Source organism: Balaenoptera musculus, chromosome 11 (assembly GCF_009873245.2).
Source record: "Balaenoptera musculus isolate JJ_BM4_2016_0621 chromosome 11, mBalMus1.pri.v3, whole genome shotgun sequence".
Lineage (NCBI taxonomy): Eukaryota > Metazoa > Chordata > Mammalia > Artiodactyla > Balaenopteridae > Balaenoptera > Balaenoptera musculus.
In genome coordinates, this window is record NC_045795.1 from 100826431 (window position 1) to 100970609 (window position 144179).

At 44.3% G+C, this 144179-nt stretch overlaps 4 protein-coding genes and 1 long non-coding RNA gene across 7 annotated transcripts; 2 read left to right on the forward strand and 3 right to left on the reverse strand.

Annotated features, from left to right (window-relative positions):
- Positions 1-7548: 7548 nt before the first annotated feature.
- LSM3 (LSM3 homolog, U6 small nuclear RNA and mRNA degradation associated) lies at positions 7549-17391 on the reverse strand. Its single transcript, XM_036868532.1, has 4 exons — positions 17252-17391; positions 14927-15037; positions 12613-12708; positions 7549-7958 (listed from the first exon to the last, which is right to left on the reverse strand). Exons 1-4 carry the CDS (start codon positions 17270-17272, stop codon positions 7878-7880), a joined length of 309 nt encoding a protein of 102 aa, XP_036724427.1. The 5' UTR covers positions 17273-17391; the 3' UTR covers positions 7549-7877.
- Positions 17392-17450: 59 nt separating this feature from the next.
- Positions 17451-52118, forward strand: XPC (XPC complex subunit, DNA damage recognition and repair factor). Of its 2 annotated transcripts, XM_036868528.1 has the most exons (16): positions 17451-17745; positions 24588-24783; positions 27137-27255; positions 29541-29664; positions 30583-30667; positions 31611-31768; positions 32045-32165; positions 41948-42037; positions 42866-43762; positions 44993-45153; positions 47638-47719; positions 48683-48817; positions 48898-49067; positions 49616-49709; positions 50215-50304; positions 51004-52118. In XM_036868528.1, exons 1-16 carry the CDS (start codon positions 17598-17600, stop codon positions 51211-51213), a joined length of 2880 nt encoding a protein of 959 aa, XP_036724423.1. In that variant the 5' UTR covers positions 17451-17597; the 3' UTR covers positions 51214-52118. The 2 variants fall into 2 exon arrangements, with proteins under 2 accessions (XP_036724423.1, XP_036724424.1); XM_036868529.1 differs by lacking the exon at positions 24588-24783 and having other exon boundaries at positions 17662-17745; positions 51004-52117.
- LOC118903427 lies at positions 45129-51005 on the reverse strand. 2 transcript variants are annotated; one of them, XR_005021814.1, is made up of 4 exons: positions 50836-51005; positions 46361-46688; positions 45874-46097; positions 45129-45264 (listed from the first exon to the last, which is right to left on the reverse strand). It is a non-coding gene; the product is annotated as an uncharacterized LOC118903427 (long non-coding RNA). The 2 variants fall into 2 exon arrangements; XR_005021813.1 differs by lacking the exon at positions 50836-51005 and adding an exon at positions 46789-47650.
- Positions 52119-52623: 505 nt separating the features above from the next.
- Positions 52624-75818, reverse strand: TMEM43 (transmembrane protein 43). The gene is made up of 12 exons (XM_036868530.1): positions 75623-75818; positions 64370-64519; positions 63465-63599; positions 62786-62880; positions 61956-62005; positions 61632-61701; positions 60811-60881; positions 59668-59789; positions 59330-59404; positions 58744-58845; positions 57265-57382; positions 52624-54571 (listed from the first exon to the last, which is right to left on the reverse strand). The coding sequence occupies exons 1-12, from the start codon at positions 75632-75634 to the stop codon at positions 54369-54371; spliced, it is 1203 nt and encodes a 400-aa protein (XP_036724425.1). The 5' UTR covers positions 75635-75818; the 3' UTR covers positions 52624-54368.
- A 186-nt stretch (positions 75819-76004) lies between these two features.
- Positions 76005-83986, forward strand: CHCHD4 (coiled-coil-helix-coiled-coil-helix domain containing 4). Its single transcript, XM_036868531.1, has 3 exons — positions 76005-76192; positions 82034-82132; positions 82943-83986. The coding sequence occupies exons 1-3, from the start codon at positions 76171-76173 to the stop codon at positions 83227-83229; spliced, it is 408 nt and encodes a 135-aa protein (XP_036724426.1). The 5' UTR covers positions 76005-76170; the 3' UTR covers positions 83230-83986.
- Positions 83987-144179: the final 60193 nt, after the last annotated feature.

Consider the following 144179-nt stretch of genomic DNA (forward strand, 5'->3'; position numbering starts at 1 on the left):
CTGGGACACAATTCACATTCTATTTTGATTCTGGCAGTTGGTAACCTTTCTTCTAGGAAATGGAACAACAACAACAAAAAAAACACCTGTTGGTGATATTCATGTCCTGAGCATGCGAGGGCAGGGAGGCTGCCCGGCGCAAATTGAGCAGAGGTGGGTGTGGCCCCGGGTAATTTTTAGCAACACTCCCGGGCCTGATAGTTGATGGCGGCCTGCAACCAGCTCTGTCAACCTGCCATGAAGATGACCTGTCCTTTCCCTCGGTTATTTGAGCCCTGGGTTTTTCCTGGGCAAGAGCTGACAGTGATGTCATCATCTCGTGATGCTGCTGGGTGACCTTGTTCACAGAGCTGGTTCCACTCATTTCTCTTGTACCCTAATATTGAACTGAGAAAAACACTGCTGAGAATCAAGGAGGGAGAGCGTCGAGACTCTGCACAAGGGAAGACCCCTTGACCTCTCATCTGATTTCCAAATACTTTTCATGATTAGCTTTTATCCGACCCACTTTCTAGCAGTCCTCAGCCTGGAAAAGCCTTTAAGGAAAAACAATGCAAAAAGAGATCAATGAGATTATTATTTTTTTTAATGTTGTAGTAGACTCAGCCAGGCAGAAACTATGAACTCATAAAGAACAGCTTTGATCCTTATTATAAGACAGAGAAATATTTACGAGTGGTCTTTTGCACTATGGACCAACCACAGAGGCCTGAAAGGCAGACAGGAGGAGACAAGAAGAACGGTACATGGAGCCGCTGGCTTAATTAAGGAAAACAAAGATATTCTGGGCTCCTACTGCATGCAGGCCCTGAGCCGGATCCTGGGTGGATGCCAGTGAATGCTTAGCCTCTTCATGAGGTGGGCATGGCTACCATCCTCGGTTTACGGAGGAAGAAACTGAAGAGCAGAGGCCAGACCTGTTGTTCACCTAGTGAGCAGTGGTGCGGGGAAACGAATGCAAGGCTTCCTGACTCCAGGTCTGTACTGTTCACCTAGCACACAATTGTTGGCTTTCGAATACCATAACCAAGAGTTTTTCAAGAACTCCAAACTGAGGCTCTCTTAATCAGTAACAGAATGATCGCAGCCTTCCCCCCAACACACAGTGTTTAGGCTGAAAGGACACTGCACAGATGAAGGCACTGAGGCTGTGAGCAGGTAAGAGATCTGCTCGACAGCGGCAGCATCTGGACTCAAACCCTGACAAAAGCTCTCCGACCACCTGTCGACCACATGCACACACAGGACAGAGTGCTGACAAAAGGCATGTTGTTTGGGATGTGGTCTTGTCAACAATCATTTTAATTCAGTAAGATGTGGGCACGAGGGACATTTCACCCTACAACTTAGTCCCTGGGGCCTAACAGCATGCTGTTTTCTTTCCTTCTTTGATCCTGGCGGCAACAGATATTGTTGGGTTAGAGCTCCACAAACTGTGTGGATTTAAGGAAATAAGTGGCACAGACTTTGTTGGCCAGCGTGAATCAGCGCTGACTGCAAACCAAGAAACGTGGAGGCAGAGAAGCAGAGAGCACAGCGCCACCTGCTGCTGACACCTGAGATGGCAGTGGAGGCACGCTCTGAGCTGGGCGCTGGGTTAGGAGCACAAGCCCATGGTGGGGGGGGGGGGTCAAATTCTCCCTGCATTTCCCTCATGTGAGGCCAGAAGGGGTCCGAGGCTTGCCAAAATTCACAAAACACGGATGAGAGAGCTATTTCCACCTCTGTTCTTCCCACCAGGCCACCTGAGGGGAGAGCAGTCATTTCCCCTCACGGGAACGGACTCCCAGCCGTCCTCTGCCTCAAGAAGGAAGATCCCTCCCTTTGAGAAGGGAAGGCCCTTACTGGTGGTAACACCTCCCACGAGAGGGAACATGCCTCTGGCTCAGGACCTCCATCTCTCTCCAGAAGAGAAGAGGAAACACAAGCAGTGCCTGGTGCACAGCCCCAGGTCCTGCTTCATGGGTTAGAGATGCCCAGTGAGCCACGAAATCACCCACTGGAGCCACGCACATGGCAGCTTTGCACATTGGTTGCTCCACTGTCCTCACCAGGCCACAGGAGGAAAAGCAGAACTTACAGACACAGACAGCACTAAAAGCACTCTGAACCAAGATGAGTGGGAAACCATACCAATAAACAAGTTTTGAATTTTTTAAAAAAAAAAAGAGAGAGAAAGGAAGGGAGGGAGGGAGGGAAGGAAAGGAAGTGAGGTGTTAGTGTGTGATCAGGAGCGGACCGTGCAGACTACACGTCACGTAACGCCAGGGGCTGCGTGTGGGCCCTCAGCTCCTCCCCCTCCTGCTGTTGGTCTCCCTGCAGACCCCTGACCAGGCAACACTGCTCTTGCCTCAGAGCTTCTGCATGGCTCCAGGGGCCTGGACTAATGCTCCTTCCTGCTACTCAGATGTCTGCTCAAACATTACCTACTTAGACCACCTTCCACTGAGCCGCGCTGTGTGCTCAACACCTGACCCTCCACGTGCCTCACGGCACCAGCACTGTGCACTCAGTTTGTGTTTTCAGTCCTCCATGGACAGAGCCTGGCACTGAGAAGACATTTGAGAATAAATTTTAATTGACTGAACTAAATTATTTCACATTCATGGTCCTCCTGGAATCTATCTGGGGAGAAAGAGTGGGGATAGTTGAAATAAGATGAGTAAGTGACCAGACCAAACTGAACAGGCCTCCCAGTACTGCCTCCCTTTCCGTGACTTCTGAACCAAGGGTCTGTGATGTGTCTGCAACATTCCAGGCTCCATCCTGGGCTTCTTATAGAAAAGCTTTCCAACCCTAACAGGCTGACCTTAGGGCATAAGTAATTTGCCCAGCTGGCCCATGGCACAGCTGGGATTTGTAGCCAGGTTTATCTGACTTGACCACGTCTCCAGACTCTGTGGTCAGTCTTCCAACCCACCAAGGGCAACTCCGGGGGTCCTGTCAACACCTAGAGCCCAGATCCCCATAGCGCTGTAGGTGGGTAGGATGACTGCCAAGAAAAAAATTCCTCTGATTGTAATCAATATCCGAACCTGCGGTGGGGCATGCTACTTCCACATCCAGGAAACTTCTAGAAGCAGCCAAGAAAATAAGAACCTACGTGCTCCAGGTATTAAAATTGAGCAATGGATCTAAAAGGAATTAAAACACTTGGCGGACTTCCCTTGTGGCTGAGTGGTTAAGAATCCTCCTGCCAATGCAGGGGACACGAGTTTGAGCCCTGGTCCGGGAAGATCCCACATGCCGCGGAGCAACTAAGCCCATGCGCCACAAATACTGAGCCCATGTGCCACAACTACTGAGCCTGCGCACCTAGAGCCCATGCTCCGCAACGAGAAGCCACCGCATTAAGAAGCCCGCACGCTGCAATGAAGAGTAGCCCCTGCTCGCCACAACTAGAGAAAGCCCACGTGCAGCAACGTAGATACAACGCAGCCAAAAATAAATTAATTAATTAATTTAAAAAAATAAAACGCTTGGCTTTCTTATTTTCTTGGTGTTAGTTTTCCATGTAAATTGATAATTAGGTATCTACTGTTGGCATATACTGCTATTCTCAGGTAAATGGTAATGGGGGCAAGATGGCTAGAAGGGCAAAAAGTGTCCAGTTGTGGGCAGGACATCACAAGTATCTGGAAAACAATGTGCAATGGTACTTTGAAAGTACCATTTGCCCTGAATGGATAAAGAAGGTGCGATATACATATATATATATATATATATATTTAAATGATGGAATATTATTCAGCCATGAGAAAAGACGAAATCCTGCCATTTGCAACAATGTAGATAGACCTTGAGGGCATTATGCTAAGTGAAATAAGCCAAACAAAGACAAACACTGCATGTATCATATGTGGAATTTAAGAAAAAAAGGAAAAAGTCAAACTCGTAGAAAAATGGTTTCCAAGGGTTGGAGGGTGGTAGAAACAGGGAGAGGCTGGTATAAACATACAGACTTTCAGGTATGAGTAATATCTGACAATTTAATGTAAACCATGGTGACTAAGTTGACAACACTGTATTACATAATCTAAATTTGCTGAGAGTAGAACTTAAAGTTCTCATCACACAGACATACACACAAAAGATGAATATGAGGTGATGGATGTGTTAATTAACCAGATGGTGGGAATCCTTTCACAATGTATACTTATATCAAATCACAATGCCCACTTTAAATATCTTACAATTTTGTCAATTATGCCTCAATAAAGCTGAAAAAGAGTACCATTTACCCTTTCCACACATAGTGTTGTCACTGGCTTTCTTATGGTTTCATTACTCAGTCATTCAGCATTTACTGGGGACACACTCCTGGCCAAGCCCTGGGCCGGGGTTGTGACGATGGTCCCTGCTCACAAAAAGCCACTTGTTGGGTGGGGCTCGCTGTTTCTCACTCATATCCTGCAAGTACCCCACCCTCCTCAGAGCCCTGAGGACTCCAATACCTACTCTCAGCCGAATACCCTCTTGTGTTGCAGGCCCACCTTGGCCCCCCCAAGAGGACTCGTTACTATCAGGCCCAGTCATGGAACACATCTAAGCTCCTTCCACACTGACCGACCCCGCTCAGGGTGCTCGAGGGCCTCCTACTAGATTCCAGAGCGATGGCTTCAAATCGTAATGTCTGCTATGAGGTGTGTTCCAAGAAATTTGTTACTAATAATCAAGTATCAAAAGGGCTTATTTTTGTAGAAGTTAGAGGAGACTACAAATTATCCTTACGTAACAAGCATTCTTTGTCTCCAGCTCCCATCCACTCTTTCCCCTGGTTCCCTTTAGAGAAGTTACCCCTCTCCACCCTCAGACCACATAGCCCAGGCAGGGATAATCTGACTCTTAGTTCCAATCAGAACCCTGCATTCTCTTGGCCATGATGACTAGTCATGGACCAGCCCGTGAGCCAATCGAGAATGAGATCACTGCAGCTGGCAAGCAGGTACGTTGTACGCCTGGATCTGCTACCAGGCAGGGATTGCCCAAGAATGAAATCCACATAGCTCAGCAGAGCTGAGGGACACAAACATCAATGAGCCTCTCGTTGCTGCCAGGATGACTCCTGGAATTTTCAGTGACTCTCCCTGTCCGGTGCAGGTGAGCATTGCTCACAGCTGGCAACTGCTCACACAATGGAACATTCTTCCCCTCTGACTACAGGCTAAAATCAACGTAGGTATATATTACAGGCATTTCTCGTTTATTGTGCTTCACTTTATTGCGTTTTTTTCACAAATTGTGGCAACCCTGCATTGTTTATTGGCGCCATTTTTTCCAACAGCATTTGCTCAGTTCATGTCTCTATGCCACATTTTAGTAATTCCTGCAATATTTCAAACTTTTTCATTGTTATATTTGCTATGGTGATCTGTGATCAGTGATCTTTGATGTTACTGTTGCAAAAAGATTTAGACTGGCTGAAGGCTCAGAGGATGGTTAGCATGTTTTAGCAATGAAGTATTTTTTAATTAAGGCATGTATATTTTTTAGACCTAATGCTATTGCACACTTAATAGACTACAGTATAGTGTAAACATAACTTTTACATGCCCTGGGAAAACAAAAAACCCGTGACTCGCTTTATTGCAGTGGTCTGGAACTAAACCTGCAATAGTCCCGCGGTCTGCCTGTGTATGTAATAAAAGTGTGAAAACAGCCTAGTTTGGGCAGATCTACAAAACCACTATTTAAAATGTGTGAAAATTGCCCACTTGTAGCTAATGCTTTTAGTCTTACTTGCGATACTCAAGTTACTCAGATTTCAATTTGGGCACATTTCATCTCAAAGCTGAGTGTGTAGTTCCATGTTCCGTCTGTCCAGCTTTCTTTGTGGGAAGCCGCGACAATTCACGACAATCTCTTTCAGGAATCCACCAACGCGGGGATCCAGGTATGGCATCTGCTTGAGAGGTTTCCAAAGGAAAAACGGGTAGAAGGCTCCCCTTGATTTATGTGACACCGCGTTGCAGAAACCACCAGTCACCAGCTCCAACGACAACGGGCCGTCCAGCTGGCCAGAGCTCAGTGTGCTGTGTGGCACCAGAAGTCCAAGGCGGGGCTCCGGGGGCCCTCTCAGAGGGCAGCGCCCCTGCAGACCTGGAGAGAAAGCCTTGATGGGGGTCTGTGGCAGGACGCTGCTTGAGCGGCCCCTGCCGTGGACTGGGTCCCAGCTCCAACCCTCCAGGCAGGTAGCCTGAGCTCCAAAAGGGCTCGCAAAACCCCCGTCTGGTAACATGCAGATGGTTATCCTTCAGTTAAATCTTTTGTTGCCCCCTCCCTGTACCTTAGCAGCCAGGAGTAAGTGGACATTTGTACGGGGCTGCTGAGTTTTATGTGCACGCGATGGCAACTGTGTCTGATTGTAAGGTTCATGGTTTTCATAAACGTGTGTGTGTACACAAGTCCTCACAGCCAAAAAAAAGTTCTGCTGTAACCTATCAATTTTAGCAGAAAAAAGAGAAAGATAACCAAGAACGGAGTAGAATAAGTATTCAGGAATTAGGCACGGATATCAGATGCCACTAAAAATAAATGCAACGTGGAGAGAACCGCAGAGTGGCCGTCATGGCTGTGGTGGACATTAGGAGCCAGAGCTGCACCACACGCGTGGCCCACTCACTCACACAGGTACTTCCTCAGACCCACAGACAAGCAACGAAAGCTCGTGGAGCTTCAGTTTCTCGTAACATCCTGCAGGAGAGTTGTTGCAGGGATTAAATAGGAAGCCGTACACAAAATGCCCTTGCCTGGTGTACTCTGTTCAACAAAAGATGGCAATTATTACATGTATCACCATCATCAGCACTTAGGCGAGCATTCTACTCAGAAAGGGTGATCTGAAGGATCAACCACTTGCTACCATCAGAACCACAGTCCCATTCCTTCAACAGTGAACAGGCTGCTGTAAACAAGTTACGTCCTGGGGCTACTGAAGCCTGCGGACAAAGTGCGGGGTGGCAGAAGGGAGTGGATCTCTCCTGTCTACTCACGTAAGGTAAGGCATCTGTCAGCTTGCCCACACTTGTTTTTTTCTTCTCCACTAACTTGCAGGAACAGGCACAATAAATAAAACGAAACCTTATTACACAATGTCTTAACGAAAGCATCTTTCTTGCGTGTGGCTTAAAATATTGTGCATATGTTAGCATATTGTGGTAGATAATGGATTAACAACCACTGAAGCCTGGCCTTAGAAATAATCCGGCCAGACAGAAGTAAGAGAACCAGGCTCCCATCTTTCACTGCAGTGCCAGTGTTTACAACGAGAGCCCCACCACCACGCCCGCCCACCCATGGTGCTCTTCTCTGTGCTCTCACGGCATCCCATACATGCATGACGCCATCAGCCCTGACCTCACTGTCCTGCAGTTACTGGCTTCAACAACTGCCTTTCCAGAAGACTCCAGGGAGGGAAGCAAATGGACAAAACTGTCGTTCCCAGGACTCAACTTGGTGCCACAAACATAGTAGATGCAACACAAAAGTGTACAAATAAAGTGAATGGAACACATGTGCTTATTTGAAAGAATTCACAAGACAGGAGACTGCATTAAAAATCAAAAAAGGAAACATCAAATTTAATTTAAAGAAGGAAACCCAGAAATTGTCCGAAAAAACAATGGAGCAAATCAACTCCTGAAAAAGTTCTGCATCTTGGTGATCACATTCTTTGGAAGGGTTGGAGAAAAATAAAAATGCCATTTAGCTTAAGAATTTGTGAGTTATCTGCAAATCAACTTATTTCAGAAGTGGAAGAATTCGTGGTTATTTCTTAAAATCAAAACGTACGCCGGTTTCTCTTTTGAATATCTTCTACATTTAAAGAGGCAATCATACAAAATCTCCTATTTTCCACACAGGATAAATCCTTTGTTTCAACCAACTCTCAATGGTGGGGCAACTAGCACAACACCGTCTCCCCGGACAAAGAGCATTGGAATATTCCGTTTTGTTGACTGGAAGAGGAAAAAAAAAACAAACACAGAACACATTTATACAAATTTGTAGTAGTATTATTTATTTTTCGAGAGAGAAATTTGAAAACAAAAAACCATAGATTCATCATAACACAAACAAATTGCTTAAGAAACCTGATCACTTACCTTTGCGGCACAAAGAACCATCTACTAACTGTTTCTTTTCCTGGAACACAACTGGGGCAGAGGCGTCAGCTATCCACCCAGCCCTTTCTGCCCCTCTTCTTGGCACACAGCTAGACCACGTTTCTCATGCTCCCTGCCAACCAGATGGTGCCACGGACTGGGTTTTAACCAATGGAAAGTGAACAGAAGTGATGACCAACCCCTAAACCTCCCACAAAGGCGCCTCTGTGTTCTCCCCCGGCCATGGACTCAGATTATGGAGAACCCTGGGGATGGCAGAGCCAGGAAGCCTGGGTCCCTGACTGAGCATCTGGAAGAAAGCAACTGCACTGACCTAAAACCTCACTAAAGACTGTTGTGTGGGTACAAATAAAATCCTACTGTGCTAAGCCCTCATGTGTTGCTTCTATGTGCTACTGCACTCATATACAGAATGGATACCTTCTGCGTTAGCCTAGGGGACAAGCCTTAGGCTGTAAGGAAACAGATATGGAAGGTCTGAAATTTTCTCATGCCTCGGCAAAACATTAAGTAAAACTGTTGCCTGCAATGACTCCAAAAGTAGCCCAAAAGATGTCCCAAACCTATAGGTTCTGGGGAAGAGGTTGGAAAAAGCCAAACATTAGTAGTGTTGCTGTTACCCTGATGCACTGGGCAGGGCAGTGTAAGGAAGAGATGAGCTTAGGTGAGAACTAGCTGGTTTTCAAGCAGAGATTATAAGAAACAGCATTCATGAGGTCATAAAAGCCAACTGTTTTTAGACTCCAAACTGTGGACAATAAGCAGGAAAAAAAGCTCTGAGGAACAAAGCAGCCTGTAAATCTTCTCAGTTAAACAAACTCAGCCCTGAGGGGAAGACCAGATGAAGGGTGTTCCTTTCCCACCCAAATTTACTTTAGCAAATGACCCAAGGTAGTCAACATTAATTTGTGGGAGAGGAAGTTACACATATTAGAGGTGAGGAACTAAAGAAATAAAGGTGTCTACAAGTTCCGTACAGAAAAAGACTTTGAGGTGACTGGCCCAAAGAATTGATTGGAGGTAAACAGATCAGAAATATATGAAGTCATAAGTTTTTAAAGAAATGGTATAGCCAAAGAACCAATACATAGCCTGGCTAAAAAAAGCCTTTGACAATTTGAGTCTTCCAGCATAAGTGAGACGTTTCTGTGAATGTTCTGCAGCCCCCAGATTTAGCAAATAAAAATACAGGTCGCCCAATTAAATTTGAATTATAGATAAACGAAAAAGAATTTTTTTTAGTTATGTCCCAAATATCGCACAGGACATACATGACCTAACCAAGGGATTTCTTCTACTACTCATGCCTCCCCAGGGGATCCATCACTGCAAAGGACCAGTAACTGCTCTACGTCCCCGTTCTTTCCTTTTCTGAAAGGGAGTTTTTATGGCAGCGGATATCCTGTCCCTGCTGTGCTACAGTGGAGGTGGGAGGGGCAATGACAATTAATTTATCCTTTTTAGCTTACAGGAATCTGTACCACAACTGACCACGTGTAGATCCGACAGAAAACTCTCTCTCCGCCAGGCAGAAAATATTGGTAATAGCTATGTCTTCAGAACTTTTTTAAAATTTAAGAACCATGTTTTATGAGCTTCTTGGGCACTGGAACTAACATAAAAGGAGAACCCCCAACAGTAAATTCAAGTAGTACCTATAAATTTAGTATGCTAAATCAAGTACACTTATGTGTCATCCACGAATGTATCTAACTCTTTCCCAGATAATACATCCACGAATGTATCTAACTCTTTCCCAGATAATACACTCTCAGGGCAGTGGTTCTCAAGTTTCAATGTGCATAAGATCACCTTTTAGGCTGTTCCCTGGCTCCATGCCCAGAGATCCTCACTCAGTAGGCCAGGGTGTGGCCCATGAACCTGCATTTCCAACACACTCCAGGTCTGCCCATACTCCTGGTTTGAGGAACACACTCTGAGAATCACTCTGAGAGAAACAAGGATCATGTCTGTTGTCTGCTACTAGGAAGCAGCACTGCCTTCTGGTTTCCTTCTAGTTGCAAAAGGCAACCTAGTCTTACCATAGCCAGTTCCGTGAAGGAGTCAGCACTCATCAAAATAACTGATATATTTTACTCAAATCCCTCATTCAGTAGTCATACTTCTGAACTAAAAAGTTCCAACCTTACCTTCATATGGGAACCACTTCATCCGAAATGATTCTCTATTAATTCAATTACAGTTTTCTGGAGATCCAAGTAAGCAGCTTCTATGATCGCCCCCAAGGATCCCTGCCTCCTGGTGTTCACCCACTTGTGTAACCCCCTCCTTCTGAGTGTGGGTAAAATTTGTGCCTTGCTTCTAACCAGTAGAATACTACAAAGTTAGTGGGATGTCACTATCATGATTAGGTTACATAAGATAGTTACTTCCACCTTGCTAGCCAGCTCTCTTGCTGGGTTTGATAAAGCAAGCTGCCGGTGGTAGAGGCCCTGCAGCAAGGAACTGAGGCGCTCTCAGTCCAAAACCCTCGAGGAAATGAATCCTCTCAACAACCACGAAAGTGAGCTTAGAGGCAGAACCTTTCCCACTTTAGCCTTCAGATGAGACCCCAGCCCTTGTGCAGCCTTGTGAGAAACCCTGAAGCAGAGGACCCAGCTAAGCCTGGACACCTGACCCACACAAACTGTGAGCTAATAAATGTGTGTACTTTTAAGCCACTAAGTTTTTGGCTGACTTGTTATATAAAATTCTGAGATATAAGGTCCAAATAACTGAGAAAATCATGAACAGAAACAGGGAATTGAGAATGACCTCATTTTGAAGGTGAAGAACACCAGAAGTTTAGTTTTATATATACCGAGTTTGAGATAACACCCAACGTGGATATATTTTCAATAAGAATATTGGAAATGAGAGCGTGAAGCTCAGAAAAGAAAAAAGCTGGAGGCACAGATTTATCCATAATCATAATGGCCACCAATCACCACTTGCCGCCAGCTTTACAAGCACCAAATTCAGTGCAACCTGTGATAATCCTGGGAGGAAGGCACAATTATTGTATTGGCATTTTACAGAGGAGGTCCCTGAGGCTTAAAAAATTTCTAGAACTTGCCCAAGGTCACATAACTAATCATCAGCAGCCAGGATTTGAACCGAGATCTGTTAAGCCAGAGCTCAAGCTTTCATGCTGTACTATTATTACAGATTGACGGCTTATAACAAACAGTAATTAGTAAATGACATCTGAGGGGGGAAAAAAAAAAGCAGATTAAAAAAAAATCCCACGTTCAGAGGGAGAAAGAAAACTAGCCACGGAGTTGGGAGTGGCTGAAAAGAGGAGGAAGGCCGGGATAAAGCAGAACCACAAAAACCAACACAGGCTGACATCTGAACACTTACTACGTGCCTGTCGCCACCTGAAGGCTTTTCACGGAATCTCTCAATGAATCCTCAATAGCTGTATGAAGTGAGTCGTATTACCATCCCCATTTTACAGATACAGAAACTCAGTCACAGACAAGTTGGTACAATTATATAGCTGGTAAGCAAGGGAGTCAAGATGTGAATCCAGGCGGTCCTGAGGGCCAGAGTGGCTTCTCAATACTTAAAAGACTGAACAACAAAATGTGCCAATATCTGGAAGATCTGCATAATTCAGTGAACCAATATTTTCCAAACGACCAGAGTTTGATGTTACAAAATCATGCATGTATAAAAAATCCATTCCAAGCGCAAGGTAGACCAATGAATTTGCATATAACAAGAGTATGAAAAGTTCACTGATATAGTTTCAGATTCTACACTACAACTAACCTTTAAGAAACTACCGCTTGCTGAGTTTGGGTGTAGTATCAAAGGCAAGTATCCACAAGAAATACTCCTCCCTTTCCAACTACCTATCTGTGTGACATTCACAATATAGCGCAACAGATTAAATGCAGAAACAGAGATGTGAGTAACTAGCTGTTGTCTATTAAGCCAAGCATTTGCAAAACATAAAACAAAGACACTTCTCACTGAATATTTTGTTTTAGAAAATATAGCTATTATTCATAAAAATGTTACTTATGTCAAAATGTAATAGATTTATTATTTTTAATGAGTTAAATATTTTAAAAATTTCTCAGTTTTAGTTTCTAGTAAGTACTGATACATAAGTCCACATCAAACAAAACACTGTCCAGTATTACTGTTATACGCCAGCACACAGAGGCATCTTACACAGCCATATCTCAACGAATCTTGGCAACCCTACGACAGAAGTGACTGTATTCCTGCTTACCATTGAGGAAGTTACATCTGCAAAGGTACTTCCCTTGCCCAACGTACCCCAGATAGGAAGTGGCCAAGCCAGCACTGGAAACCAGGTCTGTCCAACCCCAATGCCTTTGGTTTTTTTAATTGCTACACTCTACTGAATCCATGAATAGGTATCAAAACACGACAGGTTTTCCATAAATAACTGTTGGATTCTGAGAAAAACTGACATTTTAAAAGCGATGAATGGAACTGCATGACTTACTTTATATATCTCTTCATATGTTTCTTCATCAATTTCTATAGTTGTCACAGTTTCTTCCACATCTCCCAATATCATATTTAAATGCTGATCATAAGCCTGAAGTGGGAAGGTGAGGGACCAAGAAATGTAATACGCAAATTAGGAAATAATAAACACGGCTTATAATATGCAAATCACTCAATTACCAGTAACACATAATACTTACACCACAAACTTTTACATTCAAATAAAAAATAATCCTGCTGTGCTAATATACTGTTTCTCTGCCAATCATCTCCAATGATAACTTAATTGACCTGATACAAATATAAAACTGTTATGGTCAAAAATGAATTACTCAAAATAATTTGAAATTATTTTTAAAGTGCCCACCCTATTTGTTATCTAAGGCAGTCACATAAATATTTATAATATTTAATTATGAAAAAAAGCCAGTTCATACACCTTTCAGTATACTTCTTTAAATTCCACCTGTAATAGCGTGACAAGAAAGATACAGTAAAGGAAATAAAATTCTTTAACTGCTAAGATGACGGCAATGCAGTCTCCTAAAAGCACAAGACCCTGTCACTCAACACGCCCTGTCCTAAACTAAACACCACAAAGTAAAGTAAGTAGAGCAACACCCTGCACATTATAGCCTCACCAGAACTAGCTTTTCGGCACCTGTGAGCTCGATCAACAAATATTGCAACTCAGATATTCAGGGATGTCCTCAATCCAAGCTCTAAGGCTCATGCATTTTACTAAAAGATGAAGCTCCAGGGGGTGGGAGGGAGGGAGTGGCTTGTTTAGAACCCACTTATGCTTACTTCTAGCCAAGTGTTAAATGGTTCACCAGCTCACATCAAAATAAAAATAGCCAATTAGCAACACGGGGAACTGCTAGGCAAAGCAACAAACGGGGGCAAAGATCTACAGATGAGGACCAGAAAACAAAAGGTTGGGGGTCATTCAGTACAGAGACAATTGAGTGTGCGCAGGGAACTGAAGAAGCCTCCAAGGGTTAAGGCAACACGTCTGTCCTGGGGTGTTTGTCTACTTGCCACTGGCCCATGTGATTAAGTTCAATTCTATTTTTCTCTGCAAAGTTGCCACTATTCCATTACCCGGGGGTTCCTCTTCCTTTCTGTAATTTAAGACTACTGGGTCCCCACTTCCTTTCCAAGCACAGGAGGTTCTTTACCTTTAGGTTTCATGTTAGGTAGAATCATAGTACTTAAGAGGGGGCTGAAGTCAGACTGCCTAGGTTCCTAGTCTGGCCCTCTTTTTACTGGCTGTGTCACCTTAAGCAAAGTAACTTCATCTTTCTGAGCCTGAGCTTCTTCAAACGTAAAACGGGATAATGAGTATCTACCCTCATAGAGTTGTTATAGAGATTAAATAAGATATTACATGCAAAACACTCAGAGTAACAGTACCTGGCATATAATTAATGCTCAATAAAAAGTAGCTATTTTTAATCACTTTAGGGTAGAATAGTAGTAATAAAAACAACTTACTCAGGAAAGTAACGAGTTATCAAGAAGAGGCAAAACCTTTAGTATACTCTCTTTATGAATAAATGGGACCACCTCAAGGGACCAATCCTATAGAAATATTTACAGATATACACAAAGGTCGATGTATAAAAATGCTTATAGTAGTAAGAAATGGAAAACAATCTTAATATCACTGCTACCATATACAGAATTCTACATAATCATTTAAAAAAATAAAGGAGATTTATATGCACTCAGGATCAATAATTTCCAAGAATAATTAAGTGAAAAAGAAAGGTGTCCCCAAAATGTATAGCAAGATCCCATTTATTTTTTTTTAGAGGTGGTGTATATAGTGCAAATATATACATACAGACACACCATTCTTGTATGTATGTGTAAATATACAGAAAAGACCTGAAAGACTATAGACTCAAAAGAAGAAATGGCATTTCCCCTTTTACTCTATGTATGTCTGTGCTGTCTAAAATTTTTCACAACAAAACACAAATTTATATATATGTCAGTAATTTAAAGAACACTTAAATGAGAATGGAGGACAAATAAATGTTATTTACAAATAAACACAGGAAAAAATGAAAGAAATGAAAATATTCTTTAATAAACACAGCATTTCCGTTAAGAGAAATAAATGTTAACAATATGAATAAAATACAGTTGCTTTTGGAAATATGGGTGACTTTCCACCTCCTCCTTGTCTACATTCAAACACTCTTCCAGAGTGGACAGTTTTTACATTTCAAAGGGGTGGGAGGAGGGAGCAATGGTAAGGAAATAATCTGATTTCAAGGTGATTTAGTAAATTTACTCACATGTAACCTGCCTCGAAGCTCTCTGTCGTTTCTCATTTTCACATAGATTCGTTCATCCAGACTGAGTCTGATGAGATCCAGAGGCTCTTCTACAGTGTTGGTAGTTTGTTGCTGATAAAAGAAACAGGCTTAGTAATACAGTACTAGAGAGTGAAGTGTCTGAACCATCGGTGCCCTGCATGACTGTGGGCAAATGACTTAACCCCTCTATGCCTCAGTCTCCTAATCTGCAAAATGTGTATAACGAAAGTGCCTACCTAACACTGTTGTTGTGAGGCTTAAATGACATATTTGAAGGCACAGAACAGTGCCTGACACAGAGTAAGTGCTAGATAAATGAGGGCTGAAACACACATACACAGAAAGGAGTTATATGACAAAGTAATCATGACGGCACTCTGTTCCCTCAAAATCCAAACTGTCTGACCCCATTTCAGTGTGTAGGGAGTCACTCTCTCAGGGACTTCAGCTTTATCTCAAATATCATTTAGTAATTTGAAGAACTTACATTTAATGACTACCACATACTAGTCAGAATGCTAAGCAGAGATGAATGTTTGAGGGAGGATTATGAGTTCAGTACACGGCAAGTTGAGTTCAGGGTGCCATTTGGCCAGTAAGATGAATATATTTAGCAGGCAGTATAGAATACTGGTTGAAAGCATTGGCTTTGGAGTCAGGCAGTCTGGGTTCAATTCCTGACTCTGACACTTACGAATTGGGATTAAAAAATCATGCCATCTCTGATTCTCAGTTTCCTTGTTTACAAAATGAGGAAGCCACAATCTTCCCTTCATAATTCTTGTGAGGATTAGAGCTAATGTATTTAACTGAAGTATTTGATGTATTTTAAATAGTATCTGGCAAACAGAAAAGTACTTATAAATGGTTCTTTTTATTACTATTAAAGGACTGTTGGAAACAAGTCTCAAAGAGATCAGGGCTAGGATGATCAGGGTCCATATGGAAGGGATGCTTGAAGCCAGGAGAGTTGATAAGATTATTCAAGGAGAGCTGCTTCAGTAAGTACACAAGGCCAGTGGAGGAAGGTGACTGAATGTTACAGGCTCTACAGCCCTAAAGGGCTGGATGAGGGGAAAAAAAGAAGAAGAAAAAATACTGACTCACCTAGTCCCCATCCCCAGTTCAATAGGTGTTTGTTAAGGACCAGCTAACCAAATACTAGATTACAATGATACAGAAGTCAGTCCCTGCCCTCGAGGAGTTCATTCTAGTGGGGAGAGGCATATAAATAAGTAATCATAACACTGTAAGGATATATACGTGACTGAGCCCTACTACCCACTGTCCACCCTTTTCATCTCGTAGTTTTAAACACTGCCTTTTCAAAGGGGACTCCCTGATCATTCGATTCATTCACTCAATTAGTATCTGTTGAGTGTTTCCAGCACCGTTCTAAACCCCGAGGACAGAACAGTGAACAAAACTCTTGCTCTTAAGGAACTCACATTCCAGTTGGGGGATACAGGCATTAAACAAAGAAGCATATACTTAATATGAACCAATAACATTCTATGAAGAAAAATAAAGCACATTGGGAGAGTGCCGTTTGATGCAGGTGGCCAGAGAAGTCCTCTTTGAGGAGGTGAGATTTCAGTAGAAAGCTGAACAAGCTGTAACCTGATCGACAAAGATATCTGAGGAAGAGCACTTTTGGAAAGAAAGGAGAGCGCGTGAGAAAGCCTGCAGGACCATCAGTTATTGTGAATACCAGTTCCTTGCTTGTTGCCTTCATACCACATCACAGCCCCGTATATCGCGCACACTTATATTTACTTTTTACCCGTCCTTCCCCGAATATAAACTTCAAGTGGGGCCAGGGACCACGTACGTCAATGCCAGTGTCCCTGGTGCTCAGAACGGTGTCCAACCACACAAAGACGATGCTCACTAGGTGTTTGTTGACTGTGCAACAACTGCTGCGCTCAGTAACGATAACAACTCCTTAACTGTATTATCAGGCTTTCTATCAGAACCCCGACAGGTCCGTGAGGCAGGCAAGGATAATTATTCCCACCCTACAAAAAAAGGTGAGACTCAAGAGAAAGGAAGTGACGAGAGTGAGGAATAACTAGTTTCCAGCGGACTTCGAACAGAAAAAAAATCTCAGGGCCTGAGGCAAAATTGGGAGGAGGCGCGGTTAACCAAGAAGCAGATTAAGGCCGTGAATACCCAGAAAGAGGCGGCGTGATTGGCCACGTTGCCGTGAGCTTGGAGAAAGCAACCCTGACAGGCAAAGTGGGGCAGAGCCAGGCCTGGGCGTGGGGAAGCCGCTCCGAAGCGAGTTCTTCGGAAGACACTCACCTGGTCCACGTCGTCCGCCATCTTTCAAACCCTGCGCTCTTTCCCGCCTCTCGCGAGAGCACGAGAACCCCCTCCGGTCTCGGGAAAGGCGAGGACCCAATGCACCGGAAGTAGAAAAAATCGGTTTTGCTGCTTCTTGCTTCCTGCAGTTGGCATTGGTCCTTTGGGGCTGGGGCGGAGCTTTATCAGGGGCGCCGATGTTGGGGGGGCGGGAAATTGGGTGCGTGGTGTCTCCGTGAGGGGGCGTGGCCGTGCCTCGCCCCGCCTAGGGGCGGAGCCAGCGCGCGGGCCGCGTCCCGCGGCGGCGCGGTGCGTCAAGCGCCAGGCCAGTCCTGCCCAGGCAAAGATGGCTCGGAAGCGCACGGCTGGCAGGGAGCCGCAGGGACGCGAGTTACGCAGCCAGATGGCCGCGGGCAGGGAGCCGCGGGGACGTGAGTCACGCGGCCAGACTGCCAAGGGCGAGAGCAAAGCCAGGCGCGAGGAGAAGGAGGCGGGTGAGAGCGAGGTCCAGCCGGGCTTAGGGGGAGAGGCTGGAGGAGGGCGGGAGGCAGGCCGGGTGGGGGAGGGCGAGGCCGGCCTCCTGCAGGTGCGGGCGAGGCAACCCCGCGCCCACCTGCGCCAGCGAGACGGCGTTCCGGTGACCGCGGGAGGCAGGCGGCATGCGGCTGCCCCGGGCCTCCCCGACGTCGCTGCGTCTTTGCCTTCCGTGCCGGGAGTGATGCGCCCTGAGCGGTTCCGCGGAGCCCGGCCGGACCGCGAGCTCCCCTGCTCAGCCTCTTCCTGCTCCGCGTCACCCGCAGGATCAAGTCCGGCCTCCTGGTAGATGCAGAGGGTGAATAGGCAAGAGGCACTGCAGTTGTTTTGTGTCCCCACAAGACGAACGGACCAGTACTTAGAGTGCTGGAGTGTGCAGATCTGAATAGTACCTTCAGCCAAATCTCACCTCAGAGCCCCAGCTTCGGATCCCACCTGACTTCTTCACGTGCATATCGAATAGGCTTCTTATATTTGCCCTGGGCAAAGCAAAACTCTTGATTTTCCCCTGTTAAACCTGCCCCTTCCCCACTTCTCCCCTTCTCAGTAATTGATCCCTTCACTTGTTAAAGCAGACCCCTCCTCTTCCTTACACGCACACCTCCAGCCCTTCAGCAAGTCCTGTTAGTTCAACCTCAGAACCATATCTTCAATCTCTCCACTTCTCTTTATTTCCGTGGCCACACCCCCTGCCCAAGCCACCCTCACTTTTCAGTTGAGCGACTGCAGTTGCCTCTTCACTGGCCTCCTTACTTCCTTTCATCCCTCACCACGGCAGGAGTTCTCCACGCAGCGGCACAAGTGATCTTAAAAAAAAAATCAGATCTTGCCATGCTCCTACTTCAAATCCTCTGTGGCTTCCCATTGCTCTTGGCATAAAATCCAGATTCCTCACCATGGCTTACGAGATCCTACATGTTTTGGCTCCTGCTTTTTCTGTTGTCTGCTACCACTGTCTTCTTTGCCAGATACCCTCCTTGTTGGCCTCCCTTCGGTTCCTCAGATACGCTGTTATTTTTCACCTGAGCCTTTGCCTTTGATGTTCCTTCTCCCTAGAATGTTCTTCCGTGGCTTTTGCCGTGGCTCACTTCTGTTCCTCCAGGTCTCAACCCAGGCACTCCTCGAGTATCCTGCCTAAGGTGGTCTCTCCCAGGTACCCCTTGTCACAGAGGCTCTGACAGCCTATGTCACATCTGTAATGATCTTGTTAATTTATTTGCTTCCTTTTTGACCTGACTTACTGGAATTTAAGCTTATGAAAACATGTCTTATTTTTTTGCTGTATCCTATTTTGTCCTCCCCCCCTTCTCTACGTATACTAAGTGCTCAATAAATATTATAAATAATTGCATAATGCATGCTGTAGAAGGGATTTCTGGGGTACCTGATATAACTGGGTAGACAATTAGCCTAGGTCACCAGCAAGGGCTCCTGTGACATAGATTCAGTAATTCTGTGATTCTGTACATATTTTAAGGCCATCATCCATTAGGAAATAGTCCAGTGGTAACCATTTCTAAACTTAAAAGGTGATTTACCTCACAGTTAATACTACAAGTTCCATTTTATTCATTGACTCATTCCGGTAACAATTTTTGAGTACCTAATGTCTGCTGCACATGAGCTAGGTGACATGGGAGATAGAGGTTTCTTGGAGATTAGAGTAGGGTAGTGTTCACATTTACCAAAAAAATATCCAAGACAGCATGTGATTTCATGGGAGAAGGTATAATGCTTTCTGACTTCTGAAGGAATAATCAGGAGAGATTGGGAAATGCTCTCTGAAGAAGTTATGTTTGGTCTGCGACTTGAAGAATAGGTAATATTTCAGCAAACGGCTGTGAAAAGGGGTTGTCATTCTAGTCAGAGGGAATGTGTTCTGCATACGTGGCAATTAAAAATTTTTTTTGAAATCAAAAGGTATTGGAAATGCCACCAGCCCGGGTAGCATTCCTCCCAGCTAAACACTTCGCCTTGGCACCAGGTTGGTATAGCTCCAACGTTTAGTAGTTACATGTGCTTGGGTAAATGACTTGGTGCAAATAATTTAGCCTCTCTGGACCTCGTCTGTGAAACTTAATTCTAACCTGCTGGATGGCTGTGAATTTTCATCCCGTAAGGCTCCTGGCATGGTCCCGGTGAGGTAATCAGATGGGCTAGCTCATATCAATTCAGCCTGCACGTAGGCAAGGATGCACTTAAGCTTCACTCACGCTCTGCGAGCCAGTGGAGCTGCAGTAAGTTTCCAAGGTAGCTTCCGGGAAGAGTTATCAGCTTTGATGTGGTTGGGTAGAGGAGCAATTTGGTTGTGGTTTTGGCCGCAGGTGACACTGATTTGGTGACTCTCCAGTGTACTGTCTAACAGCACCATAGTGTGAGTTTTACCAGCACCTCGGTGCATCCACATGAAGATGACACTTGGCTGCTTTCAACAGCTGGGGACAAAGAAAATAGTCTTCCACATTACATCTTTGTTTCCATTAGGGCACCTCTGGTTTCTCCATATTTAATCTCAATGTTAAATCGTTCATCGATGTAGTTCATTAACTCCTTCAACAGAGACTTACTGAGCACTTGCTATTTTCAGGCCCTGTTCTAGGCACTGGAATTACAGCAGTGAACAGGATAGGCAAGGTTCCTGCTCTCATGATGCCTGTAATCTTTGGGGAAGAGTAGGTAGGACAAGTAAGTTAAAAAATAAATTCACATGGTGATAAGACCAATGAAGAAGGTAGAACAGGTTGCTGTAATAAAGCTGACATGGGGACAGGGAAGAAGCGGCTGTCAGAATCAGTGGTCAAGGAAGGCCTGTGTGAAGACGTGGCACTTTGAGCCAATTACTGACTGTAATGAAGGAGCCTTTTGTAAGACGTTGTGGGGGAAGAGAGCTCTGGGCAGAGGAATCAGTAAGTTTAAAGACCCATAGGAGGGAATGTTTTGGAATTGAGGTGAGAGACATGAGTAGGACCCTTAGGTTGGAGACCAAACTAAAGAGGTTGTATTTTATTCTTAGTGCTATGAGGTGCTGCTGGCAGTTCTAAGCAGGTGTTTTTGTTAGTAAGTCAGTGGCTGGCCAAGCAAGCCCCAGTGGTTAATTCACGCCCTGCTGAAATAACTTGGTTAAGGTCAAGGAGGCTGGTTAGACAGTTGTCCCTTGGTATCTGCAGAGAATTGGTTTCACAACCTCCGTGTATACTAAGATGTGCGGATGCTCAAATCCTTTACGTAACAGTGTAGTACAGTCAGCCCTCCGTATCCTCCGGTTCCACATCTGCAGATTCAACCAAAGTTCAGTCTGAGGTTGGTTGAATCTGTGGATTCAGAACCAGGGGGATACGGAGGGCTGACTGAAGTAGACATCTCTAGATCTTGGAGAGTCCTGGAAAATGACCTCTTTTTCTTTTTTTTTTAATTATAGTTGACTTACAATATTAGTTCAGATGTACAACAGTGATCTGATATTTGATATTGGACTTCACTCCATATAAAGTTATAAAATATTGGCTATATTCCCTGTGCTATGCATTGCATCCTTGTTAACTTACTGATTTTATACCTAGTCCTTTGTACCTCTTAATCCTCTTCCCCTATCTTGCCTCTTCCCCCACCCCTTTCCCCACTGGTAGCCACTAATTTGTTCTCTGTATCTGAGTCTGTTTCTGTTTTGTTATATTTGTTCATTTGTTTTATTTTTTAGATTCCACATATAAGGGAAAACACAGTATTTGTTTTTCTCTGTCTTATTTCACCAAATATAATACCCTCCATGTTGCTGCAAATGGCAAAATTGCATTCTTTCTATGGCTGAGTAATATTTCTAATTCCTTTAGATGGTAGGTTAGGTTGCTTGAGATTTTTCCTGTTTCTTGAAGTGGGCCTGTATTGCTGTAAGCTTCCCTCTTAGAACTGCTTTTGCTGCATCCTGTAGATTTTGTAAAATTGTGTTTTTATTTTCACTGTCTTAAGGTATTTTCCAATTTCCTCTTTGATTTCATGATTCATCCATTGGTTTTTTTGTTTTTGTTTTTTAGTAGCATCTTGTTTAGTCTCCATGTGTTTGTCTTTTTTTCTTTTTTCTTCCTGTAACTGATTTCTAGTTTCATACTGTTGTCATTGGAAAAGATGCTTGATACATTTTCAGTCTTCTTGAATTTTGGGGGACTTGTTTTGGCACTGGCATGTGATCTATCCTGGCGAATGTTCCACGTGCACTTGGAAAGAATGTGTATTCTGCTGTTTTTGGACAGAATGTCCTGCAGATATCTATTAAGTCCATCTGGTCTAATGTGTCATTTAAGGTCACTGTTTCCTTTTTTTCCCCCATTTATTTATTTATTTATTTATGGCTGTGTTGAGTCTTCGTTGCTGTGCGCAGGCTTTCTCTAGTTGCGGCAAGCGGGAGCTACTCTTCATTGCAGTGTGGGCTTCTCATTGCAGTGGCTTCTCTCGTTGCGGAGCACGGGCTCTAGGCGTACGGGCTTCAGTAGTTGTGGCACATGGACTCTAGAGCACAGGCTCAGTAGTTGTGGCACACAGGCTTAGTTGCTCCGTGGCATGTGGGATCTTCCTGGACCAGGGCTCAAACCTGTGTCCCCTGCATTGGCAGGCAGATTCTTAACCACTGTGCTACCAAGGAAGTCGCAGGGTCACTGTTTCCTTATTGATTTTCTGTCTGAATGATCTGTCCATTGATGTAAGTGGGGGTGTTAAGGTCCCCCACTATTGTACTGCTGTCAATTTCTCCCTTTATTTCTGTTAATATTTGCTGTATATATTCAGGTGCTCCTATGTTAGGTTCATATATGTTTATGAATGATATCTTCTTGTATTGACCTCTTTATCATTATATAATGTCCTTTGTCTTTTATTATAGACTTTGTTTTATAGTCTATCTTGTCTGATACAAGTCTTGCTACCCCAGCTATCTTTTTGTTTCCATTTGTGTGGATAATAGCCTCTTGATACTGTGGCACAAAAACAAAAAAAAAACAGCAAAGAATAAAGAAAAAAATGTCATCTGTATGTCTACCATCCAGAAACAGCCACCACTAAATAATAGTGTATTTCCTTCTAGTCTGTGTTTTTTTGTGTGTGTAGTAGAAAGTATACTATTAAAACAATTTTGCATTCTTAGCATTTTATCATATATCATTTTTCTTTGTCTTAGAAGATGACTGAATTATATATCATTGTGTGACTGTACCATAATTGATGCTTATCTAATGGATAGACATTCAGATTTAAAAAATTTTGGATATTATGAATAATGATACTATGAACATTTTTTTGACTCACAGTTTGTTTCCCTTGTTCTCACTTTTAACTCCTCGACCTCTCTCTTCAAAGTACAAAAATACACAGCTTTGCCTTTTAACCAACCAAGTAGTTTTGGTGAGGAAGAAATAGTGCTTCTGGAGCAACCTCCCACCTGCATCTTTAGATTAGTAAAGTGAAGTATTTAGCATCTTTGCTTACTAACAGAGGGCTAAAAACCACTGTAAGATCTAGAAATCCTGATTTTAAGGGTGCCCTACCAAACTGTCAAGTCATAAACTTTTAAACAAATTCTGGCCTTGAAATAAGAAATCTGTTTCCAGATTATAAATAACTAATTTTGAAATATTTTGTTTCCATTAAAATGTTTAAAACCTGGGAATGCATAAATTTCTTCTTTTATAAAATATTTTAAAGAAACAGAACTGAATCAGTGATTTTAACCAGCATTAAAACAAATGCTGTTATAAGGTGAAATTTATTAAAATTATGATTTTATTTAGATCAAAAGGGAGAGTCTTTTTCCGCCATGCAAAATTGTATTCTTGGGGAATATAAATACCTATCCAGAGAGTCAGCAGGACAAACCATAGAGGAAAGGAATGAATTAATTTGATATTTTAGGTTAATATTGCAGCTCCTTTTGGAACCTCAATAAAGGCTAGGGTATTTTTGTTTTCCACAGTTAATTGAAGCAGAGTTGTGCAGCAGCAAAAGAAGATGATTTATTTCAGATTCAAGATAATTTGCATGAATATATTTAGAATAGAATAGAAAAATATTTCCCTGTCATATTAATACATATTATAAATATATATAATAGTAATATATGTTAATAAGGAGACCATGCTTTTAGATACCTTAGTTGAACTAAAACCAACAGTTTATGCATTTTATATATTTCCCTTTAACAAAAAAAGGAAACAATAATTATTTTGAGAAAATAAAGTTATTTTTGAGTTACTGCTAACTCATTCCAACCCTAAGTTTGCTGAGAGTGGCATTGAGGTAAGATTGGAAAGATTTCATAATGTATGTGTTTTGAGTAGTGTTTGGGTTTGAAAGATGACAGAAACTTAGATTAGGAGAAATCGGTTGTGGTAAAACTGGAAACTCGGACATGTTTATGAACTTGAAACATTGCACTTAATAGGAGTGGATTATCCCTAAAATAAATAATTAGTCTTGGCAGGTGGTAAATAAGCAAGGTGTTAATTAATGGATTGATGCCTTTTCCTTGCTGGATATTAGCTGAAATTTAAGGTTTGCAGTTCAGGTTGTATGAGTCATGTGGTGGTGTGTCTATAGTCTTAGGAGGAATAGAATACAGTGCTGATAAAGGAAGAGTGTAGAGTGTAGACCAGCTGGAGGTGGGAAGAGGCTGAAAGCTGGTTGCTGACCAAACATGGGATGGTGACGGAGGTTTAGAGGGAGGTTACCAAAGAGGACTTCTCATGACCCTGCCCATGAAGCTACAGTGTCTCCACCTTTCCTGTTGTCCCTTATCATGTTCTGTGTGGTCATCTAGATGTCTTTGAAGATGAGAAACCTCTAAAGAAGAGCCTTCTCTCAAAAGTTTCACGAGGAAAGAGGAAGAGGGGCTACGGTGATTCTGGGGGCCCAGCAGATGGTCCAGCAAGAAAGAAAGCGGCCAAAGTGACTGTTAAATCCGAAAACCCTCAGGTTATTAAGGATGAAGCCCTCAGTGATGGGGAAGATTTCAGGTGAGATGGCTGAAAACCTCTTGACCAGGTCTTGCTTGTTCCCATCAGGGAAGTGTGCCTAAGAAAACCTGCTCTTTTTGCTTGTCACTGGGATCCGTGGAAAAGGTGGGATCTTTAAACTCTTCTAGGTAGAGCTCAGACCACTACTAAGAGCTGGAAAGAGTCTTGGCAATTATATAGTTTACCTCCCAAACTTTTCAGATGAGGACAACAGCTTGCAGAAAGTGATTTATTCGTGGTTACACAGCTAGATGGTGGCCAAAACCAGGATGGGACCTAGGTCTTCTGACTCCTGGTCCAGTGCTACTTATACCACACAAAGACATTTCATACACGAGGCATTTCCCTGACGTTCTGGCCGTGTCCCATCCTGCTCTCCTCGGGTACGCTCCGCTCCTGCCCAGCTGGACTTCCCTCCTTCACTCGAGATGTGCTCATGCTTTTCCTTCTGCCTGGAACGCTTTCTTCCACCTTCAAGATGCAGAGCAGAAGTCATCCGCTCCACAGTCTTAATTGGTTCCTCCCCCTTTTCCTCCTCGGACTTCTTGCTGCATCTCTTAAGAGTGTAACTTATCTGCCTTGTGTTACACTTACTTGTGTCCGTGCCATATACCACTGTGTGCTCTGAGACGGCTGGACCCACACTGGTTCATTTTTGTATGCCCCGTGGTGTCTAGGGCAGGGCCTTTGACAGTGAATGAACATATTAATGTGTGGTGAACGATCAACACTTGATCATCTGCCTCCTAGGGAAATTGGGGAGGGGGGAGGAAGAGGACAAACAGAGAGGCAGGAGTTTCTTCTTTGTTTCAAAAGTAAACCCTCACTCTCAGCGTCAGCTTTTCCAGCAACCTCCAGTCCTGGCTCAGAAAGCAGTCCAGGACGGGGCAGCTGTAGGAGGGAGCACGAGGAAGCACGTGGATTTTCCACCATCGTCCGTCTCTTCTTTGCCCTAAGACTTTTCCTGCGAATGCCTCCGAGCTTACTGCTTCCCAGTTGCCTCTCCCCACTTGTTGAATTCCTTCTGCAGAGAAATTCACAAACAGACCAGGATGCTGCCAGGGGAAGCTCTGGTCCCCCTTTCCCTCTCAGTTAAGAGTTGCCGTTTCTGCCACTTTTACTCAAAGGGGGCGTTTTTGTTGCTGTGGTGTTGAGAGGAAGTGGCAGGCTAAAAAGGGAGTGTTTATCTTTTTAGAGCTGAAGTCTGAGGCTTGTTATTTTAAATGTCTGCGGTAAAATCTTGGGTCCTATTCTCACTGGATACCATGTGTCCAGTCTTACAAAAGCTGTAAGTAACTCAATTCCCTGAACATATTTTACATGGGAATTTGCAGAATTTTATTACATATTAGCAACCGTTGACTCTTGAGCCAGTATTTAGCCAGCTCCGTATCTACGTAGTTCTCTCCCTACCCTTCCAGCTGTCCGTGTTCCTTATGACGCACCTGTGTTCGGTCACATCCCCACTTACTTAGAAGTTAAAATTCTACCAACCTCAGTCTCCTTTCATCTTATTTCCCAGAGGTGGGGAAAGAATCTTCTGAGCTGGGTCATGGTAAGATCCACAAATGTGAATTCTCTCCTCTTCTTTCTGGCGTCTGGCTGCACATGTGTGCACACAGACATCGCAGCTTTCACTTTTGGGACTCACATTATTTTTGTGGTTTTTTCTAACTTTCCCCGTATGATTTACAGACACAGCTGTTCCCCTTCACACAGCTCTAGGTTGTAGGTTCATCATGTTCCTCCTGTTTTGACAGCACATCTAGTGTGAGACCCATGATCAGAGCACATCTTTTTTTTTCTTTTTTTTTAATAAATTTATTTATTTATTTATTTTTGGCTGTGTTGGGTCTTCGTTGCTGTGTGCGGGCTTTCTCTAGTTGAGGCGAGCGGGGGCTACTCTTTGTTGCGGTGCACAAGCTTCTCATTGCAGTGGCTTCTCTTGTTGCGGAGCACGGGCTCTAGGCGCACGGGCTTCAGTAGTTGTGGCACAAGGGCTCAGTAGTTGTGGCTCGTGGGCTCTAGAGCGCAGGCTCAGTAGTTGTGGCACACGGGCTTAGTTGCTCCGCGGCATGTGGGATCTTCCCGGACCAGGGCTCGAACCCATGTCTCCTGCATTGGCAGGCGGATTCTCAACCGCTGCGCCACCAGGGAAGCACCCCAGAGCACATCTTGATGGGAACTTGAGACCCGGGCTCATGGAGGAAGTGAGGCTCAGAGCTCACAAATCATCAACTAATTGCAACAGTTTCTCAGTAAATAGAAGGAGTCCTTAAAGTTGAGTTTAGTTTAAACATAGCCCTAGGATGTCTGAGCTTTCTTCATCTTCCTTCCTGTGATCTCTACACAGGGAGTTCCCGAGTGCCCGCAAGAAGGTGCACCGTCCAGAGAAAGAGGCTGCTGTGGACAAAGGTGGGGGTGAAGGGGACGACGAGGAAGAGAGTGAGGAGGACTGGGAAGAGGTAGAAGGTAAAGTGTCTTCCTCTGTTCTCAGAACTGTTTGATCCTGTTTTTCTGTTTGATTCTGTTTGGAGTCATGTCACTGCAATCCTGTCCTTTTCTTTTGAAACTAATAAAGACAAAGATAAAGTTGCAGTAGGGGACTTGCTTTTGATGTACGGAAAAATTCATGACCAGGTTAGCAAAGAACGTTGTGTGTTCTCTTCCTCTGGCGGTGCTCCATGGAGGGGATCATGAGATAGAGAAGCCGCATCATCTCATAAAGAGAGCCCGGGCTTTGCGGGTGCTCATACCTGGCTCAGAGGCCAGCTCTGCCGCTTGTGCAGCTGGGTGAGTGAGTAACTCTAGCTGTCCGAGCTGAGTTTTTCCACTGGTGACAGTTGGTAAACATCGAACACTTACTGTGAGCTTGGCACAGTCTAGGCTCCAGGGTTGTTGTGGGAAAATGTGATGGGCCTGGTGCATCACATACTCACAATACATAGCCCCTAATGTCACCATCCCTAGCGTGATTTTTCTTTCCCAGCTTTTTATTTTGAAAATGTTCAAACCTACAAAAAAAATTGAACATGTAGTCCATACACTGTTCACCTAGACTCACTGACTTTACCGTTGTGCCGTTTGAATGTACCAGCATCTTTCCTTCTGTAAATCTGCATTGTGGAACCACGTGCTAGTAAGTTGAAGACATCCTGACTCTTCACTTGTAAATGCTTCAGCATGTGTCTCCTAAGAGTAAGACATTCTCCTGCATGATGGAACACCATTATCACACCTAAATTAAGTCCCTAATTGTTATAAAACTATCCTTTATAACTGTTTTTTCCTTTCTTTTTTTTTGCTTTTCATAGCACTGGGGGTTTTTTGTTTTGTTTCGTTTTGTTTTGTTTTGGCGGAGTCCTGGCCTCTTGTTTTGTAGAATGTCTCATATTCTGGTTTGTGTTGGTGGTAAACTTGTTTGAATGCCCCCTGGATTTCTTATAAACTGTAAGGTGAGTCCAAAGACTTAGTTATATTTAGATTAAACATTTTTTGGCAGGAACACTTCAGAGCTTTGTACTTCACAATGCATCCATTAAGAGGCATCTAATGTCAGGTTGTTCCGCTACTGATGCTAAGTTTGACCATGTCTGTGGTACTGCCTGATTGTGCCAATGTAAAGGTACATTTTCCTTTTGTAATTTACCATCTCTAGTGGGACTCTGATTCTGTGTGAATATCCTGTTCCCCAGTCACTTTCTACTTAATGGTTTTAGCAAGTGTCAGTGATCTTGACTGAATCAAAGATTATTATATTGAGCATTGCAAAGTGGCAATATTTTGATTCTGTCATCTCATGTATATTTATTAGCTGACTTTGATCTGTAAAGAAGAGCTCTGTCTTTTAAGAATTGTATTTATTTATTTTGGGTATCACTATGGACTTAAAAATTCAAATATGTTATCAGTTATCATCATTACACTTTTTGATCTTTGGATTGTCCCACATTTGGCGAGCAGGAGCCCCTTTAAGCTAGCTACCCTACAGAGCCCTTTTGACATGGCTTCATTAGTTTCTGAGAATGTTTTTGTTCTTTGGCACAATAAGATGTTCCAGGATGTCTCTATACTCTCCTTGCTGCAGACCTGGAATTGGCCTTTTTTCTCTCTAAGAAGCCCTGGTTCATTTTAGTAGGAACTGGTACATAGAAACCAAGGTCTTGGCACTGGGTGTTGTCATTGCCAGGGGGGTGTCATTGCTTCTAGGCCCAGAGCTGCTTTGAAAGGAACCTTGCTAATGAAGTTCACAGTGAGCAAATTTAATTTATTTCAGCTGGTGTTTATAAGCAGTGTGGCGGAGAAAGAGATGAAGATGCATGCCTTGCCATGTATTCAGTAGAAGTTTACAGTTGAATCGGGAGGTCATGCCTCTCTACAAAGCAAATTTTTGTGAGCGTTACCATAGTGATACAGAGAACAGGAAATTGTTCCCTAAGTCTCTACTAAAACACACACACATGAGCATTAGCTCCATGATACCAGGGGTCTGTATCTAATTCACCTCACTATCTCTGTGCCTAAGGTTCTTCCTCTGAGGGCTGTTTCTCTGGGTTCTTGTGCAGGTTAATGAGACAATTAGATTGTAAGAGCACGGGGCCTGGCATTTCCTAGGAACTCAAAGCACGGTCTCTACGGTTTTCTACCTCACACCCATTCCTCACTTGCTCCATCCCAGCAGAACCTCGATTTTGTTTGGTACAGTACCTATTATAACGATAACTATTATTATTGATTTTAAAAATTACTGTTTATAGAAGTTAGTGAGCCCATGCCGGGTGACGTGGGGGAAAGCTCAGCCTTGTCTACCTCTTCTCTGCCCGTGAAGCCCGTGGAGATAGAAATTGAAACACCGGAGCAGTTGAAGGCAAGAGAAAGAAGGTACGATTAAGCACTTGCTTCTAGATTCCTGTCACGTATCGTCACCGGCAGCTGCTCCTCAATGAAAAACACATAGGAGACCCGGGCTGAGTGTCAGAGTTGTCGGGAGCGTTAGGTGAGAGAGCCCTGGGCTCACCTTTAGGACTTGAAGGAGACACCTGTGTGTCCGGGCTAGGGCAGGAGGTGTGCCAAGGGCTCTGCAGGTTGCCCGTTATCTTACTCCATCTTTAGCGCAGTGTTCGAAGGAGGAGCCGGAGACTCAGAGAGGTTAAGTAACATTTCAGCTGTGAGTGGATGCGCCACGATCTGCATCCCTCAGGCTGACTCGGCATTGCTGCTCGTCTCCCCACGTCACTGCAGGGCCTGCGGCGGTGCCGACCGTGGTTGGGGTCCCCACTTCTCTCCAGGGTCCCCAGGCCCTCTGCAGCCCCTGGCGGCCCGGCCACATGGAGTGCGTCTCCTGGTGGTTAATTGGTTCCTGAGTCCCCCATGTGATGGGCACGTTATTAGGCATGAAGGAGGGAGACAATAGCAGTCAAGAAGCCTCAGGTTTTCTTCAAGATGCTTGGGACACAGACATGAGAGAGATTTTACAGCAGAACAGCATCACACAAATGAGCATGTGCTAACTTGACGTAAAGGCAGTGCGTGCCGAGGAGCCGGTCAGTCCCGGGGGTGGGACGGTCAGAGGGGACGTCCTGGAGGACGGGCCCTGGAGCGTGCTTGGGAGGCGGGACGGGTGCAGGCCGAGGGGAGGGAATGTCCTGGGCCAGGGCTCGCGGGTGAGAAGAAGCAGGAACAGCCAGCCCGCAGGTCTGCTGAGTAGCACAGCCTGAGTCATCGCAGCTGAGAGGCGTTGACCGGAGAGTGGGGTCGGGCTTCCCCCTTCATTCTCGGATTTTTCAATGTGCATTGCAGTGAAAAGATAAAAACGGAGCTTGAGACACATCTTCGGAGGATGGTGAAACGTTTCAATAAGGAAGTCCGTGAGGACACACACAAGGTACGGCAGGGAAGGAGGAGGGTGGTACGTGGGGGAACTGGGCTTTCCGTCAGCCCTGCCTCTGGGCTTCCACTCACTGTGTGACCTGGTGAGTTTCTGACTCTCTCCTGAAGTGGGGGTGATAACAGTGTCTGCCTGGGAGGATGGGCGTGAGGAGTAAGCAGATAGCATGTGTAAAGCACGTAGCTCAGCGCCGGGCGGGCGGCGGGGGCTAATACCAGGCACTCTCCCATCCCTTCTCTCAGTTGTTTAATAACATTGGTTCTGATCTCAGCTAAAGTTGCTGTGGCTTCTGGCTTCAGCTGGTACTTACTGAACACACACCGTGGCCCTAGCAAGGTGCTTGGCATTGTGGGGAGAGAGACTTGTATGAAGCTTGTTTCCTACCATTCAGGAGTTTCTGATCTCACACACGGAACAGGAAAGACATCAAAACAGGGAGACTCGAGACATAGAACAAGGAAAGAGATCAGTGTGGGCCTCAGTAGCCGAGGAAGGCCTCATTTAGGAGAGAGGATGGGGCGGGTCAGGAGGAAGGATGGCACAGGGAGATGCCGAAAGGCCGAGTGGTGGCCGGCCTGGTGGGACAGCCAGGGGGCCTGCATCTAGGAGGCCGCATGCGCTGGAGGCCCATGGAGAGTGAGGCAAGGGCAGACTTTGGTTTTCCTCTGACCGGCAGCAGGCAGCTAGGGAGAGTGTAGTGATGGGGAGGGTGGAAGGGGCACCGCCTGCAGCAGCTGCAGAAGCTGAGAGGTGCAAAGAGCACAGAGCCAGGGCGGAGAGATGAGGGGATGAAAGACAGACTCTTGGGAAATGGCAGTGTTAGTATTTTTACTTTCTTGTATGTAGAAATGACAACAAATATTTCCTGTCCGCAAAACGTCTTTGAATTTGGCAGCAAAAATCCCACTGGTTTTCAGCCTTCCCTTTTCCCTCTCCCCAGGTTCACCTTCTGTGTCTGCTGGCAAATGGCTTCTATCGAAATAGCATCTGCAACCAGCCAGGTCTGCGTGCCATCGGCCTCTCCATCATCCCAACTCGCTTTACCAAAGTGCCACCTCAAGACGTGGACGTCAGCTACCTGTCAAACCTGGTGAAATGGTAGGGCCCTCCGGCCTGTCCTGCAGAGCGTAGTGTAGGATTTGTGTCTCAGAGGCTGGGTGCAGGTCAGTTCCACAGACCCTCCTTGAGGGGCTGGGAAGGCTCCCCAGGGGGAGGGTCTGAGTTGGGTCTTCAGGAGTTGGCCAGACAGGCTGGGAAGAGGAGCACCGGCAGGCGGGGCTCCCAAGACACCCCACTCTGTGTTTTGGCTGTAGAAGAACAGAGTTCCTCTTTGCCCTGACCTCTGACGCAAAGGAATGCCTGATTTCTCTCCAGGTTCATTGGAACATTCACAGTTAATGCAGACCTTTCAACCAATGAGCAGGATGGCCTGCAGACGACGCTGGAGAGAAGGTTTGCTATTTACTCTGCGAGAGACAATGAAGAGTTGGTCCACGTGAGTGACTCCTGGCAGCACTGTTTTCATTAGGCCTGTTAGCTGAGGAATATGGCAGTCATGTGCCACATACCATTCCAGCTGTTTTACGTATATTTCCTTGCTCAGTTCTCATAAAATCAAAACAGGTACTGAAGCTCAGAGAGGCTAAATCACTTTCTTAGGGTCATTCTGTTGGTAAGCATTGGAGACAGGATTGGGCCCATGTGTGAGTTGAAAGCTGCCCTCTCTCCTGTCTCTTACTTGTTGTCCTGGTGTATTAAAGCACTTAATTTTTGGTCAGCTGCCCTAGAATTGTTTACAGTATTCAAAAATCGTGTTTAAAAGTCCCAAGGAAATGTTTTTTCAAATTGGCTGCTGAAATCCTTAAGAAAGTGTTTCCTTACCTTCCAAGTTGGGGGATGATGCTGGCAGGCGGCCGTGCAGTGAGGAGGGTTCTGTCCAAAAGAAGTCGTGGCGAAGAGGTTGTGTGTAGACAGGCTTTGTCACGTGCTTAAAATGCCCTTAGGTAAGGCTCTGTCTCAATAAAACAAAAATGGGTAGAAATGTGGTTTTATCCCTGGAAGATTTCTATTGATGCATATACTTGTGTCTGAGCTTCAGTTTCTGTTTAGGGAAAGAGACTTTTTGTATCTTTAGAGACCAAATGACTGGCATCTTACTTCTCTTCCAGTTTGGCTTGAAAAAGTCTGAGTATCTGGACAGTAATTGTGCTGTGATATCACCACCCAGAGAAAAACACTCATATTTCAGTGTCATCCTCCCAGACTTTGTTCCCATGTATATCTGTGCACGTACATATTTGTTTTGTTTGTGTAGTTTTATTAAGCAAAGAAATAGTTTTTTTTAAAGAAGTAAACAATTCAGTGACACTCGGTGCATTTTCAGTGTTGTGCATCCACCACCTCTATCTATTTCTAAAACACTCTTACTATCCCAGGAGACCCCGTACCTATTACACAGTCACTCCCATTCTTTCTCCTTTTCCCACCTCCCCAAGTATCTGGCAGCCACCAATTTGCATTCTGTCTCTATGGATTTACATATTTTGGATATTCCATATAAAAGAAATCACAATACAGTCAGCATTCCTTATCTGCAGGTTCCACATTCACGGATTCAACCAACTGCCAATCAGACTTATATCTGCAGTTGGTTGAATCCGCAGATGCAGAACCCGAGGATAGAGGGAGCGCCAACTGTACTCTGCCATTCTGTATAAGGGACTTCAGCATCTGCGGATTTTGGTATCCGGGGGGGTCCTGGAACCAATCCCCACAGATAACCGAGGGACAACTATATATGACCTTTTGTGTCTGGCTTCTTTCACTTAGCATGCTTTCAAGGTTCATTCACGTTTGTAACATGTATCAGAACTTCATTCCTTTTTATGGTGAATAATATTCCGTTGTATGGATAGACCACATTTCACTTATCTGTTCATCAATTGATAGGCGTTTAGGTTGTTTTCCATCTTTTGGCTGTTATGAAGAGTACTGCTATAAACATTGTGTGTACATATATTTATTTGGGTACTTGTTTTCAGTTCTTTTGGGTATATACCTAGAAGTAGAGTTGCTAGGTCATATGGTAATTGTATGCCAAACTGTTTTACATAGCAGCTGCACCATCTTACCTTCTCACCAGCAAAGTACAAGGATTCCAGTTTCTCCAAATCATCACAAACACTTGTTATTTTCCATTTTTTGGCTTGTAGTCATCCTCACAGGTGTGAAGTGGTACTCATTGTGGCTTTGGTCTGCATTTTCCCAAAGATTAATGATGGGTTAATGTCTTTTCACGTGCATATCGGCCATTTGTTTATCTTCTTCAGAGAAATGTCTATTCAGGTCCTTTGCCCATTTAAAATTGGGTTCTTTGTCTTTTTGTTATTGAGTTGTAAGAGTTCTTTATATATTTCAGTTACTACACACCTATCAGATATATGCTTTGCAAATATTTTCTCTCATTCTGTAGGTTGTCTTTTTACTTTCTTCAGGAAGTACTTTGATGCACAGAAGTTTTAATTCCGACAAAGTCCAACTTTCTATTTTTCCTTTTTTTTTTAAATTAATTTATTTTTGGCTGCATTGGGTCTTCGTTGCCACGCGCGGGCTTTCTCTAGTTGCGGTGAGTGGGGGTACTCTTCCTTGTGGTGCGTGGGCTTCTTAATGCGGTGGCTTCTCTTGTTGCGGAGCACGGGCTCTAGGCGCGTGGGCTTCAGTAGTTGTGGCGCACATACTTAGTTGCTCCGCGGCATGTGGGATCTTCCCAGACCTGGGCTCGAACCCGTGTCCCCTGCACTGGCAGGCACATTCTTAACCACTGTGCCATCAGGGAAGTCCTCTTTTGTTTCTTGTACTTTTGGTGTCATATCAAGAATTCATTGCCAAATCCCAGATCATGAAGATTTCCTCCTGTATTTCCTTCTAAGAGTTTTACAGTTTTAGCTCTTACATTTAGGTCTTTCATCCATTTTAAGTTAATGTTTTTATATGATGTGAGGTAGGTGTTCAACTTCATTTCTTTTTTGCACGTGGATATCCACTGGTCCCAGCACCATTTGTTGAAGAGACTAGTCTTTCAACTTCATTGTATTTGTTGTATTATTTTCACTATTTGTTGGAAGTTTTTCAATGGGGATGAATGGTCTTGGCACACTTACCAGAAATCAATTGGCCATAGACACTTGGGTTAATTTCTGGACTGTCTGTTCTATTCCATTGGTCTACATGTCTGTCCTTATGCCAGTGCCACACTGTTTCAATTACTGTGAATCTGTAGTAAGTTTTGAAATCAAAAGTATGAGTACAACCTCATAATGCTATTTTGGCTATTTGGGGCCCTGTGCAATTTCATGTGAATTTGATGGTCTGCTTTTCCATTTCTGCAAAAAAGGCCATTGGAGTATTGATAGGGATTGCATTGATTCTGTACATTGATTAGGGCAGCATTGCTATCTAGTCAATAGTAAGTCTAAACATGGCTCTTTCCTTTTATTTGCTTTTTAAATTTCTTTTAGTTATATTTTGTAGTTTTCAGTGTACCTGTCTTTCATCTTCCGGTTAAACTTTTTTCTAGGTATGTTATTCTTTTTGATGCTATTGTAAATGGTATTGTTTTCTTAATTTCCTTCTCAGATTGTTCAGTGAAGGTGTACAAAAAAAACGGCTGATTGTGTTGATCTTATACCTTGCAGCTTTGCTGAATTCATGTAGCAGTTTCTTGTGTATTCTTTGGGATTTTCTATATATAAGATCTTGACCTCTGTGAATAGAGGTAGTTTTACTTCTTCTTTTCCAGTTTGGATGCCTTTTGTTTCTTGTTCTTGTCCAATTGCTCTGGCTAGAACTTCCAGCACAGTGTAGAATAGCGGTGGCAAAAGCAGGCATCTTGTCTGGTTCTTGATATTGGGAGGGAAAGCTTTTCACTCTTTCATGACTGAGTATCTTGGTAGTTGTGGATTTTCATATACATTCTTTATCATGTTGAAGAAGTTCTGTATTTCTAGTTTTCTGAATGTGTTTTAATCATGAAAGTGCTTTGGATTCTGTCAGATGCTTTTTCTGTGTCAAATGAGATGATCTTGTGATTTTTGTCCTCTTCATTCTACTAACATAGTGCATTGCATTCACGGATTTTCTGTTGATTGATTGATTGATTGATTGAAGTATAGTTGATTTACAATATTGTGTTAGTTTCAGATTACAGTATAGTGATTTAGTGTTTTTTGCAGATTATATTCCATTATATCTTATTACAAGGTAATGGGTATAATTCCCTGTGCTATACAGCAAATCCTTGTTGCTTATCTATTTTATGTATAGTAGTTTGTATCTGTTAATACCATACCCTAATTTGTCCCTCTCCTCTTCTCACTCCCCCTTGGTAACCACAAGTTTGTTTTCTACATCTGTGACTCTGTTTCTGCTTTGCATATACTGTCATTTGTATTTTTTTTTTTTTGGTTCCACGTATAAGCGATATCATTACTGTATTTGTCTTTCCCTGTCTGATTTATTTCACGAAGCATAATGTTCTCTAGGTTCATCCATGTTGCTGCAAAGGGAAGTATTTTATTCTTTTTTGTGGTTGAGTAATATTCCATTTTATGTATATACCACACCTTTTTAATCCAGTCATCTTTTGATGGGTACTGGGGTTCCTTCCATGTCTTGAGTATTGTAAATAGTGCTGCTATGTTCACTGGGGTGCAGGTATCTTTTTGGATTAGAGGTTTTTTTTCCAGATATACCCAGGAGTGGAATTGCTGGGTCATATGATAGTTCTATTTTTAGTTTTTTAAGGAACTTTCGTACTGTTTTCCATAATGGCTGCACCAATTTAACTTCTTACCACCAGTGTTCGGTGATTCCCTTTTCTCCACATCCTCTCCAACATTTGTTATTTGTAGGCTTTTTGATGATAGCTGTTCTGACAGGTGTGAGGTGATAGCTGATTGTGGTTTTGATTTGCATTTCTCTAATAATTAGCAATGTTGAGTATCTTTTTATGTGCCTGTTAGCCATCAGTATGTCTTCTGCCCATTGTTTGATTCGGTTGTTTGTTTTTTTTGTTATTGAGCTGTATGAGCTGTTTGTATATTTTGGATATTAACCCTTGTCAGTCTCATCATTTGCAAACATTTTCTCCCATTCAGTAGGTTGTCTCTTCATTTTGTTAATGGTTTCCTTTGTTGTGTAAAGCCTTTTAAGTTTAATTAGGTCCCATTTGTTTATTTTTGCTTTTATTTATTTCGCCTTAGAAGACTGATCCAAGAAAATATTGCTACAATTTATGTCAAAGAGTGTTCCGCCTATGTTCTCTTCTAGGAGTTTTATGGTTTCAGATCTTACATTTAGGTCTTTAAGCCATTTTGAATTTATTCTTGTATGTGGTGTGAGGGAATGTTCTAATCTCATTGTTTTACATGTAGCTGTCCAGTTTTCCCAGCAACACTTGCTGAAGAAACTGTCTTTTCTCTGTTGTATATTCTTGCCTCCTTTGTCATAGATTAGTTGACCATAAGTGTGTGGGTTTATTTCTGGGCTCTTTATTCTGTTCCTTTGATCTATATGTCTGTTTTTATGCCAACACCACACTGTTTTGTTTACTATAGCTTTGTAGTATAGTATAAAGTCTGGAAAGTTTATGCCTACAGCTTTGTTCTTTTTCCTCAGGATTGCTTTGGCAGTTCTGGGTCTTTTGTGGTTCCATATAAGTTTTAGGATTATTTATTCTAGTTCTGTGAAAAATGTCATGGGTATTTTGATAGGGTTTGCATTAAATCTGTAGGTTGCTTTGGGTAGTATGTTCATGTTAACAATATTAATTCTTCCAATCCAAGAGCATGGGATACCTTTCCATTTCTTTGAATCATCTTCAGTTCCCTTAATCAGTGTTTTATGGTTTTTAGCATATAGATCTTTTCACTTCCTTGGTTAAGTTTATTCCTAGGTTTTGTGTTTTGTGTTTTTTGGGGTTTTTTGGGGGGGATGTAATTTTAAATGGGATTGCTTTTTTTACTTTCTCTGTCTGATATTTCATTGTTAGTGTATAGAAACACAGTAAACTTCCGTATATTAATCTTACATCCTCCTGCCTTGCTGAATTCATTTATTAGTTCTAATAGTTTTTATGTGGAAACTTTAGGGTTCTCTATATAGAATATCATGTCATCTGCAAATAGTGATAGTTTTACCTTTTCCCTTCCAATTTGGATGCCTTTTATTTCTTTTTCTTGTCTGATTGTTGTAGCTAGGACTTCCAATATTATGTTAAATAGAAGCAGCGAGGGTGGACATCCCTGTCTAGTTCCTGAATTTATTGGGAAAGCTTTCGGTTTTTCACTCTTGCATATTATGTTGGCTGTGGGTTTGACATAGTTGGCTTTTATCATGTTGATTTATGTCCCCTCTGTACCCACTTTGGTGAGAGTTTTTATCATGAATGGTTGTTGAATTTTGTCAAATGCTTTTTCTGCATTTATTGAGATGATCATGTGATCTTTATCTATTCTTTTGTTAATGTGGTGTATCACATTGATTGATTTACATATTTTGAACCATCCTTGCAACCCTGGAGTGACTCCAACTTGAGCGTGGTATCCTTAGTATGTATTGTTGGATTCAGTTTGCTAATACCTTGTTGAGGATTTTTGCATCTATATTCATCAAAGATTTTGGGTTGTAATTTTCTTCTCTTGTAGTGTCGTTGGTTTTGGTATCAGGGTAATGGTGGTTTCATAGTATGAATTTTGGAGTGTTCCCTCTTCATTTTTTTGGAATAGTTTGAGAAGGATAGATATAAGTTTTTGTTTTTGTCTTTTTGTATGTTTGGTAGAATTCCCTAGTGAAGCTCTCTGGTCCTGGACTTTTGTTTGCAGGGAGTTTTTTAAATTATAGATTCTATTTCAGTTCTAGTGAATGGTCTTTTCAAATTGTCTGTTTCTTCTTGACTCAGTTTTGGCAGGCTGTACGTTTCTAGAAACTTGTTCACTTGTTCTAGGTTGTCCAGTTTGTTGGCATATAACTGTTTGTATTCTTTCATGATTTTTTGTTTTTCTGTGGTTTCAGTTGTTTCTCCTCTTTTATTTCTTATTTTGTTTGAGTCCTCTCTCTTTTCTTCTTGGTGAGCCTCACTAGAGGTTTATCAATTTGGTTTATCTTAAAAACAAAAACAGCTCTTGGTTTTATTGATCTTTTCTATTGCTTTTTTGATGTCTTTTATTTCCTCTCTGATCTTTATTATTTCCTTCTGCTGAATTTGGGTTTTGTCCTTCTTTTTCTCATTCTTTTAGGTGGTAGGTTATCTTGTTTGAGATTTTTCTTGTTTTTGTGGAAGGCCTGTATTGCTATGAGCTTCCCTCTTAGAACTGCTTTTGCTGCATCCCATAGATTTTGTAAGATTGTGTTTCTATTTTCGTTTGTCTCAAGATATTTCTGGTCTCCTCTTTGATTTCATCATCAACCCATTTGCTTTTTAGTAGCATGTTCTTTAGTCTCCATGTGTTTGTTCTTTTCCTGTTTTCCTTTCTATGGTTGATTTCTAGTTTCTTACTATTGTGGTGAGAAAAGATGCTTGAAAATATTTCTGTCCTCTTAAACTTGTTGAGGCTTGTTTTGTGACCTAGTATGTGTCTATCCATGAGAATGTTCCATGCTGGCTTGAAAAGAATGTGTATTTGGTGTTTTTCTTATTTAGTGTTCTGTAGATATCTATTAAGTACAGTTGGTCCATTGTGTCATTTAGGACCTCTGTTGCCTTACTGATTTTCTGTCTGGATGGTTTGTTCATTGACGTAGGTGGGATGTTATAGTCCTCTATTATTATTGTATTCCTGTGAATTTCTCCTTTTATGTCTGTTAATATTTGCTTTATATATTTAGGTGCTCCTGTGTTGGAAGCGTATATGTTAACAAGTGTAATACGCTGTTGTATTTATGCCTTTATTGTTATATAATATCCTTCTTTGTCTTTCTTTATGGTCTTTGTTTTGAGTCTACTTTGTCTTTTGTTGTCTTTGTTTTGAAGTCTACTTTGTCTTTTGTTAAGTATTGCTATGCCAGCTTTCTTGTTTCCGTTTGCGTGAAATATCTTTTTCCATACTTTCACTTTCAGTCTGTGCGCGTCTTTCGCCATGAAGCAAGTCTCTTGTGGCAGCATATTGTAGGTTCTACGTAAAATTCACTGCTTAGCTGCTGCACGTTGTTGAGGCGCCACGTGCGGCATGCGCTGACACTGTCTTCCCAGCGTGCCCCGTGGCCCCTGTGTGTGCACTGACGGGAGTCTTCACAGTCCCACCTGGATCACATCCCAGGCACCCCGTCTGCCTCTGCGCAGCTAGACCCAGTCTCTGCACTGATCTCACGCCAGGCTGTGGTATGGAGTGAGCGGGGCCAGGGCATTCGCCCCTTAGAATTGGGAAGTGCGGGGAGGTGGCCGCCACCAGCGCAGGTCTCTCTGTCCTGGTTGTTAGCAAGCCAGCCCGCGTGCTCCTCTTGAGTAGAGTCTAGGCTTCCCCAGCCATCCTGTCTGTCTCAGTGGGCTTCCCAGCAGGAAGGGGACTCCCCAGGGCAAGCAGACACCTTCTCTTCCTGACAGATCCCTCCCAGGAGTGCCGGTCCCAACCTGGTACCTTTCTTTTTTCCATCCTATGTGATTACATGGAGATCTTTCTTGCAGCTTTGGTTATGGGAGATCTTCTGTGAGTTTCCAGTTAGTTTTCTGTGGGAGTTGTTGTTCATGTAGATGTGTTTTTGGTGTGTTTGTGGGGGGAGGTGAGCTCCACGTCCTCATACTCTGCTCCCTTGATCCCCCTCTGTTGGGAGGGCTTGATTTTTGACTCAGTCTCTCGTTACAGGTCTCTTCAGAGTCTCTATTTTCTCTTGAGTTAGTTTTGGTAATTTGTATGTTCCTAGGATTCGTCCTTTTCACTTGGGTCACCTTGTATTTAGTGTAGGGATCATACAGTTTTGTAACTTAAATTTTTTCTTCAGTGACGTCCTTGTGAAAGGTGGTGACCACGCGTCTTTGTGAGGCACAACGTCGCTTCCAGAGCGCTGTCGTGTACCTGACCTTACCCAGTCTTCCCTGTGGTCTTGTGAGGAGGACGAGGCGGGGATGTTCCGGATGGAGGTTCTAGGTTTAAACCACCATGCAGCTGCCTGCTGGTGCTCGGTTTCCCTGCCTTTTACATCTGTGCCTCTGCGCCACCCGCATACTGAGAAACTGAGTAGCCAAGCAACACTTGTACAGTATTCACTGTGCCAGTTAATAGTGTGTTGTCAACCACACTGTAGGGATGAGTTGTGTTTTCCAGATTTTCCCACTGATGCCCTTTTCCTGTCCCAGGACACAGTCCAGGCATTAGTGATCTTGTTGCCCCAGCGCCCCCTCCCCTCCAGGCCATGACTGTGTCCCAATCCTCCTGGACACTCCTGAGGTGTGCTGCTTAGAAATTTTGTAGAGTTCCTCAATTTGGGTTTTTTTGATGTTTTCTCATCCCCCCGGTTTTTAACTCCAGAAGAAACACGGCAAAAGTAGTTATTTTTTTCAATATACTTGGCTTTTCACAGAAAACCTGCCTTCCTGTTTCTGACTTTTGCTCTTGCTTTCCGAGGAGGGAAAATGACTGTAGTGATTCATGAGGACGCCGGGACCCTGAGGTCTGTGTGGGAAGATCTTGCTCACTTGCTGTCCCACTGCTGTTGTTTTGGAGGTTAATTCCCATGAGGAGGCTCCCATCCTTCCAAGTTCACAGAATTTTTAGAGCTGCAGCCTCTGGTTGAAAGATTCGCTCTGGGGAGGTTGAGTGCAGGGGAGGGATTCTCGGGCCTGATGATGATGATGTCTTTTCTCTCAAAGTGGTATTTTGCTTTATTGTTTTATCACAAACACAACACATGTTGAAAACAGAACAATCAGAAGATAGGTAAGCCAGAAAAAAACCAAACACCTATAAACACCCATAACCCCATATATGGATGCTTTTCCAAATATACATACATGTTTATGTCTGGACACGATTTTTTCTTAACAAAAATTAACATAACTCATTAAAAAACATTTCTTTTCCTTTAATATATGGTTACCATTCCCCATTTTTCTACAAAGATAAATCTCTACAGCATCATTTTAATAGTGTTGAGGGTTCCAGGCTCCTACTGTTAGACAATTTGGTAGTTTCCCTTTTATAAACAGGCACCACAACAAACAGCATGGAATTATGCAAATCCTTAATTCTTTCCTGAGGATAAGCATGTTGTTCTTTTTCATTATAGATATTTTTACTGATTCTCCGGGCCCTGCATCTCCCTACCCGACTCGTACTGTCTCTACAGCCAATTCCTCTGAAGTTACCAGCAGCGAAGGTGAGGTTCCCGGGGCTTCCAGAGAAAAGAGTAGTTGGTCAGGGAGGAGTGAGAAATTATGAGACTTAAAGCAAACAGATCTGCTCATTAGACGATTTTTAAAAATCAGTCTTCGTGGAGCAGGGTTCCTTGGAGCCTGCCTGGCACAGGCCCTGTGCTGGGAAGACTGGGCGCCTGGGTGGGTATCTAGCAGCCGGGCTTTGCGTGCGTAGCGGGGCCTGCGAGAGCCTGGGCTCCTTCGTGCTCTGGTTTCTGTTCTGTAAATGGTGGAATAAAAAGGTACTGGTCCTCCTCAGCGGTGTGGAGAGAGGACGGTGAGGACTCAGAACTCTGCCGTCGTCAGAGGAGGCTGACCCCTGTGCTCCTTGGGGTGCTGGCATTGTCCGAAATTGGGTCCGGAAGTCAAGTTTAATAATTTCTGAATTCTTAATGCTGTGACTTTGTTTGCAAAATGCCTTATGTGCAAGGTGAGTACTATTGCTGAGGAAACTGAGCCTCAGAGGTTACATAATTTATCCGAATCACATAAAAAATGAGAAAGCAGAAGTGGCGTTTGAACCCGAATTTGTCTGTTTCCACATCCCGTGCTCTTTTCCCTGTGCTACACTTTGTGTTGAAAAGAATTAGAGTGTGGCCTTATTTAAGGTGCTGCAGAATTCAGTGACTGCTTTCTTACAGCCTTGGAGGGTAGCCAGCCTGTCACTGTCTGAGCCGGGAACGTCTTGTGTACACTGGTGTTCCAGTGTGACTTAGCCCCGTTAGATGCCAGAGTCTTCATTGTATCATTAGCAAAAAAAGAAAAAGAAAAAATTTCCTATTCTGTTTAAGGGAAAGAAACCTTCCAAGGAGAGATCCACAGAGGGTCCTGGAGGCTCTTCAGAAACTTCCAGCCAAGTTCCTGGAAAACCAAGCAAACCAGAGACCAGCAGAGGAAGCAGACGAGAGGACACGTCTTCTGAGGGCGCTGGCAGTGCACGTGCCAAAGGGAAGGGGAGCAAGGCGGCTGCCATCAGGAAGAAGCGGAGAGAGCCCTCCTCCAGCAGGGAAGAAGAGGGCAAGGCCGGGGGGCAGACGGAGGGGGCCCAGAGGCGTTCGCGGGGCCGGGAGCGGCGGGCGGCCGCCAGGGTGTCTTACAAAGAAGAGAGCGGGAGTGACGAGGCCGGCAGCGGCTCTGACTTTGAGCTCTCCAGCTCGGACAGCCATCGCCCATCCGACGAGGATTCTGAGCCAGGCCTTTCAAGGCAGAGGAGGGCCACCGCCCCTCAGAGGATGAAGGTGGGGTCCAAGAGGGAGTCCAGGTCCCAGCGTGGAAGCCACCCTCAGCCCCCTGGCTTTCCAGAAGCGTCTGTAAGCGCTTCCGGCAGTAAGCGTCAGAGAGGCAAGCGTAAGATGCCCGTGGATGGTGAGGAGGCAGACGGCCGGAGAGCAGCTGGTGTGGACCAGTGGCTGGAGGTGTTCTCCGAGCGGGAGGAGAAGTGGCTGTGTGTGGACTGTGTGCACGGAGTCGTGGGCCAGCCCCTGACCTGCTACCAGCACGCCACCAAGCCTGTGACCTACATCGTGGGCATCGACGGCGACGGCTGGGTGCGTGACGTCACACAGAGGTACGACCCTGCCTGGATGACGGCGACACGAAAGTGCCGGGTTGACGCTGCGTGGTGGGCCGAGGCCCTGCGACCCTACCGGAGCCCGCTGGTGGCGAGGGAGCAGAGGGAGGACCAGGAGGTAAGGCCTTGCATGCACGCACCTGCTGGATGCCCAGCCCCGTGTCGTGTTTGTAGAGCGTTACCTCAGTTAATTATCACAGCAGCAGTACAAAGCTGGGGTTATCGTAGCTGGGGTATTCATTTTACCAGCTGAACATTTAGAATCTGAGAGATGAGCTGACCTGGTATTTGAACCCAGGTTGCTCTGGCTTCAAAGCCTGTGTACTTTCGGTTATTGCCCAGTTATAAATTTGGAGCTTGAAGTCAGGTAGGTAGTCCTGAGCGAAAGAGGAAAGCATGCAGTAATACAACTGTTCTCCCTTCTCAGCGTGCGCACGCGCAGAGGTGTGCCCGCCAGCATCCCTGCCCCGACCCAGAACACTCAGCCCCCAGCAGGAGGGCTGAGGAGATGGCTTGTCTGTGAGGGGCGCCCTGGGGGTGGCTTCTGGAGCAGCGCGTCCCTGAGTCGTGGGACAGCCGTGGGCCCGGAAGAGGGCCCGGGGCTTGTGCAGGGCCGCCCGCAGGGTGGGCAGACTTGCTGGAGAATTACTGCCAGTTCCCCAGGGCAGGGAGTCGTCCCTGTGCACTGCATCGCTCAGGGTGTGGCTCAGAGGTGACAGGGTCATGGCAGTCGTGCAGAGCGTGTTGCGACTGACCTAGTTCAAGGGCTTGTCATGCAAGCTGGCCAAGCGGGGTCCCTCCTGCTCCTCACTTGCCACTCCTCCCTTGTCGGTCGGGGTTTGAAGAGATGCTGCGGGGAAGTGCAGGAGACCTGGTGAGTGGGATGCAGGTGAGAGCAGTGGGGTTGTCTGCGAGGAGCTAGGCGCCTTGAGGCAGCGGGGAGAACAGGTGTTGATCGTAGTGGACGGAGAAGGTGTGAGTGCTCGGAGAAGGTGTGAGTGCTCGTTCTGGTTTCCATGGGAGCCGAGCTGCTGAACCCGTGTCACAGAATTGTGGTGTCACTTGAGGTGAGGCCTCCTCCCGAGAAAGGCTCTGCTCGGGCTGGCCGAGGTGTCAGAGGGCAGGGATGACTTTTCCGTTGCTGCGAGCTGCAGGATTACTGGCCCCTGCGGAGCTTCCGGGGCACCTAAACCCGTGGGACAGAACGCCAGGTCACAGCGTGGTGCGGCAGCCCTGGGGCCCCAAAAGCCCCACGGCACCGTCAGTTACCTGGGCAAGTTCAGGGGTCGCCGCCAACCTCCCTCCCTCTCCGAGCACCACGCCCAACGTCGTCTCTCGGCCTCTGCAGTTTCAGGCGAGGCACCTGGACCAGCCTCTGCCCACCGTCATAGGCACGTACAAGAACCACCCTCTGTATGCCCTCAAGAGGCACCTCCTCAAGTACGAGGCCATCTACCCTGAGACGGCTGCCATCCTCGGGTACTGCCGCGGAGAGGCTGTCTACTCCAGGTGAGGAGACGCCCGGCGGCCCGGGATTAGCAGCCTTCGCCGGGCTGGGGTTGGAGCTTCACAGTGTGCACATGCCGTTGTGGGCGAGGGGCACGGCGGAGAGGCTGTGGCCTGGAAATGAAAACCATGGGGATTAAAAGATCAGGAGGGGGAGAAAAGTTATGGGGGGAAAGATAAGTAGGACAGATACGGTTTATATGGGGCAATAAGAAAACACACCCCAAAAACAGAAGTCAAAGAACATGCAAAAGGAAGGAATAAAGGATTTGATAATGAAACTTAAAATGAGCGGATATTTTTATGGGGACAGAGTTTCAGTTTGGGAAGAGGAGAAAGTTCTGGAGATGATGGTGGTGGCGGTTACATAACAGTGTGAATGTACTTGATGCCACTGAGCTGTAGACTCGGAAGATGGTTTAGAGGGTAAATTTTATCTTATGTGTGTTTTTTTCCACAGTGAAAAGAAATTGCCAAAGAAGGGGGGGGAGGGGGAACAGCATAGAAAATAAACATAAAATACATACAAAGTTAAAACTGAGAAAAAATGTAATAACAAACTTAAGGTGAGTCAGAATTAACAATGGAAGTAGAAATTTAAGAAATGTTAATAGAAAGAAAATAAGTGATTTTTAGAAACTCTGACACGCAAGACCACAAAATAGAGGATGTTCTTAATAAACGGGAAAAGAAAGACAGAAAAGGAAACTTAGGGAAACTCACAGGAGTAGGTGGCTCAACTCCTCTGCCTGAGAGCTACTTCCTGCAGCTCAGCCCCGAGGCGAGGCATCCCCGACCCTCCGGTTAGGGTCACTGTGGGAGCTTTCTGCCCCCTGGCTGGTCAGGGGCCCAGCTGCCGACAGCGTCCAGGGCCTGGCGACCTCAATGGAGGATACAGCACAGGTGTCCTACGTGCAGGGGACATCTGGTGGGAAGGGGGTCCCTGCCTGGAGAAAGTTTTAGAGGCAGACATTTTTTGTTTTTAATGTAGTAAAATATACAGAACAGAATTTACCATTTAACCGTTTTAAGTGTCCAGTAGCACTAAGTACATTCACATTGTTGTGCAGCCATCACCACCATCTCCAGAACTTTTCTGTCTTCCCAAACTGTCCCCATCAACACTAACCCCCCCGCCCCGCCCCCGCCCCCGCCCCCCAGGCCCTGGTAACCACCCTCTACTTTCTATGAATCTGACTCCTCCAGTCACCTCATAGAAGTGGATCTTACAGCATTTGTCCTTTTGTGACTGGCATCCATTGATGGACACTTGTGTTGCTTCCCCTTTTGGTTGTGTTTAGTGCTGCTATGAACATGGGTGCACAGACATCTCTTGAGACCCTGCTTTCAGTCCTTTTGGATGTATATGCCCAGAAGTAGGATTTCTGCATCACATGGTGATTCTGTTTAACTTTGTGAAGAACCTCCGCACTGTTTTCTGTAGTGGCTGCATCATTTTACATCCCCCAGCAGAGCATGAAGTTCCCAGTGTCTGTACATTCTCTCCAGTTCTTGTTTTCTGTTTCTTGAGTAGTGTCCTAATAGATGTAAAGTGGTTAGAAGCTGAGATTTATTCTGAACGGGCTGTCTGTGCCCACTTCCCTCTGCTATCCTTGTGAATGTCCAGGCGATGCCCACCTGCTTGCCCCTTCTCCGCTCCTACCGGAAGACCACGACTGTGACAGTCAGTCCTTCAGGCAGAGATGTGCCCCTGCGGTGGGCACGCGTGTGGAGCCCTTGGCTCTGGTCCCCCCAGCAGCTTGTGAGGCAGGGAGGCAGTGCTCACCATCCCTGATGGATCAGGGTCATCCCACTAGGAAGAGGCACAGAGGAGGTGTGACCCTGTCCCGTGTGCTGTGCTGGACGTCAGCCTCAGCCCGGGGGCAGGCGAAGGGCTGGATGTCCACACCAGAGGGAGCTTAGTGCCCTTGCTCCTTGGAGCCCCACTGAAGGGCGGGCCTTGCTGAAGGCTCAGCAGGAAGCAGCTGGAACGGGAGGCGGGGTGTGGCTCTAAGCTCTGGGAGGAGAGCGAAGCCAGAGCCAGGTGGAACCGACTGTTCTGTGTACGTTCATCCTAACCTGTGTACTTTGTCAGCTTACTGTAGTCTCCGTGTCGTCGTCTTCTGGCTTCCCCACCCCTTCTCTGGACACTCGTCCCTCCCTCCCCCTCTCTGGTATTCAGGAGCGGACCAGACCCTGGGTGAGGGCTTGCACCTGCGCTGCTGGGCCCTTCCGGCGAGAGGAGGGGGAAGGCACCACGGGAAGCCATTTAGTTTGGGATTTGTGAGTGGATGCATCCCCCCGCGAGACAGCAGGTGCCTGTTAACCGTGGGCCTGACGCGGGCCCCTGGTGCCCCGGGAGACGCTCCAGGGCCGAGCTCCCCCTTCTCCTGGGGGGCCAGAGGAGGCAGCCGGGCCCTGCTGGCTACCGGGCGCGGGGTGCTTCGGTGGGTGTGAACCCTGTCTTGTCTCCTGTTGGCTCCTTAGGGACTGCGTGCACACCCTGCACTCCAGGGACACGTGGCTGAAACAGGCCCGAGTGGTGAGGCTTGGAGAAGTGCCCTACAAGGTAACGGCCGCGGGACCGCGGGCTGCCGCGCACGTGTGGGGACAGACTGTTCTGGCTTGAGAGGATTAGAGGAGAAGAGCATCTTTACTTGAGGACTTTGTAAGATGGGCCTTCCCGAGCACGCAGGAAGTCTAGGCCAGCAAGCAGCCCTCCAAGCCCCAGTGTTGTGGGTCAGAACCGTGTCACCCGTTTGTTCTGAGAGGCCGGAGCCCTGCCTGGCGTGGACGGGCCCACCCGCCCTCACTGTCCCTTCGTTTTGCATGTATGTGATCTTCGCTGAGTCTCACAGGAGTTAGCATCAGGATGCCCGTTGTACAGATGAGAAAACAGGAGCTCAGAAAGGGAAACTTGTCCAAGGCCTGAGCTAGTGAGATGGCAGCGTGCAGCCCCAATGCCTCGTTCCCTCTCCGGCCGGTCAGCTGCCCACAGACGCGTGAATTCAGCGCAGACCGCACAGGCTGTCACGGGACACAGGGCCCGCTTCAGCCGGCGGAGGACAGCGGCCAGTCATGAGACACAGTCGCTTTTCTTTGTCAGATCCCTGGGAGGAGCCCTTCGCGTTGAGAGACCCAGGGAGCTGGGCCGGGGCGCAGGGGCCTCTGGCTGGTGGGAAGGGGCTGAGGCACAGGGAGCCAGCCGGTCACTGCCGAAAGCAGGCCCCGTCACTCACCGGCCACAGGAACATCTCTGAGTCCCAATTTCCCCTTCAGTGATGGACACCAAACACAGCATAGCTGTTCAAGACACAGGCTCTGGTCTCTACAAGCTGTGTGACTGTAGGTGGATTGTTTATACCTCCTAGGCTGCTATAAGATGGAGGCGATAATAGACTCTACCTCCTGGGTTTGTTGAAAAGATTAAGTAATCAATACACAGAAGCACTGAGAACAGTGCCCGGTGTACAGTGAACGCTCAGGAAGTGGTCGCCTTTGTTATAAACTGTGGCTGTCCCCTCCGGTGCAGGTTGTAAAAGGCTATTCCAACCGGGCCCGGAGAGCCCGCCTGGCTGAGCCGCAGCTGCAGGACTACAACGACCTGGGCCTGTTTGGCAAGTGGCAGACCGAGCAGTACCAGCCGCCGGTGGCCGTGGACGGGAAGGTAAGGGCCACGCTCAGTGGGGTCGGTACCAGGCCACCTCCCTCTGCGGCCAGCCGGACCCGGTGTGCCACCCTCCGCAGGTCCCCCGGAACGAATTTGGGAACGTGTACCTCTTCCTGCCCGGCATGATGCCTGTCGGCTGCGTCCAGCTGAACCTGCCCAACTTGCACCGCGTGGCCCGAAAGCTGAACATTGACTGTGCCCAGGCTGTTACGGGCTTCGATTTCCACAAAGGCTACTCCCATCCCGTGTGCGTGAGGGGCCTCCCGTGGAGGCCAGAAGGGGTGGGGGGAGATTATGGAGAAGGGGCGGGAGGTTGGTGTGGGGCTGGCGTGGGTTGAGGCCCAGTGGCTCTTATTTTCAAGGTTTTACTCTGGATTTGCAAAATCAGCCTTAACCCTCGATGTCCTATACTTTTACTCTGGCTTCCAACCAGAGGCTGCAAAACCAGTGAAAGCTGCGAAACCAGCACCCTAACGATGTGGATTAAAACTGTTCTGGGGGTGGTCAGGGTGACTGAATAGGGCCAGCATCCTTCCTGGTCGGTGACCTCTGTCCTGCCATGCAGTGGGGGTCGGGGAGGGGGCTGGGGAGGAGGACACAGACTGGGGTCCACGGGCCTGCCTTCTGCGTGGGTGGTGTCTGCCAGCAGCTGTGGCCGGGACTGTGGACTGCTGACCCTGGAAGTACTTCAGGGCCCCGCGTGCTTAGGAGCAGCCCACTGTCCCCCGCGGAGGCGAGTGGAGAGGCCAGAGCAGGCCCAGACTCGAGAGAGACCATCTGTGTTGATCCCCACAGAACCGATGGCTACATCGTCTGTGAGGAATATAAAGATGTGCTCCTGACCGCCTGGGAGAACGAGCAGGCGCTCATTGAGAAGAAGGAGAAGGAGGTGAGCAGGCAGGGCCTGGGAGGGGCCAGGACGGGGAAGCAGAAAGGCGGGCAGCACACACAGCGGAGCCGGTGTTCCCTCCAGCCTCCCTCACGCCACGTGTAAGAGGAGGGGAGAGTCCGGGCTCAGCCCTCTTTCTGGCTCTTTCTTCCGGAGGCACCGGGGAGCCAGCACTGAGCAACGACCTGCCTGCCCCTCAGAACCCTGTCTCTGTCCACTGTCTGCCTGGATCCGGGCTCCAGGGCCCGCTACCCCTGCTGCCGACACCCGCCTCTGTTAAAGGGAGCTGCCCGTGGTCCAGGTCTCGGACCCCCTCCTCCACTAAACACTTTAGAGTTGGTTAACAATTAAGAAGAGGTTTCTGGTTTTGGTGACTTGTGTGTGTAGCACTTTATGAATCACATCTGGTGTGGTTGAGAAACTATCTTAACCTGAAGCGTTATCTGTATCTTTATGTTCCTGAAACGGCAGTGCACGGTGTTTTCCATTCTGTTTGCTTTTGCAGAAAAGGGAGAAGCGTGCTCTGGGGAACTGGAAGCTGCTGGTCAAAGGGCTGCTCATCCGGGAGCGGCTGAGGCTTCGCTACGGGGCTCAGGTCAGAGTGGTCCTTGGAGGACACGCCAGGTTTGGTGGGGGTGGGTAGGGAACCAGGGGCCGATTCTGCTCAAAGATCAAGTCAGCTCTGTTCCAGTGCTACAGACCTGTGTCTCCCAGGCCCTGCGTCCTGTCCACATTGAGAAAGGTGTCCTGGAGTCAGGCCTCAGCTGCTCTGCCACCCCCGCCCTGTCTGCACGAGAGGGTGCCCGCTATGGGTTGGATCTGGTGCTGAGCCCACTCGGGGGGGACAGGTGTCTGCATCTCCTGGCCTTGTGCTGCCCCTGGGGCTGTGACCACCCCCAGGCCCACAGGTGCTCCTTCAGGTGCCTCTCGCAGCCCCTGCGGGCTCCCATGGGGGCACAGGGGCCCCCTGGACACAGTCACGTGGAGTGGTCAGAGACGCACAGACACGCTCCGGGGGTAGCTGCGACCCCACGCACGGCTCTCCCCGCGGCGGTGGGCACCGAGCGCTGGTGCTGTGCATTCGTGCGCTTGTTCTGTTCAGAAACGAGGAGGAAGACGCAGGTACCTCCTGGATTGCTCGTAGCTCCCCGAGGGCAGTTTTGTGTCCCCAGCCCTGTGTGCACAGCAAGCGCTCTAGGACCTGCTGGGCTGAGCCCTGTCCTCCGGGTCACGGCTCGGCGCTGTTGGGGCATCGCTGCCTCTTGACGCGGCGTCCTCCACTGTCCCCCCCCAGAGCGAGGAAGCCGCTCCCCACGCAGACGCAGGAGGAGGACTCTCTTCAGACGAGGAGGAGGGGACCAGCTCTCCAGCGGAAGCGGCCAGGATCCTGGCGGCCTCCTGGCCCCAAAACCGAGAGGTAGAGGAGAAGCGGAAGTGCCCCCGGAAGAGCAGGAGGGAGGAGAAGGAGGCAGCTTCCCACCTGTTCCCCTTTGAGAAGCTGTGATATGAGTGGTCACCTCCTCCGTGGCTCAGCCGTGCCCCAGACCTTGCTCCCGGATAGATCCCTCCTGCGTCCGACACTCGTGCTGTTGCAGACTCGGGCCCCCTCTCTGCAGGCGCCTCGTTGCCCTCAGTCAGGTCCCTGACACCGCCTGACGCCGTGGGGGGGAGAGCAGGTCAGTGCAGGCCGTCTCAGGGTGACACGGCTGGACCTACTTTCCCAGGTAACACTTCGTGGTGGCAGAAGACTAGAACAAAGAGCTAAAGTCAGGAAAGAAAAGGAAAAACAAGAATTAAAGAAATGTCAGGAAGAGTGGATCAGTGTTAACCTAGATTTTATTCATTACTGGATACATTTATAAAGCCCTATGCACTGTAGATATTTAGGAGAAATAACTTTTATAACATTTTGAGGAAAAAAATAAAGCATTTCTCTAGAAAGACGTGACTCTACGTTTTCTTTCAGATTTTACATCAGATAAGAACACTGGGACGACAGTGATTTGTATGCAGGTCGTGACTACATTAAAGATCAGATCTCGTTTTCCCACAGGCTGGGAACTTACCATTACACACATGGAATTTTTTTCTTTCTATGTTTAATCCAGGAGCTATGACTTAATCTTTGACAGGAGCCATTAAAAAAAATGTGAGTCAGTTTTATCCAAGGGAAACAAAACACTTGGGGTGTGACTCATGCAGCAAGAACTGGCAGGCAGGCTCCTGTTGTGAAACACATGGGGGTTGCCATGGAAACCGCCTGGTCTGGCACTTCGTGCACCAGAGCTGGCTCTCACCCTCCTGGAGGTGAGCACCTTGTTTTCTAGGAGTTGAGTCAAGAGCACTGCCCCGTCTCTGCAGGAATAACTGGTTCTTCAGGCAGATAGCAGCTCCTAGGATGCATCTTGGAAATGGAGTGAAACCTCAGGTTTTGAAAAGTTACCACTCACCTGCTTCAAATCCGGTAGCAAGGGAAAAGTTCAAATTGCAGGGTGGACACTTCACGGCCGCCCACTTCTTCAGGCGCTCGTGGGCTTTATCTCACTGCGCAGAGAGGCACTGTCCCCGTGTCACAGATGAGGAAGCTGAGGCTCAGGTCACTGCCATGCCTAGCGTCACACAGCTCATCAGCGGCAGATGCAGGATGCCTTTTGTGCCGGTTCCCGCCGGCTCCCTCCCACCTCTGAGAACGATCTGAAGACTGGCAAAGGTGGGAGCCGCTCTTAAGTCCACACAAACCAGAGTAGGTTTCTAAGTGCTAGAGATATTGAGGTGCCTTCTCAAAAAAATTGAAAGCAATTTAGAACCTAAGTTCCAAAAATTGATAGGGTTCTTAATAAATTCTATGGCTGAATTCTTTCAGACAGAAATTTCAGACAATGCAAAAAAAAAAAGGGGGATAATGGCAAGTTCCTGTATCAAAAGATAATTAGAAATTTATTTTGAACTTTTATCAAAAATACAAAGATAATACAAGTTTCATCATGATTTCCCAAAGGCTTGAAATATTTCTTAACATGATTTTGGTCTTTAAGAACACCTGAAATTGGCAGTAATTTAAAATATGTACCAGAAAAATATTACACAAACCAAATATCAAGGATTTTGTATTTAGCCATCATCTCGTCACTGTGCTTTCCAAAAGCATCTTTAAGAGTTGAGAGATCGAAGAAACTGTTCACTTAACAAGCAACAGTGAACACTATTTCAGTCCTTAAACCCAGATAACTCATCGCTGGGGCTGGCTGTTTTGAACATGAAAAATCTCAGTTTATACCACAAATGCCCAGAACAACGAGAGAGATTATTAGCTCTTGAGTTTCAGAAGTTCTAAATCCTATTCAGCTACCAAACTTACTCCACTAAAGCAGCCACTCCCAGCAAAACACAACAATTTCCAAATACTTGAAAGATAAAGGACACACAAGTCTTTTAAGACATCAATGTTACAACATACTTTATCTTTCAAAGGGTGTTGAGAGTAGTTGGGAAACTTAAACTCTGTGAATTAAATAAGCATGGGTAGATTTGATTTAGGAATAAAGCTGTGGACACTGAACACATATATCACCCAGAAGCAGCCACTTGAGGCCCAGATGCTAATGTCAAAAGCACACCTGTGATGAACAGAGCCAGGCCAGAGAGCTTTCAAATCTGCAGCCTCTGATGCCTGATTTTGGTTGGTGGGTGGGGTGTCACCACGAAGGAGCCCACTTAGGGTAATTGACTAAAAACTCAAAATCATCTTCAAGAAAATCTGGGCTTTGATGCCAGAGGATGAAAGGAAATGCCTTTCTCTCCCGGATAGAGACCCCAATCTCCTCCCAGAGGGAAAACGAGCCTTTTGCTAACACTGGTTTCAAAGCACCTGAAGCTTTGAAAAGCTTCTTAGGGACCCAGAATACCGACAGGTAACTTTCTCAACCAGGTAAGTAACAGCCCCACTGAACTTTCTGTGCTCTGAACTACCTTCAACTGACAGATGAAAGGGGGTTTTCTGTAACAGTCTGAGACGTAAATCATTCAGGAGGTGTTTGTTTTCTAGATCTGACTTGAAACCGCGCCCTCTTAGGGCAGGTCGGGGAGCTACGTGCAGAGAAATGAAGTGGCAAGAAACAACCAGGCCTGTGGAGGTCCTACACGCCACAAAGATTCTGCCAAATGGTAACGTGCGTGCAAAGCCCAACAAACGTCCACCTTCCTCATCACCACACCCCCTGATTCTCTTAAGTACCGAATCAAGCTCCATGCGCAGAGTGGGTTTGTGGCACCCCTGCCGCCCTGTCCTGGGACGTGGGCACGGCGGTGGCTGTGGTGGAGCCTGGCACTGTCCCCAGGTCTGAGTGTCACCACCGCGGCAGACATCAGCTAAATGAAACACGCGAGTGGCCGCACGGCCCCAAGAGAAGGAAAGGAAACAAGCAGGAGGGCGCGTGTCACGCTGCCGGACAGGAGCCGCCTCCTGCCACCAAAGCTGCCCGCTGGCAAGAAGGGGTGCGAAGTGCTAACTGATGGACGCCAACCCGACACCCGTGCGCACTGCCAAGGCTGCCACCTGAGTGGGGCACGTGCGGAATCCAAGACCGACGTGGGTTTGGGGGAGGGGATGACCTGGGTCCCGAGGCACAGGCAGTGTCCAGTGGGTGCCGGAGCCCCGGCTCACTCCAGCTTTTTGGCCGGTACCCGTGTCCGAGCAATGATGATGGGCACCAGGGCGAGGCAGCTGATGACAAGCGCCCACAGGGGCCGGTAGAAGAGCCAGCCAGCGGCCACGGTCAGCAAGGTCAGCGAGGTGGCCACGCAGAAGGCAAAGGCCTTCAGGCCAATGTTGACCAGGTCTCGGAAGACGGGGAACCAGTCCACTGTGGGGAAGAGAGAGGTAGTGAGGCTTCCCAGGCCCCCGTGCTCTGCTGTTCTCCCCGCCCCGCCAGCCAGCAGCCTGTCTCTGAACCAGGTGGGGAGGAAGAGGAAGCGGTGGGGGGCATGTGGCCTGAGGGAGCCGGGAGGTCACACGAGGAGGAGCCCTGCTCCAGACCGCAGCCCGTCCCAGCCCCAGGCAGGGCGCGTGGTCGTGCTCTGAGGCCTCGTGTGCTGAGGGCAGAACAGAGACTCGCGAGACGGTGGCGAGCACCCGGCTGCTGCCCCTCACAAAGCAGGGTGGGCCGAAGCCCCTGGGGGGCCTATTTGGGCCCCTCAGCCCTTCCTGGAGGGGCCTGTTCGGTCACCCAAGCCGTTACCAGTTACCTGTGCGCCCAGCTCCACGGAGGGGCTGAGGGGACTCAACGGGCCCGAGCCGCCCACCTCGAGGACCCTGCAGTCTACCGCCCAACGTGATACAGTCTCAGATCTGTCAACCCTTGTGGAATTACCCGTCCTTGGCCTCCTGGCCTCTGCAGGCAGGCATTCCATAGCCATCGTCCACTGGGGGGGTCTGCACTCAGTTCCCATGGGCCAGGGATCTGGTGCCGCTGGGCCTGCACGGCCGGCCCGGGTGTCTGCCATGACGGCAGGGCCCCCACTTGGCCCCCACAAGCAGGCGTCACGTTTGGGCACTGACCGTGGGACCATGCGTCACACCACACCCCGCCCACCCTGTAAGGCTGGTACTGCTCTTTTTTTAAAATTTTTTTTTAATTAATTTATTTTTGGCTGCGTTGGGTCTTCGTTGCTGCGCACAGGCTTTCTCTAGTTGCGGCGAGCGGGGGCTACTCTTCGTTGCAGTGCGCGGGCTTCGCGGGCTTCTCACTGCGGTGGCTGCTCTTGTTGCGGAGCACGGGCTCTAGGCACACAGGCTTCAGAAGTTGTGGCACGTGGGCTCAGCAACTGTGGCACATGGGCTCTAGAGCGCAGGCTCAGTAGTTGTGGCGCACAGGCTTAGTTGCTCCACGGCATAGGCCGGTACTGCTCTTAACCTCAGTTCACCCACAAGATCACTGAGGCCTGGGAGTTAAACTTACAGCTAGAAGGTGGCATAACCAGGATTTAAACTTAAGACTGTCTGAGTGGGACTTCCCTGGTGGTACAGCGGTTAAGAATCCGCCTGCCAATGCAGGGGACACGGGTTCGAGCCCTGGTCCGGGAGGAACCTACATGCCGCAGAGCAACTAAGCCTGTGTGCCACAACTACTGAGCCTGCGCCCTAGAGCCCGTGAGCCAAAACTACTCAGCCCGCGTGCCACAACTACCAAAGCCTGCGAGCCTAGAGCCCGTGCTCTGCAACAAGAGAAGCCACCGCAATGAGAAGCCCGCGCACTGCAGTGAAGAGTAGCCCCCGCTCACCCGACTAGAGAAAGCCCACGTGCAGCAACAAAGACCCAACACAGCCAAAAATAAATAAATAAAACTAAAAAAACAAAAAAAGACTGAGTGCAGAGCCTCAGGTCTTAGTCTCTGCGCTAAGCCCCGAGAGGACAGGGACCTTGTCCGTCCTGTTGGCTGCATGGCCTCCGGGGCCCGGAGCAGCGTCCTCCGCACAGCAGGCACTCGGAAAGTGCTCATCACAGGAGTGGAGGTGTGAACGGGCGCCCTGCGCTGCAGCTTCCTGAGTCCCTCCCCTGCACTGTCCCTCTGTGCTCTCATGTCTGTTCTGACTCTGGAGAATCAGCCTTCCAGTGTGGAGAGAACCAGTCGGAGAGTCAAAGGAGGGCCCTCTGAGACAAACTTGACGATGGTGGAACTGGGCTCTGAGAGGGAAACGGCCTGTCCAAGGTCACAGCCACGAGGGACCTAGCGATTGTGCCCAAGACGCAGCTGCCTTTCTGGGCACAGTTCAGCTGCCCAAGGGGAGCAGCCTTCCTTTCCCTTCACATCAGTTTTCCCAGCTGTAAAATGATCTGACAGTCTGCGGGTACTGCAGCCAGACTCTCCCCAGCTGGAGAGGGTAAGCGGGGGACGGGTTTCCGGGCCCAGAGACGGTGGGCAGAACCATCTGACTGGACGGGGCATCCCCCGAGAAGCCCCATCCTCCCGGAGAGCAGCCAAGGCCCAGCACTCAATCACCCCGGGCACTCGGTCCTCCTGAGCCAGGCTGGCCCACTTGGGCAGCTCTGGGGCTCAAGCGGGTCAACCTTGGGCCATGGGCAGCCCGGCATGCTCTCCCTTGCGCTCCAGACTTGCCAGTGGCCGTGCCAAGTCTAGCCCAGGATTTGGGGTGGGGGTGAAGCGTAACAGTTCCTGAGTGTTTCCTATTTGCCAAACATTTCACAGAACTCTGCAAATTAGGTGTGAGGAAACCGAAGCCGGGCCAGGAAAGGAATCCAGAGCTCTGTTCAGGCCTGGCACGGCCGGCCAGCCTCCTCAGCACGGCTATTCGGCTGTGCGATGAAGGGGTGAAGGGCGGAGGGGATGGGCGGGTGGACAGAGCGGGGAAACCCGCAGCCTCGGGGGTCAGCATCCGCCCGCTCTTACTCCGGAAGCATCCTAACCCGCATGCTGCTTCCCCTGCTCACTCGTCCCAAAGCCTTGGGGGCACAGGATGGGCTGAGTGCACCCCACCAGGCTGGAGGGGAGAGCGGAGGTGGGAGGGGCCAAGGACGCCCCGTCTCTCCCCACCTACCCAGAGTGTAGAGGATCCGCGTCATGAGGTTGAGGCCCACAAACATGGCTACCCAGCCAGCCGCCCGCAGGCCCCACGTCTTCATGGAGTTGCTCTTCTGTTCTCGACGAAACACCTCCTGCAGGACAAGTGGGGAGGGGCCATCACGTCTCAGCTCCGGGGGGTCACCAGCCTACCCAGTCGGCAGGGCCAGAGCCAAAGGGCCCGGGCTGACCCAGGAGCCACTGCGTTTCTGGACAAACCAGAGGGAGGAAAGGGCACCACCCGGGCCTACGTGCCTCGCCCACCTGGCAGCACAGAGCAGGCAGGTTTGGGCCCTCAGATCACAGCCCGCCTCCTCCAAGAGCCGCCAGCCCACCGTCTCACCGAATAAACCTGACCCTCCTGCCGCAGCAGCGCCTTCCGGGGGTCATCTGTCCCCACGCGGCGTCAAGCCACGAGCCCCAGCACTCCTCTCTGGGGGGCAGCTCTGAGACCGGGGCCCCACCTGCGGGAGGCTGGAGCCCCGGGACAGAGGCCTGGGCTGGGCCTCCTGATTCTAGAAACTCACTGGGGCCCTGAAAGCTGCCTGAGAAAGGGTGACTCACAGTCGCCAGGCTGGGAGGGGCCAGCCCTGCCCTGAGGTTGGTAACTGGCTCTGGGCCACAGCCTGACCACACCCTCGTCCCAAGCTCAAGGAGAAGGCACAGCCCAGTGCCGCCTGGACTGGGGGCCAAAGGGAGGGAACGACAGCTGAACGCCCAATAAGCGGGTCAAAAGGTCACAGCTAAGCCCTGCCATATGCCCACTACCTTAACCTTCCAAACCCTTATGGGTTGAGAGGGCAGATTCAGAACGGCCCTCCACGGATACGCTGTGCTCATCAACAACATGCAAGCGCACTTTCTGCTAAAGAGAAGGATTTCCTGCCCGGAGAGGAGAGGCTAACTTCTAAAGCAGGCACTGAACTAATGGCACATCTTTGCACCCCTTCTCCTCGGGGCTTGGGTGAGGCATGACCCCGTTTTACAGATGGGGTGGGTGCCCTGGTCCATCTGGAGGCGCCCGCCCTCACTCGCCTGGTCCTGGGGCCGCGCAGCTCAACCCCTTCACCCCAGCTCACACTCAGCCTTCACGGGCCTCTGCCCGCCCCTCCCTGCGTAGGGCCACCCGGCGCCCTGGCCCCGACAAGGAGGGCCCTGGCCTGCCAGCACGACTGACTGGCCCCTTCTCTTCACTTGGGACTCAGCAGAAATGTCCCGCTGCCCGCTGCCACAGGAGGTTGCTGTCTCCATGTCCGTGGGCTCAGCGTCTGCCCCTCACACCAGGCTGCAGGGGCTCTGCCCACTGCTCCCCGCTTCGGGGACACGGGCTGCACACACAGGGAGACCTAACCCCTTCTACAGCTTTCTCTCGCCTCGGGGCCTGGATCTGCCTCCGTGGTGGCAGTCTGTGACACGCCACTGGAGGGCAGAGCACAGGTGCACAGGGGCCACTCACCTCTGCTGAGACGTCCCCGTGGTGCAGGAGCAGCAAGGTGTCCCCGGACTTGGTGGAGTATGGGACCAGGTGGTCACCCCGCTGCTGGGCAATCACGGTGACCTGGTCAGAGAACTCAGGCTTAGAGCTGCGGGGCCACCACCCGCAGGCCCAGCTCCCCTCCTCACCACGTGCCAATGAGGCAGCGAGCGGGGACACCCACGCCACCCCGAGCCTCTGCCTCCACGTTGGCCCGGGGAACGGCAGCTCCTGCTTCGCCGCTCCATCCGAAGCTCCGGGGAGGACCCCGGGCAGAAGCGCGTGTCAGGGCCGAGCAGGGGCTGGGGCCGGGGTGAGGGGGTCAGGAACGTGGGACCGAGTCTCTACAGAGCAGAAGCCGGGGCTGGGGGCAGAGGGGCTGCACGCGATTGGAAGAACCTCATCGGGCCCAGCTGCGAGACCCCTAGCACCGCACCCTCAGCCTGGGGCCCATGGACGTGCACAGGGCACGTGTGTACACGGGTGGGGGGGGCGCCCACAGCCCTCGCTTGGGCCCCAGCGTCTGCGCCCAGGAAGGACCCCTGAGTCGGCCCGGGGAGCTGATTACCATGTGAGCTGGGCCCAGGTCGGGGTCATCGCCGCTCAGCCCTGCGTAGGAAAACGAGACGCGCAGGTCTCCGACCTGGGGTGGAAGAGAAGCAAGTGAGGGAGGCTGGAGCCGTCAGCTGGGCCCATGGCGCGCCCCACTCCCACGACCTCTGCCCTTGCCCAGGTGGCCCCATCGCCCGGAAAGCCTCTCTCCTCCAATTTCACTGGGCGAGTGTAGCTGTGATTCACCGGAACCGGACCAGAGTCTGAAGCTGGGCTCTGAGTCCCGCGCGCTGTCGGGGGCGGGACTCTGGGGCCCTGACCTCTGCCATCTGAGCGCCCAAGCCCGCTGGGTACCTCGGGGTACTTGGGGTTTTCACTGTGGTAGAAATAGTCCCCCCGGCGAATGATGTCCACGTGTGGGTCCTCCAGCTTGGACAGGCTCAGTGGCTTAAAGTTGTCCACTTTGTCGATGAGGCCTGAGAGAGGTGGGCAGTTAGAAACAGTGCTGAGTCCGCTGCAGCTCCTGGCTGCAAACCCTCAGCCGGACGGCCTTTCCAAGCACCCTCACAAGCCCAGCCACGTGGCCACCTCCTGGCTCGCCCCCCGGGGACCCCACACACCCGGGGTGTCCACACACGCTGTCTCCCACCCAGAGTCCCTCCTCCGACTCCATCCTTCCGCAATGCCAGCCCCCTTCAGTCTTCAGCTCCTCCAGGAAGCCTTCCCTGTCCCCTCTTCCCCATCAGTCAGAGTGACCACAGCTCTGGAAGGGCCTTAGCCTGGCAGCCACTCCACCTTGGGTCTGGTCATCTGTGTCCAGGCCTGGCTTCCCTGCTGCAGCAACAGCACGAGGCTGGGGCTGGCTGGCATGGCTGGCATGGCTGGCACCAGAGCAGACAGCAGACAAGCCAGGCCCTGGCTCACGCAGTCTCTCCCCCGTCCCGCTGGCTATCTGCCACCTAAGTGTCTTCTCTCCGTCCTTCCTGGGTCAGGCTCAGGGACTGAGACGCAGGGACTGAGCCCCGGGAGTTTCTGTGGCTAGGGGTGCCACCCTGTCCCTCGCAAGCCTCTCTTTAGAGTCCCTTCGGGGCCTGTGATGAACCGCACCCCCCCGGGCACAGGGCTGGGCGCCACTGGGGCTCACAAGTGGAGCCCTGGGGCCTTCTCTGCGCTGCCGGCTCCAGGGCTGCCAAGGAAGGGCTCTCAGCTCTGCCTGGTCAGCCCGATAAGGACGCAGCACCTGGCAGCTGCTCCCTGGTATGGGTTTCAGGAGGGCTTCTACATGGTTCCCCACCTCCTGGGGACACACCTGCCCTTTGGCCTCGGCCCAAAGTATGACGCTGGAAAAGCGCCGGCTGACCCCATGCCCAGGGCAGCAGGGGACCCCTTTAAGCATCTGAGGGCTGAGTGCTAGGGTCCCGGCTCCTGGGAGGTGGCCAGGTGGAAGTGCAGGGCCCCAGGTCGATGCTGGCTCATCGAAAGGGGCCTGAGACTCACCCGCTGAGAGGAAAAACCTGCCAATCTGGACGAAGGGGGCTGTTGCGGTGAATGACTCCACGGCCATCGCACTGTGGGAGAGGGGGAGCTGCTGGTGAAGGAGGGCGCCGGGCAGGCGCTGCTTGGGTCCCTGTGGGTTGTGCTGGGCAGGGTCCCAACGCAGAGGGCTCCTGCACGTCCAGCCCAGCCCCACAGTCTGGTCTTTCCCCCCCTGCCTCAGCCTCTACCCGGGAGGAGCAGCCTCCTGCGGCCTCCCGTCCCCCAGAGCTTCCTACCCTCTTGCCTGGACCCCTGCCAGCGTGTCCCATCCTGCCCCCCAGCCTTCAGATGGCCCTTCCATGGACTTCACACCCTCCTGACCCTTCCCAGCCCGGCTAGCACCCAAACCCCACCGTGCACATTCAAGGCCCTCCCTGGCCCAGCCCAGTGTCACGCCTGTCTCATCACCCCCATCCCTGCCCCTGAGCTAACCTTCCTCTGCCGGAACCCCCGCAGGGCCGGGTCAAACGCTGTTGCCTCCTGAAAACCCCTGCTGACTGTCCTCCCATCCACGCCAACCGCTGACGACCCCTCCAGGCACTCAGTCCAGCCTTATACCCATGACCTGTTTGAGGGGAGGTCGCCTGGGGCCAGGGGTGTCAGGTCTCGCCTCTGTGTTCCTGGTGCCCAGCACAGGACCTGACCTCGGAACCCTGTCCCACATTTTCATCAGCTCACGAGACAGAAGCAACTCAATTCCATTACTCAGATGAGGAAGCTGAGGCTGGGTACCTGCTAGTGGCCGACAAGGCTACGCTCAGGCCTGGGGACCCAGCTCTCACCTGGGGTTTTTGTGGCCAATCTCTCGGTCAAAGTTTCTGCTGTTGACGATTTCCGACCTCCATTCAGTGTCTGTTTCAGGCAGAGGGAACAACGCAGAAACCACGGTAAACCTCAGGTTTGAGGCCCACTGGCCCCACGTCCTCTTATCCAAGCCTGCGACCACTCGGGGGCCAAAAGGGCGGCTACTGGAGCCTCGCTGGATGGATGGGAGAGCAGGGCTCTGAGGACCAGCACCCAGGGAGCCTGATGCTTGGTGAGGACAGAGACCACAGGTGTGCAGGGAGGTGCCCTGTCCGCCCGCAGGCCCGGGGCCCGGTACTCACTGTAGGAGTACCTCCTCTCTGTCTTCACCTGCCCGTCCTCGGTGTACTCCCTGCAGGGAAAGCACAGGCAGCACCAGAGTCAGCCCATCACTCCCGAGGCATCCCCATCTCTAAGCATCTCCGGCTGGAAGCAACCTCGGGGCTCCCAGGTCAGACTCCCCAGATGAAGCAGGCTTGGTCCACACCAGCCCAGAAAAAGGGTGCTCCCTGGCAAACAGCCAGCTCCAGGCCTCACAGGCGCTCACTAGAGAAAAGAGCTTTCTCATCCTGAGCTGAAACCGGCCTCCCCTGGCTTGTGTCCCAGCCGTGCCCCGTGGGCTCAGCGATCTGCCTGCACCCTCTGCTCTGCGACGGCCCTGTGGAGGCCCCTGAGGCTGCCCTGCCCCAGACTGAGCCACCTGGGCTCCCCGAGTCCCCTCTCCACCCTCACTCATAGTACGTGTGGTCGATGAGAGCCTGCCTGGGGCTCCTGTTAGATCTGATAGGACATGGCCCAGGAGCACCCCCCCGCCCCCCCGCACGCCATGGAAGAGAAGGTGGGACACAACTTGGCACAGCTCCGTCTGAGCCTGAGCTGGGGCAGCCCTGGACAACTTCCCCGGAAGGGAGCTAACCAAGCCCGCTTTCTCCTCCGAGCCCCTCTGCAGGAGATTCCTGCCACCTCCAAACAAGACCGTCAGCCAGTAATTGGGGGGTAATTGGACATTTCTCCGATAGGAAGATTTTATACTTTAAGTTTCAGAAGTGTCAAAGTGAGCGCCACCTGCACGTCACCCTAATCCCCACGCCTCCTTCAGCCCCAGCCAACTCTTCACCCGCCGGCCCCTCACCTGGACTCCTCGGTTTCCACCCATTGGTACATCTCCACGTGCCGCCGCAGCTTCACAGCCGGGAGGTGGACCCCGTAGTTTGGATCAGACAAGAGCTTCAGATAGAATCAAACAAACAAGAAAAATAAAGGACAAGAATGCCCGGCTCGGGGGAAGATGGGCTGGAGGAGAAACAGGTCCGGGGGCAGAAGAGCACAGAGAACTCCGCGGCTGCTCGCATGGGGAGACGAGGGAAGCTGCCGTCCGGAGTGCTGCACCTGCAAGCCCGTGACGCGAGCCGCGCGCGGAGCTCAGGCTGCTCGGCCCAAGGGCGCAGGGCCCACGCAGCGTGTCGGGTGTTCAGACAGGAGACCTGGCGCCAGACACACAAACCCATCATCACTGTTAAAGCGCCTCTTTGTGAGGCTCTTGCCTTGGGCCAGAGACTGTGCCGGGAGGGTAGCTACTGAATCCGCCCAATCTTCAGAACCGGCTCCTGGTCTGTTACAATTATTCTCCCCATTTGACAGAGGAAGACACCGAGACTCAGGAAAGATGGGTCCACATGGCTGCTGAACGATACAGCAGGAGTCACGCCAAGTGTCCCCGTCTCCAAGGCCCACGCTTTCAAATCCTCCATCAGACAATATCCTGCGATGTGCCCCGGCCTCCCCGGGTCAGCAACCACCGCCAAGCCTACCTTGGACGTCCGCAGGGCCCCGCGGATGTGCACCAGCCGCCCCTCATTCTCCGGAGCCACACTGTGGACGCTGTCGGGGGTCACCACCAGCGAGAGTCCCTCAGCCAGCAAGGTCGCCATCTTCACTGTGCGGCCCTGTGCACAGCGGGGAGTGAGGATTTCAACCACTGGACACAGCTGTGCCCTCTGCCCTGGGCAAGAGGAACCCAGGACGTGCGCTCTCCCAGGAAGGCCACCCAGCACCCATCTCAGCACCGCCCGTGCCGGGAAGAGCTGCTGCTTCTTCTGCCCTGCACCCCTCCCCCATTTTTCTCTGCCTCCTCCTCCCCTCCACTCCTGCTTCACTTGCGGCGATCGCACGCCTGTTCAAATCATGTGACCCAGGCCTCGGCAATCACATCCTGTGTCCACTGGCCACAGGCAGCGGTTCAGAGAGATGACTGAGGCCACTGAGAGGTCTCCCTGCGACTTTTGCTAAACTGATTTAGAAAGAGATGGTTCCTCTTTTCCCTGGGGTTGCTAAGCTGCTTGGATGTGACCCTGGAGTTACCGGGCCACCTTTGCCACCACAAAGGAAGAGCCTGCCAAAGAAACGTCCACAACAGAGAAAAATGGGCAAGAGATGGAGAAATGGAGATTCCTAGTGACCCAGCATGAACGCCTGGAGGCAACCATGCCTGAAACTGATGCTACCCAGGATTGCAGGTGTGTGAACAGATCCACTCCCCCTCCTGCTTACATCAGTCGTGAGGGGGGGGTCACAAAAGAAAAACTCTGATTAATTCAGCTCCTGCCCCCATAAAATCTAGACCCTTATTACCATGTCCAGCCTCCGAATTCACAGCCTTTGCTCCCTGACACTGCAGGGACCCTCATTCTGCACAGAGGGACCCCAAACATCATACCTCATTGGTAAAAATTAAGTAGAAGGAAAGCAGGAAGGTCATGAGCCCCACAAACATTCCACCCGAGGTCTCGCTCAGCCGCTCCAGGAAGCCTGGCTGGGACTTGGTTGTAGTTCTGACATGTTCTTTCCTGTTACTCATACTGGAATACTGAAAAAAAAAACATAAAAAAAAAGAAAATTGGTTTTCAATAAATAAATTGAATTTCGCTATTTATTTATACTGTTTTTTTTTTTGTTTTTTTTTTTTTTTGGCTGCACTGGGTCTTCATTGCTGCGTGCAGGCTTTCTCTAGTTGTGGCGAGCGGGGGCTACTCTTCGTTGTGGTGCGCAGGCTTCTCATTGCGGTGGCTTCTCTTGTTGCGGAGCATAGGCTCTAGGTGCAAGGGCTTCAGTAGTTGTGGCTCGTGGGCTCAGTAGTTGTGGCTTGCGGGCTGTAGAGCACAGGCTCAGTAGTTGTGGCACACGGGCTTAGTTGCTCTGCGGCATGTGGGATCTTCCTGGACCAGGGCTCAAACCTGTGTCCCCTGCATTGGCAGGCGGATTCTTAACCACTGGGCCACCAGGGAAGTCCTATTTATACTCAGTTTTTATTGAGTTTTAATTCTATATAATCCTGTTTAATTCTATAATCCTGTTTGGCTCAAATAAAATGCCCTTTTTTCTTGTCACTTGATTGTTAGTTGAATTTTCGTGGACATTTGCTTGGCAAAGGTGGTGGGATATCAGAGCCAGCCAGCAGAGGACACCTGGAGTCCACCCCAAACGGGTGCTTGGTGCCAGCACAGGCCCTTGGAGCCCCACTCCTCCGTATTCCTCAGGCACTTTGGTGGGTTCTCCTGGTACCTGGACAGCACTGCTTTAAATGACATCCTGAGTTTTACTTGAGCTGTTTCTCTTGGGACTTGGAGTCCTAAGGGGGTACTGGAACATCTCCTAGGCAGGGACCTTGGAGGAGCTTTGGAGTGAACGGGGTTCACTGGTCTCTTTTAAAAATTGACTTAAATTGGAAAGATTATGTATACATGGTCTGAACAAACTGCTAGTGAAATGAGAGACTGAGCATGCTCAGCTCCGAAGTAAAGGGACAACTTGCTCCTTCCAGCCACGAGCTGTTCTCAGGCGACTGAGAACCTGGGGGAAGTGTCTGAGGATCAAGTCTCTTAACGTGCATCGGTCGCACAGGGAGTCCCAGCACAACCACCGAATAAGTTCTGCTCGCCAGGTGCGCATCATAAAGGCTGATCACCCTGCGCTCTGAGCATCCACGGTGGTTTTAGACTGTGGAGGGAGAAGCCAAGAAGCTTGAGAGTCAAGCTGACCCAAGGGGAACCCCTTAGGGGGACAGACACACATTCGATCCATCACACTGCCCTCAGAAAGCTGTTCAGATCCTATCTGAATTGGGCTGCCAAATTAATAATGGGAAACCGTGCTCAAAGGCCGAACAGCCCCCTGATGGGCAGCCACTCTGGCTGGCCTCATGAAGAAACCAATGCTTTTGCAAACACTTATCTTAACTCTTAAATGGCCAGGATGGAGCTCTTTTGACATTCCAACGCTGTAGAGAAAGCTGGCTTGATAAAACATCTTTTCAAAATTCTGACCCTGAGAGAACAAAAGTATTCCTAGGAGAAAGCCTCAAGTTACAATTCTTATCACGTCCCTGAAATGTAAACACAGCCCACATTGCCTGAGTCTACAACCTTGGCTTAATAGACTCTAAAACTGGAAAAAAGAAGGGGGCGGGGGGAGCACAGTGTGTGCAAAGAGGAGGCCGTTGTGAAACTCAAGCAGGAAAACCAGGAGACTTCTGTCCGTGTCTGGCTGGATATGTGCATGTCTGTATGTATGTATGATCCGTCTCTAACTCCAAATGGTATTATCAACATTAATTGGTAAAAGAGGTTTACTTAATTGACTTAAAAGTAAATGCGTACAAATCAAATATTTCTAAATGTAATTAAACTAGCCCGAATTTTTAAAGGATCACATAATCTAGGATTAATCTTTAATGAATGAAAATGAGTCAGAATTCATGGTTTAATTAATACAGACATGTCTTTAGAGTCAAACATTAAGTGTAATACTTTAACTGTACCTAGGTTTACTGAAAGTTAATAAGCTCATGTTATCTCTGTTATAAAATTTGTCAACAAGAAAATTAACTTGGTATGATAATATTTTCGTAAGTAATAAATAAGTTTTGGGGTGAATTCTTTAAGAATAATTTTGTTTTATGGTATGTCTACATAAAAACAGTTTCTCCAGATTTTTCGTGACTTGAAACTTCAGCGTTCTGCCAAATTAAGTCAAATGATGGAATTCACTGAATGTCTAGATCATTTTCTTAATAAGAAATACTGAAACATTAATTGCTAAAGAAGTCTATGTTTACCTACTTTGATCTCTTATTACAGAGAGATTAAATATGTCTGAGACTATTAGTAAATATATTCTGTGCTTTGTTGGAAGACTGAACTATAAAGTGGCATACATTTCTAAAAATTAATTTTAAAAAGGGAACCCTGAGAAAAGAGTTTTATGCATGGCCAGGACTTACTAATATCAGATTGAATTTAATTAAACGAATGAAATTTAATATTAAAGGTGAAATGGTGAAAACTACAGTTTGTTTTTTTCTGTTAAGAGGACAAAGTTTTCTTGAAATATTGATCTCCTTTTGATAACTGACTGTAAAGTTTCTTTACCTCTTAAGTAATCTGCTGTAACTTTCTGTATTTGCTTTTGAAATCTTTCATTATCACTTTGGTTAAGTGAATAAATATTGTTTCACAGTGACTTATGATTCTACTTAGCCAAACATTTAAAACCTCTTGATATCGTTCACAAACTTCCTCAAATCAAATTCTAAATGAAGTTCTTTTGGCCTCCAGCTAACTTTGGGAAGCTTCAGAAGGCCCCTAAACAGCTCAAAGAGAAATATTAAACTAATTAGGCTCATGTGGTATGTTAAATTACATGGGAAACATTGTCAAATGAGTAATGATAAATCTTGTTAGGTTATATTATATGGCTAAATATATTACTATAAATATTCTAGAAATTACATGAAGTTCCTAAAATTTGAAATGTCCTGGTATGTTGTCAGTCATGATTTACAGTATCTTAAATGTTGTACGCCACAGAAATTGCCAAATTTCCTTGATAACTACACTGTAATCAGGTCTTTAACCATGCTTTTAAGTCTTCTGTCATTTATACACAGTTATGCCTACACAATAACAGATGCTTTTACAAAAACGTTTGTAGATGACTTGCTGTTATGCTCCCAAATTAAATTAGACTCGGTAGCAAAAGGACTTCCTCCTTGTGTGAGGGCTATTTCAGCCACGGCTCTCACATAAAGCCACTGAAGAAACAGTAATGGGGTCTCCTTTAACTATTTATGTCCCAAACTCAGGTGAGTTTCTTCTAAACTCTCACCACCCTCAGCACTATTCTATAAGCCAGCTAGCTTCCTATGAAGTATCATTGCTTTATGCTACCTTGGTTCCATGTAATAACCTTAACCCTGCAACTCTGCTTCCAGCACCACAGGAAGAAAACAACCACGACTGCATTTTGTTAACCAATTATCTTCTCGCTTCCAGGAAGCCCATATCGATAATGCTGATCTAATTTAATTTATAGATGGTCCTACTTACGGGATGAGCACGGACATTACCGAGCTGGACAGGCAGTAACGCCTACAGTAGACATAATTGAAAACGTTTACTCATCAGGAACAAAGTCAGCACGAGCTGAATTAACTGCCTTAACTCTACCTAAAGACCAGGTAACACACATTTATACTGACAGTCACCATGCCTCTGGAGTGACACACGACTTTGGAATGTCATGGAAACAACGAGGTTTTTAAGCTCTTCAGGACAACCTAATAAAAAAATGGAAAACAGGTTGCAGAGTTATTGTTACACGACTGCCAAAACGGTTCGCGATTCTTGAAACCGTAATTTTCAATAATTTTCAGTTTTCACCTACACCAAGCATTCCAAATCCGACAGTACGGAAACTACAGGAAATCAGCTCGCTGATGCCCCCGCCCATGAGGCAGCTTTAAACACTCATCCTATCCAGCCTCCAGAACGGCCACTGTTCTCAGTTAACCCTGCTAACCCGGTAGAAGATTTCCTTCTACAGGCTCAAGAAATTGCCACCAAAGAAGAGAAACAAATATGGCCACAAAAAGGGGAATTCTGACCCCACCACAGAAATATGGTCTAGACCTGATTGAAAAAAAACCACCTAGTGTCTGGAGCACAACGGCCATCACTCCAGCATGCACCCCCTGTAACTCACTGTGCGCCTGAGAAAACGGTTTCTGGGGAAAACAGTATTCTTGGAAACTTGCCCCCATGGTGGTTCAAGGGAAACATTACATTATTGTCAGGGTCTCACTGAGGCACTTACAAAACAATTGGTAACTCACTCTTTTTATAGCGAGCTCCCAGAAAACCCTACAGATCATGGATTATAACCTAGTCATTTTGTTTATTGGAAAGGACATCAAATAAATGATTCTTTGCAGCCACAAGGGAAAGAACCTTATCCGTTATTGTTAACTAATCCATGCTCAGCCAAACCGAAAGACATTAATTCATGGATTCACGTCTCTCATTTTAAAAAAGGCCCCTCCACCTAAATGGACTTCGACCCCTGTTTCTAACACCCTGTTTCAACTAAGATGAGCACCACCAAGCTAGGACGAGGGGACAACAGCAGCAGACAGCTGACCCAAGAGTCCAGACCAGGCCTGTAAGACCCATCCTACCAGTTCAATTGTACTATTTACCAAATGTCTGTCAAAGTTGACAGTTACTGTTTTACTTCTAGCTATGCTTTTGCCCCAGAGTTTAAGATGGAAGGAAAATTCCTTAGTACAGCTATTGCAAAGTATAGCTACTGGAGGCAAATTTAACCGATCGTTGGATCTGTCATCCAACTCTTCAGGCAACACAAGGCCGACACAGGCACTCATAACTCCTGTCATTGACTTTTCAGATGTTCCCAATGTTACCACTTACTTAGATCAATCTCCCTCTGGCCTAACCTTTCAGGTCCAAATTTTCTAATGTACTAATGTGTCCATGCCTTGTCTGACACTATACTACCCTCAGCCCTTAGGGACCAGACACAACTTACGCTAGTACCCACACCCCAGCCATCCCCGCCCCGAGCTCCATCTCTTACTTAACTTACAAATGTCTTGAAGAGAAAAACACAAGTAACTTGTGCCCGCAACTCCCCCAAGTCAAATACCATATAGACAGCTTTTGGAAAGCCTGCAAGAAACCCCCTGCCCCGAGCTCCATCTCTTACTTAACTTACAAATGTCTTGAAGAGAAAAACACAAGTAACTTGTGCCCGCAACTCCCCCATGTCAAATACCATATAGACAGCTTTTGAAAAGCCTGCAAGAACGACCGTGGTTTAATACCGTGTTAGCGAAACTTCCAATCGATGCGGCTATTCATGAGAGCTCTCTGGGAGGGAACACTTGCATCCCCAGGTTTTATCTTCTTCTATGGTATTGGAATTGACACACCTACCCAAGGATGGGCACATAAATGTCTTAACAGCTGGCAGGTAAAAGGCTTATGTTTGTTGGGCATTATGTTACCTCACTGTCTATACAGTGAGGCAGATGAACCTCCTTTCTCTCTCCATGACAGAGTCAAGAGATCCATGTTAGCAGGATATCAAGATATCTGGTGGCAAAGTCTTTTGGGAATCTTGAGTCCTAGGGCAGGAATATATGTAAACAGAGGTACGCTCAGAAATCTATCAGGCACCATTGGTCATACAGCCAAAGAGACTGCAAGCAGCACTGCAGCCCAACAGACATCCCTAAGTTCCTTAGCCCATGTAGTATTAGGTAACAGTGCTGCCTTAGAAAACGTATAATCTATAAAATGTTTCCCCATCAGCATACACCTCTATGTTTGTTTACTCCATAGGATTAATTTACTCAATTCTGAAGTTTCTACAATGGGAAAGTGATGTTGCAAAATCGAATAGCTCTTGATTTTTAACACCACCCTGCAAGGAGAAGCTTGTGCTATAACCCAGACTAAATGCTGCATTTCCATACAGGATGAGTCCTCTAATACAACTCATCTAACAGCTCACATACCAAGTACAATTTCCGCACTGAAGGATCCCCTTTCCCAGTCCAGGTGAAATCTCAGGGAAATGGCTCAACTCTGTGGATTCATGGCTTAAAGCTCCACTTGTGACTTTCTTATTGTCGTTGGCTTTATTGATTTCATTTACAGAGTAATAATCTCTTGTGCCTCTTGTATATTCAAAACTCCAGGGACTTCCCTGGTGGCGCAGTGGTTGAGAATCCGCCTGCCAATGCAGGGGACACAGGTTCAATCCCTGGTCTGGGAAGATCCCACACGCCACGGAGCAACTAAGCCCGTGCGCCACAACTACTGAGCCTGCGCTCTAGGGCCCACGTGCCACACCTACTGAGCCCGCGTGCTGCAACTACTGAAGCCCGCACGCCTAGAGCCCGTGCTCCGCAACGAGAAGCCACCACAATGTGAAGCCCGCCCACCACAACGAAGAGTAACCCCCACTCGCCACAACTAGAGAAAGCTCACACGCAGTAACGAAGACCCAACGCAGCCAAAAAAAAAAAAAAAAACTCCAACTAAAATAACGATGTCTAACGACTTGACACTATTGATCATATCTGTAGTTCTATATAATAGGTATGCACAACGCATATGCAGGGTAAAACTGGCATACGTCCTATTGGACAATTGACCATCAGTCCTTGCCAAGCATTTTACTAGCCTAACCCCCTAAAAAGAAAGAAAGAACCAGGCTATTCAGATCTGTCATCAAGGGACAGGATGCAGGGCAGGTAAGCAATCACCAACCCCGAGGGACCAAATATTTGATCACCTAATGTATTCTACCAAAAGATTAATGATCAAAAGGGGTAAAATGATGAAATGAAATTTATATTTGAAGGCAGGACATGAAAATTTAAGCATAAAATTCTCTGTGTGCGTTTGGGCCTCTTCTCTCCCTCCCTAACGTGCAGTCTGCATCTGCATTACACTGACCACACCTTCTCAAAGACAGGAGCGCCTGCTCGACTGTAAAGATTATTTTTTTTCCTTTCTTCTGATGCTAGCAATGCAACTTCTTAAAAGAAGTGTTCTTTCTCAGCTCTGCAGGCAGTCATGGTGATTTACTGCTCCTTTGTACGTGCCTACTGGACAATGTGTCTTTGATGAACTTCATATAAAATATCAGTACGTCATTTTGATGTTCGATCCTTTGATTTGAAAATGTACATGACTGTGCCTTTGACTTTTTTTTAAAAATATGTAACATACATTTATATAATGGTAAGTGCAACGAAGAACATACTACAGGATAATGGGATACAATGACGAGGGTGGGGAGTGGGGTGGGCTGGGGATGGCACTTGAGACTTGAGTCAGTATACACAGCCTTGGGAGGAGGTTGACTTTTTTTGTTTTTTTTTGGCTGCGTTGGGTCTTCATTGCTATGTGCGAGCTTTCTCTAGTTGCGGCGAGTGGGGGCTACTCTTCGTTGCGGTGCATGGGCTTCTCATTGCAGTGTGTGCCTTTGACTTCTAACATGTGGAACAGTTCTCAGAGTTTCTGAGAGTCTATCTCCTGGGTTATAATCCTGTTTGGCTCAAATAGAATTAACTTTTTTTCTTCTTGAATCTTTGTCAGAGTCTTCATGGAAACATGTGTTTTCATTTCCCCTGGGCATTAGGTACATACCTAGGAGTGGAACTGATGGATCATAGGGAAGATGCATGTTTTTTAAGAATTAACTTTTTTTCTTCTTGAATCTTTGTCAGAGTCTTCATGGAAACATGTGTTTTCATTTCCCCTGGGCATTAGGTACATACCTAGGAGTGGAACTGATGGATCATAGGGAAGATGCATGTTTTTTAAGAAACTAGCAAATTGTTTTACAAACAGGTTATTAGAGATATATTTCTAATTCAGTTCAACGAATAGAGGCTGAGTTTCCTTAGGGCAGTGCCAGGCCTCATAGGGGTGAGAATGTAGGGGTGAGAGGCTTTAGGGCCATTCAGTCAGGGCGACTAACAGTGCCAGGCCTTGCTGAGTGCCTGGTGAGAGGGCACCAGTGTAGATCCAGTGTTAAAGGAGTGACCCCTTCCAGCTGGGAGGGTCAACGCAGGCCCCCTGAAGGAGGGGGGCATTTTGAGTGGGCTCTCAGAGGCGGACCCTGGGGTGAGGGCATCCCCAGCAGGGGGAACAGCGGCCTCTCTGCCCTGGCTGGGTTGTGGAGGGCATGGGGAGGAGAGGAGGGCAGCTAGGCAGCTCTAGGTGGGTCATGGTAGGCTGCAAACTCCAGAATCAGTGGGTCAGGCTTTGTCCAGCCGGTAACAAAGCACAGTTTAGCGTGTCCGCTGCTGACCCAGAGTGTCATCATCCAAAGCAGGACTCTGGAGCCAGCAGGCTGGGTTTGAATGCAGGCTCTGCTACACAGCAGCTATGAGACCTTGGGCAAGCGATTTAACCCCTCTGTGCCCGGCACTTCCTCATGGGTAAAATGGGGATAATAATCCAGTACACAGGGTTGTGGTAAGAACCAGAGAACATAATTATTGGATGCTCAGTGCCCAGGGCACAGGGAGCCCCATGCCAGTGCTGGCTGGTGGGAATGCAGTCAGCTTTCTCCATCACTGATACCAAGGCTAGGCTGGGCTGAGCTGACAAAAGCCACAAAGATGTAAGCGGTTCCCAGATGAGCACTCAGGGTAAGCTAGCCTATCCTGGCACTGGGGAGTAAGAGGAGAGTCAAGTCAGTCTCTGCTTAAACGAAGCTGGTGCCATGTTCTCTGACTGTCGCTGAATGCCACCAGCCCAGGCCTGCCAGGGCCCAGATGTCCATTGCGTTCAGAAATGGTCTTGACTTTCCAGGCCATTTGGAAACATTAGTGGAGCAATTTGCTGCAGGCAGGTAGGTGACCATCAACCATCATCATGATGACAATGGCAAACACTCCAGTCTACCACAGACCAGACACGGACAAGCCCAAGGAGGTGGGCGCTATCACGACCCCATTTCGCAGACGGGAAAACAGAGGCTCAGCAGTTACAACACCAGTCCAGATCACACAGCCTCTAAGAGATGGACTTAGGATTCAAATCTGGGCAGACTGGAGGCCACTCTGCTACCACTCTGCTCTGGACTGCGTTCCTCACTCCTTGGGAGCTCGCTGCAGGCAGGCAGGCAGGACAGGAAAAGCCAGTCCCGCTACAGCCAGTGCAGTCCCCAGGTCGATGGCTGGAAGGCCTGGCTTCCTCCTGGGCCTCCCCTCAGCACACAGCTAGGAGCCAACATCAAGATAAGGGGCTCAAAGATGGCCTTAAGAGAAGAAGGTGCCCCTCCGGCTGGCAAGCGTGCAGAGTGGCATGACACACCCGGCCCACATTCTGGACCAAATGCCCAGTAAACATGGATGGTCGTGGAGATTTCCTCCCTGCCCACTCCCCTACTCCAGGCTTCGAATCAATGAGCAGTGAGTGGTGGGAACACGGGTTGACATACAGGCCCTGAAAATCACTTGCTGTGTAACACTGGGTAAGCTGCTCTACCTCTCTGATCCTGTTTACTCATTTATAAAGTGGAGATGGTAACAGTAACTCCATCACTGGACAGATTTTACAGTGATTAATAATCTTGTGGCCTCCCTGCTCCACCCCACCATCTTTAGATCTTTCTTCCTCACAGGGCCTGGTGGCCCCTGTAAATGTGCACCCCACTGCTGGGTGAAGCAACAAAGGTTTGGCAGCAGAGGGACCCCTAATTCATCTACATTCCTTGGCAAAGGTCAGGACCCAATGTATCCAAGATCTCTGCCCACCAGGACTGAAGACAAACTGTTTCCTTTTTTATGTATTAAGTACCTACTATGCCCCAGACACTATGCTAAGCACAGTCTCCCTTAAACTTCACAGTAACTGCTCCCATGAGGAAACAAAAATCCCAAGAGATTAAGGCCACACAACTCCTGAGGAAGAATCTGCATTTTCCCCCAGGTCAGCCTGACTCCAAAACCTGCCCCACACCTTCCCATGACCTGCCAAGCTGGCTGTGAGACCCTGGGCAAGTGCCTTCCCCTGCCGGGGAAGTTCCCCATCTGTAAGATATGGTGGTGGCGGTATGGTGGCAGGCCCGTGTCCTGCCACAGGCTGGGTCTCTCCCGGCAGCGGACCCTGCGTCTCACGGACCACCTCTAAGTGCACCATTTAAGGCTTCTCGGCCTCCCAGACAACTCTAATCCAGGCTGTGGGAGACACAAGCCCTGGCTTCTCAGGGGGTGTGGGAGGCAGAGAGGAGGCTTGGGGACAGAGGAGGGGCCTGAAAAGAGCGCGTAACAGACCAGGGGAGAGTGGCTAGACACTCCACCGCAGCAGGAGGGAGGAAGGGAGTGCCTGGGCTGGCAGGGCCGCGAGCTGGCTCCACACACACTTTCACAGAGGAGGGGAGTGTGAATCACCAGCTCCTCCCACGCCCAGCACCCTGGCGGGAGGTGCCCCTCTGTTTGTTGAATGAATGTTGGGCTTAAATAGAAAGATTCCTGAGATAAGGCTGGCTGCAAGGAGAAGCAGCCAGCAGCCGTTCCAGGGGCACCACCTTCGGCCAGGGCCTCTGCAACCAAATCCATGCTAGGAGGCCGAGGGCCCGGCCGTAGGGAAATGCCCCTTTCTCCCCGTCGTCCTAACTCCTCCGCTCCCAACCTAGCCCACGCCCCTTTGCAGCATCACAGCCGGGGTTTACATACCCCCCTGGGGCGGGGAGCTCACCGCCCACCCGGACAGTGCGTCGCGGAACAGCTCCGCCCGGGCGGATCGGCTTCGCCACCGCCCCAGTGGACTGGCCCCTTCTCTGCGGCCCCGTCCAGCCCTCAAGGTCCTTACATGGGAGAAATCCGAGGGCCCAAGCGAGAACTGGGAACAAAAGGAGGAGCTGCGGGGAGCCGGAGCCACACGTCCCGAGGCCCCGTCCCCGCCACCGCGCGCCCCAAGGAGTCCCGCCGGGCTGGAAGAGACGGACAGACGGCTCAGCTGCCAGAAGGCCCGGATACGGGCGCGAGAGGGAGGGGGTCACCGGGCAGGGGGCCGCGGCGCGCCCGCGGGGAGAGGGGGCCGGGAGACGGGGAGCCCTGGGTGTGGCCGGCGAACCAGTAGACACTCACGTTCGCGGCCATGCCGCGGCCCGGTCGCCGCCCGCCTCGCTCGGCTCAGCTCCGAGAGGGGCTTACGGCCGCAGCGCGGAGTCCCGCGGCCTCTCGCCTGCCAGAGAGCGGTACACACCCAGCCGAATCCCAGAGCCCGGAACGCGCCACAGAGTTACCGCCCCGCGAGCGCGGGCTTTTGAGCTCTCGCTCGCCGCGCCGCGCCGCGCCGCGCCGCCTCCCGGGAAATGTAGTCCAGGGTCGGGTGCACGCTCCAAAAGTTGCAACCTACCGGTACCTCACTGATGCGCCTGCGCACTGCAAGCAATTCTGGGAAATGTAGTCCTTATTGCCTGGGGGGGGGGGGGGTCCGGGCGGCGTGCAGCCTGCTGGAAAATGTAGTTCCCGGCTGAGAGGGCCGGGCTAGACGCGCCGAGGCAGGCGCGCGGCGGGCAGGCCTGGAGGGGGCGGGTCCGCGCGGGCCTCCAAGCCGCCAGCCCCGCAGCGGAGAGGTCACGGCGTGAGGCCGCCGCCACAGTCGCCGCGAGGTCGGGGCGCCGGGCTGCACCATGGCCTACTGCCGGCAGGAAGGTAGGAGATCGGGCTGCGTGGAGACGGCCTACGAGGGCCTGCAGGGGACACGCGGTCTGTGCAGCCCCCCGGACCCCCGCGCCCCCACTGCAGGCGCGGGCGACAGTCCTCGGGACCCTCGGGTTGGGCCCGGCGGCGGGGTCGCCATCCCCGGTTTTCAGATGAGAAAACCGAGGCCCGGGTAGGAGCGAGGCCGGCCGAGGTCACCGTGAGGCTCGAACCCGGACCTCGGAGGGAACAGCACATGGGGGAGCTCGTAAACTAGGGCCGGGGGTCAGGGCTGTGCGAGCGCGCTGCCTGCGGCTGGTAACGGGGAATTTATTGATATTCATTATAATGTTACTATGGCGCTCACCACACACCACGTGTTCCCGTTTGCACCGCCTTCAACTGTCCCGGAAAGTCGCCCCTCGGTGGGCGCTGCGCTGGGGGTGGGAGTGCCGCCCGCTGGGACGGGTCAGGCTCTGGTCCAGGAGTTTTGTGTGGTCTGTCTCGCGACGACCTTCCTAAGTCAGGCCCTGCTTTTATCCGGAGAGTAAACCAAGACCCAGAAGTGACTTGGGTAAGCCACACGGCCGGCAAGTCGCAAAGCTGGGGTTGGAGCCCCGCGGTCTGATTCCAGAACTGCCCAGTCTGGTGCCCAGTGGACTCCAGGGAGCCTTCCGCTCAGAAGACACCCTGCGCAGAAAACAAAACAAAATAAAACAAAGTTGGCCCCCGCCTACTGTCTCTCTGCTTGTTACCTCTACCCGGGACCTCAAAAGTCTCCAGGCCGGGTCCAGGGGTTTTCCTGCACAACCGCTAACCGGCTCTGTCCCTGAGCTGCCACCCAACTCCTCCAGGGCCTAGTGTTCAGTCTTGTAAAATGAGAAGTTGATCTTCATTTATTCCGCTCATATTCATGAAGCACCTTCTCGGTGCCAGGTGAGGGGAATGGTGGACACCTGAGACTATAAAGCTCCAGAGCGAGCTGGAACTCACCCAGAAATCCTTTAGCGAATGGTCCAGCTCCCTCAGTTAGTTAAGGGAATCTTAAGCCCAGAGATGGAGGTGACCCACCCAAGGTCATGCTTCAGTTAGGAGAACAGCTCAGTCTAAAATGCTACGCCTTTTCCCAGTACCCCATTCTGCTCCTGGAATCCTCCTTCCCTGGGTCATAAAACCATAATACTCACTGATGTCTCTAATGAGTAGTTTCCATTGATTGATATTTAACTCTGCCATGAGCAAAAGTCCTCTGCCCTCACCACTTTGTTAGACAGCAGGTCTCTTGTTTTTAATTTCCTTCTTCTAAGTCTAATTTACTTCTTCATTTAGCAAATTTTTTTTAGCCTTTTGGGTATAATGAAACTATAATCCTCATTCTTGAGGGTTTCTAGGGGTTGCAGGTTCTCTGGGAAGCAGAGACAGGTGTTTAGGTCCCTATCTTTTCCTGGATCAAAGATTTCTCTCTTTCTTAGTTTGGGGATGAGAATTAAAAGCACTCACTTTAGGCCTTCCCTAGTTTTTATCTTATCCATGCCACTGTCCCCTAAGTCCCCAACTTCTTGTTTTTCTACCCACCGATTCTTTATGCTTCCCATGGGACTTAGAGAAACGGTCCCAAACCCCTTCCAGATTAAGGCTGATGTGACCGAGCCCCTTGCCTGATCCGGCTTCTGCTACTCTCTAACCACCCATCACTGACCAGCCACACTGGCCTCTGGCCGCTCCCTTTGCCTGGTGCACCCTTCTTCCAGCTCTTCTCATGGCTGCCTCCTCATCCTTTAAGATTCAGCTCATATGTCACCTCATATGTCACCTCAGTGAGGTTTTCTCTGGGCCTTTGTGTCTTTCACATCCTAAACTCTTTGAAATTACCTGGTTTATTTTTGTCATTTTCCTTCCTGTCTATGTTCTTGCAGCAAGCCGGGAGCATTAGATGGGCCATATCCCCGGCACCTTTACCCAGTGAACCCATACACACGGCTGCCCTCTGTTCTGAGTGAATCACTTGCCTGTGCACATTTACTTCAGGGGCCCGCCCCCCAGCCTTGGGGTTAAAGGCCTTAGCTGGGCGTTCAAGGTGTTGGGCAGCGTGGACTCAGGCTCGCTCCCTGGCCCAGGGCCACACTGTTCCTGTCTTTGTTCCTCCTTTTCCAATGCTGACCCTGTTCTCTCCTGTTGTGTCAACAGACGTTTATTGAGTACCTGTGATATGCCAGCCACTGATCACATGGCAGTGGGCACAGGTGGGCGGTCTGCCTTTGTGGCATGGTGGAGGTGGCGGGCGCCCCTTCTGGGTTGGATGTACCAAGAGATTCTGCTGTGTAAAGACCCACGCGTGTTCTAGGGGGAGTGAGACCACCCATCCATGGTTTTTTTTTCTCTAACCTACTTCATGGTGATAGCTGTTCTGTCTTCCGCCCTCTGCTGGGTCTGGGGTCTTCATGTCTGAATTCAGAGTTCATTCCTCCATTCACTTTTTCAACAAATACTGATTACCCACTATGTCTTGGGCACTGTTTTAGGCTCCGAGGATACTGCAGTGAATGGAATAGACAAATCCTTGCCCCTGAGGAGCTGACAGTTCAGTGGGGGAGACAGGTGGTAAACAAATACATAATTGTTAGGTGAGAAAGAGCAGGTTAAGGGTGATGGGGAGTGATGAAGGAAGATGGCATCTGAGCAGGAGGTATGAAGTCAGGGAGAGGGAGGCTGTGAGGGTATCTGAATGTGCTCCTTATTTTCCCATTGCTACGATATGAATGTGTCCCCCCAAAATTCATCTGCTGAAATCCAAACCCCAAGGGTGAATGGTATTAGTAGGTGGGGCCTTTGAGAGGAGCTTAAGTCATGAGGGTGAAGTCCTTATTAGGTTGTTTAAAAAGGTTGATTCTCCTATAGTGAGTCCAGCATCAGGGAATCCCTGCTTCCTGAATTTGAGAAATACATTTTTGTGTTGATTTTTAAGTTTTTCTTTTATTACTGCCATGTAAACGTCTAAGGAACCTGCTCTTATAAACATGTGCCCGTGGGCTTCAGGGACTCTAAAACCGGACAGATGAGTGGATTGAATTCTCACAGCATTCCGTTTACATTAATTCAGTCTCGTAGATGATATCTGACTGAATTGCCCCTTGCACGGAGAATGTGCTTCTGTGCCAGGGGTGGGCCCTTGAGGTTACTGTCGCTGTGCCACCGTCTGATGGCCAAGGTCGTCCAAGGCCAGTCTCTGACCGAGGAGCCTTTGCTGTGGAGACCAGGAAGGCGCTGGCCCTCCTTGGCTGGGAGTTAAGTCCACCCCAGGCCTTTTCTCCCATCGGCCGTGATCATGAAAATCTTGACTTGGAACTCTAAGAGGGCGTAAGGTGGTTATCCACATCCTTCTGAATATGCTTGTATCAACTTTTTAAGGTTATCTTGGAAGTGAAAACAAGCATTTTTATATTTTCTCCAGAGAAATGTAATGAGACTTCCAGTCTAGCTGGTTACCCCACTCGTGGGCAGTCATGATGAGTTCTTTTTTCACAGTTGGGACTCGGGGATCGGTGAGCACTGTCCTTTTGTCCGTCCTGTGTCCACTCTCAGACACTCCTGCTGGGACAGGCGTGCAGCGGACAGGGCGACACACTCGCGATCTTTCAGACCAGAATCTGTGTTCCTGCTCTGCCTTCACGTACTGTGTGCCTTCGGGCTGGTTTCCTACCTTCTCTGGGCCTCCGTTTCCTCTCTCTGTACACAGGAGATTAGTAATACCCACCTCACGGTGTTGGTGTAAGGATTAAATGAGCCAACGGGTGGGGAAACTCATTGAGTAGGGCCCAAGCGCGTAAAAGATGCAGTTATGTTCTGCCGTTAACGATTCTGATTCCAATTCCAGTGTGTGGGTATTTCCCCCACATCAAGCAATTCTCTGACACCAGCAGCATGTCCTACAATTCAGCTCAGTCTGTCACTGTTTACCTGGAGATGGTGTCAGATCCCACAGTTTAAGGGCTCAGTCCTGCAACACCCCTCCCCCCCCGCCGCCCCCCGCCCCAACTGCAGGTGCCAATCACAAGTCCAGGTTGCCATCTGTTCTTCTTAACCACTGGCTGTAGATCAGAGGTTCCCACGACCTCCTCCTAGCTAGCGTTGGATTAATTTGCTAGAGCAGCTCACAGAACTCAGAGAAACAGTTTACTTACTAGATTGCTGGATTATTATAAAAGGATAGAATATTATATTATAAAAAGATATAACTCAGGAAGAGCTGGATGGAAGAGACGCACAAGGCAAGGTGTGGGGAAGGGGCGGAGCTTCCATGCCCTCTCTTCCCGAACTCCACGTGTTCACCTGTCCGCTTGGGCTTTTGCGGAGGCTTCATTACATAGGCATGATTGATTAAATCATCGGCCACTGGCAGCTGATTCTGCCTCCAGCTCCTCTCCCTTCCCCAGGGTGGGGTGTGTGTGTGGGGGGCGGTGAGACTGAAAGCTCCAACCCTCTAATGCCAGAGCTGTTTCTCCTGGCAACCAGCCCCCATCCTCAGGCTCCCCCAAGTCATCCTATTAACATAACAAAAAGACCTTTATGCTCTCATCACTTGGGAAACTGAAATTTTAGGAGCTCTGTGCTAAGAATGGGGTCAGAGGCCAAATATTTCTTATTCTAAATGACAGTATCACATCCTTCGATACAGTGTAACCCATCTCTCTGGGGGATGTCCAGGAAGGTGCCTGAGAGGACTCGGCTTGTGGGAGGGACCTGGAACATTCTGGGTGGGGCTGTGCATCAGTCACTCGGGAGCCCATTAGTGGTGTGGACGTGCAGAGAGCTTGATTCAGCTTCTGTTCTGTGAGGCTGGGCCTCTGGGCCTCATAAGCCCCACAGGTGCCTCCCGTACCCAGCAGGCTTGGACGCCTTGACTTGGCCTGAGACCGGCCTCCCCATTGGTCTGGGCCCGGCTGAGATCTTGTTAAACAAAACTGTCAGAGTTGAGCTGAGCAATTGTGTCAGCTTATTTGTTTTGCTTAGCACGCAGCACTTTTGCAGGCTGCTTTCAAGTGTTCTGAACACTGGCCAGAATTACCAAGGTCTTTAGGTTCTTCAACATGCCCTGGCTGCCCGGCCCCAATCCTTTCCCAGGCCACTTGGGACAAGCCACCTTCTCTGAGATAGAATGGGAGGTGTTGGAGCAGAACCCTCAGGTGTTCTGGAGCAGGCCGTGGTCCTGAGCGTGCCGAGGGTCAGCCGCCATTACCGTCACCCCTCCTGGGAGACCCTGTACAGGTGTGGGGAGGGTGTAAACACCAAGTACCTTCCCTCTGTCCCCTCCGCTGTCCTCACTGGCACGTCTCTCGGGTGTTTCCCGTCACCCTCGTGCTTCCCCAAGCCTCTTCCGGAGGAGCCCGACAGGTGAAGTGTTATCTGAAGGCGCCTGCTGGCAGGTCCCGAGGGGCCTGGAGCAAGGGGACCAGGTGCTCACAGGGACGGGAAGTGACAGAGCCGTCAGAGCGCACGGGAGTTCTGAGCAGAGGAAGAAGACCCGTTTGTTAGATGTCAGCAAACTTGGGGACTGAGAACAGCTGCATTTGATGGCTTGGGGCGTCTCGTCTCCCACCCGAGGATGCACATGGCGCCAGCAGGAGCCGTCTTCCTCCTCCGCAGTCCGGTCACAGGCACGTGATGCAGGAGCGGCTGCTAGACCTTCCCCCAGAGTCAGCAGTGCGCGAGTCCCCAGCCTGGGGAGCACCACTGAACTCACGTCAGGGTTTCAAATGGGACAGTCTTCAAACAAGGTTTTCGTGGCTGCTTGGGTTTAGGGCTGATTCACAGCTCCTGGGTGAAACATTTCTCCCTCTGTTCTCCAAACACTAGGGAAGGATCGAATCATATTTGTGACCAAAGAAGACCATGAAACTCCAAGCAACGCGGAGCTGGTGGCCGACGACCCCAATGACCCGTACGAGGAGCACGGTGAGTGCCGGGCGGGGGTGGGAGTCCAACGTCCCTGGTCGCGGCTAGGTTTCCAGGTGTCTACCTTGGCCACCACTGCTCCTAGGACACTGAGTGCGTCTCCATCAGGTGTGAGGGGCTGTGTGCTTTCCAGCCCTCGTTCCCACGCGCTTCCCTGGCCATCAGGCTGAACCTAGGAGTTTCTTCTTTCTTCTGCCTCTCTTTCTCCTGAGTTTTTGAATGGTTTTCCGTTTTTACAAGAATGGAGCGCAGTGCTGTGGCACGTCACTCGCTTTTTCCTGCCCACCATGCCTTGGACATCTTCCAGCCTCGCTTGTACCAGTCCTCACACTGTGCTGAGCTGAGAGCAGCTGAGGGGCGGGAGGGGCTTGAGGAGAAGGTCCGTGGCGCAGGGGGTCCTGACCATCTGTGTGAAAGGAGGAGACCAGCACCTTGACTCCTTAAAGTGTTTGGGCTTTCAAAGCTTCTCAGTAACCATCCGAGCGGTCGCTTCCGCTTTGGATTAAACGGTTTCCCTGTGTAGTTCTTGGAGCACAGGCACGGCCACAGCACTGGGAGGCGGCTTAGGACACAGAGCAGTGCTGCACACGGAGAGAGTCGCTGATGGTGACCTTTCCGACTGAGCCGGGAATGCTGGGCTTGTGCCGGGCATTTGAACCCCATCCCGAGGGAGCGGCAGGCCCACCGGTGAGTGCCGGCCAGGCAGCGGTTCATGTTACCGTTATGCCTATGAGGACTGGTCTTGGTTTTGCTTTTTCTGAAACCTCAGGGAGCACCTCTCACCCTTCCTTGCCCATCTTCCCGTCCCAGGACTGATCCTGCCCAACGGAGACATCAACTGGAACTGCCCGTGCCTTGGGGGCATGGCCAGCGGCCCATGTGGGGAACAGTTCAAGGCGGCCTTTTCGTGCTTCCACTACAGCACAGAGGATGTCAAGGGGTCGGACTGTGTAGACCAGTTCCGGGCCATGCAGGAGTGCATGCAGAAGTACCCGGACCTCTATCCCCAGGAGGAGGAGGAGAAGCCAGCGGACCGATTAGAGGAAACGGCTGTCTCTGAGGCCGCCACGACCAAAGAAGAGGAGGGGTCCAGCTAATGAGGGCCCTGGGCGCCGGGCTCCAGCCTCCTTCAGAGAGGATGAACCTCTCCAAGAAAGTGTCTCTCCCTCTGTTGTTCTGTGCACTGTAATGTACAAAGTAACTTATTGAGCTGACCAGGGGTCTTGGCCCCTGGACATATACACTGAAAAATGGGTTGTATGAACGTGTGTCTCACATAACCTGTCAGCGAATGTAGCTGCCACTTTTGAATTCTCAGATTGTCCTGAATTTTGCCATTTTGAAATAATGTGCTGAATAATCTCAGCAACCAAAAATCTTTATCTGGGGAGTGTCTCTTGTGAGTGAGCTGATTTGTTCTGATTCATTGTATCCCTTTTAGTAGATTTTATACCCAGTTGGAAAGTGAAATAGAAACAAACATCTTCCTTTAAAAATGCTGGAGGGGGGCCATTCCTTACAGAAGAGGCGGGATGATCAGACCTTGAGTATTTGACGAAGCACTATGCTTCATTTCTGATGTATTTTGGTTTCCAGTTTGCATTGAGCTCCAGGTTTTCTACGTTTGGAAAACAGAGCTTTGGACCCTCTGAGTGACTGCCTTTGGAAGTGAAGAGAAAGGCTGTTTTTTTCTGTTCTTGTTATCCCAGAAGCCCTGCTTTGGGGTCTGTGTTCACACTGGCTCTGTCTCAGCCTGTTCAGATGCAATGTTCTTGAGAGGTGGGGACCTAATCATTACCAAAGTAGCACCTGAGAGAGGAAACGGTGTCAATTAAAAGGAAAACATGATTTTTACCTGATTTTTGAGTGGGTTTTAATTTGCTTTTCCTAATTAAAAATGTTGTGATATAAGGAAATATAAATTATGAAAAATTCAATTGAAATTCTCCTTTGAAGATATTGGTAGATCACTTTGAATCTGTTAAAATTTTCTGTGTTGCGTCCACACGGAGCTCACTGATTCTGTCTGTGAGCAGATGCCTTCACACAGGCGTCGCTGTCAACTTTAACGTGTTGTATTTGTTAGAAATGAGTACCAGCCCACAATGCCCAGGGGACATGAAGCATGAGCACAGGAGGCTGCATTCCACCCCAGAGAGTGAGCTGTTGGCTCTCTGAAGCCTGGAGGCCCAGCTCAGGGTGAGGAGTGCGGTTCTGAGTCTGGGGTCAGGAAGCCGGAGCCACCAGCTTTGGAAGCCGTGCAGCCTGGAGGAGGCTTGGGACTTCTTTGAGCTGCAGGCAGAGCCTTGCATGTTTAACAAACATACTTTTTCAGGAAACGTTTTGATCAAGATGTCACTGACCTGTGACTAGTCCTGGATCCCATTCATTTGATACATTCAGGGAACCTCTGCCGTCCATGTCCTAGGGACACGGGAAGGTGACTTATCTGGCCTCTGCTTGTATGAAGCTACAGTCCAGCCAGGGGTCAGCATTTACTAGAAAGCAAGAAGAATCAGAAAAGCAGATCCCAGGGGCAAGGACAGGATGGCAGAGTAGAAGGACCTGAGCTCACCTCCTCTCACGAAAACACCAAAATCACAACTAACTGCTGAACAATCATAGACAAAAAAGGACTAGAACCTACCAAAAAAGATATTCTACTTCCAAAGACAAAGAAGAAGCCACAACGAGAAGGTAGGAGGGGTGCATTCGTGATACAATCAAACCCCATACCCGCCAGGTAGACAACCCACAAACTGGAAAATAATTATATTGCAGAGGTTCTCCCACAGGAGTGAGTTCTGAGCCCCAAGTCAGGCTCCCCAGTCTGGGGGTCTGGCTTCAGGAGGAGGAGACCCCAGAGCATTTGGCTTTGAAGGCCAGCGGGGCTTGATCGCAGGAACTCCACAGGACTGGGGGTAACAGAAATGCCACTCTTGGAGGATGCACACAAGGTCTTGTGTGCACCAGGACCCAGGGGAAAAAGCAGTGACTTCATAGGATCCTGGACCAGACCTACCTGCTGGTCTTGGAGGGTCTCCTGGGGAGGTGGGAGGCAGCTGTAGCTCACTGTAACTCACTTGGGGACAAGGACACTGGTGGCGGAGGTTCTGGGGCGTACTCATTGTCGTGAGCTGTCCTGGAGGTCACCATTTTGGCACTGAGGGCTGGCCCCAACCATCAGCCCTTTGGCTCCAGTGCTGGGATGCCTCAGGCCAAACAACCAACAGGGCAGGAACATAGCCCCACCCATCAGCAGACAGGCTGCTTAAAGCCTTCCTGAGACTGTAGCCACCTCTAAACACACCCCTTGATATGGCCCTGCCCACCAGACGCAAAAGACCCAGCTCCACCCACCAGTGGGCAGGCACCAGTCCCTCCCACCAGGAATCCTGCACAAGCCTCTAAGACCAGTCTCACCCACCAGGGGATAGACACCAGAAGCAAGAGGAACTACAATCCTGCAGCCTGTGGGAACGCAAACACAGAAAGTTAGACAAAAAGAGGTGGCAGGGCTTCCCTGGTGGCACAGTGGTTGAGAATCTGCCTGCCAATGCAGGGGACACGGGTTCGAGCCCTGGTCTGGGAAGATCCCACATGCCGCGGAGCAACTAGGCCTGTGAGCCACAACTACTGAGCCTGCGCATCTGGAGCCTGTGCTCCGCAACAAGAGAGGCCGCGATAGTGAGAGGCCCGCGCATCGCGCTGAAGAGTGGCCCCCGCTTGCCACAACTAGAGAAAGCCCTTGCACAGAAACGAAGACCCAACACAGCCAAAAATAAATAATAAATAAATAATTAAAAAATAAAAAAGAGGTGGCAGAGGAATATTGTTCCAGAGGAAATAACAAGATAACCCCCCAGAAGAACAACTAAGTGAAGTGGAGATAGGCAACCTACCCAAAAAAGAATTCAGAGTAATGATAGTAAAGATGATCCAAAATCACGGAAAAAGAATGGAGGCACAGACTGAGAAGATACAAGAAATGTTTAACAAAGAGCTAGAAGATATAAAAAACAGAGTTGAACAATAAAATAACTGAAATAAAAAAATACACTAGAAGGAATCGATAGCAGAATAAACGAAACAGAAGAACAGATAAGCGAGCTGGAAGACAGAATGGTGGAAATCACTGCCACGAAAGAGAATAAAGAAAAAAAGAATGAAAAGAAATGAGGACTGTTTAAGAGACCTCTGGGACAACATTAAATATACCAACATTCACATTATAAGGGTCCCAGAAGGAGAATAGAGAGAGAAAGGGCCTGAGAAAATATTTGAAGAGATAATAGCTGTAAACTTCCCTAACCTGGAAGGGAAAGTCACCCAAATCCAGGAAGCACAGAGTCCCATACAGGATAAACCCAAAGAAGAACATGCTGAGGCACATATTAATCAAACGGACAAAATTTAAAGACAAACAAAATATTACAAGCAAGAAGGGAAATGCAACAAATAATATACAAGGGAATCCCATAATGTTATCAGCGGATTTTTCAGCAGAAACTCTGCAGGCCAGAAGGGAGTGGCACAATATATTTAAAGTGATGAAAGGGAAAAACCTAAAACCAAGAATACTCTACCCAGCAAGGCTCTCATTCAAATTTGATGAATAAATCAAAAGCTTTACAGACAAGGAAAAGCTAAGAGAATTGAGCACCACCAAATCAGCTTTACAACAAATGCTAAAGGAACTTCTATAGGCAGAAAAGAAAAGCCTACAGTCACTCCCTCTTGCGAGAGCACCAGAATCACCACTGGCTGCTGGACAATCATTGACAGGAAGACCCTGGACTTCACCAAGGAGGATACCCCGCGTCCAAGGACAGAGGAGAAGCCACAGTGAGACGGTAGGAGGGGCGCAATCAGAGTAAAATCAAATCCCATAACTGCTGGGTGGGTGACTCACAGACTGGCGAACACTTATACCACAGAATTCCACCCACTGGAGTGAAGGTTCTGAGCCCCACGTCAGGCTTCCCAACCTGGGGGTCCGGCAACGGGAGGAGGAATTCCTAGAGAATCAGACTTTGAAGCCTAGTGGGAATTGATTGCAGGACTTTGACAGGACTGGGGGAAACAGAGACCCCACTCTTGGAGGGCACACACAAAGTAATGTGTGCATCGGGACCCAGGGGAAGGAGCAGTGACCCTGGGGGAGACTGAACCAGACCTACCTGCTGGTGTTGGGGGGTCTCCTGCAGAGGCGAGTAGTGGCTCTGTTTCACCGTGGGGATAAGGACACTGGCAGCAGAGGTTCTGGGAAGTTCTCCTTGGCGTGAGCCCTCCCAGAGTCTGCCATTAACCCCACCAAAGAGCACCGGTAGGCTCCAGTGTTGGGTTGCCTCAGGCAAAACAACCAACAGGGAGGGAACCCAGCCCCACCCATCAACAGTCAAGTGGATTAAGGTTTTACTGAGCTCTGACCGCCACAGCAACAGGGAGGGAACCCAGCCCCACCCATCAACAGTCAAGTGGATTAAGGTTTTACTGAGCTCTGACCGCCACAGCAACAGTCAGCTCTACCCACCACCAGAGCCTCCCATCAAGCCTCTTAGATAGCCTCAACCACCAGAGGGCAGACAACAGAAGCAAGAAAAACTACGATCCTGCAGCCTGTGGACCAAAAACCACAGTTACAGAAAGATAGAGAAGATGAAAAGGCAGAGGGCTATGTACCAGATGAAGGAACAAGAAAAAACCCCAGAAAAACAACTAAATGAAGTGGAGATAGGCAACCTTCCAGAAAAAGAATTCAGAATAATGATAGTGAAGATGATCCAGGACCTCGGAATAAGAATGGAGGCAAAGATTGAGAAGATGCAAGAAATGATTAACAAAGACCTAGAAGAATTAAAGAACAAACAAACAGAGATCACCAATACAATAACTGAAATGAAAACTACACTAGAAGGAATCAATAGCAGAATAACTGAGGCAGAAGAACGGATAAGTGACCTGGAAGACAGAATGGTGGAATTCACTGCTGCAGAACAGACTAAAGAAAAAAGAATGAAAAGAAATGAAGGCAGCCTAAGAGACCTCTGGGACAACATTAAACGCAACAACATTCGCATTATAGGGGTCCCAGAAGGAGAAGAGAGAGAGAAAGGACCAGAGAAAATATTTGAAGACATTATAGTCGAAAACTTCCCTAACATGGGAAAGGAAATAGCCACCCAAGTCCAGGAAGTGCAGAGAGTCCCATACAGAATAAACCCAAGGAGAAACACGCCGAGACACATAGTAATCAAAGTGGCAAAAATTAAAGACAAAGAAAAATTACTGAAAGCAGCAAGGGAAAAACGACAAATAACATACAAGGGAACTCCCATAAGGTTAACAGCTGATTTCTCAGCAGAAACTCTGCAAGCCAGAAGGGAGTGGCATGATATACTTAAAGTGATGAAAGGGAAGAACCTACAACCAAGATTACTCTACCCGGCAAGGATCTCATTTAGATTTGATGGAGAAATCAAAAGCTTTGCAGACAAGCAAAAGCTAAGAGAATTCAGCACCACCAAACCAGCTCTACAACAAATGCTAAAGGAACTTCTCTAAGTGGGAAACACAAGAGAAGAAAAGCACCTACAAAAACAAACCCAAAACAATTAAGAAAATGGTCATAGGAACATACATATCGATAATTACCTTAAACGTGAATGGATTAAATGCCCCAACCAAAAGACATAGACTGGCTGAATGGATACAAAAACAAGACCCATATATATGCTGTCTACAAGAGACCCACTTTGGACCTAGGGACACATACAGACTGAAAGTGAGGGGATGGAAAAAGATATTCCATGCAAATGGAAATCAAAAGAAAGCTGGAGTAGCTATACTCATATCAGATAAAATAGACTTTAAAATAAAGAATGTTACAAGAGACAAGGAAGGACACTACATAATGATCCAGGGATCAATCCAAGAAGAAGATATAACAATTATAAATATATATGCACCCAACATAGGAGCACCTCAATACATAAGGCAACTGCTAACAGCTATAAAAGAGGAAATCGACAGTAACACAATAATAGTGGGGGACTTTAACACCTCACTTACACCAATGGACAGATCATCCAAAATGAAAATAAATAAGGAAACAGAAGCTTTAAATGACACAATAGACCAGATAGATTTAATTCATATATATAGGACATTCCATCCAAAAACAGCAGATTACACGTTCTTCTCAAGTGCGCACGGAACATTCTCCAGGATAGATCACATCTTGGGTCACAAATCAAGCCTCAGTAAATTTAAGAAAATTGAAATCATATCAAGCATCTTTTCTGACCACAACGCTATGAGATTAGAAATGAATTACAGGGAAAAAAACGTAAAAAGGACAAACACATGGAGGCTAAACAATACGTTACTAAATAACCAAGAGATCACTGAAGAAATCAAAGAGGAAATCAAAAAATACCTAGAGACAAATGACAATGAAAACACGACGACCCAAAACCTATGGGATGCAGCAAAAGCGGTTCTAAGAGGGAAGTTTATAGCTATACAAGCCTACCTAAAGAAACAAGAAAAATCTCAAGTAAACAATCTAACCTTACACCTAAAGAAACTAGAGAAAGAAGAACAAACAAAACCCAAAGTTAGCAGAAGGAAAGAAATCATAAAGATCAGAGCAGAAATAAATGAAATAGAAACAAAGAAAACAATAGCAAAGATCAATAAAACTAAAAGTTGGTTCTTTGAGAAGATAAACAAAATTGATAAGCCATTAGCCAGACTCATCAAGAAAAAGAGGGAGAGGACTCAAATCAATAAAATCAGAAATGAAAAAGGAGAAGTTACAACAGACACCGCAGAAATACAAAGCATCCTAAGAGACTACTACAAGCAACTTTATGCCAATAAAATGGACAACCTGGAAGAAATGGACAAATTCTTAGAAAGGTATAACCTTCCCAGACTGAATCAGGAAGAAACAGAAAATATGAACAGACCAATCACAAGTAATGAAATTGAAACTGTGATTAAAAATCTTCCAACAAACAAAAGTCCAGGACCAGATGGCTTCACAGGTGAATTCTATCAAACATTTAGAGAAGAGCTAACACCCATCCTTCTCAAACTCTTCCAAAAAATTGCAGAGGAAGGAACACTCCCAAACTCATTCTATGAGGCCACCATCACCCTGATACCAAAACCAGACAAAGACACTACACAAAAAGAAAATTACAGACCAATATCACTGATGAATATAGATGCAAAAATCCTCAACAAAATACTAGCAAACAGAATCCAGCAACACATTAAAAGGATCATACACCACGATCAAGTGGGATTTATCCCAGGGATGCAAGGATTCTTCAATATACGCAAATCAATCAATGTGATACACCATATTAACAAATTGAAGAATAAAAACCATATGATCATCTCAATAGATGCAGAAAAAGCTTTTGACAAAATTCAACACCCATTTCTGATAAAAACTCTCCAGAAAGTGGGCATAGAGGGAACCTACCTCAACATAATAAAGGCCATATATGACAAACCCACAGCAAACATCATTCTCAATGGTGAAAAACTGAAAGCATTTCCTCTAAGATCAGGAACGAGACAAGGATGTCCACTCTCACCACTATTATTCAACATAGTTCTGGAAGTCCTAGCCACGGCAATCAGAGAAGAAAAAGAAATAAAAGGAATACAAATTGGAAAAGAAGAAGTAAAACTGTCACTGTTTGCGGATGACATGATACTATACATAGAGAATCCTAAAACTGCCACCAGAAAACTGCTAGAGCTAATTAATGAATATGGTAAAGTTGCAGGATACAAAATTAATGCACAGAAATCTCTTGCATTCCTATACACTAATGATGAAAAATCTGAAAGAGAAATTATGGAAACACTCCCATTTACCATTGCAACAAAAAGAATAAAATACCTAGGAATAAACCTACCTAGGGAGACGAAAGACCTGTATGCAGAAAACTATAAGACACTGATGAAAGAAATTAAAGATGATACCAACAGATGGAGAGATATACCATGTTCTTGGATTGGAAGAATCAACATTGTGAAAATGAGTATACTACCCAAAGCAATCTACAGATTCAATGCAATCCCTATCAAATTACCAATGGCATTTTTTACGGAGCTAGAACAAATCATCTTAAAATTTGTATGGAGACACAAAAGACCCCGAATAGCCAAAGCAGTCTTGAGGGAAAAAAATGGAGCTGGAGGAATCAGACTCCCTGACTTCAGACTATACTACAAAGCTACAGTAATCAAGACAGTATGGTACTGGCACAAAAACAGAAACATAGATCAATGGAACAAGATAGAAAGCCCAGAGATTAACCCACGCACCTATGGTCAACTAATCTATGACAAAGGAGGCAAAGATATACAATGGAGAAAAGACAGTCTCTTCAATAAGTGGTGCTGGGAAAACTGGACAGCTACATGTAAAAGAATGAAATTAGAATACTCCCTAACACCATACACAAAAATAAACTCAAAATGGATTAGAGACCTAAATATAAGACTGGACACTATAAAACTCTTAGAGGAAAACATAGGAAGAACACTCTTTGACATAAATCACAGCAAGATCTTTTTTGATCCACCTCCTAGAGTAACGGAAATAAAAACAGAAATAAACAAATGGGACCTAATGAAACTTCAAAGCTTTTGCACAGCAAAGGAAACCATAAACAAGACGAAAAGACAACCCTCAGAATGGGAGAAAATATTTGCAAATGAATCAACGGACAAAGGATTAATCTCCAAAATATATAAACAGCTCATTCAGCTCAATATCAAAGAAACAAACACCCCAATCCAAAAATGGGCAGAAGACCTAAGTAGACATTTCTCCAAAGAAGACATACAGATGGCCACGAAGCACATGAAAAGATGCTCAACATCACTAATTATTAGAGAAATGCAAATCAAAACTACAATGAGGTATCACCTCACTCCTGTTAGAATGGGCATCATCAGAAAATCTACAAACAACAAATGCTGGAGAGGGTGTGGAGAAAAGGGAACCCTCTTGCACTGTTGGTGGGAATGTAAATTGATACAGCCACTATGGAGAACAGTATGGAGGTTCCTTAAAAAACTAAAAATAGAATTACCATATGACCCAGCAATCCCACTACTGGGCATATACCCAGAGAAAACCGTAATTCAAAAAGACACATGCACCCGAATGTTCATTGCAGCACTATTTACAATAGCCAGGTCATGGAAGCAACCTAAATGCCCATCAACAGACGAATGGATAAAGAAGTTGTGGTACATATATACAATGGAATATTACTCAGCCATAAAAAGGAACGAAATTGAGTCATTTGTTGAGACATGGATGGATCTAGAGACTGTCATACAGAGTGAAGTAAGTCAGAAAGAGAAAAACAAATATCGTATATTAATGCATGTATGCGGAACCTAGAAAAATGGTACAGATGAGCCAGTTTGCAGGGCAGAAGTTGAGACACAAATGTAGAGAATGGTCATATGGACACCAAGGGGGGAAAACTGCGGTGAGGTGGGGATGGTGGTGTGCTGAATTGGGCAATTGGGGTTGACATGTATACACTGATGTGTATAAAACTGATGCCTAATAAGAACCTGCAGTATAAAAAAACAAACAAAACAACTAATACTAAACTTTCATTGGGTTATTTGTATGGAAATATGTTAATATAAATGTTTCAGACATTACATGAAATTTCTAAAAATCTTATATTTGTATTTGTATGGAAATATGTATGGAAATATGTTAATATAAATGTTTCAGACATTAAAAAAAAAAAAAAAAAAAGAAAAGCCTACAACTGGAAACAAGAAAATTACGAACGGGAAAGCTCACTGGTAAAGGCAAACATACAGTAAAGGTAGGAAATCATCCACACACAAATATGATATCAAAACCAGCAGGAGAGTACAAATGTAAGATATTGGAAATACATTTGAAATGAAGAGACCAGCAACTTAATCTTGAATATATATAGACTGCTATATCAAAACCTCCTGATAACTGCAAACCAAAAGTCTACAATAGATAGACAAAAAAGAAAAAGGAATCCAAACACAACACTAAAGATAGTCATCAAATCACAGGAGAAGAGAACAAAAGAGGAAGGGAAGAAAAAAGACCTACAAAAACAAATCCAAAACAGTTAACAAAATGGCAGTAAGAATATACATATTGGTAATTAGCTCAAATGTAAATGGATTAAATGCTCCAACCAAAAGACATAGACTGGCTGAATGGATATAAAAACAAGACCCATATATATGCTGTTCACAAGAGACCCACTTCAGATCTAGGGACACATACAGATTGGAAGTGAGGGCGTGGAAAAATGTATTCCATGCGAATGAAAATCAAAAGAAAGCAGGAGTAGCAATACTCATATCAGACAAATAGACTTTAAAATAAAGACTGTTACAAGACACAAAGAAGGACACTACATAATGAGGAATCCAAGAGGAAGATATAACAATTGTAAATATATATGCACCCAACAAAGGAGCACCTCAACATATAAGGCAAATGCTAACAGCCGTAAAAGGAGAAATTGACAGTAACACAGTAATAGTGGGGGACTTTAACACCCCATTTACATCAATGGACAGATCATCCAGACAGAAAATCAATAAGGAAACACAGGCCTTAAATAACACATTAGACCAGATGGACTTAATTGATATTTATAGAGCATTCCACCCGAAAGCAGCAGAACACACATTCTTTTCAAATGCATATGGAACATTCTCCAGGATAGATCACATGCTGGGCCATAAAGCAAGCCTCAGTAAATTTAAGAAAATTGAAATCATATCAAGCATCTTTTCCAATCACAACACTATGAGATTAGAAATCAACTACAAGAAAAAAACTGTAAAAACCAAAAACACGTGGAGGCTAAACAATATGCTACTAAACAACCAATGGATCACTGCATAAATCAAAGATGAAATAAAAAAATACCTAGAGACAAATGAAAATGAAAACACAACTATCCAAAATCTATGGGACACAGCAAAATCAATTCTAAGAGGGAAGTTTACAGCAATACAATCTTACTTCAGGAAACAAGAAAAATCTCAAATAAACAAGCTAACCTTATACCTAAAGCAATTAGAGAAAGAAGAACAAACAAAACCCAGTTAGTAGAAGGAAAGAAATCCTAAAGATCAGAGCACAAATAAATGAAATAGAGATGAAGAAAACAATAGAAAAGATCAATGAAATCAAAAGCTGGTTCTTTGAAAAGATAAACAAAATTTAGCCAGACTCATCAAGAAAAAAAGGGAGAGAGCTAAAATCAATAAAATTAGAAATGAAAAGGGAGAAGTTACAATGGACACTACAGAAACACAAGCAACTATATGCCAATAAAATGGACAACCTAGAAGAAACGGAAAAATTCTTAGAAAGGTACAGTCTCCCAAAACTGAACCAGGAAGAAATAGAAAATATAAACAGACCAGTCACAAGCACTGAAGTTGAAACTGTGATTTAAAAACTCCTAACAAACAAAAGTCCAGGACCAGATGGCTTCACAGGTTAATTCTATCAAACATTTAGAGAAAAGTTAACACCTATCCTTCTGAAAATATTTCAAAAAATTGCAGAGGAAGTAACATTCCCAAACTCATTCCACAAGGCCACCATCACCCTGATACCAAAACCAGACAAAGATACCACAAGAAAAGACAATTACAGGCCAATATTACTGATGAACATAGACGCAAAAATCCTCAAAAAAATACCAGCAAATCGAATCCAACAATACATTAAAAAGATCATACACCATGATCAAGTGGGATTTAACTCAGGGATGCAAGGGTTTTTCAATATATGCAAATCAATCAGTGCGTTACAGCACATTAACAAACTGAAGAATAAAAACCATATGATAATCTCAATGGATGCAGAAAATCTTTTGACAAAATTCAACACCCATTTATGATAAAAAACTCTCCAGAAAGTGGGCATAGAGGGAACGTACCTCAACATAATAAAAGTCATATATGACAAACCCACAGCTAACACCATACTTAATGGTGAAAAACTGAAAGCATTTACTCTAAGATCAGGGACAAGCCAAGGATGCCACTCTCTCTACTTTCATTCAAAATAGTTTTGGAAGTCCTAGCCGTGGCAATCAGAGAAGAAAAAGAAATAAAAGGAATCCAAATCGGAAAAGAAGAAGTAAAACTGTCACTGTTTGCAAATGACATGTTACATATACATAGAAAATCCTAAAGATGTTTTCAGAAAACTACTAGAGCTCACCAATGAATTCAGTAAAGTTGAGGATACAAAATTAATGTACAGAAATCTGTTGCATTTCTATACACTAACAATGAAAGATCAGAAAGAGAAATTAAGGAAATAATCCCATTTACCATCACATCAAAAAGAATAAAATACCTAGGAATAAGCCTACCTAAGGAGGCCAAAGACCTGTACTCTGAAAACTATAAGACACTGATGAAAGAAATCGAAGATGACACAAACACATGGAAAGATATACCATATTCTTGGATTGGAAGAATCAATATTGTCAAAATGACTGTACTACCCAAGGTAATCTACAGATTCAATGCAATGCCTATCAAATTACCAATGGCATTTTTTGCAGATCTAGAACAAAAAAAATCTTAAAATTTGTATGGAAACAAAAAAGATCCCAAATAGCCAAAGCAATCTTGAGAAAGAAAAATGGAGCTGGAGGAATCAGGTTCCCTGACTTCAGACTATACTATAAAGCTACAGTAATCAAAACAGTATGGTACTGGCACAAAGACAGACTTACAGATCAATGGAACAGGATAGAAAGCCCAGAAATAAACCCACACACCTATAGTTAATTAATCTACATCAAAGGAGGCAAGACTATACAATGGAGAAAACACAGTCTCTTTAATAAGTGGCACTGGGAAAACTGGACAGCTACATGTAAAAGAAGAAAACTAGAACATTCTCTAAAACCATACACAAAAATAAACTCAAAATGCATTAAAGACTTACATGTAAGACCGGATACTATAAAACTATACTACAGTTTTAGATACTATAAAACCAGATACTATAAAACTCTTAGAGGAAAACATAGGCAGGACACTTTTTGACATAAATCGCAGCAATTTTTTTGGATCCACTTCCTAGAGTAATGAAAATAAAAACAAAAATAAACAAATGGGACCTAATTAAACTTAAAAGCTTTTGCACAGCAAAGGAAACCATAAACAAAAAGAAAAGAAAACCCACAGAATGGGAGAAAATATTTGCAAACAATGCAACCAACAAGGGATTAATCTCCAAAATATACAAACATGCAGCTCAATATCAAAAAAACCCCCAAAAACAAAAAACAAACAACCTAATCAGAAAAAGGGCAGATCTAAATAGACATTTCTCCAAAGAAGACATACAGATGGCCAAAAAGCACATGAAAAGATGCTCAACATCACTAATTATTAGAGAAATGCAAATCAAAATTACAATGAGGTATCACCTCACACTGGTCAGTATGGCCATCATCAAAAAGTCTACAAACAATAAATGCTGGAGAGAGCGTGGAGAAAAGGGAATCCTCCTACACTGTAGGTAAGAATGTAAATTGGTACACCCATGGTGGAGAACAGTATAGAGGTTCCTTAAAAAACTAAAAATTGGGCTTCCCTGGTGGCGCAGTGGTTGAGAATCTGCCTGCCAATGCAGGGGACACGGGTTCCAGCCCTGGAGCCACGGAGCAACTGGGCCCATGAGCCACAACTACTGAGCCTGCGCATCTGGAGCCTGTGCTCCACAACAAGAGAGGCCGTGATAGTGAGAGGCCCACGCACCGCGATGAAGAGTGGCCCCCGCTCGCCGCAACTAGAGAAAGCCCTCGCACAGAAACGAAGACCCAACACGGCCAAAAATAAATAAATAAATAAATAAATTTATAAAAAAAAAAAACTAAAAATAGAGCTACCATATGATGCAACAATCTCACTTCTGGGCATATACATGGAGAAAACCATACTTCAAAAAATACAGGCACCCCAGTGTTCACTGCAGCACAATTTACAATAGCCAAGACATGGAAACAACCTAAATGTCCATTGACAGATGAATGGATAAAGAAGATGTGGTACATATATACAATGGAATATTAGCCATAAAAAAGAATGAAATAATGCTATTTGCAGCACATGGATAGACCTAGAGATTATCATACTAAGTGAAGTAAGTCAGAGAGACAAAGAGAAGACAAATAGCATATGATATCACTTATGCGTGGAATCTTAAAAAATGATACAAATCAACTTATTTACAAAACAGAAAGAGACTCACAGACTTAGAAAACAAACTTATGGTTACCAAAGGGGAAAGGTTGGGGGTGGGGGAGGGATAAATTAGGAAGTTGGGTTTAACATATACACACTACTATATATAGAATAATCAACAAGGACCTACTGTATAGCACAGGGAACTCTACTCAATACACTGTAATAACCTATATGGGAAAAGAATCTGAAAAATAATAGATATATGTATATGTATAACTAAATCACTTTGCTGTACACCTGAAATTAACACAACACTGTAAATCAACTATACTCCAATATGAAATAAAAATTTTTTTTAAAAAAGAAAGCAAGCAAGCAGGAGGAGCGTTTGCACAATGGCTCTGGATCTCAGGGCAGACCATTTTCTTCCAGCCGTGTCTGGACGAAACTGTCTCTGCCCCAGTCCACTTGGTTAGAGGAAAGATTCCATCCTTTCCGCTTTTCAGAGGGAAAACACCATGGTGATAAGAGGGTGGGTGGGGGTTGGACGGTTCATTTCTGAACTGCCATGTATTTTTATAAGCAATAAACCTTCAACAGGCTCAAGAGAAAGAGACATGCCGAGGTGATGGTTTCTAGAGAACGGCAGCTCAATGTCACTCTGCCTTGGAAGTGCCAGCTCCCCAGTGTTTTGTGTCAGTTTTGTTATTGTGTGACGCAGGCAAGTACACCAGCCAGGCTTCTTAGCAGGATGCAGAATTTTAAGTCCTCAGGAAGTTCTGTGACAGCACAGATTTCAACTTAGTAATAATATTTTTAGTAACCCATAGTGTCTTAAACGACTAGAAAGTAGAGACTGTATGTAAAAGGTTCCTCACTCACCTGGAAGAAGCAAAGAAGAGTCATGTGTGTCTGGATAGTTTCACCAGTAACTTTCAGGATCCACTGGGCCTGGGAAGCTTCTGGAAAACACCTGTCAGTGTGATAAGCAGACAGACTTTGCTCACCTGAAGAGTGGAGAAAGGGGGCACTTAGTTCATCCAAACAGGGCAGGAAGAAGACAGAGTAGGGGCACCTATGAGCTGGAACCTGAATCATTCTACTTTCCTACACGTGTGGAATTTTCCATAGTAAAACGTTAAAAAGCATATGCTAAGCAACAGGGTCTAACCACGTCTCATTGCCTCACGCCGGTGGAGGTTCAGAGCTCAGCTGCTCTGTCCCACACGGTGCCTACGGTGGCTGCGTGAGGCTTGGCGGTAATTAACACTCCACGCTTCAACTCGAGGCTGATGGGAGAAGTGGTTTAAAAGGATACTGATCAAGTTGACATCCCTCTTGTTCCCATTCCTGTCCTCTGCATCTTCCAGAGGTTACTTATAATTTAGTCTATCCTTCCAATCTATATTTTTCTGATTTTTAAAAAATTGTGGTAAAATATACATTACATAAAATTTATCATTTTAACCTTTTTCAAGTCTGTGGCATTACGTACATTCACACTGTGTAGCCGACACCACTATTCATCTCCAGGACTGTTTCATCTTCCTAAACTGAAACCCTGTCCCCATTAAACACCAGCTCCCCTCCCGCCACCTCCTACTCTCCGCGTCTCTAACTTTGACTCCTCTAGAGACCTCGTATGAGTGGGATCCCTCATACTCCCTCAGAGTATTTGTCTTTCTGTTCTTGGCTTATTTCACTTGGCATGAAGTCCTCAAGCTTCATCCATGTTGTCACGTGGACACTTGCGTTGTTCCCACCTTTCAACTACTGTGAATGGTTCTGCCATGAACATGGCTGCACACTGTCCAATCTATTTTTTTAAATAAATTATTTATTTATTTATTTTTGGCTGCGTTGGGTCTTCATTGCTGCACGCAGGCTTTCTCTAGTTGCAGCCAGCGGGGGCTACTCTTCGTCACTGTGTGCGGGCTTCTCATTGCGGTGGCCGCTCTTGTTGTGGAGCAGGGGCTCTAGGCTTCAGTAGTTGTGACATGCAGGCTCAATAGTTGTGGCTCGCAGGCTCTAGAGTGCAGGCTCAGTAGTTGTGGCACACGGGCTTAGTTGCTCCGCGGCATGTGGGATCTTCCTGGACCAGGGCTCGCACCCGTGTCCCCTGCATTGGCAGGCGGATTCTTAACCACTGCGCCACCAGGGAAGTCCCTGTCCAATCTATTTTTTAACACATCTGTCACCAATATTAAATTTTTAAAAATCTGACATAGTAACATGCGAGACACAATCAATGTTCTATAGCCAGCTCTTGTCATTCACATTATTTGTGAAGTTTATGTAGTGCTAGGTCATTTTGAGTAATGTATGGCATTCTTTCAACATGATATAAGTATATCTTATTTTATTACTTTAAAAATTATATTTATTTATCCTCTTGATGGCTTTAGGTAGTTTCTAACTTATTTCTAACCTACTGAAAGTAATGCTGGTGGGAGCAACCTTGTACGTTCTCCCTGTGCACAGACACCTACCCTGGGGAACAGATCTAGAAAGAGAATTACTCAGTAGAATGTGCACATTTTATTTGATTTTCTGAATTTCCCTCTAAAGGGAAATTTCATGGATATTTACATATGTCAAAACATCAATTTGCATGCTTTAAATGTGTGCAGTTTCTGGTATGTCAGTTATACCTTAAAAAAGCTATTTTTTAAAAAAATATATTTTCTCCTAGGAAAGAACAAAAGCAGGCAGAGATAAATCAAGAATAAGTAGATATGGAAAAAATGGAAAACTCAGAAAAAGATCATCAAAAGGAAAAATTCCTCAAAAGTTGAGAATAGGTTTAAACTGGTCATATGACCAATGGACAATGCTTTAGTCAATCATTCCTACATGATGGAACCTTCATAAAATTTCCTAAATGGTGGAGTTTGGGGAGGCTTCCAGATTGGTGAACACATCCATGTGCCGGGAGAGTGATGCACCCCAACTCCCTAGGGACCAAAGCTTCTGTGCTCAAGACTCTTCTAGACCCTATGCACCTCTTTGGCTATTCACTCATATCATTTATAATATCCTTTATAACAAACCTGTAATACGTTTTTTAAAAAGTTTAAACCAGTCGCAATAGAAGGGAATAAACTTGAAGATGGTTGCTTAACCAAAATGCAGCACAGTCATATACAGAGACCTTTTAAAAAAGAACTACTATTAGATATTGAAAATAAATTGGGCAATTTCAGTAAGTCTAATATGGACCCAAAACAGAGTAGAGAAAAAATAATTGGGAGAAATATCCAGAGACAATTGCTGAGGATTGCCCAGAAAGGAAGAAAGACTTTGTCCTCAGGTAGAAATTGCACACAAGTAGAGAAGCCACAGATAAAGTCAAGGATAAAGAAAAAACCCTCAAATATCTACCTGGGAAAGAGAATTTGCTGAAAATGAGTAATAGTAAAAAAAAAGACAGTGGGTTTCTCATCAGCAAATTAGATGACAGAAAATAAATTTAGAATACCTTGAAAATGCAGAGGGATCATCGTTGGTCCCTCAGTAGAATCCATATACAATTAAACTATGGTGGGGGGAAGTGCAAGAGTATTTGCGAATATACAAACAATGTGAAATCTTATCACTTCAGAGCCTTATTGAAAACTAAAAAACAAATTCTAAAGGAAAAATGTTCAACAAGAATAAAAATCCATGCAGTCTGAGTCAGCTTCTCAGCCTCCCTGTAAGTATGCCAACTACTTGGCTATAGTTTTGAGCTGGTGGCAGCACAAACCAGCAGTGCGGTGAGTCATGAGGCTCCTCCAGGCCCAGGTCGTCCTATGGGACGAGGTGTGTGGGGACCAGACAACGTCCATCCGGACTTGTTGCATCCTCACCGGTCGACGCTGCAGAGCGGGGCAGGCCAACCTCGCAGCCACAGGCGTGATCGCTGTGGCCCTGGCGGCTTGACTGCTTGGCAGTGGGGAATGCAGAATGACAGGTGACCGTAAGTACAGTCACGCACTGATGCAATTTGTAGCTATGATTCTGGGTACCTGGCACAGGCTTTCTTTTCTGGCAGATGCTTTATTTTCCATTCCAACTGATAATAAAATAAAAAATAGTTTGTGTTTCTGTGGCAGTACCAACAACCACCTTTACCACCTGCCCTGTGCGATCCATTATTCTCCTCTCTCTCATCGTGAAGCCTGGAGGGACCAGTTCATCTTTCCAGGCTCCAGGTCCTCACGTGGGTACCGGGCACCATGCTGATGGGGTGCGGGGAGCCGCATTAGGAAGCACCCTGGGGTTCTTACTAAGACAGTTAGGTGGCAGGAGGTAAATCCTGTAACAGTTCGGTGGCAAATGGTCGGAGTCTAAGAGTCCCAAAGTCTGGAGCATGTGGGATGTTCACCTGAGAGAGAGGGACGTGCTGCATTTTGTACCATCTACGGCAGAGAAAGAGACACAATCTTGGGGGGCCTCTCAGGATCTTGAAGGCAACACACCTCACTTTGGGACATCATCCATTTACTAGGTGATCCATGAGGTGGCCAGTTTGGAGTGGGACTTGGGGCAGGAAGGTCTCTGCAACAGGAAGAGCTGCCTGCGCAGAGCCAGCTGTAGGAGAGGCATCCGTGGCAGACAGACTGCTGTGGGTTCCAGCGGCCGACCACGCACCGGAATGAGAGTGCTGACCAGAGGGAGTGAGCCTTTCCCCGCTGAGCCCTTTTCTCCATTTTAAAAGTTATCCCTGCTGCCTTTGAACACTGGGAGAGACTAAACACCTGGTCAAGGGACAGCAAGTAAACTGAACTTCTTGTCATGAACTGGGTACGATGGGATCCACAGAACCACAACACTGCATGTAAAAGAAATATCAGTTGATTTGGCACATACAAGTTTGGGCCCAAGTCCTTTTGAAAGGCACAAATAAACTTGATGGGCTGGGAGCTCAGACAATCATGGTTCTTCCTCTACCACTTTACCTTCTCTCCCTCAATTCACACGTACATTCGGGAGTTCCCAATCACCAGCTAAGAGTAAAGGAAAAAAGCCAGAGCATGATTTATAGAAAGATTTTCATGGTTTGGCAGCACCAGCTGGAGGTGATCAGTTGTACACCCTCACACAGGAACGGCCTCTGAAAGAGAGTGGTGAAGAGGGTGTACAACTCCCGGTGGACAGAACTCGTGTGGTACACCTCGCTGGACACCTTGATGGCCTGAGGGTAGATTTGCAACGATTCACGGGCAGTGGCTAATAGTCTGCCTTTGTTGATCAAGGTCTTGGAAAAAACAGACTTGGAAAATTGGTGACTAGGAGGTCTTAGGGAGGGTATGAGGGTCAACCTCACGGAATAGGTAGAATATGAAGATAGCCATTACTACACAAATGCCCACCAGAGGCACCTGCACCAGAAAGAACTCTCCAGAATCAGCAGACATGATGACATGTCCTGTGCGTGTCACTCAGCTGCTCTCCCAGCCTCCTTCATGTTCATGACCACACACACAACAGCCAGGGCAGCAGGGGTCGGGGCTCGGCATGGCGGCATCATGATCTTAACACTCATCAAGGCTGATCTGGCATCACCTCTGCCATGTGCCCAATCTCCCAACCACAGGGGTTGAGATTGAGTCTTTGATGTGGAAATAGTCCGTGGTGACAGGTTGACTATATCAAACCTCTCCTGTCATGGGGGAGGGCAATGGTGTCTCCACTGGAATAGACATTCTGAGTATGGATTTGACTTCCCCGCCCACAGCTTTTCTGCCAGCAAAACCATTCATGAACTTCCAAAACCCTGTGGGCTTGGGATGCTGCCATACAGTCTTGTATCGTATTCAAGACATGGAGCTGCGTACCTCAAAGCCAGGATGCACAGATCTTGAATTCAGTGGTGGAGTCAGCTCTACAGAATTATGTGGAGTTGGGGAGAGGAAGGGGTTGTTTCTCAGTGGGAAACTGAGACACCTTTCACCTACAGGTATCTACTATACTCTGACTCACTTTTAACTTCTGTAAAATGGCATAGCCTATGGTTCCCTCTTCAAATCATCTATATTTGGGCCCCATGTCTGTCTATGTGGGCACACACTTTCTGGGATGTCCAAAACCACATTCTGCATTTCTACACATGTCTCTAATCCTCACAGGCCTTCACTCAAGATTTCTACAACACCCTTGACATAACGTGCCTGTTAAATTGTGCATCTTTACTTCATGGCATTCATCAAACTTATCTTTTATGTTATTTGTTTGATTATTTTATTAATGTCTGGCTCCCATATTGGGCTGTAACCTTTATGAGGGAAGTGACTATGTGTGATTTGCTCATAAATTTATCCTGGTTCCACGGATATATGCATATTCTAAACCATCAAACTATATGTATTTAATATGTGCAGTTTTGTGTTTATCAATTACACCTCAATAAAGCTGTTAAAAAATGAAAAACAAAATAAAAAACAAATTTGTCCTTGAAAGCCTTCCTCAGCAGCTGGCACATATTAAGGGCTCAAGAATATTTTTGGATAAATACTTATATAAATGAAAAAAACATGACAGGCTGAAAACAACATATATTCAGAGTGAGTAGGGAAGTAGGGAAGAAATACAGAGGAATAACTGAGTTATCAGGTTCCGCAAACTACAGGAGTACAGATCAAACCACGTAGCCCAGAGAAATAATCCAAAGTAGAGTCACGGGGCTCAGAGCTTCTTGGACATACAGCTACAGCTAAGAGTACAATTGACCCCTTGAACAACGCTGGGATTCGGGATGCCAGCTCTCTGTGCAGTTGAAAATCCGCCTCTAATTTATAGTCCACCCTCCCTCCATACCGGCGGTTCCTTCATATCAGCATTCAGCATCTGCAGATTCAACCAAGCATGGATCGAATCCTGTAGTACTACAGTATATATTAATACTTATGAAAAAAATCCACGTATAATGGGACCCGCCCAGTTCAAACCCCTGTTGTTCAAAGGTCAGCTGTACTTCTTGGATTCTCATAGCAGAACCAGAAAAGTAGAACACTCCCTTCTTGCCTTTCTGAACTTCATGAAGTAACCGGTCCAAGGTCGTGCTGTTAATGGATAAGATTATTATGTGGGATAGTGCAAATGAGAAATGATGGTGGTGTTTTTGAGAATCAGAAATTTGGGAAATTTTTGGAAATATTAATCCTTTACCAACCATATGTCCTACAGAGATCTCCCAGTTTGCAACTTGTTTTTTACACTGTTTATGATGTCTTTTTCCAACTTTAAACTCTTTATTATAGAAAATTTGTAATAAACAAAACCAGAAGGGAGGGTATAATATCAGAAAGAAAGATGTAAAATTGATGAAGTGTATAGAATAAATATGTAAAATTGATGAAGTATAGTAAAACCCTTAGTTCTCAATTTAAATTTTAATTATCAGTGTAAACTCATATGTATTTTTCTTTAATAAGATAATTTTAAGTTTTTCCATAGAAAATGCCTAGAAATAACTACAAACCCAATAGTAATAAATTTTCTAGCACCCAGATTGCGGTCTGTAGAAACAATTTTTTCTAAATGGTCTCAGGGATTTTTTGGAGAAATGGCTGACTTCAAGTCTGGGCAGGAAATGCACAAGACAGACCTGGAAGCTCTGACATGAGGAAGTGTGGATGCAGCGCTATCAAACACCATGAGGTTCAACATTCAAGACTCGGGAACCAAAACAAATAGACGCCTGTCTGCCAAAGACAGGACAGTTTGATCATCAGTAAGGATAATGATTGCAATATATTTTTACACACATTAAATATGTTTAAATCTATGAATTCTTAATGATACAAAAATAATTCTTTGGCCCTAAATAGACATTTCTCCAAACAAGACATACAGATGGCCAATAGGCACATGAAAAGATGCTCATCATCACTAATTATTAGAGAAATGCAAATCAAAACTACAACGAGGTATCACCTCACACCAGGCAGAATGACCATCATTAAAAAGTCTACAGGGACTTCCCTGGCGGTCCAGTGGTTAAGACTCTGCGCTTCCACTGCAGGGGGCATGGGTTTGATCCCTGGTTGGGGAACTAAGATTCCATATAACACACGGCACGGCCAAAAAAAAAAAAAGTCTACAAATAACAAATGTTGGAGAGGGTGTGGAGAAAAGGGAATCCTCCTATACTGTTGGTGGGAATGTAAATTGGTGCAGTAACTATGGAAAATAGTATGGAGCTTCCTTAAAAAATTAAAAATAGAGCTACCATATGATCCAGCAATCCCACTCCTGGGCACATACCTGGAGAAAACCATACTTTGAAAAGATACATGCATCCCTATATTCATAGCAGCACTATTCACAATAGCCAAGACATGGAAACAACCTGAATGTCCATCGACAGATGAATGGAAAGAGAAGATATGGTACATATATACAATGGAATATTACTCAGCCATTAAAAAAGTATGAAATGATGCCATTTGCAGCAACATGGATGGACCTAGAGATTATCATACTAAGCAAAGTAAGTCAGAAAGAGAAAGACAAATACCACATGATATCACTTATATGTAGAATCTAAAATAGGACACAAATGAACCTATCTACGAAACAGACTCACAGACACAGAGAACAGACTTGTGGCTGTCAAGGGGGAGAGGGGACGGAAGAGTGAAGGATTGGGGCTTTGGGATTAGCAGACGCAAACTACTGTATATAGGATATATATATACTTAACATATAATATATAATATATTAATATATTATATATATATATATAAATATATATAGCACAGGGAACTATATTCAATATCCTGTGATAAACCATAATGGAAAAGAATATGAAAAAGAATATATATACGTATAACTGAATCACTTGGCTGTACAGCAGAAATTAGCACAACGTTGTAAATTAACTACACTTCAATAAAATTTTTTATAAGGTTAACTTCATAGGAAAAGAGAAGTTTACTGTGTAAAGCTTAGGCTATTGGTATCATTTGAATTGCAAAAAACTCTTAAAACATTCAATATTAAAAACATGCTGTGATAAAATATGTATTTTTTCATTTAGCAGCTCAAAAAACCCAATAAGAATATACGTTTAAGCTAGCTTAAAAACTGGCTTCTCCACGACTATTTCTTTTAATATAAATTTATTTATTTTTTATTTTTGGCTGCGTTGGGTCTTTGTTGCTGCACGTGGGCTTTCTCTAGTTGCGGCGAGCGGGGGCTACTCTTCCTTGCAGTGTGCAGAGCACGGTCTCTAGGCATGCGGGCTTCAGTAGTTGTGGCACGCGGGCTCTAAAGTGCAGGCTCAGTAGTTGTGGTGCATGGACTTAGTTGCTCCACGGCATGTGGGATCTTCCCAGACCAGGGATTGAACCTGTGTCCCCTGCAATTGGCAGGTGGATTCTTAACCACTGTGCCACCAGGGAAGTCCCTCCACAACTATTTTTTAGCCTAGTATTATAATCAAATGTTGATCATAGTATTAATGATGTGGTAATTATGTAGTTTCTATAATTTTAATCAAAAACTGAAATGTGAGCATTGAAAACTAATGATACAATATGTAAACATTGATGTAATACTGAATTTCCTGATTAAAATGTTAATGTATCTGAAATATTTTTTTAAAAAAGAATCTTTGGTCACTTTAGATAGTGCTAGGAAATAAAGTAAAATGGTGAAAACCAGGACTATCCCAGAGTACTTGGGATGTACGGACACCCTCTCAAAATGCAGATCAATAAATCAAGCACGGGCTTCCCTGGTGGCGCAGTGGTTGAGAGTCTGCCTGCTAATGCAGGGGACACGGGTTCGAGCCCTGGTCTGGGAAGATCCCACGTGCCGCAGAGCGACTGGGCCCGTGAGCCACAATTACTGAGCCTGCGCGTCTGGAGCCTGTGCTCCGCAACAAGAGAGGCCTGCGCACCGCGATGAAGAGTGGTCCCCGCTTGCCACAACTAGAGAAAGCCCTCGCACAGAAACGAAGACCCAACACAGCCATAAATAAATAAAAAATAAATAAATAAATAAAAAATTTAAAAATAAATAAATAAATAAATAAATAAATAAAGCACAATGTTATGTACTTTATTTGGACTGGATTCAAACAAACTGGAAAAAAAAACAATCTGGAAAATGCAAACATTGGATACTTGAAAATATATCTAATTACTGTTAAGTTTGGGGGTGTGATAATGATATTGTGATTATGTTTAAAAGGGGAAGTTTCTATACTGAATAGAAACTTACTGATGAAGTGATATTATTAATGACATTTGTTTCAGCATAAAATGGGGGGAGTAGTGGGTATAAATGAAACAAGATTGGCCCTGAGTTGATGACTGAAGCAGGGTAATGAGCACGTAGCTGATATTATACTACTCTCTCTGGTTTTGTTTATATTTCAAACTTTGTGTAATAAAAAGTTTACAAGTTGAAAGAAGATACCATAAACAGGGTAAAAAACAAGTTACAAACTGGGAGAAAATATTTGTAGTATATAATTGGCAAATGATTAATATACAGAATATATAATGGACTTCTAATAATAAAACTACAAGCAACCTGATAGGAAAAATTTTGCCACTGGGCAAAAGACATGAACAGGCTATTCAGAGAAAAGGAAATGAGTGTGTTTAATATGCATTTGAAAATATACTTATCTTCATTACTAATCAAGGCAATACAAAATCCAAAATAAAATAACATACAATTTCAAGCTCACCAGATTGGAGTAATTTAAAAACTTTGATCACAGTTTAGCTAGAATGAAAACTCTTACACACTGAAGGTGCAGGAGGTAAATTTATAGAACCATTTGGAAAACAGTTTAGCATAAGTGAATATAAATCAACAATGGCATAATTTAGGAACAAGCAAATTCTCTCAGTGGTATTTACCCTACAGAAAATATTGCACATGTGACCGGGAAACATCTGGAGTCATGTTCAGAGGACTCCTGTTACATGCACATAGTCAGAGAGTTGGAGAAAGACATCTTGTTGTATTCACGTGATGTCATTCCATGAAGTGCTGATGAACTAAGCTTCACACATCAACAAGGATAACTCTCAAAACAGAAGGCTTAGCATAGGAAGCAAGTCACCAGAAATGGATATAGAATGATGCCACATATATAAACTGTGAACTTAGCATAATACCTTAATGATATATTCATATACATGTATGGCAACAACTTTAAACAGAAATGTAAGGAAAATGATAATAACAACCAAGATAGTGATTCATTTGGGAGAAGTTTTTTGTTTGTTTGTTTTTGTTTTTGGTTCAATACATTCAAAGAAAGATACACAGGGGCTTCAAATATATGAATAAACAAATTCCCATTTTAAAAATAAGCTAAATGGTGGTTTTTAAAAGGTTAATTCTATTTACTATAATAATAATAATAATAACAATGATAATTTAACAAACCAATTTCCCAAATTTAAAGGTAAAAAAGGAAGCAGGGATCCCTTGGAATTTATTTTGAAGCATTTTAAGGACATCACAAAATCAGTATTTCTCAGGCGACACTATGGCCTAACATAATGTATTAGTCTAAAGAGTTTTTCCCTCATATACACAGTAGTGGTTCTTCTGGTAATAAAGCCGACTAGAGACACAGAAAGACTTCCCATTACACATGTGTTACAAGCCACGTATAAAGCAACCTTTAAAATGCGCAACTGAGTTTACGAAATAGCATGGGAAATCCCCGGGGGTAGAAGGAAGAGGGAGCTGAACCTGGGATCAGGGTCCCACTTGGGCTGTTTACTGATAAACAAACCGGGAAACACGGATCTCCACAGCTATGCAGGGACAGGAGACAATGTCACGAATCCACACAGGGAGAGAGAGGGTCAAGGATTCCACACAGAGCCAGTGCTCATGAGGACCAATGTCCTGGGCAAAAATTATGAGTTAGAAAAGTCTGGCAAAGGAAGTTACCAATGAAATTTCTCTGCTACTTCCTTGGCTTCTTCAGGGGAACAAAATCTTGCTTCCATGTTGGTTCGGAGCTCAAATTTATCCCATGCATAGAGTCCAGAAAAATCTAAACAAAACATCAGTCTGAAAATTCCCAAGATTTGTGCCATATAACAGGAGGAAGAAAATCCAAATCCCCTCTGGATAAAAACTTCTCACCCAGGATGTTCAGTTTCCCTACGTATTAAAATTTGCCAACAGCAACCCATGATACAAAATTAGAAAATGCTAAGAGCAGCCATCAGAAACTAAAGTGGAATTACACTTCCACGGGTATCAGCTATTGGCTAATAGGTAGAGAAAATATTTTTAAATGTTTAAAGACGTACAGAAGTTAATAAAATATGAACAAAATATGTAATTATAAAGTATTACCCAGCAGATTTTTTAAAAAACTGACACTATTAGAAAGAAAAAAAATAAAATAAATGTAATACACTATTAAGTGGACGTATGAAATAGCAGTTTGCACACGGCTGAAGAGAGAATTAGTGAATTAGAATATTAGACTAACTTATTCAGGATGCAGTTTAGAGAATAAAGAGATGGAAAATATAAAAAAGATGGTGAGATATAGAGAATAAAATAATAAGGGTTAACAAATACTGAACTGGAGTTTCACAAGTAGTGAGTGGGAGGAAGGAGAACAAGTATTTGAAGAGATAAAGACATAGAACTTGACGTGGATTGGATAAAGGATAATTTATGTGAATTGAGGCTTAACAGGACACACTATATATCAAGATGGATGCAGAAAGACTATCCACATGTACATACATTTTAGTGAAAATACAGAATACTTAACACTAATACAAGAAATTAAAACTAGCCAGGAGTGGAGGGAATTTTCCTAAAGAGGACAATATCCAGAATAACTACATAATTCTCAATATCAACAATGAGGGCCAAAAACCAATAATAATTTCTTCAAAGTGTTTAGAGAAAATATCAGTCCACATAGAATATCTTTCAAGAAGATATGTTTCAAGAAAAAGTACAACATGAAGATATTTTTAGAGAAAAAGGAAAAATGTACCTTGAATAGAACTTCACTAAAAGAATTTTCAAGGAATATAATTCAGGAAGAAGGAAAATAATCCCAGAATAAAGGTCTGAGATGCAAAAAGAAATGGAAAGCCAAGAAATTCATAAACATACAAATGAATCCTACTGATGCAGATACAGGGAAAATTATCCTCAATGTACTTCCTAGATTGATCTATCTATCATCTATCTCAAGACTACTTTGTCATGACAGAAGATGTATAATCCCACATTAATCAACTGTTTTTCAGAGAGAAAATTCTGTGAAACATAAAATGGTTTCTAATGAGAGCGGAAACAGTCTTTCCCCAAGATATTTCTATGGCTGTTTTGTTAAACACTGACCTTCCTTCCCCCTTGTGTTTTTGCATAATTTTTAATATTTGTTTCTCAGTACTGATTAGCAAAGGACTGACTGTGCCGTAGCCATTGGTCACAAGCATCTGGATACAGACCAGGATTGGGTCATTTGTCCACATCACGCCTACGGAAAACAAAATGATGAAGTCCACACAGTATATGATCACAAAAGAACTCGAAGGCAGCAGAATCGTCTGAGTAGCCCTTTTTCCTGGGGAGCTTCTTGGAGAAAGGCTTTTGCTGTGAAGACGCTGGGACTGCCACTTATGTCCGTACCGGAAAATCACATGTATCCTTTTGACGGGACCATGAACCCCACGAAGAAGACATCTCTGAATAACATGAGTGAAAAATGGGCCCCTGTGGGTGCAGCTCAGGCAAAAAGGAGCAGTGCTCAGGGAAGAACAGAGGTTGACCCAGGTCTCGCTGGGCGTGGCCTGTCGTAGAGGAGCGGGTTGCTACAGATGGACACGCTTAGGACCCAAAAGAAGAGAAATAAAGCCAGGATGGGATTGGGAGATTTAAGCTGGAAGTTAGCCAACCAGGAGCTGCTGGGGCTGACGGTGGTGGCCTGAAGCACTCTAGCGGCACGCGGTACAAATGAAGAGGCCCCTCAGCGCCTTGCTAAGGAAGACAAGCACCTTACAGTTGAAGTCAGGCTGAATGTCCTGTGCCCCCAAATGTCCAGAGACACCAAGAACCCCATGGTGAGAAGCATCACTGTATGTACCACAGCCAAGTGGGTGCCAGTCACGTCAGTGAGCTTGGCCTTGGATCCCACAAGGAAAGGTGAAATGTGGAGGAAAAGAAGAAAGGTGTTTGCTGAGATCCCAATGCCAGCTTGGGGATAAAAGGCATTTTTTTATAGCAATATAATTGGAATGTTTGTTCATCTTCATGGAAATGTTAAAGCAAATAATGTATTTCTGGAAAGAGAAACAAGAGCTTCTGACAACAGCAGCATTGCCGTCGACATGCTTCCAATCATCACATCACCCTTTTCAACCTCTACAATCATTACTCTTTACCGAAAAGTAACGATTACCAAAACAATTCTATATAAATATGACATCCTCTTATTCAACACTGAAGTTTCAACTCATTGCTCACTCCTGCAAGGAAATCATGTTTTTGTATCTCCTGTCCGCCTCGTCGTGGCGCTCACATCACAGCTTCTCTGTGAGACTACAGTACCTGCCTTTAGGGCACAGCCTACCCTATTTAACGGGGAGCTTTGGTTTACTTTTCTATCTCCCCTGCAGGCTCCTCAAGGGCAGAGATGCTGTCTTATGTGTCTTTGGATCCACAGCATTTGGAGCACTGCTGCTTACATAACAATTGTTCACTAAAGCCTGGTGATGTAAATTTTGGACAAGGGGAAACAAGAATCTTCTGGTTAGACAATCCCAAAAGGACCATCTTGTGGTTTATTTAGGGACAAGCAGAACCGTGAGGGATTCCGTAGTTTGCACCCTGGACCCACACAGCCTTTGTTTAAACCCAGAGTCCGCCCCTCACTAGCTGGGGGAGCACTGTCACTCACTTAACTACTTTGATCTCAGTTAACAACCTGAGTAGAAGGGGAATAACAGCAGTACCTCCAGCACAGCATTGTTGGAGGAATGACTAAGTCAATCTATGAACAGCATTTAGAAAATGCCTGACATATGACACACTAAAAAGTGCTCGTTATTGATTTATTATTTATTGCCACCTAACGTCGGCTTGAGAGAGCCAACGGCGTGTATGGAGGATTTCATCGCTGAGAGAAGAAAGGACAGCACTGGCCATGTTGACAGACTTTCACCCTTGGATGCTGGCAGTATTCTATCTTCTTTTATTTTCCAGTGTCCCCAGGAGATAGCTCTGGTGTCTCCCACATTCACAACCCATTCCAGGGAAATAGGGAGATGCCTGACAGGGTCTCCTTCTCAATGATCGGTAGTAAGAAATGCCGCATTTTATGTTCTCGTCTGTTCTCAGACCTGTGGATTAGACAGAATGCCTCCACCGTGTGGATGATGCCGGGCATTTTCCACCTATGACGTCTCTCAGGTACCCACCCAGGCCTGAGAGACACTGAGCTGGTGAGGAGGAGGAACCCACACCTTCAAGTTTCCTTTAATTGATCTGTAATATTTATCCAGAGTTCTGTGCTACAGGTTAACAATCACACTGAAGGACCACTGACCGACCTGAATTTGGGCATTTTATTCAATCTCTTTAATATAATCTACGCCTTAAAATTTCTGATCTTCATCCCACCACGAAAGTGCTCATATTTCCCTCAGAACCTCCATGTGAATAGTAAGAATGATGGAATAAATGATTCTAAAGATCTATTGTAGCTCTGATTTTGTCAATACATATACATTTCTAAGGGACACCAGAGCTACTGAGTCTGTGTCCTTGACGTAATGCTCACGAAACCACTGCCAACACCATGGCGAGAAACACCTGCACAGTCAAGGGAGGCTGAGAGTCCCTTCTGCGGGATAGACAAATGCCATGGGACTGAGGAGAAAGATGCTTATGTTTGTAGGAAGACAAAGATGCTTTCCTTTGTCTGTCAAACTCTTTTATGGAATATATTTTTACATTTTACATTTGTCTGTCAAACTCTTTTTTTTGTTTGTTTTTTTATACTGCAGGTTCTTATTAGTCATCATGTCAAACTCTTTTATGGAATATATCTTACATTTTTACACAAAAAAAGTGAGATGCCTTTGGGTTAAACAAATAAAGCTGAATCCAATGAAAGGTGGAGCTAACATTCATTCTTGCTTCTGCAAAATTTACTACCCTAAGGCATTTATATGTGGCTTGTGAACAAGTAGGAGGAGGGCAATGGAACTGCAGATTTTCCCAAACACCGTCCCACTCCCTCCTGCCCAGGATGTGAATCGTCCCTTTGTCTAGCACATCCATGCCGGTCACTTAGTGGTCTCCGTTATCAGATCCACGGTATGGCAGTGCTTGTGTTCAAGTAACCCTTATTTTACTAAACAATGGCCCCAAAGTGCAAGAGCAGTGATGCTGGCAAATCGGATACTCTCTTACTGTGTCTAATTTATAAGTTAAACTTTATTATAGTTATGTTTGTATATATAGGGTTCAGTACTATCCATGGTTTGAGGCATCCACCGGGGGTCTTGGAACATATCTTCCCCCACCCCCTTATGAGTGGGACTACTGAATCATATCCTTCTCCTTCAAAATCACTTAATGGAGAATACTCTTAGTTTACCTTATTTATACACCCCAAATTTGAAATTCATGATAATTCAATGACTGGATTAAAATTCTACTTGGCCAATATTTTGGGAAGAAAGTTCTCAATGAGAACTTGAACATCATCACTTGAAATATGGGAGGAAGGAGCAGTGAAAAATCCTTTAGAATCTGATAACCTATTATTGATCAAAAGATAAAATATGCTTCTCTAAATTATTATGAACTTTTCTTATTTATTACAGAAAATTCAGTGAGACTACAACAAAGAAATTTCTTATCTTCGTCTAGAGGCTTTAATAAATTTAATGTAATGAAATATTTAAAAATAATATCTGGAATTAAATTCTATATCCTCTCCTCCATGATTATGAGTTAGTAAAGAATAACTCTAAGGTTAACATATCAGCTGGGAGAAGATGGTGATTCCAGATATATGTCAGATATCAAGGAAAAAAATTCCTCAACATAAGGAGATGTAAATTGTAGTCAGATAAATGGGCCCCTGTGGTTGTCTATGATAATATCCCTACGCTGAACCATGAAAAGTACCATGTTTTATTTTATCACAAATTTAAATTTATTCTACTATTTTAGTTGTCTCTTTACATCCTAGAATGTTTTAAAAAGCATAAAATGTGCCTAAGTTTCAAAGAATATGTGGTAGTGAGAAGGAAGATGAAGTCATTCTGATATAGAGTAGCCAAGAATATTTTACAAGAATGCAGTGTTGGGGCTTCCCTGGTGGCGCAGTGGTTGAGAATCTGCCTGCCAATGCAGGGGACACGGGTTCGAGCCCTGGTCTGGGAAGATCCCACATGCCGCGGAGCAACTAGGCTCGTGAGCCACAACTACTGAGCCTGCGCGTCTGGAGCCTGTGCTCCGCAACAAGAGAGGCCGCGATAGTGAGAGGCCCGTGCACCACGATGAAGAATGGCCCCCGCTTGCTGCAACTAGAGAAAGCCCTCGCACAGAAACGAAGACCCAACACAGCCAAAAAAAATAAAATAAAATAAAAGAATGCAATGTCAGTTTCTTGTAAATACATACTATACATTTTATTTGAAATTCTAAAAATCAGATTATATTAATAGAATTTTTAGTATTCAGATTTACCTCTGAGCTTGTGAATTACCAAAACAGGATATGAAAAGTTTTAAGTCATAGAAATAAATGTAAGCCTAGGAATTCCTGGCTTTTTGAAATAGTTTTACTTATGTGAGTCTTTATTCAAGAAGAATCACTCATGTAAGATAAGATTCACTAAATAATAATGCTATGAAAGTTCAAAGACGTTCTGTAGTGCACTTAGAGATAACTACCTGTGTCCTGGTTCTGATTCAGTGAAAGTCAGAATTTAGGATGCCCCCTCCGCTTCCTCTTCCACTCAGATTTTTCGAGTCTGAAAAATCAAGAGACATTTATTCAGCTGGATCTCTGCAGTGAGTCAGTGTATTTGAGGTGAGGCTACCAGGTGTGCTTATATGGAAAGACCCCTTTAGCCCATCTCTCCATAGACCAGTAATTTTGCTGTTGCATCTAAAATCTGACAGTACCTGTCATGTCATAGGGAAAGAGGGAGTCCCCAAAGTAAAAGAAAAACACTTCTTTCATTCTCAGAAAATGGTAAACAAGCAACATCTGGATGAAAACTTTTTTGTGTGTAGTTCTCAATTTCCAAGGCCAAATGAGCCTGGGTTTTTTGTTTTTTTTTTTTAAGTGACAGATTTAATTTGGGACTTTTGGTAGGATATTGGAAATCCTGATTGGCAACTCCAAAGAGAAGGCCAGGCTAGAGAGAGAATTTTTTTTTTAAATTTATTTATTTATTTTATTTAGGGCTGTGTTGGGTCTTCGTTTCTGTGCGAGGGCTTTCTCTAGTTGTGGCAAGTGGGGGCCACTCTTCATCGCGGTGCACGGGCCTCTCACTATCGCGGCCTCTCTTGTTGCGGAGCACAGGCTCCAGACGCGCAGGCTCAGTAGTTGTGGCTCACGGGCCTAGTTGCTCCGCGGCATGTGGGATCTTCCCAGACCAGGGCTCGAACCCGTGTCCCCTGCATTGGCAGGCAGATTCTCAACCACTGCGCCACCAGGGAAGCCCGAGCCTGGGTTTTTTATGAGGTGCCAATCATGGAAACTAAGTTCCCTCACATTGATCCAAAATTGATGGGGCTGGGTCTAAATTACAATGAAGTCTAAAAGCCATGCAATGTTATATGTGAACGGAAATACATTTTAAAAATATATTTCTTTCTCAACATTGTTTTGGAAATATATATTTGGTGTATATATGTATATATATATATATTTGTTTGGTATACATATATATAATGAAATACTAATCAACCATAAAAAGAATGAACATTTGCAACAACATAGATGGACCCTGAAGGTATTATGCTAAATGAAATAATTCAGACAGAGAAAGACAAATACCATATAATTTTGTTACCTAACTAGGTTTGTTTGCCCAATGCATAGCAAGTCAAAATGCTGAGACACCAAGGTTTGCAAAGAGAGGGTTTATTTGCAAAGCAGCCAATCAAGGAGAACAAATCTCAAATCGACCTCCTGGGAAGGCAAGGGGCTCGGGGTATTTATGGGATAACAAAGAAGCAGGGGGGTCTGAGGCATGGGGGGTGTGGGGAGCGTGGGGAAAGCTGATTGGAAACAGCTGTGATAACCATGGTTCTTTGCAGGTATAGCTAAGCTACAGGCCTCTGCAGGTTCAAAAGGTTACCTAGAGGACACTCAGGCAGGCCGAGCTGAAGGGTCGGCGGTTTCATCCAGTCTTAACCAGCTCAGCTCGAACTAGCTGCAACTAACTGCAAGTTTCTAGGAAGCAACTCGGGCAAAGACCTACATGCTTGGAGGACATGCAAGTCTTAAAAGGACCTTGATTAGTAAAGGCAGGTGAACTGGATTTAACCCATGGTTTCAATTTCACTTATACGTGGAATCTAAAAAGACAAAACAAACCAACAAACAAAATAAAACAAAAACTCACAGATACAGAGGACAGAGGAGAAGCGGGGTGGGGTTGGTGAAACGGGTGAAGGGGTCAACTGTGTGGTGACGGACGGCAATTAGACTTGTGGTGGTGATCACGCTGTAATGTATACATGTGTGGAGTTGTAATGCTGCACACCTAAAACATATATGTTTCAAGAATATATCTTATATCTATTTCTTAGCTCTGTCTACTGAAACTAGCTAAAAGCAATGGCACCCCAGCATCAGTGAACAGAACTCACAGCCAGGTTTTGATTTCTAAATTCCCTGGTTTTGAGCAGGAAATACACAGATTGAACTGGGACATCCTGGGCCAAAAGGAAAGAAAGCCAGCATTCAAAGACTAATGGGATTGTCTCAGGTGGACCTGGAGACGGATGAAAGAGGCTCCCACAGACCTAATCTGGGGAAATCTGAAGATCATAAGGAAAATGACTATAATGAATCAACATTGAATATATATTTTCTGAGGTCCATATTAAAATAATTTCCATAAAAAGACATGAAAGAAAGGAAATTAACTGACCATAATTACATGTGAATATTAACACCAGCTCTTTATATTTAAAATTAATAAGTAACGGAAAGTATTAGATATTTATGTTACCTTTTCAGAGTGAAATGTACTTCAGGATAACCAAATAGTCATTGCTATCAAGGAAAAGCTCTTAAAAATCAGTGCCATCTATAACCACTTGGCAATCTCTAATGAAAGAATTATTCAAGTTAGGGGCGAAAACGGGGCCAAAACCTCCAGCTGAAATGTGGATGGGAAACTGGAGAACCACAGCCCCTCAGGCATCACAAGGCACGTGGCCAGCTGCAAAGGGAGTGAACAGCTCTGGCTTCTACCACCCAGCGGAGCAATCCTAGCCCCAGAATGTGGGGCAGCCAAATGCCACGTGGATTCCTCGTGTGAGGCATACACAGCCACCATGAAGCATTCTTGCTGAAGGGGTTTAGCTTGATCCAATTAAGGCTTTAGCTAGACCTTTAATTGTTTTATCTTCTTCCAGAAGATACAGGAGATTGATTATAGTAATTAGCTGTTATAGTTTCATTATTAAAGAGAAAAACCATTATGGAAACCACATCAGCCAACTCTGTTCTTTGAGATAATTTTGCCAGCTCCTGGAGACTCCAGCTTAGCCCAGAGATGTGCGGACACTGGATGCCGGTCACCCGAGACTCTCTCCCTACCAGCGCAGTCATAGCATTAGAGAGTGCCTTACCTGTTAACTTTGGCTAGAAATTTAAGGGAAGCTAATGACTAGCCCTTGCCAAGTGCCCACTCTTGATTAACACCATTTTGAGGACAAAGTGGAATTGAATGGGCCAGAGTCGACCCACAGGCCTCTATCCTTCTTCTGGTAGCTTAGTGTCAGCCACAGCCAAGCCCCTGAAAAGGTGCCCCCCAGGAAGAAGGGTTATGTCATTAGAAACACTGAATAGCTACTTCTCCTACTCTGCTCAGCCACCCTATGTTTCATAATAATATTAAGCACAATTTATTTTAAATATTTAATGTGTACCAGCTGACCTCTTTACATGAATTATTTTGTGGAATTCCCACAAAAGCTTTGTCAGGTAAGCAAATGTATTCTCATTTTATACGTAATGCAATGGAAGTGAGATGGATTATTTAACAAACCATCAGATCATCTTCTCAAAAGGAAGGAGTAAAATCACTTTGAAGCAAATTTTCTTTGCTGTTTAAGAAATCACCAGTTATGGAAGTGTGAGTTAAGAAGTCCCTCTTGTTCAGTGGAAGAGTGTATCAAAATCCATGGGGACTTAAAGAACTGTTCCCTCCCTGAGGGCTTTTGTTCACTGATCCCTATAAAGAGAGTGGAAATTGTAAAAATGGACTTGGTTGACCTGCTGATTGGAAAGGGCCACCAAGACCTCAAGGGGAAACTAAAAAGAAGGTGGAGTTTGTGCAGGTAACCAAGGCTCTATACAAAGTCACTGGTGTTCACTGGGCGAGAGTTGGTCCGAGTTGTGTGTGGCCGAGCTGGGAATTCCCCTGAACCTGCTTTATTAATTTAATTAATAGACTTTATTTTTTATTGAGATATAATTGACATATAACATTATGTTAGTTTCAGGTATACAACATAATGATTCGATATATGTATATACTGTGAAATTATCACCACAGTAAGTTTACTTAACATCCATCACCATAATAGTTACACATTTTTTTCTTGGGATTCTAAGATCTACTCTCTTAGCAACTTTCAAATATGTAATACAATATTATCAACTATAGTCACCATGCTCGACATTACACCCCCTGGATTTATTTATTTTATAACTGGAAATTTGTACGTTTTGTCCCCCTTCACCAATTTTGCCCACCCCCACCCTCACCTCTAGCAACCACCAATTCAGAAAGCTCAAGTGAATCCCACACAGGATAAACCCAAGATTATTCACTCACAAATACTTAACAAACTGCTGAAAACTAAAGGCAAAGAAAATATTCTGAAGTCAGTCAGAGGAAAATGATGCATTTTGTGTAGGGGAAACAATATTCAAATTACAGTACATTTGTAATCCAAAACCATGAGGCTCAGAAGAAATTGGAACCACATTTATAAAGTGTTGGGGAAAAACCTCGCAATCCAGAATTTTATTTCTGGCAAAACATTTTTTGGAAATGAAGATGAGATAAAGACATTCTCATATGAAGGAAAACTAAGAGACTTCATTGTCACCAGGCTGAGTCTAAAAGAATTGCTAAAGGAAGTTCTTCAGAAAGAAGGGAAATTATATCAAAAGAATATTTGGAACATCAAGAAAGAAGAAAAAAAGATTCAGAAATGGTACATATTGGTAAACTTAATAGACTATTCTTCTCTAGAATTTTTCAAAACATGTTTGATGGGGGAAAGCAAAAATTATAGCATTATCTGATAGGTTTTTCCATGTACATGGATGTAAGACTGAAGACAACTACAACATAAGGAGAGAAGGTAAAGTGACCTATACAGTGATAAGTTTTCTACATTCCACTTAAAGTGGTAAAATACTGATTTTAAATAGACTCTGAAAACTCAAGCATGTGTACTATAATCTCTAGAAAATCTACAAGAACAACTATAAAAATATAGTCAAAGACAGCAGTAGATAAATCAATATGGAATATGAAAAAAATGTAGAAATAACACAAAAGAAGACAGGACAGAGGAAACAAGAGGAACAAGAAGTAAGAGGAACAAACAAACAAAAAACAAATGAAAAAACATAAACCCTAGCATATCATTAATTACAATAAATATCAATTGTCTAAAAACACCATTTAAAAACAAAGATTGTCAGAATAAAACAAACATGATCCAAATAATGCTGTCTACAAGAAACTGACTTCAAATAAAATTATATATATATGTATGTGTATATATATATATATATATATATATATATAGTGAAGGGATGGAAAAAGATATACCATTCAAATACTAATCAAAAGAAAGCTAGATTCAACATACATTTGTAATAACAACTCTCAACAAAGTGAGTATAGAGGGAATATACCTGACATAATAAAGGCCATATATGACAAGCCCACAGCTAAAATCATACAAAATGGTAAAAGCTGAAAGCTATTCCTCTATATCAGGAGCAGACAAGGATGCCCAGTCACCACTTTTGTTCCACATAGTACTGGAAATCCTTGCCAAAGCAAGTAGGCAAGAAAAATAAATAAAAGGCATCCAAATGAAAAGGGAAGAAGTGGAACTGTCCCTATTTGTAGATGACAATATATTATGTACAGAAAACCCTAAAGACTCCACCAAAATACTGTTAGAACTAATAAATGAATTCAGTAAAGTTGTAGGACACAAAACCATTATACAAAAATCAGTTGTGTTTCTATACACTAATAACAAACTATTAGAAAGAGAAATTATGAAAACAATTCCACTTACAATTACATCAAAAAGCAGAAAATACCTAGAAATAAATTTAACTAAGGAGGTGAAAGATCTGCACACTGAAAATTACAAGACATTGATGAAAGAAACTGAAGACACAAATAAATGGAAAGATATTGTGTGCTCTTAAGTTGGAAGAATTATATTGCTAAAACGTCCATATTATCCAAAGCAGTCTACATATTCAATGCAATCCCTATCAAAATTCCAATGGTATTTTCCACAGAAATAGAACAACAAAAAAAATCCTACAAATTGTATGGAACCACAAATTCTCAAGATTGCTTTGGCTATTCCAAATGGGAGATAGAGAATCTGTGGAGGTCCATCCAACATGATGGGAGAAAGTGGTGTGCCATCAGAGCAGGATAGAGATGAGTTTGGAGGAAGAGAAGACAGAGGAACTCACCAAGCAGGTCCCCCTCCCCAGGGTGACACTGTGAGGTACTGCGCTTTTTGCTGGTAACGGGGACAGCCGTGACCTCTCTGGCAGAGGACTGGGATGCAAAAGCGGTGAGTGACTCACTGCCCGACTGAACACGCTGCAGCTGAAGGGACCCGTTTCTCTACAGCAGCACCTGGATTGCTGAGGAGAGACCTCTGTGACGGGGATGGGGGTGGGGGAGTGAGAGGAGAGGGAAGGAGGCAGACGAGAATATCAAAGCGCATTGAAGGAATGCATTTCCTGCTGTTTGCTCCAGGATTTCAGCAGGAGGTCCGCCTATGAACCTCTGGAGTCTCCCATTCGATCCCCCAATAGAGCCAGGGCACCCACAGCCCCAGGTGCTAAGGCCACACCTCCTTTCACTCTGCTGCCACCTCTTTTTGCATGCTCAGGAGTACTGCTCTGAAAGCCAGAGCCAGTAAGAGAAACCAAAAACTTGAGCTATAGTGCCACCTTCTGAAATACAAAAGAAAGGTTTCTAATTGCCAGCCTGTTGAACTGTAACAGCCAAAAAAGCCCAAATCCTTGCCTAAGGAGAGTGTTTGCTACTTCAAATGTGAAAGCAGAGGTGCATATCCTCAAACACTATGAAGAATCAGGGTAATACGTCATCAAAAAAGAAAATGATAATTCTCCAACCACTGAATTCAAAGGCATGGAGTACTGCAATCAAACTGATAAAGAATTCAAAATAGCTATTATGAAGAAATTCACTGAGCTACAAGCAAACTCAGAAAGGAATTCAATAAACTCAGGAATAAAATCAATGAGCAGAGGAGTTCTCTACTAAAGAGACTGAAATTTTAAAAAAGGAACCAAGCAGAAATTCTGGAGCTGAAGAATTCAGTGATTGAGACGATGCATACATTAGAGACCATAGGTAATGCAGAACAGATGGAAGAAAAAATAAGTGACTTATAGGAATTTAGAAATGATTTGGTTGGAAGAGGAGAGAAAACTAAGATTTTTAAAAAGTGAAGAAATTTTATGAGCACTATCAGTTTCAATCAGAAAAGAAAACATAAGAATAATTGGTATACCAAAGGAGAAGATAGGGAGAAGGGGGCAGAGAGTTTACCTAAAGAAATTTTTAAAAATAAATAAATAAATAAATAAAATTTTTAATATATATATAAAAGAAATAATAGCTGAGAACTTCCCAACCTGGAACATACAAGTCCACAAAACCAACAGAATACCCTATTACCTCAATGTAGAAAGATCTTCTCCAAGATATAATATAACATAGTATAACTGTCAAAAATCAATGGTAAATAAAGAATCTTAAAGGCAGCCAGGGGAAAAAAGAAAGTAACATACAAGGGAACCCTCATGAGGCTATCAGCAAATTTCTCAGCAGAAGCTCTACAGTTCACGGGAAAATGCAATGACAAATTCAAAATGTTGAAAGATAAAAATTGCCATCAGTAATTCTTCATCTCACAGAGTTATCCTTCAGATATGAAGGAGAAATAAAGGGTTTCCAGACAAACAAAAGCTGTGGGAGTTCACCACCTCTACACCTGCCTTGCAGGAAATGCTAAAAGGAGCTCTTCAAAACAATGTGAAAAGACATTAATTAGTGACACAAAACATATGAATGTAAACAACATGCTGGTTAAGGTGAAAAATAGACACTTAGCATTAGAAAAAGTAACTCTATTAGAATACTGTGTTAACCACTTAATTATAGTATAAAGTTTAAAGAAAAAGAACACTGAAAATAATTACAGTTATTATAATTTTAAAAATTCACAGCATAAAAAGAGGTAAATTGTGACATCAAAAATAAAAGGAGAGGAGTAAAAAGGTGGAGTCTTTATAGGTGAATGAAGATAAGTTGCTATCAGTAAAAACGGGACTGTTTTATCAATGAGAAGTTTAATGTAAGCCTCATGGTAACCACAAAGCAAAAATCTAGAGTAGATTCACAAAACATAGAAAAAGGGGAGACTGAGCATATCACCACGAAACACCACCAATTACAAAGGTAGGCAGAAACAGAGGAGAAAAGAAATGGTGGAGACACAAAACAACCAGAAGTCAAATGATAAGATGGCAAAAGTCAGTCCTTACATATCAATAATCACTTTAAGTGTAAATGGATTGAATTTACCCATCAAAAGGCATGGAGTGGCTGAATGAATAAGAAAAATAAGAACCCACTATATGATGTCTATGGGAGACTCATTACAGCTGTCAAGACATACATAGGCTCAAAGTGAGAGAATGGAAGAAGACATCCTAGCCAGTGGGAACCAAAAGAAAGTGGGGACAGCCATAGTAATATCAGACAAAATAGACTTCAAACCGATAGTAGTAACAAGAGACAAAGAAGGTCATTACATAATGATAAAAGGGTCAATATATCAAGAACATATATCAACCACAAATATATATGCACCCAACATTAGAGCACCAAAATATATTAAGCAAATACTAACAGATCTGATGGAGAAATAAACAACAATACAGTAACAGTAGAGGACTTCAATATCCTACTGTCAGCAATGGATGAATCATCCATACAAAAAAACAACAAGGAAACCTTGGAATTGAACCATATTTTAGACCAACTGGACTTCACAGATATATATAGAGTATTCCATCCAACAGCAGCAGAATACACATTCCTTTCAAGTACACATGAAACATTCTCCAGGATAGAGCATATGATAGGACATAAAATAAATTTTAGCAAACTTAAGACTGAAATCATACCAACTATCTTTTCTGACCACAATGGGTATGAAACTAGAAATCAACAGCAAGAGAAAAGCCGGAATATCTACAAATATGCGGAAATGAATAACACACTTCTGAACAAATAATAGGCCAATAAAGAAATCAAAAGAAAAATAAAATATCTTGAAACAAATGAAAATGGAAACACAACATATCAAAACTTACAAGATGCAGCAAAAGCAGTTTAGAGATGAAAGTTTATAAAGATAAATGCATATACTGATATATTCAAAAGATCTCAAATAAATAACTTAACTTCACATTTTATAACAATAGAAAAAGAACAAATTAAGCCCAAAGTTAGCAGAAGGAAGGAAATAATAAAGATCATAAAGGAAATAAATGAAATAGAGACCAGAAAAAAAAGACAAGACCAATGAAACTAAGAGTGGGTTTTTTGAACAGATAAACAAAATTGGAAAACCTTTAGTTAGACTCACCAAGTAAAAAAGAAGACTCAAATAAATAAAATCAAAAATGAAAGAGGACCTGCACACCACAACGAAGAGTAGTCCCCGCTCGCCGCAACTAGAGAAAGCCCGTGTGCAGCAATGAAGACCCAATGCAGCCAAAAAAAAAAAAAAAAAAAATGAAAGAGGAGACATTACAACTGATACTGTAGAAATACATAGGGTCATAAGAGACTACTATGAACAATTATATGCCAATAAATTAGATAACCTAGAGGAAATGGATAAATTTCTAGAAACACACAACCTACCAAGTCTGAATCAGGAGGAAATAGAAAATCTGAACAGATCTATAATGAGTAAAGACATTGACTCAGTAATCAAAAACCTCCCCACACAGAACCCCAGGACCAGATGACTTCACTGGCTAATTCTACGAAACATTTAAAGAGGAATTAACACCAATTCTTTTCAAAAACTTCTGAAAAATTGAGGGGGAGGGAACAATTCCAAACTCATTCTACAAGGCCAGCACTATCCTGATATCAAAGCCAGATAATAACACAAAAGAAAAAAAACTATAAACCAATATCCCTGATGAATATAGATGCAAAAATTCTCAGAAAATATTAGCAAACTGAATTGAACACTACATTGAAAGTATTACACACCATGACCAAATGGAATTTATCCCTGGGATGCAAGAATGTTTCAACATATGAAAATTAATAAATGTAGTATATCACATTAATAACATGAAAGATAAAAATCACATAGTCATCTTGATAGATGCAGATAAGGCACTTGACAAAATACAACATGTTTCATGATTAAAAACCCTCAAAGAGGCTTCCCTGGTGGCGCAGTGGTTAAGAATCTGCCTGCCAATGCAGGGGACATGGGTTTGAGCCCTGGTCTGGGAAGATCCCACATGCTGCAGGGCAGCTAAGCCTGTGTGCCACAACTACTGAGTCTGCGCTCTAGAGCCCAAGAGCCACTACTACTGAAGCCCGCACACCTAAAGCCCATGCTCTGCAACAAGAGAAGCCACCGCAATGAGAAGCCCGCACACTGCAATGAAGAGTAGCCCCCGCTCGCCACAACTAGAGAAAGCCTGCGCACAGCAACAAAGACCCAACTCAGCCAAAAATTAATTAATTAATTAATTAATTTTTAAAAAAACCCTCAACGATTGGATACAGAAGGAACATACCTCAACATAATAAAGACCATTTATGACAAACTCACAACTAACCATACTCAATGGAGAAAAATTGAAAGCTTTCCCTCTAAAATTAGGAACAAGACAAGGATACCCACTCTCACCACTTTTATTCAATGTCCTACTGGAAGTCCTAGCTAGAGCAATTAGGCAAGACAAAGAAATAAAAGGCATCAAAATCTGAAGGGAAGAAGTAAAATTGTTGCTATTTGCAGATAATATAATTTTGTATATGGAAAATCCCAAGACTCCACCAAAAACTGTTGGAACTAATCAATGATTTCAATAAAGTTGCAGGATATAAAATCAACATATAGAAATGAGCTGCATTTCTATACACTAATTATGAAATATCTGAAAAAGAAGTAAAGAAAATTATCCGATTCACAATAGCATGAAAAACAATAAAATACTTACAAATGAATTTAACCAAGGAAGTGAAATGTCTGTACATTGAAAACTACACTTTTTTTCACTACTTTGTTGAAAGAAATAGAAGATACAAACAAGTGGAAAGACATCCTGTGTTCATGGATCAGAAGAATTAATATTGTTAAAATGACCATAACATTGAAAACCATCCATAGATTCAATGCAATTTCCATCAAAATTTTAATGGCATTCTTCACAGAAAAAACAATCCTAAAATTTGTATTGAACTACAAAAGACCTCAAATATCCAAAGCAATCCTGAGGGAAAAAAAACAAAGCCAGAGGTATCACACTCCTGATTTCAAACTATACTTCAAAGCTACAGTAATTAAAACAGTACGGTACTGGGGAAAAAAAGACACAGATCAATTGCCTAGAATACAGAGCCCAGAATTAAATTAAATTCCTGCTGATACAGTCAACTAATATTCAACAAGGGAACCAAGAACATTCAATGGGGAAAGGATAGTCTCTCCAAAAAATGATTTTGGGAAAACTGGATAAACACATGCAGAACAATGAAATTGGACCCTTATTTTACAGCACTCACAAAAATTATCTTGAAATGGACAGAGAGTGAAATATAAGACTGATACTGTAAAACGTCTAGAAAAAAACATAGGGAAGAAACTCCTCAATATTGGTCTTGGCAATTTTTTGGATATGACACCAAAAGCACAAACAATAGAAGCAAAATTTTTAAAATGGGATTATGTTAAACTTAAAAGTTTCCTCACAGGAAAAGAAAAAATTAATGAAATTAATAAAATGAAAAGGCAGCCTACAGAACGGGAGAAAATTTTTGCACACCATACACAGTCCTCCATATCTGTGTGTTCTGCATCTTCAGATTCAACCAACCTCAGATCAAAAATCTTTGAAAAAAATTCCAGAGAGTTCCAAAAAACAAAACTTGAATTTGTCACATGCTGGCAACTACTTACATAGCATTTACATTGTATGATGTATTATAAGTAATCTAGAGATGATTTAAAGTATATGGGAATATGTGTGTAGGTTATACAAAAATACTACACCATTTTATACAAGGGACTTGAGCATCTGTGGATTTTGGTATCCATGGGGGGTCCTGGAACCAATCTTTCATGGATACTGAGGGAAGACTGTATCAGATAAGGAGTGAATATTTAAAATATATAAAGAATGCATAACAACAACAACAATGACAAATCCAATTGAAAAATGCACAGAACTAAATAAATACACTTTTTTCTAAAGACATCCAAACAGCCAACAAGTACTTGAAAAGACGCTCAACATCACTAATCATCAGGCAAATGCAAATTCAAATCACAGTGAGATATCACCTTACAGCTGTTAGAATGGCTATCATCAAGAAGAAAAGAAATAACAAGTGCTGACGAGGATGTGGAAGATTGTACAAAGTTGGTAGGAATGCAAATTGGTTCAACCATGGTGGAAAACAATATAGAGTTTCCTCAGAAAGTTCAAAATAGAGCTACTACATGATCTAGCAATTCCACTTCTAGGTAAATACCCAAAGGAAATGAAAACAGGATTTCAAAGAGCTATATGCACCCCCATGTTCTTGCAGCATTTTTTATTCAGACATGAGAAAGGAGGACATCCTGCCATTTGTGACAACATATTTGTTTAATTTTTTCATTTCCTTCATGTTCACTACTTGCTTTATTGTTTCCTCACTTTCATTTCAACTGCTTTTTTGTTCAAGGTGTTCATTTCACTTTCTTTTCCTTCCTAATAAAGAATTTCTATTGTCAGTTTCCATCTATTGTTACATTTCCTTTCCCTGGTCTTGTAATCAAGCACTCTGTACCAAATATTTCTCAGAGTAAGATGCTCAAATTCCCTTCTATTTCCTTGAACACAAATAAAATAGATCTTTCCAATATTCTTTTTTAAATTTATTTTATTTTATATTTATTTATACTTATATAAATTTGTTTATAATTTGTTTCTGTCTGACTTATCTCACTTAGCATAATGTGTTAAGCACATTATGCTAAGTGAGATAAGTCAGAAAGTAGAGTACTGAATGATATCACTTATATATGAAATCTAAGAAAGCCAGCCTCATAAAAACAGTAAAATGATGGTTACCAGGAGACGGGGGTGGGGGGACAGGACAGATGTTTAAGGGTACAAAGTTAGAATGAGTAGTAAATAAACTCTAGTGATCTAATGCACAGTGAATATAGACAACAATATTGTATTATAGTCATCAAATGTGTGAATCCACTAGAAATGTGGTTGCGAGGTATGAGAGGAGGGGAAGCATTCTCTATTTCTATGATTAGGTCGCAATCTTTCAGCGAGCCCATGCCTCTGGGCTGTGAACTTCACAATTGTTTCTCAGTTTTTTTCTCCCCCTTAAGGTGGGACAGAATGGCTAGAGAGAGCTGGAGTTGGGTATTCCCCTTACCTGGGTCAGTTAGGCTCTGATAATACCCCAGTTTAGCCACCGGTTAACCAGGTTCCTCTGAGGGCAGGGTTTGTAAAGAAGAACAGAGTGCTCTAGTTTATTTTTAAATGGTTCCTTTTCCCCTCCCCCTCCAGGAAGCCAGAGGGGATTTTTCTTTGATATTAACTGTGGGAATACAGTGGAGCTCCTGAAGGTGAATCTCCCAATATCGTGTCTCTCCACCACCACCACCAAGGACTGAGTCCCCCTGGAGTTTTTAACACTCTGAGTTGTCCACACTGAATCTCCAGCAATCCTTTAATTACAGTTCAGGTCTTCCTACCCTGGCACTGGCTCTTGCAGCAATTTCCACTTGTGAGCCTCTGCTTTATTAATCCATGTCTTCCTGTATTTGCCTGTCTCTCCAACCTTGGGGGCTGTGGTTTACCCTGTGTCTTCCCTTCTCAATTGGATCCAAGATGAGTTAATGGTTTTTCAATCTGTTGAGCCATTTATTTGTTAGAATGGAGCAGCGACTTCCAAGCTCCTTACATGCAGAACCACAAACCGGAAGTCCCATTAACTCATTTGTTTTAAATGAAGTATAGTTGATGTACAATATTATATGTTTCAGGTGTACAATATAGTGATTCACAATTTTTAAAGGTTATACATGATTTATAGTTACTATAACATATTGGCTATATTACCTGTGTTGTACAATATACCCTTGTAGCTTATTTTATACATAAGTTTGTACCTCTAAGTCCCCTACCCCTATATCGCTTCTACCCCCTTCCCTCTCCCCACTGGTAACCACTAGTTTGTTTTCAATATCTGTTAGTCTGCTTCTTTTTTGTTATATTCACTAGTTTGTCGTATGTTTTTAGGTTCCACATATAAGTGATGTCATACAGTATTTCTCTTTCTCTGTCTGATTTATTTCAATTATCATAATACTCTCCAAGTCCATCCATGTTGTTGCAAATGGCAACATTTTCAGTCTTTTTTTTATGGCTGAGTGGTATTCCACTGTGTATATATACCACATCTTGTTTATCCATTCATTTTGTTAATCCTAATATCGGTGATTTGTTTTTTCTTTTTTGTTGATCAACGTAGCTAAGAATTTGTAATTTTTGATCTTGGAAAACAGCTTTTAGCTTCATTAATTTTTTCTATAATTGTCAGATTATTTTTCTTTCCTTCCTAGGTATATTGTTTTTATGGATTTCTATTCAAGTTGCTTGTGGTAAGAGAAAACAACTCTGTATAGTTTTGTTTCTCTTAAATTTACTGAGGCTTGTTTTATGTCCCAGCATATGACTTATCTTGGTGTACCATGAGCATGAAAAAAATATTCTATAGTTTTGGGATGTAGGTCTCTGTATTCGATAATTAGAGCAAGGTCATTGATAGTGTTGTTCAAACTACTATGTCTTTTCTGAATTTTTCTACTATTAATTTCTGAGAGAGGGGTGTTAAAATCTCCCACCATGACTGTATTTATCTCTCTTGATTTCTCTCAATTTTTGCATCATGCATTTGAGGTCATATGCATAGGTGAATACACGTTTACATTTGTTATGCCCTCCTGATAAAGTTTTGCCTTTATCATTGGGAAATATCTCTCTTGTTATCGTAAATGCTTCATCTTTATGTTTACTTTATCTGGTATTAAAATAGCAACTTGAGATTTCTTATGCTTATTCTTTAAATGGTGTATCTCTTTTACTCCATATTTAATATTCCTATTTTAGAAAACATATAATCGGGACTTGTTTTTTATCTACCATGTCAATCTTTGCCTTTTAATCTGCCAGTTTAGATTATCAACATTTTATGTAATTATCAATATGGTTGGACTGAGATCTATCATTTTTCTTTATTTGTTTCTGTTTGTCCCCTATGGGTGTTGTTGCTGCTCCTGCTGCGGTTCTTCTTCTTCTCCTTCCCCTTCTCCTTCTTTTCCTGCTTGCTTTTGAATTATTTGAATAATATCAGCATTCTAATTTATCAATTGGAATTTTAGTGATATGTCTTCGAATTATTTTCTTCATTATTACCCTAGGAAAATTAATGTATATATCTAACTTTTCATGATCTACCTAGAATTAATAATAGTACCAATTCATATAAACCACCAAAATTTTAATATCATATAGGTTCATTTACACCACCATCATTGTTATAGGTAGTACATTTGCACACAGAAAATCCCCAGTCCAATTGTTAGAAATTTTGCCTTAAACAGTCATGTGTATTTTAAAGAAAATCTAAGAAGGAATAAAAGTAGTGTTTTCTTGTTACCCATACATTTACCATTTCTGTGCTATCCTTTAAGTCCTAAAGATCCAAGTTTCCCTCATCCTTCAGAATGAAGTACTTTATTTAGCATATCTTGTAGAGTAGATATGCTTGCAAATACTTCTTTAAGTTCTACTTCAGTTGAGGATTCTTTTGCTGCATATAATGTTCTGGGTTAACAGGTTTTTTTGTTTTGTTTTGTTTTGTTTCCTTATAGCACTTTAAAGATATTTTCACTGCATTCTGACATCCATTGTTACTGATGAAAAACCCATGGTCATTCCAATCATTGTTTTCCCACTTTTAATGTATCCTCTACCTCTGGCTGCTTCCAAGATATTTACATCTTTGGGTTTTAGAAGTTTTATTATGATCTATCTCGGCTTCATTTTCTTTGAATTTACCCTGTTTGGGGTTTGCTGAACTTCCAAATTGATAAATCTATGTCACTTGTCACATTTGGGTAGTTTTCTGGCTATTCTTTTTTTCAAATATATTTCCCTTTTCCTTCTCTCTTATCATAACACTAATTACATATACCTTAGACCTTTAGATATTGTCTGGTAGAACCTCGAAGCTCTGTCCATTTCTTTCAGTCCATTTTCTCTTTTTCTCTACTGGTCTTTCATCAAGTTTGTTGATTATTTTCTCTTTCATCTCCATTCACTATTGAGACTATCAAGGAAGATTTTAATTTGGTTGTAAGATATTTCAGTTCTAAATTTTCCATTTGGTTTTTTTTTATAATTTCTATTTCTCTACTGAGAAATCCTATCTTTTCATTCATTTTTTAGTGTATTTTTCTTGCCTTATGGATCACATTTATATTCTATGTTAGAAATATATTATAAATATTTACAATATAAATAAATATATAACATATGTTATATTTATAACTTATAACAGCTTCTTTGAGTCTAGGTTTGGCTTCTATGTATTTATTATACCTTAGTATTGGTCACATTTTCCTGGTTCTTTATATGTTGAGTAATTTTGAATTGTATCTTGGACTTTTAAATATTATGCTATGTTTTTAGTCCTGTTACAATCCTCTCGAGAACGTCTATGTTTTTGTTTTAGAAGGCAAACTGAAAGTTCTGTTTCATCTTCTGTTTGTGTTTGTTCCAATCTGAGCTATGTTGGTTTAGGTCTGTTCAGTATGTGTACCGGGTTACACCGAGACTTGTGCAAGGGCATACACAGAATTAGAAAGGCCCTTCTCTGGTTCTCTTCCCTCTGGGATTCCCTCCAACAGTCTCTGGGCCTCACAGGCCCCTTTTCCTGGCTCCACTGGCCAGAAGTATATGATTTCTATGAACACTGCCATGTAAATTCATGAGATTTTTAGAAGTCCATGTGAGAAAAGAAATGGAAAATTGATACCTATGTAGGATGCATCTCCAAGTTCTGACTTCTGCCACAATTGGCCTGTTTTTGTTTACTTTTCAGAGTCCTCAGGTAGTTTTGAAAAAATGTTTTGTCCAAATGTTTCAGCTGTAATTAACAAGAGGAATGGGTTCCACTGGTCTAGAACTGGACAGTAGTTTTTAATTTCAATTTCTAAAAATTTCATTTCATGTCTAGAATTTTCATAAGTCCTTTTTTATTTCTTTAATATATGTCATGTTTATATTACATTTGTGGTTATTCCAATATCTGCAGTTTTGGAGACAATTTTTTCCTCTTTAATTTCTATAGAAATTAGATTTTATAATAATCTGCAATTTTAGAATTTGGCCCTATAAACTTATTTTAATCCAAGGAACTTTTTGAGAATGAATTTTCTTTTGCTTATCACCTAGAAAAATAATATTCAATTATGTGCATGAGGAACGTGATTCTCAGACTCACATCACACAAATAAAGTATTGCAGGGAGAAAATTGTGAGAAATCTTGACTTTGTGATATGTGTATTCTGCATTGCTTCTGTAGTATGCTCTGTAATAATAATGATAAGTTTAATGATTTGATTTCCTTTTTAAAAACTGAAATAACACCAGAATTTGATATTGTAATCATCATGCTATTAAAAAGGATATAGCAATGGTTAAAATTATTGACTTTCTGGTTTCCAAAGCTGACATATGGGATTAAACGTTGGAATTCATGTTCTATTCTGCCTTCCTCTGTGTAGCTTCATTTTTGCACTTATATATATATTGCAATGATTTTTCACAAGGGTTTACAGATTTTGCAAGGGAATGGATAATTCCACTTGTTATACTTCTGTTATTATTTGCTGATTTTATTAAATTATGTCTAGATAATTGACTGTAAGATTACATATTTATGGAACATGTAGAGCTTTTTTCAGATATTGTACATGGTCAATATTTAAACATTACTTTATACAAAGTTACTAATATTCTGTGCACACATATAGACACACATACACACATATTATTTAATTAGTTGTTAAAGTAATCAAATCGTTAATCCAGGTTTTATGTTGCCTTTTTTCCAATTATTTTTACAGCTTTCTTGAGGTATAACTGACATAAAATAAACTGTAAATATTAAACATATACAAATGACATACATCAACATGTACAACATGTAAAACTACAACCACAGTCACCCCCAAAATTTCCCTTGTGCCCTGTTGTTATGTTTTCTTGTTTCTTCTTGGTCCCTTCGTCCATCTCCAGACAATAATTGCTCTATTTCCTGTCACTTTAGAGTTTGAAACTATGTAAGAGCTCTGGTTCTTATGAGACTGATTAGAATTAGAAGCTCGTGTTTTCTTAGATAGTTATAGAGTTAAACTATCTATTAGGTACTTGTCAGCCACATATATAAAGTAAATATGTTTAATAGAAAAAGCATAACTCCATATATTTAAATTATTCAAGAGAGCATATCCTCTACACCACTATTAATCATTCTGAAACCAGTGAATTGGCTCACTGAAGAGAAGTTACCCATCACTGAACAATTAGACATCTACTGTCCTTCCCCTATGTGAATTTTAAGAACTTGACCATTCGTTTTTCAGTACGGATTAACACTAAAGGACTGATGGTGGCATAGCCATTGCCCACAAGCATCTGGACAAGGAGAAGAACTGGGTCACTGTTCCTCAACATTCCTGAGAAGGAAGTGATGATGGAGTCCAAAAAGTATATGACCACAAAGAAACTCACGAGGAACAGAATGGTCTGGGTGGCCCTTTCTTCTGGGGGTGCTTTTGTTAAAAGGTTGGTGCTGTGAAGGTGCTGGGACTACCTCTTATGCCTGTACAAGAGAATCACCATGTATCCACTTGAGGGGGCCATGAGTCCTATAAGGGAGACATCCCAGAAAGCCACTAGTGAGAAATATACATACCTGAGAAAGTAACTCAGAGGCCAAAGAGAGCAGCATTCAGTGATAACCAGGAGACGTCTGAGGTCACATTGGGTGTGGCAATGGTTGAGGCTACGTAGCGACTACTAATGGACATATTAAAGACCCAGAGGAGGAGAAAGCAATGTAGGTTGTGATGTGATGATTTATGTTTGAACTTTGCCAAACAGGAGTTTCTGGGGCTGAGGGTGATGGCCTGGAGGACACTGAGCAGGCAGGTGGTACAAATGGAGAGGCCCCTCATCAACCTGTACAAGTAGAGAACCGATTTTACATTTGATGTCATACCAAGTTTTCTGAGACCCCAAAATATCTGTGCCTATGAACCCCATGGTTACTAGCATGACTATGTGGATAAGGGCCAAGTGACTAATCGTCAGATCCGTGGGCTTGAGTCTGTGCTCATGAAGGAAGGTGTGGACGTGGAAGAGAAGAAGGATGGTGTTGGCTGAGATCCCGATTCCAACTTCGGAGAAAAAGGCATTTCTTATATCAATAGAACTGGAGAGTTTACTTTTATCCACCTCTATGGGGACATTTATTTATAGTAAATGTCTGAAGAGAAAAGCAAGAAAAACTCTCCTTACCACAAAAAAATTCTCTTCACCATTTTCAACCAACACTATGGCCATCCTCAAAACATGTGGATTGATCGTGATGCATCCTTTTTCACCCTTCAGTGCTCAAGTCCACCTTCACACCTGCCTGGATGTCATTGCAGTTCTCTCCCCTGACCCACCCTTTTACAATCATGGTGGATAATGTATCCCATTACTGGGCTGGGCTCTAGTGGTAACTCTACTATTAACTGTCATACTACATAGAAGTTATTTGCTTATGTTTCCCTTACTTTTTACTTTTCAAAGTCAACAGTCATTATTAAAACCACTGGTAAATCTTCTTTCTCTATAGGAATATTCCACAGTAGGTGTTGAAAAGTTGATCTCCTTTCTCCAGAATATTGATCAAGGAAGGTGACAAAAGTTAACACATTCAAAGACACCCACGTACGTTAAGCTTGCATGGGGTGCCAGGAGAGACAACAGGCATTATGACTCTAATCATCCAACTGTATCCAGACTTCACAGATCATACACAACTGTATCAGTAAGACACCCCCCCCAAATATCTATGTTCTTTATTTTTATGTAAGTATGATAAAGAAAGATATATAGCTATTTCTGTGCTATATGAGAAAACATATTCTGGAGGTTATGAACATTTCATTAAAACAAGCTAAAATAAATTCTATTGTGTGTCCTCTCACAGCCATGCTTCATCCCATTCACCACCTGAATCGCACACCACTGTTTAGGAGTGCAGAGTGACGGAATAGAAACTCTTCCCATCAGTAGGATAATCTAGGAGACCCTCCTCAAATAAGGCTCTTAGGAATGATTGATGTTCAGATGGTACCTGGTTCGCCTAATGTACCAAACACAAAAATCTCATTTTATACACCTGAGAAAAATAGATGCCCTCAAAGGGACTGGAGGTTGTGCTCATAAATCACAGGAAAAATAACATAAAGGAAATTTCTGAAACAGGTCATATTCTAAGAGGCTACATTGTTAAAGAGGAAAGAAAAGCCAAGTGGGAAAATAAGGAAACAAAAACAAAAGAAAAAAACAGGCAAAACAAAACAAAACATAAATGGAGTGATAAATGTCAAAGAGAAACATAAGCATTCATTTGGAAAAATTACCACCAGGAGCTGTTATAACTGATAGCGAAGGCTGACCTTCCCTCAGGAGAAAGGTAACACAGCTGAGATTCCCTTTAATAAACTGATCAAGGAAGCAATCACTTTAGACATTGTATCACTGTGCAAGTATCTGAATCATGGGTAATCATGTGATACACAGTGTCATCAAATGGGCCACAAACTACTGAAGAATGCTGAGGTCATTTCACTTAAGCCAGGGGTCAGAGAAGTGCAGAGTATCAATGGAAGGAGGAAACCCCTCGCCAGCCCCCAAGGCAGATGTGGGTGTTATGACCTTGGGGACAGATTACAGGGTGAAGGAAGGGACAGAACATCTGTTTTCATTGTACAACATGAGCATAATAATGCACATTTCTTAGGATGGAGATGATGTACAAATAATACGATTTCTATTCAGCACTTAGCAATGTGCTGTAGATAGATGAAAGAGCATATTTTTGGTTTATTATCGTATAACGTATCACCTTCCTTTTCATCATTGTTATCCTCTTTTATAAAGTAGAAATGAACAGGAAGGATCAGGGAGGTGAGATCGACAATGTGCCATGTACGTGGGTTTGGACTGAGGGTTTATTGGACAACATGTTGTACCTTGTGGCACAATTCTAGCTGGAGAACTGGGAAGAGGACCATGGAGAGAGAGCTGGCACAGTCAAGGAAGCAAAATCATCACCACCTAGACGTCAGTGATGTGCACAGAGCATCTGTAAAATATACGAACTCCAGGAGAATGAAAAAGAAAAACCTGAGTTACATTTGAATACACTAATAGCAGCGGTTACCTAAGACACATGAGTGAGAATTATCTATTGCTTTTACAAATTTCAAGGATTACAGCTCACGGTGGTTGCTTACACGTGGGTATTTGGGCATTTACAGCATCAATATTTTTACATCTATTCTGAGAAAAATCAAAAGAAGAGTAATCATTATTCCAAAGACAAAGGAAAACCCCAGAGGTGCTTTATCACAAATACTAAGCGGTCATTAGTGGGAAACCCAAATAGTCCTACGTGAGAATCGGTTTCCATGATCACCCTATTAATGACAAAAAGCAGTCTGGCTTACCTGCTTCACAGTTTTTACTTTAATTTATCATCATCTTCTTTGTATTTTAGTAGCAGAAAAAGGAGATTAGTTCACATTTATCTCATAAAAAATTCATGATCTAAATCTAAAACCCAAGCATAGAGATCAGGGCAGATGAAAATATTTTCTTCCAAATTTTCCTCCTAATGAAATGCGTTCTGGCATATCCTTAATGAAAGGGAACAGGTATTTTTTAAATGAATAACCTAGGAAGAAAAGATAAGTAGACACAAATAGACTTTCTCCTCACCAAATACTGTAAGATTCTATTCTTAGGTCTTCTGTAGACAGGCAGGGGACATGTCTATCATGAGCACTGTGTTTTCTTTATTTTTTATGTGATTACAGCCTCATTTTCAATGTCGTCTGATTTGAAATTCCCCAGCTGCTAGAGCATAGTTCTGTCTACATTAATTTGAAACTTATGAATTAAAACTGGGACAAGAAAGATCTTCATGAGAAAATACTGGTAAATATTCTGTAGAAATGTGAGGTTAAACTCTTTTTACAAAATGATGTTTTAAACAAAGAACCTTGTTTTCTTCTAAATACTTAGTTTTTTTAAACAATCCAAACTACAGAGGGCACTTATTTTAAAATGTTCTAAGTGATTTATGAAAATAAGAGAAGCGAAACTGAGCATATTTAATGAAAACCCAGGGCTTCCCTGGTGGCGCAGTGGTTAAGAATCCGCCTGCTAACGCAGGGGACATGGGTTTGAGCCCTGGTCTGGGAAGATCCCACGTGCCGGGGAGCAACTAACCCCATGTGCCACAACTACTGAATCCCGTGCACCTAAAGCCCGTGCTCCGCAACAAGAGAAGCCACCCAATGAGAAGCCCGCGCACCGCAATGAAGAGTAGCCCCCGCTCGCTGCAACTAGAGAAAGCCGCACACAGCAACAAAGACCCAATGCAGCCAAAAAATAAATAAATAAATCATAATAATGAAAACCCAGAGCTAAAATTTATCCCTTTAAGAGGAAGATTAATATATATTAGTAATATTCTACTCTAAAATGACAATATAATACAATATCTTCCGAGAACCAAAATAGCAAGTAAATAAAAGTAACTTTATTCAGGGAAATAAATGCATATCTGAAACTAATTAATTCAGTATTTCACATGAAAAAATCCCACTATTTTTATGAGTTACCAAATTAAAGGACTAACTACACTAACAGGAACATTTCCTCGACTCCATTAGCGAGAAGACAATCCTCTGAGCTGTGGGAGATGGTTAGAGCAGGATGGCTCATCTGAGGCTACAAAAGAGCATCACTATTAGACCAAATTTGCCTCCTCCTCCAGCCTGCCTAGATCCTGCCCACACACTGATTCTAAGTGTGTGGAATAAAGAGGCACTTACCCAGATGGTCGTGTGGGGTGATCTGTGTATGTGAGAAGAACCCACACAGTTTTAAGGCAAGGGTGTCATTAGCTCATCTCTCTGCAGGCCTGTAATTTTAGTGTCCAGAAACGTGACACGATCTGTCTGCAGATGACAAAATTATGGAGTCCCCAGTGGAACATTTCACTTGTCTATTCATTTTAATTTACTCTCTCCAGGAAAATAAATATCTGGGAAGATCTGTGTTCAAAACCTTTCTATAAATTCCCTTGTCATATCTGTGTGGAGGGATCAGAAGGGTAACGATCATGGTAGAAAATACTAGTTCTCTCATTTTGATCCTAAGATGAAATTAAAATAATCCTATTTCAAATTTGTAATGCCATTCTCTGGGGTGAGAGATTCCTGGTGCCTCACATGAGTTCACAGTGGCTCTAAGTGTCCACTACCTACAGTATGTGATGGGCACCCTCACCCTTAGGTCACTTCTCAGGTGGAGCATGTTGATTCTGAGTATTAGTGGTCATACAGTTCATGATTTCAAAATCTTAGTTTTATGTTTCAAGCTGTGAGTCAATCTTAAAAGTGAATTTAAATTAAATAAAATAAAAAATCAAAAAATAGAGACAGAGCTGGAGGTTGAGAGCTGAAGTAACTACAGGCATACTGAACGTAATTAAAGCTGAAGCATAGCCCACCTCAACTCAGCTCTGTGAGGAACCTGAATGATCTGGCCCTCTTCCTAACAGTGGTAGGAAAAGGTTTGCACTTTCTCTGAAATAAATAATATAGAATTATGCTTCAGTCTCAAATGCAGATTATATAAAATTATATAAACAACTATAAAACATGTGACAAAATGGGACCCTGTGACTTATAATCAAAAGAAAACACAATCACTAGAAGCAGACCCACTGATGTTCTAGGTATTGGAATTAGGAAACAGTACTTTAAAACAACTATTATCAACATTTTAAAGGCTAGAGCGATATAATGGATGAAAAGATTAATTATTTCTGCAGAGACATGGAAACCTAAAAGGAACTAAATAGAAATATAAGAAATAAAATATATAATATCTACAACCTAAAATTTCACATGGGAGGACTGGACACTGCAGAAAAAAGTTTCAAGGAACTTCAAAACAAGTTAATAGACATCCAAACTCATTTAGAGAGGGAAAAAAGTTTTTAAAAATGAAATGAGCATAACTAGGGTAATCAGCATTCTAAAATATGTCTTACTTGAGTCTCCAAAAGAAAAGAAAATGAGAAGAAAAATACTGGGAGAAAATATGGCCAAAGTTTTTCCAAATATAATAAAATACACAGACCAAGAACCTGAACAAATGCTAAGAAAAACAGAAAGAAAACGAGACCTCAGCACATTACACTGAAAGTGCTTAAAAACAAGGATAAAAATCTTAAAAGCAGCCAAAAAGAGAGACATTTTAAAATAGATTAAAAATGATAAAAGTGAAAGAAATCTGCCTGCCAAACATAATGTAACCAAAAGACAATGAAAGAATATCTGAAAGGTTACAAAAATGTTTTTCTACAGATTTCTATTTCTAGTGAAAATAATATTTAAAGATGAGAACAACATTTTTCACATATATAAAAGTTGAGAGAGTTAATCACCAGTAGAAACAAATAAACAATATATAAAAATATATAACAGAAGGTTCTTGAGGATGCAGTCAAGGAATAAGTGAAACATAGAAACAGGAAGAAATGAAGAATAAAAATGGCAAATATGTAAAAAAAATACCCAAAACTTTTTTTCTCTTTTCTTAATTTTTTAAAAAAGTCAAATGACTGTTTAAAGCAAAAAGAACACTACATTGTGAGATTAATAACATTTGTAGAACTAAAATATAAGACAAAGGACAGAGATGGGGTAAAAGGAGGTGTAGTGCAGAAGTTTTACATTTTACATATATAATATTAACTTAGAGTATTGGGACAGGTTAAGGATACATATTATAATCCCTACAATCCCTAGAATGGTGGTATCAAACTTTTTGGTCTAAAGAACACTTTCCACAGTTAAAACTTATTAATGACACCACAGAGCCTTTGTTGATGTGGGTTATATCAAAACTTACTATATTGGAAATCAAAACTGAGTAATTCTAAAAATATTTTATATTAATTCACTTAACAAGAAAAATTTAGAAAACAGCATGGTAATTAAAAGGTATTTTAATTTAAAAAGTTATATTTTTCTAAGTAGAAACAAATCTACCATGAAGATAGCATTGTTTCACATTTTTAAAATGCTCTTTAATGTCTGACTTAAGAGAAAAGAGCTGGATTCCTATATGTATTACTCTATGCAATATTTGTGAAATAGTATCATGGCTAAAGCATATGGAGAAAATCTGATCTCACATGGATATGTAATTGGGAAATGGAGGAGTATTTTCATGGCCTTTTCATTATAGTGTACATTGCTTTTGAAACTGCATCAAAACTCAATGAGTGATAGTCCTTTAAAAATTAGCTGCAAGATAGAAAAGAAACACTTTACAAATAGTAAGCATAATACAGCTGGGATGTTTGTTCTGATATCAGATAAAATGGGGGTATTTCATAATAACAAAAGGGTTAAAATTATTCAAGAAGATATAGTAATACTAACTGTGTGTACAACTACTTACAGAACTCTAGAACACATATAGAAAAAATGACAATTCAAGGGAAGAAAATGACAATATAACGGGAAGAAATTGACAAATCCACAATCATAGATTTTAAAAGTCCCCAAATGATAGAATGAGCAAACAAACAAGCAAAAAACAGTAAAGAGAGCAAAGTTTCGAAAGACACATTAATCACCTTGACTGAGAGTTACAGAACACTCCAAGAAGACATAAAGATCTTTAATATATATGTGCCTAGTAACGGAGCATCAATATACATGATCCAAAACTGACAGAACTGCAAGGAGAAACTGATCCATCCACCATTATAATTGGAGACTTCAATACCCCTCAATCACTAATGTGCAAATCCAGCAGGCAGAAAATGAGTCAGAACATAGCTGAACTCACCAGCCAATCATCTAGATCTAATTGATATCTATAGACTACTTTATCCAACAAGGGCAGAATTACATTCTTCTCAAGTTCGCATGGAACATTTACCAAAATAGACCACATCCTGGGCCAATTAACACATCTCAACCAATTTTCAACAAGAGAAATCATACAATATATGTTCCAGAGCGCCAATGGAATTAAACTTTTTCCAACAGCAAAAAGTTAGAAAATTCCCAAATACTTGGAGATTAACAATATACCTCTAAATAACACATGGGTCAAATAGAAATCTCAGGAAGATTATAACTATTTAGAATTGACTGAAAATGAAAATACCACTTGTCAAAAATTGTGGTATGTACTGAAATCAGGGCCTACAGAGAAATTTACAACATTTAGTGCATATATTGGAAAAGAAGAAATATCTAAAATCAATAATCTAAGCTTCCACCTTAGGAAATTAGAAAACAAAGATCAAATTAAATCTAAAGTAAGCAGAAATAAAAAAATAATAAAAATAAAAACATAAATCAATGAAACCAAAAACACAAAATCAATAGAGAAAATTAATAAAACCAAAATCTGGTTATTTGAATTGATAAAACTCTAACCAGAAATGAAAAAGAAGTAAACACTACTGATCCTACAGACATGCAAAGCATAATAAAAGAACATTATGAATAACCCTAAACCCATAAATTTGATAACGTACATAAAATGGACTAATTCCTTAAAAGACACAAACTATCAATACTCACACAAAGAGGAACAGATAATCTGAATGGGCCTACATCTATTAAAGGCATTAAATCAATAATTAAAATGTTTCACAAAAAAGAAGCAACAAGCCCAGATGGTTTCACTGGTGAATTCTACCAAACATTTAAGAAAGAAATTATACCAATTCTTTACAATATCTTCCAGAAAATAAAAGCAGAGGGAAAACTTTCTAACTCATTCTATGAGGCAGAATTACCCTAATATCAAAACCAGATGAAGACATTACAAGAAAGGAAAACTACAGAACAATATCTCTTATGAATATAGATGCAAAAATCCTCAACAAAATATTAGCAAATCAAATCCAACAATGCATAAAAAGATATAAACAGCAGGACCAAGTGGGATTCGTTCCGGGTGTGTAAAGATGGCTCAACATTTGAAAATCAATGAACATAACCCATCATATCAACGGGGAAAAAGAAAACATCATATAATTATATCAATAGATGCAGAAAAATCATTTGACAAAACTCAACACCCATTCATCATAAAAACAAAAAAACAAAAACTCAACAAACTAACACTACAGGGGGACTTCCTCATGGTGATAAAGAACAGCTACAAAACATGCACCTCTAACATCATACTTAAAGGTGAGAAACTAGATGTCTTCCTCCTAAGAGCAGAAACAAGGTAAGATAATAACACTCTATTACACATTCAGTAGAATATGTGAAATCATAGACCAAACAACAAAAATGTGGCAAGGATGTTAATCAACTAGAAGTCTCACATATCGCTGGTGGGAGTGTAAAATGATACAATGACTTTGGAAGGTTGTGGCAGTTTCTTATTGAGTCAAACATACAGCTACCCTTTTGCTCAGCAATTCCACATATGTATCTATCCCAGAAAAATGGAAACACATCCACAAAAAAGACTTGTGCATTCACAGTAGACAACAATTGGAAACAACACAAATGTCCTTTAAGAAGTGAATGCATGAACAAATTGTGTTATTTTACTTCAATGGGATACCGCTCAACAATCAAAGTGTCAGAACTACTTCTACACACAAATACTTGGATGATTTTCACAGACATTGTTATGCGGAGCAAAAGAAGCCAGACACACCAGAGCAAATACTGCCTGATGTCATATGTTCTAGTGAAGTCAGAGTTAGTCTAAGGTGAAAATGAAATCACAATAGTGGAGTCTCTAGGAGGTAGAGGGGTTGACTGTGCAGGGACATAAATAAACTTTCTGGGGAAGTGGAAATATTCTATATTGCGATTGGCTTGTAGGTTTCACAAGTGCTTCCATTTGTCAAAATTGTATGGATAAGGTCTGTACGTTTAAACAATAAATTTAAACCTCTAAATGAACTGTAAAATGGTGATGGTGATGATGATGGTGAATGATGGGGTGGTGTGCACTGGATGAAGATGCAAATGACAGGAAGAGTATAATTGTCAAGGCTTGGAAATGGGTAAATAAGCATTCATTAAATTATTCTGTTTATGTTTTAAAATTTCTGTAATACACTGTTAAAATAACAACAAGACTGGAATGCAAGAATAATAAAGGAAAAACCAAGAATGATTTTTTTCATTTCCAGGTCAGACCTTTGGAATTGTCTTGGTCAATGTCAGAAAGTGATAAAAAAGATTTTTTTTTGTCTAACCTTGGAAAATAAGCAAAACTAGACTTCTCATGATTTTAATTACTTCCTTACAGACAGGTGCATGAGGAAAAGCCAAACTTAGCTGACTGACGTGTCTACTAGATGGTGCCTGGCTGACACTGTTCGGGGAGAGAACTTTGCTGTTGATGTGTGGTTACCGCCCCCTTCCCATGGCTTCCCCTTGTTGCTCAGTATGTCTGATTAGCAACCACAGATAAAGCTTCCACATTTCTGATCAGAGGCAGCAAGTACAGCCCTAGGTGATGGACCCCCCCATGTCATGGTCTGGGTTAGCCCAC

Coding starts and splice junctions, on each gene's coding strand:
- LSM3 (XM_036868532.1), bottom strand. CDS start 17,272: ATGGCGGACGACGTGGACCAG. Junction 15,038..17,251: donor TGGCGGACGACGTGGACCAG/GTGAGTGTCTTC, acceptor TTCTTTTATCAG/CAACAAACTACCAACACTGT. Junction 7,959..12,612: donor CATATGAAGAGATATATAAA/GTAAGTCATGCA, acceptor TTCCTCTTCCAG/TCAACAAAACGGAATATTCC.
- XPC (XM_036868528.1), top strand. CDS start 17,598: ATGGCTCGGAAGCGCACGGCTGGCAGGGAGCCGCAGGGACGCGAGTTA. Junction 43,763..44,992: donor AGCAGAGGGAGGACCAGGAG/GTAAGGCCTTGC, acceptor CGGCCTCTGCAG/TTTCAGGCGAGGCACCTGGA. Junction 49,710..50,214: donor TTGAGAAGAAGGAGAAGGAG/GTGAGCAGGCAG, acceptor TTGCTTTTGCAG/AAAAGGGAGAAGCGTGCTCT.
- TMEM43 (XM_036868530.1), bottom strand. Junction 59,790..60,810: donor CAGGTTTTTCCTCTCAGCGG/GTGAGTCTCAGG, acceptor CACCTCTCTCAG/GCCTCATCGACAAAGTGGAC. Junction 54,572..57,264: donor GCGGATCCTCTACACTCTGG/GTAGGTGGGGAG, acceptor TCTTCCCCACAG/TGGACTGGTTCCCCGTCTTC.
- CHCHD4 (XM_036868531.1), top strand. CDS start 76,171: ATGGCCTACTGCCGGCAGGAAG. Junction 76,193..82,033: donor GGCCTACTGCCGGCAGGAAG/GTAGGAGATCGG, acceptor TCCAAACACTAG/GGAAGGATCGAATCATATTT. Junction 82,133..82,942: donor TGACCCGTACGAGGAGCACG/GTGAGTGCCGGG, acceptor TTCCCGTCCCAG/GACTGATCCTGCCCAACGGA.